This window comes from Taudactylus pleione, unplaced genomic scaffold (genome assembly GCF_031769625.1).
Source record: "Taudactylus pleione unplaced genomic scaffold, aTauple2 ptg000211l, whole genome shotgun sequence".
Classification (NCBI taxonomy): domain Eukaryota; kingdom Metazoa; phylum Chordata; class Amphibia; order Anura; family Myobatrachidae; genus Taudactylus; species Taudactylus pleione.
The window spans coordinates 695,403-839,581 of record NW_028284613.1 but is presented as its reverse complement, the minus strand read 5'-3'; the positions used below and the strand labels follow the sequence as shown (position 1 = coordinate 839,581).

General features: G+C 44.1%; 1 protein-coding gene across 7 annotated transcripts; it reads left to right on the top strand.

Annotated features, from left to right (window-relative positions):
• Positions 1-64,039: 64,039 nt before the first annotated feature.
• On the top strand, positions 64,040-134,056 carry XIAP (X-linked inhibitor of apoptosis). Of its 7 annotated transcripts, XM_088478196.1 has the most exons (8): positions 85,697-85,720; positions 103,146-104,032; positions 106,629-106,728; positions 110,716-110,794; positions 117,493-117,547; positions 129,808-129,996; positions 131,100-131,160; positions 131,934-132,020. In XM_088478196.1, coding segments are annotated over exons 2-8 (1,350 nt in total). In that variant the 5' UTR covers positions 85,697-85,720; positions 103,146-103,167; the 3' UTR covers positions 131,935-132,020. The 7 variants fall into 7 exon arrangements, with proteins under 7 accessions (XP_088334318.1, XP_088334319.1, XP_088334317.1 ...); XM_088478192.1 differs by lacking the exons at positions 85,697-85,720; positions 131,100-131,160 and adding an exon at positions 64,040-64,167 and having other exon boundaries at positions 131,934-134,056; XM_088478193.1 differs by lacking the exons at positions 85,697-85,720; positions 131,100-131,160 and adding an exon at positions 85,416-85,520 and having other exon boundaries at positions 131,934-134,056.
• The last annotated feature ends 10,123 nt before the right edge of the window (positions 134,057-144,179 follow it).

Genomic DNA, 144,179 nt, shown 5'->3' with positions numbered 1-144,179 from the left:
GTTCATTTTAATATTATAGCCAATAAGCCATCCATTTAAAGTGCAAACAGTGCATAACAGGTGCAAATACTTGCCGGCAGCGGGTCCCACCAGGAAACCTCTCACAGACTGAACCAATCTGTCACTTCGCACAAACTCGGGAATGTAGACAGGTTCCACGGTACTGAAAGTGACGTCATCGGGCGGCGCCACTCACAATGTAAAAACATAATCAATAAATAATTAAACCCAAACAAACACCTAAAATACAATGGCCCTCATTCAGAGCCACTCGCTAGCGGCAGTACGCTCGTTCCGAGCGATGTTCGCACATCTGCGCATGCGTACGGTTTTTAGTACGCATGCGCGAACCAGTCAGTGCGGCCGAAAAACATTTGTACGCAATATAGCGAGTGCCTGCTATTTTGAGTGACAGAATGAGGCATATGTGGGTGGTAACAGGGGAAGGTGCTTGAAAACGGGGAGTGGAGATCAGAACGCAGGCGTGCTTAAAGGTCGAAACGGGCGTTTTATGGGTGTGCATAATTAATATAGCAGCGTCAATGACCACGTCACTTGGTTTTTTTTAACTCAGAACTGCTCGCAAAATAGCGGTTGAAAAAACCAACCACAAGAATAGCGAGCAGTTCATATCCTGTTCGATGTACTCGATTAATCTAATAAATAGCGGACATGACGTATGGTGCGAGCGGCCAGGGGGCGTTTTTAAGAAATAAAAGAGCGTATGTTTTGCGCACTCGTTCAGACTTAGAGGTGTGAACAGACTGCAATGTGCGAACGGATCATTTGCATAGCCACCCCTTGTTTTTGAACGAACGAACGCATATAGCGAACGGCTCTGAATGAGGCCCAAAATTGGAAGCTGAAAACAATTCCCCATACTGAGAAGAGTATAATCAGAACATAGACCAGTGTGTTGATCATCATGTATGTGACAACCAGTCTGAAGCAAGAGCCATGCTAAGCAACCACCCACACACAATAATAGCCTTTTCCCATAGCTATAATGGGACTCACATATCTTATACAATTATTGAATTAAATCATTATTTGCCATCATATTTAGAACTAGCACATGTCCAAAGGTGGCTGGTCACTAATATAATACTGGGTTGGTCACATGCCGACCACTTAAAATGTGGGAGCACACCAGTGTGCAATAGTGTATTGTAACCCATGTTTAGATCATCTATAAATCAAGGTCGCCTAGCAACACTATGGGCCAAATGTAATAGGGTGAGAGTTTAGAAAAGTGAGAGTTTCTGACACTTTTTAAACTTTGCCAATGTAACAGAGTCCAAAAACAAAGTAGTGGTGCATACACACGGTCAGATTTATCAGACTTGTCAGATTTGTCAGATGAACGATTGAACGATTTGAACGATTTGAACGATTTTACCAAAGTTTTGAACGATTGAACGATTTTTGACTGCATTAAAATGAATGGAATCGTCCAAGTCTGACTGCAAACACATCAGATGTCAGAAATCGTTATCTGACCATCGGGAACGCGCATTGTAAATCGTCCATCGTTCAGGCATGTCAGATATGTCAGATTTTCCTTCAGATATGAACGACTGAACGATTTTTAAATCGTTATTGTTCATATCTGAAGGAAAAATCTGACCGTGTGTATGCACCATTACAGAGCGAACTTGCATGTTTTTTTAGACTTAAAGAACTCTCATGATTTAAAATCTCATTCAGATGTTTTCCCATTTTGAAGATAAAACTCAACCAATGTGAGAGTTTACTGCTAAACTCTCACATTTTCTAAACTCTCACCCTATTACATTTGGCCCAATAAGTCAGAATACTAGTAATTAAAATGAGCTGCTAGTTAGCATCGGTTATGAATAAATATTATTTTTATTAGACAAGTATCATAAGCGCACTATTAGATCCATCACACCATGGCCACACAGTGACCAGAGCTTGTCACCACGCGACCAACACATAAGGCCTATAAATAATCCATAGATATTTTTTTGTTAATTCACATTATGCTATCTAGTCATCCTTATTAGCCCATATGTAAAGCTAATAAATCTCATCCATAATTTTATATGTTCTGTCACAGAGTACATAATGTCAACACAACCTATCTCAACCATTATAGTTCAATATTTTGTCACATAAAGATCAGCATCCAAACAACCCAAAAATAACACCAAGATAGAGCAGAATCTACCAGTCAAATCCGTAGTAGGAAATGGACCCGGACTGGGTACAGGTAAATCCTTGTGAGCAGTTTCCTGAAATTGGAACGAGGCTGGATGAAGGGTGCTCTTTTTCATGAAAGTCTCTACCTTTGCTGGAAGATGCGGAGGACGGAGATAACAGGGAAAAGGAAACTAAACCCCACCGGGAATGCAGACCGCGGCTCCGGAGATGCTGAGGTATGGGAACTTGGTACCGGTGCTGACTGGGAATGCTGGTGGAGGAGGCTCTGTAATGTAGCACAGGAAGCGGTAGATTACCGGAACCAAGAAGAGCAGGGCACTGGCAATGGCACTATGTACTGGAGCTGGCAGCAAACAAATTCACCAACTGAACACTGCAACTGGGACACTGAAGGTAAAAAAGACAAGGAGCACAGAGAACTAGCACACAGACAAGCTGTGGAAGACGTTGCACTGGCACCCTGAGAACTCCCAGGAAGCCTTAAGTACCCAAGCCTGGAGCTGGATTGGCTGTCGGAGCCCATGTGAATCATTCATACTGGATTGGCACCCGGCAGTGTTTGCAGAGACTCCCAGCCACAGCAGTTAAAACATGCCAGAGACCCAGTGCTGTTTCTCAGGGACCTGCCTGCACACCGCACTAAAAGCCAGCAGCCTGCAACCCCACCAGATGGACCCCACCAGAACACCCGGACATGTAAGTCCCAGACCCACCGTGTTCCTCCAGAGTGGCCCGTGACATTACCCCCTCCTTTTGGAGTGGCCTCTGGACACTTTTTGGGTTTTCTTGGGATCTCAGAGTGAAACCTGTGGTCCAATAAGGGAGCATGGACATCAAAAGAATTCACCCAGGAACGTTCCTCTGGGCCGTAACCCTTCCAGTCTACCAAATACTGGAGGTGACCAAAACGAAGACGGGAATCAAGGATATTTTTAATTTCAAATTCAATTCCTCTTTCGGTGAATACTTTAGGAGAACAAGGCAGAGTTTTGAGAAACCGATTCAGAATCAGGGGCTTTAGTAATGAGATGTGAAAATAATTGGGAATTTTGATGTAAGAAGGCAGTTTGAGCTTATAAGTAACCGGGTTGATAACTCCTTCCACTGGAAACGGGCCAATAAAACGAGGGGCGAATTTCATCGACGGCACTCATAGACGTAGGTTTCGAGTAGAAAGCCATACTTGGTCCCCTACTTTCAAACTTGGAACTGATCTCTTTCTTTTCTCCGCCCAATGTTTGTAATGATAAGAAGTTTTTTGCAGTGTACTGTAGATTAAACTTTTTTACAAATCTTGGAGAAGTACTGTAAGGAGGATGTAACTGCTGGTAGATCGAAAGTTGGTAAACTTTGAAACTCAAGCACCCATAGATGTGTGCCATAAACAGTGAAGAATGGAGAGGAGTGGATATTGTGTGCGAATTCTGCCCAAGGCAGAAGATCCAACCAGTTATCTTGCGAGGAGGATAGATGAATACGAAGAAACATTTCCAGATACTGGTTAACACATTCTGTAACTCTGTTGGTCTGAGGATGATAAGCCATTGAGAACTTCAACTTTGTAATGCTGAGCACAGAGCTCTCCAAAATTTTGCTACAAATTGAACTCCACGATCGGAGACTATTTCAGAGGGTAGTCCATGTAAACGAAAGATTTCAGGAATAAAATGCTGAACCAATTCAGGGATGGAGGGAACTTTCTTAAGATGGACAAAATGTACTATTTTGGAAAATCGATCTATAACCATCCAAATTGTGGTATATTCTCTGGAAGCCGGAAGGTCTGTTACGAAGTCCATCGCTAAATGTGTTCATGGACAGGTAGGAATTGATAAAGATACAAGGTTCCCAGCTGGAGTTTGCCTGGAGGTTCTATGCTGTGCACATTTTGTGCAAGATGATCAGACTTCCTAGATGGCCACCAGTAAGAACGTTGTAAGAATTGTGTGGTTTTATGGATACCAGTGTGTCCGGCAAAGCCGGATGTATGTGCCCATACCAATAATTGCTTATGTAGTTCCCAAAAGGCAGAGTAATTTTTGTGGCAGCAAAAACTCTGGGTTCTAGGACAGGAAGCTCTCTTTGGGTTCCAGTAGGATTTCTGGGATGATCGAGTGAGGCAGAGCATCAGCCCTCTGATTCTGGGATCCTGGATGAAAGATCAAGGTGAAATTAAATTGTGCAAAAAACATAGCCCATTGAGCCAATCTGGTATTTAGACATTGGATATTCTTCAAAAATAATAGATTCCGGTAGTCTGTGTAGATAGTGACTGGTAAATTTGCTCCTTCAAGGAGATAATGCCACTCCTCCAATGCTAGTTTAACTGCAAGCAACTCTTGCGGCCCTATGGCATAATTATTTTCTGCGGGTAAAAACTTTGAGAAGTGTCCGCACGGATGGAATTTATTATCCTCAAATTTTTGTGACAGAACTGCCCCTACTGCTACAGTAGAGGCGTTGACTTCAAAGAAAAAAGGTCTATTTACATCAGGCTGGCGTAATACTGGTGCAGTGATAAATGTTTGTTTAAAGCAGCTATAAGGCGGTCTTGGCTTCAGGGGACCACTGTGTGGGGTTTGTTCCTTTGCGTGTCAAGGCCATAATTGGTGCTACTAGAGATGAGAAGCCTTTAATGAACTTGTGATAGTAATTTGAAAAGCCAAAAATCTTTGTATTGCCTTCAAAGACATTGGCCGTGACCAATTCAGGATGGCTTGCACCTTCTCCGGATCCATCTCTAATCCCAAACCAGAGACTATATATCCCAGGAAGGGTGTAGAGGTAACTTCAGCTTGCTTTCGCAATCAGTAAATAATTCTCTTACATGATGCTGATGATCCTCTAGATTGGAAGAGAAAATTAGGATATTGTTGAGATAGATGACTACAGAGATGTAGTGTAGATTTCATTAACAAAACTCTAAAAACCTGCGGGAGCTGTCACGGCTGCCAACACTTGAGACTCCTGGAGCGAGGCAGGCCTACTAGGCACAATAGATTGGGGTGCTCTTAGGAATGACCCTTTCATGAAACTCAGTAGCACAGGATAAAAGTAAAATAGAATTTATTCACAAAATAAATATAAGTAAGGTCTCATATGAAGTCTCAAACAGCACAGAGGTTCACATATGCAATAATAAATATAGGAGAAAATCCCCAAATATATATAAGCAGTCTTAAACATATAAGAACTAACATGGTAGGGAACCCCGAGTCCAGTATGAGGCTAACACCTCAGCATGGCATTGAGGACCTTTGCCAGGGTAGAACCCTGTAGTAATGGAAATCCAGAGCAGAGCGAGCCCTGCAGAATAATATAGTTCCGGGACAGGGCCGAGCCCTGAGGTGCAGTGAGAGATGAAGCAAACTTGAGCCTTGTGGTGTAGTGAAGTCGGAACAGGGTTAAGCCCTGTAAGGCGATGAGATTCCAGAACAGGGTTGAGCCCTGCGGCATGGCTAGGGTTCAGAGCGGGGTTGAGCCCCGTGATGCAGAGAAGATTGAAGCAGGGTCGAGCCCTGTGATGTGATGAGATTCCGGAACAGGGTTGAGCCCTGCAGCGTGGCTAGAGTTTGGAGCAGGGTTGAGCCCCGTGATGCAGAGATGATACTGTAACAGTGCAGTTGACAACTGTAACAAGGATGAGTTCAATATCCACAGGAACGGAAAGACAACAGGCAAAGTAAATAGTGCAGCAAAATGATGAAACCACAGTGATAGAGCAGTAAGCAATACTTAGGCAATAGGAATGCTGTTCTCTGTAGTGCAGCGGGTAACTGGCATCAGAAGTTCATCTGGAATATGACAAAGTCCACAGCAATCCACAAGCACAGCGGGGATCTGGCAGGAGTCCAAGAAAATACCTGAAAGCAACGTTGCACAGACACTGAGACACAGTTAGTAACATGCTTTATACTAGAGGTCTGTGATCCATAGGAAGTTACAGAACATGTGACCCAAATGGAATCAGATTTGAAATAATGAGCAATCTAGGCATCCACAACCTGACGACACCTGGGAAACAGATGATCACTTTAACACTCTATCCCCTGAATGAGAAGCATGCCAGCAAGCAGGATAGCTCCTCCAATGACCACAATGGAACTTTGGCGAAAGCAATCTATCTTATGTACTGAAATAGTCGCAGTCCTGACAGGAGCATTGCTAAGACCAATGCGGTCTTCCACTTGTCTCCTGTGTGAATTCAGATGAGGTTATAGGCCCTTGCAAGGACAATTCAGTGAATACTGTAGCTCCTTTTACCCGGTCATATAGCTCGGTGATAAGGGGTAAGGGATACCGGTTTATGATTGTAATGTCATTTAACACACAGTAATCTATGCAGGGTCGAAGTCCCCCATCTTTCTTCGTTACAATGAAGAACCCGGCACCTGCAGGTGAGGTAGATGGATTGATAAACCCCTTGGCTAAATTTTCCTGGATATATTCCGACATCGCTTTAGTTTCTGGAACTGAGAGTGGGTAGGTTCGTCCATGTGGAGGAGTTTTTTCAGGCATTTGCTCTACAGGTAGGGGCGGGCTGGGCCGGGGGGCAGGGTGCCATATGCCCCCCGGGCCGGTAGACTTTTGCCTCAGTGAGGGATGACTGATGCCCAGGTGACAGGCAGAAAGTGCTCTCAGTCGCTATGACTATAGCAGCATCAGAGCGGCTGGACAGCATTCTCTGCCTGTTACCAAGCTGTCTGTCACTCACATCTATGTAGCTTGTGGCTGCACACTGAGCAGCACTCCTTCTGAGGCCACTCCGCTGCAGGGGCTGTGTGTGCACCTACCTCTCTGTGTCCTCTGTCCCTTCCCTCGTGCTCCTTCCCCTCCCTGGCTAAGGCCCCGCCCCCTCACTGGACGGCCCCACCCCCTCTCCTACCCTGTCTGGCTATATTAATCTATCGCCTCCTGTCTCTGCTAAAGACCCCGCCCCCTCACCCCTAGTCTCCACCCTTTCTCTAGTCTAACCTGTATTTGTCTTCTCTTCCTGTACCCTGGAGCTCCGCAGGGACCAGAGACAGAACAGCCTTCCAGGCAGATAAGTGCCAGTGGAGGTGTACATGTTTAAATGATATTTGAGGGGGGGTGTAGTTATTTTTATCTTGGGGGCAGCCATTACAACGCTCCCTGATCAGGTGGTCATTGCGAACCTCTCTGCATTATATGGCAGTCACTGCTATGCTCCCTAATCTGGCTGTCACTGCAAACCTCTCTACATTATATAGCATTCACTGCGATGCTCCATAATCTAGCTGTCACTGCGAACCTCTCTGCATTATATGGCAGTCACTGTGACTCTACCTGATCTGATGGCCACTGCGAACCTCCCTGCATTATCTAGCAGTCTCTGTGACGCTCCCTGATCTGATGGTCACTGTGAACCTCTCTGCATTATATGGCACATCACTGCAACACTCCCTAATCTGACGCTCACTGTGACCTCTCTGCATTAGAATTTATATGGCACATCACTGCGACGCTCCCTGATCTGACGGTCATTGCGAACCCTTTCTGCATTATATGGCACATCTTTACGATGCTCCCTGATCTGATGCTCACTGCGACCTCCCTGCATTATAATTTATATGGCACATCAATGCGACGCTCCCTGATCTGATGGTCACTGCGAACCTCTCTTCATTATATGGCAGTCACTGCAACACTCCCTGATCTGATGGTCCATGCGAACCTCTGCATTATATGGCAGTCACTGCTATGCTCCCTAGTCTGGCTGTCACTGCGAACCTCTCTACATTATATAGCAGTCACTGCGATGCTCCATAATCTAGCTGTCACTGCGAACCTCTCTGCATTATATGGCAGTCACTGTGACTCTCCCTGATCTGATGCTCACTGCGACCTCCCTGCATTATAATTTATATGGCACATCAATGCGACGCTCCCTGATCTGATGGTCACTGCGAACCTCTCTTCATTATATGGCAGTCACTGCAACACTCCCTGATCTGATGGTCCATGCGAACCTCTGCATTATATGGCAGTCACTGCTATGCTCCCTAGTCTGGCTGTCACTGCGAACCTCTCTACATTATATAGCAGCCACTGCGATGCTCCATAATCTAGCTGTCACTGCGAACCTCTCTGCATTATGTGGCAGTCACTGTGACTCTCCCTGATCTGATGGTCACTGCGAACCTCTCTGCATTATCTAGCAGTCTCTGCGACGCTCCCTGATCTGGTAATCACTGCGAACCTCTCTGCATTATATGGCACATCACTGCAACGCTCCCTAATCTGATGGTCACTGCGAACCTCTCTGCATTATATGGCAGTCACTGCAATGCTCCCTGATCTGGTGATCACTGCAAACCTCTCTGCATGATATGGCACATCTCTGCGACGCTCCCTGTTCTGATGGTCACTGCAAATCTCTCTACATTATATAGCAGTCACTGCGATGCTCCCTGATCTGGCTGTTACTGCAAACCTCTCTGCATTATCTAGCAGTCTCTGCGACACTCCCTGATCTAGAGATCACTGCGTACCTTTTTCCATTATATGGCAGTCACTTTGACTGTCCCTGATCTGGCGATCACTGCGAACCTCTCTGCTTTATATGGCACATCTCTGCGACGCTTCCTGATCTGAGGGTCACTGCGAACCTCTCTGTATTATATGGCAGTCTATGCAATGCTCTCTGGTCTAGCGATCACTGCGGACCTCTCTGCATTATTTGGCAGCCTCTGCAATGCTCCCTGACCTGGTGGTCACTGCAAACCTCTCTCCATTATACGGCAGTCACCACAACGCTCCCTGATCTGGCTGTCACTGCACACCTCTTTGCATTATTCAGCGGTCACTGCATTGTTTCTAGCATTATCCAGCGGTCACTGCAATGTTGTCTTCATTTATGGTGGTCACTGCAAACCTCCCTGCATTAAACAGCAGTCACCACAACGCTCCCTGATCTGACTGTCACTGCACACCTCTTTGCATTATTCAGCGGTCACTGCAATGTTTCTAGCATTATATAGTGGTCACTGCGGTGTTCACTGTATTATGGTGGTCACTGCAGTGCTCTCTGTATTATATGGTGCCCAATGTGATGCTCTCTGTATTATATTGCAGTCATTGTATTATATAGCAGTGACTGCAATGCTCTCCGTATTATATGACGATCACTGCGATGCTCTCTGCATTATATGTTGGTGTGTATTATCACTCTGATGCTCTCTGCATTTTCAGACTGTTGCTGTTATGTTGTCTGCATTATACGCTGGCAGGGCTGCCATCAGAAATTGTGGGGCCCGGGACTTATAGGCAGGGCCCCCCCTTCCCATATATAGCTCAGAAACCGTGAGCGAGAGAGAGAGCGCGAGAGAGAGCGAGAGAGAGATAGAAATATCGGACGGCACTCCAGGTCTCAATAATGAAAATCACGACAAACTAAAGTAGTGAAGTCGTGATTTTCATTATTGAGACCTGGGGTGCCGTCTGTTATTTTTTGCTATATACGAGTTCCACTTGGAGGTGCACCCGGGCACGCTGTAGTGCTGCTGTATTGAGTGCTGGTCTACATATGTATATATATATATATATATATTTTTTTTTATTTTTTTTTACACACATCCCCCGGCAGACGCTGCTCCTCAATCAACACGGCTCTTCCGACCTCTCACCTCAGCGGCGCAGCGTGATGTCATAACGTCACGAACGCTGACTACAGGGCACTCCACGATTTACTTAAAGAGGACCATGTCTGCGGCGGCCAGTATCAGCGGCTGGCTGTGCCCGAGTAGTAGGAGCCGGCGGGCCCCCCCCTCCGTTCAGCCAGCATCCGGGCCCGGGACTCAAGTCCCGGCCGTCCCCCCCTGATGGCGGCCCTGTACGCTGGTCACTATGAAGTTCTCTGCATTATATTGTGGTCACTGCAATGCTCTCTGCATTATGATCTTTGAATTATATTGTGGTAACCGTAATATTCTCTGCATTATATGGCTGTCACTGTGATGTTACTTGCTTTATATGGCGGCCACCATAATATTCTCTGCATTACAATAGTGGTCATTGTAACAATGCTCACTGTATATTATATAACAGCTACTAGCCACTGTTCGAATCATCTAAAGTCTCTCCGGTCTTATGCTACAAAAATAAATATGGAAGGTGAAATTAACAGGGTCCTCAGAGTGCAAAAATGTCTCGGTACGGCTATGTGTGTTACAGTGCGACTAGTCAAAGGACATAGCTCTGTGAAAGAGCCAGACGCAATTCCAGGATGTTGGGCAGGTTGCTTATATTTACAATTTTTTGCTAAACTATTTCAAGTCAGTGAATGAGTAAAAACATACATTTCACACTTTTGTTGCTGCAGCCATTGTTAGATGTGCTGAACTCTTGCTTGACTGTGGCCTATAAGTTCTCATATGATGGTTTTAATAAATTGAGATTTTCCGTTCCGTCGCCTTTGAACTAATCAATGAAAACAGTACTTGTGCTGCAGCTTCATAGCCTATGAGCATAATGCAGATATTCTACCTGGGATGTTTGCTTATTGTTCACTAACAAGTAGTAGAATACATTATTATTAATCCACATTTGTAATGTTTTTATTTATTTTTTACTTATAGAATGGGAATTTATTAACCATACTTTTTATAAATTATCATAATCACAAGAATGGTCCCTGTATTGTATACCAGTCACTGCAATAGTCCCATATATTATATATCTGTTACTAAAATTGTGCCTGTATTATATATTGGTCACTAGAATGGTCCATGCATGATATATCGGTCACTAAAATGGTCTCTGCATTCTATACCAATCACTAGACTGTCCCCTATATTGCGTATCAGAGACTAGAATGGTCCCTTTATTATATATCTGTTACAAGAATTGTCCCTGTATTGTATATTGGTCACGAGTATAATCCTTGTATTGTATAATGGTCACAGGAATGGTCCCTGTATTGTATAATGGTAAGTAGAATAGTTCCTGCATTGTATATCCATCACTAGAGTGCTGTGAGCATTTTGTAGTGGTCACTAGAATAGTTTCTGGTTTGGGATGGGACTGATTGTTGCATTTGTTTATAGCTTTTTGACATAACAATTTATCATATATTTCATTGACTATTTAAAGAACACCCACATTAGGCACACCTTACTTACAGAGGCTATTATCATGTGTCTTTTCTCCATTGCAATGCACTGGTGGAGAAACTGGGCCACTTACTTGTGTCTGCCACCCAGGCCAAAAGTTGCCAGCCCCTGTCTATAGGACAGTCCCAACTTTTATGGGGAGCTAAGATATCAGTTCCAGATTTACAAAAATCATCTTTAAAAGAGGCATACTGAGAGGGAAGTTGAGAAAGTTCAGATAATTGAATTTTCTTTACAGGTTTCACACGTTGAAGACAGGAAGAATGACAAAAATTCCCCCAAGACAAAATTTGCATTGACATCCAATCAATTTGTGGACTATGCTTACTTAACCAAGGATAACCTAAAATAATTCCATGGGAGGTCTTCGGTATAACTAAAAGTTAGAATAGCTCCACATGATGATCACTGACACGAAGTTGTAGCGGATGAGTCTGGTGAGTGACGATTCTGTTAAGGATGTGAATGCCATCAACCGCAGAGAGAGAGAGAGAGAGCATGAGACAATGGCTGTACAGGAATTTGATGCTTTTGGACTAATTCCGCTGAAACAAAGTTCCCGGCTGCTCTGGAATCTAGAAGAGAAAGGACATTCTTAGATCCTTTAGTCAGCTTAATGGCAACAAGGATAGTAGATTCAGATTTAGTTGGAGACAGTGATATTACTCCCAACCTAGTGTCTCCATGATTGGTTAGGAGCTGTAGTTTACCGGGGGACGGGTACATGAGGCTACCAGATGACCGGCCTCTCCACAATACATGCAGACTTTCTCCCAGCGATGTTTCTGTCATTCTTCTGGGGTAAGTCATATCTGATTGATCTGCATAGGTTCTTCAGTGGTGGTCTCAGTATGGGCAGCAGGAGGAGGTGGTGGAGTAGGCCGAAACCTAAAGCGATCTGTTTTACTCTTCTCTGCCTGTCGCTCACAGTAGCATAGATCCACTTTATTGCATAATGAGATAAGGTCATCCAACTTGGGTGGTAAATCATGTGTCGCTAAATCATCCTTGAGGCAATCAGAAAGTCCACTCCAGAAAGCTGAAGTCAGAACTTCCTCGTTCCACTGCAGCTCCGAAGCCAATGTTTGGAACTGGATAACATATTGGCCTACTGTCCTGTTCCCCTGACGGAGGCGCATGATTTCAGTGGATGCTAAAGTCACCCTCCCAGGTTCATCGAAGATCCTTCGAAATGTCGACAGACATTTTACTTAATCTGCCAACACGGGATCGGAGCATTTCCACAATGGTGAGACCCATTCCACTGGACCAGAGAGGATTGATATAAGCGACCTTAGTTTTGGGAGAGGGAAAGTTAGTGGGCTGGAGCGAAAAATGGACGTCACACTGAATTAAGAATCCACGGCAAATTTTTGGATTTCTATCAAACTTGCTTGGGGCGACAGGTGGAGATGTGATGGACAGGTAGTTATGGTAGGACTGATAGGAGAACCAGGTTGAGGACTGGTTGTAGCAGGCATGCTGACCATGACAATGGAGGCTTGCAGAGTGTCCTGTCGATGAAACATCTCTTGCATAAATTTCAAGACCCTCTAAACGACTGGCAATACTCTGCAACAGGTCTGCTCTGGAATCCTCACCACTAGCAGAATCCATGAGGCCAGTGCAAGCTGTCAATTTTGAAGTGGGAAATGGACTCAGACTGGGTGCAGGTAAGTCCTTGTGAGCAGTTTTCTGAAATTGGAATGAAGCTGGATGCAGGGGGTACTTGTTCATGAATGTCTCTGCCTTTACTGGATTATGCAGAGGGTAGAGATCACAGGGAAAAGGAAACTAAACCCCATCGGGTATTCAGAGCGCGGCTCCGGAGATGCTGAGGTATGGGAACCTGGTACCAGTGCTGCTTGGGAATGCTGGTGGAGGAGGCTCTGTAAAATAGTGCAGGTAGCGGTAGATTACCGGAAATGAGAAGAGCAGGGCACTGGCAGTGGCACTATGAACTGGAGCTGGCAGCAAACAAATTCACCAACTGAACACTGCAACTGGGACACTAGAGGTAAATGAGACAAGGAGCACAGAGAACGAGCACACAGACAACTGTGTAAGACGTTGCACTAAAAACCTGAGAACTCACCCTAAGTACCCAAGACTGGAGCTGGATTGGCTGTCAGAGCTCATGTAAATTATTCAGTCTGGATTTACTCCTTCCTGACATGTGGCCATATGCAAGATGGCAACACTTGGCAGTGTTTGCACATACTCCAAGCCACAGCAGCTACAACATGCCAGAGACTCAGTGCTGCTTCTCAGGGACCTGCCCGCACACCACTCTAACCACCAGCAGCCTGCAGATGGACCCCACCAGAGTGCCCGGACAGGTAAGTCCCAAACCACCCGTGGTCCTCCAGAGCGCCCTGTGACACTACCACATATAGTAAGAAATCCCCACACTATAAATGTCAGTAAGAATGCATGGATCCATATTTTGTGAAGATAAATAAAGTATATGGTGGTGGATGGGATGCCGGGCGTCGAAATCCCAATGTCGGAAGCCTCATCCGGGACTAAAGTTAGGCATTGAAATCCCGATGCCAGTCTATATCCTGACACTGGAATCTTGACAGTCGCCATCCTGAACAAAGGTACACTGGGGCATCTTAGCTGTAAGCCCAGGGGGGGGGAGGGTTAGGTTAGGCAACATGGGTGGTTAGGGCTAGGCTTTAGGGGGGAGGTTAGGGTTAGGCACCACTGGGGGGTGGTTAGGGTTATGCACTAAGGGGAGCAGCTAGGTTTAGGCACCAAGGGGGGAGTGTTAGGGTGCGGGGTGGGGAGGGTTAAGGTAAGGATGCAAGAAGGGGGGAGGGTTAGTTAGTATACTTACATGACCACTTATGGGGATACAAGCATCGGGATGCCGTTGTTGGCATTTTGACAGCAGGCATCGTGACTGCCGGTATTTCATACCCAATATATATATATATAGGAACAAACAGCGGCACTCAAAGGACTTGAAGAAAAAAGACTCACGACTCCAGGGGGTCTGCGTTCAACGTTTCAGTCAAAGCGACTTTTATCAAGAACAACAACAAAGTGATACAGTACATACCTATATACCAAGTGACATCCCATAGTGTCAGCGTGCAACCTACCCAGCGCCGCCCGCCAAGTGAATGACATCACAAGTGCTGGACCGGCGCACATGTCATGACGCGGCTGTCGAGAGTGTCGTTGTCACGTGACTCATAATATGCATACACTCCATGAGCTATGTTAGGCCGAGTTAGGCTGACATTTTAGCTCATAATGTAGTAGCTAAGAGTATTTTGGCTTTGGCTCCTATTTCGTAATAGCTAAATTTAGTTTATTAGCCGATTGGTGTGACATAAAATTATTTAGCTCGCTGATTTGTTGGTGTATGTTAGGGTCTGGATTAGATTTGTGCTGCAATACAAATTTCTGCAGTGAATCTAACAGCTTCAGGGCCTGACAGTAAACATCGCTATTGCGATTGCAGCTCTGTTATTGCACGCAGATCTGCTGCAAAAATATGTTAATAAATGTAATGGCAATGCATCGCACTGCTAGCATAGAGACGCTCACTGCCTCCCACTACTATTTCACATCCATAATACTTTGCAAACCTTCACAAACATCAGTAACATCGAGTACCATCGGTCCCTCGCGCAGAATTACAGCAGCCCTGACCTTACTTAGAAATTGCTTACTTCATTACACGCAGTAAGTACTCAAGCAGCGGATGCAATCGCAATTGATAATTTATGCACGCCCATGCAATGGCATTCAAACGGACAGGCACGCCTAAGCTTCTCTGACCACCCCCCCCTCGTCCCCACCCCCAAACGCTCACTGCCTGTCAATCACTCTGCGATGGCTCTGTGTGGTCTCCGTGATCGTAGTGGTGGATTCGCGCGCGCACTGTGATGCATGTGCAGTACTCAACAATCGCCCGTCTGTGTACGCTTTAGCAATAGTGATCCTTGCTGGATCAGGCCCTCAGTGTTTTGGGAAGTCTATCTCTTTTCCATTTGAAAGCTAAGATGATGAAGTGTCCTCTCTTGTGCGCCCCAGAAAGTTTTTGGAGAGATATTAACAATGTATTTCTGTTCAAAATACTCACAGAGGAAAGACATTAATGACCTGATTCTGAGGTGAGAGTTAAGCAAAAAAGAGTGAGTAACGTTGCACCTGGACAAACCATGCTGCACTGCAAGTGGTGCAAATACATGTATTTATTTTTGCATACAGGGTATATACTGGCTGCTGTGGCATATAGCACACATATGCTGGACAGCTTTAGTTGTACACTGCAATTTAGATTTCAGTTCAGACACACCCCTCTCACATCAACATCTGGGACATGAAGGGCCCATAGGGGGAATGTAATTTAGGGGCCCATTAAAGAGTGGCGGAGCATTCTGCGGTACCATCTTTCTAGTGATGTTGACAGAAAAATAGTGCCTCACACGAGCTAGCATAAGACTAGCCAGTGTCTGTGCTTTCTTCTGTGCATGTGTTTGCAATGTCAACAAGGATTACCCCACGTGACATTGTGAATATTCACTCAGGAAAGATGGAAGAATAAAATTATAATGTGATCATCTGCATTCATTTCATGATTGTCCAGCCATGTTTTTATTTATTTATTGGCTACTTGCAGACTGGTTAAGTTCACCTGCTCTGTACTCACTCATCTAAAAATCTCCAACTCATGGGATCTATTTTGCCTCTGCCTCTGGGCACTCTGCTTTCTCCAAGCCTGGCTGTGGTGTCCAATACTATATTAGGTGCGACAAATTCTGAAACCACTTTCCTATATCTTTTTAAAATTATAATTTTTTAAATCACCTTTGGTCTGGGATGAACTAATAGGAGAAAACTTGATAATAAATAATTATCCATTTTGTTGTAAAAAAAAATATATTCATATTTTAATCCCTTTTAGGTTTTATAGGATTAATAGGGGAATTCAATATGGAGCGAAAACTCAGTTTTTGCGTTAATATCGCACCTATGACATCGTTATCGCAGGTTTTAGTTTTACACTGTATTCAATTTCAAAGACTTTTCACAGGTTCAAAAAGTCTTTGAAAAAAAATGGGGATAACTTTTCACCACTGAATAGGTGGCGAAAAAAAGTGCAGAATTGGGGTTTAGGGGTGCAGGCTTAAAAAAAATAGCCTGCACCCCTGGGAATGACATTTTAAAAAGAACTGTGTCAAAAAAAAAAATAGGGACACCCCAAAAAATGAATTTAAAAATTGGGGTGAAAAAAAAAATGGGAAAAAAGTGTTTAAAAATAGGGAAATAGGTTCAGGGCTATTCTGCAAGTATGCGGCAGGTGTATTCTAGAATAGGCTATTAGCGGCAGGTGCATAGTTGCAGAATTTTTAAAAACTTATTTTAGGGACATAAAAATATGCTAGTACCCATTTTCAAGTACCCCAAATTTCATGGGACCACTTAAAAAAACGAAAAAAATAACCTAAGTGCTCTTCTGCAACACTTCTTCAATGTTGGGAAAAAACACCTGCTGCGGCTATTTAAATCCCCGACTTTCCTTTGCAGGCTAGAACGGGGGTACCCATAGTGATCCCCCATGTTTTTACAACTTTAGGGGGGTCCTACAATTTTTTCAAGGAAAATTTCGTAGTTTATCGCAAATCCCACTTCGCCAGGTCCCGTTTTCGTAGATTTTATATTGAAAACGGGGATAAAGCAGGCGCGTGCCTGATACTTTATCCCTGAAAAATCTCCGATGTGGAGCGAAAAGTACAACACGGACTTTTCGCTCCCATATTGAATACCCCTCTTAACCTCCTTATGATGTCTCCAGATACTATAAGGGACAGAACCTACCACTCTGCTCCATATTTAAGGAAGATACATACTTAAAACAACTGGGGCTTTAACAGAGCTGAAAACCCTGGAAGCAGCCAATGGGCAAAATTTACTAAGCGGCGGTTTGACGGTGGTTTCTATTCTATTCTAAGCCCCGGGGGTTTGGTTTTGCAGCAGTTTCCAAATGACAGCCCTGTTCTATTCTATTCTAAAATGTGTTTTGATGGCAGTTTTGCAGCGGTTTTGGCCTTAGTAAATCTGCAGATAGCAAAACCGCCACAAAACCACAGTCAAAACACATTTTAGAATAGAATAGAACAGGGCTGTCATTTAGAAACCACTGCAAAACTGCCACCAAACCCCCCGGGGTTTAGAGCAGAATAGAACCCGCCACCAAACCGCCGGGGTTTAGAATAGGATAGAAACCACCGTCAAACCGCCGCTTAGTAAATTTTGCCCGACATGTTTACAAGATGCAATGGGTGAAAAACATCCCACATATAGAGGCTTGTATAATAGGCTGCAGGCGTTGTGGGGGATTCATGCAAGTCTCCCCGTATTTTTAAAGGCAAAACTAGCTTGGTTTTGCCTTTAAAATGATTGCTGCTTTAAAATGACGGGAAGACGTGCATGGATCCCTGAATTAATCCCAGCAGCAGCTGCAACTTGCGACCTATTACACATACTTGCCGACAATCTGGCTGCTCCTTCCGGGAGGGAGCAGCCAGATCGGCAACACAGGGGGCGTGGCCGGCAAAAGGGGGCGGTCCAAACGAGGTGAGGTCAGTTTGCGGGCGTGACAGGGGGCGGGGCCACGCGATCGCGTCATTTTAGCCCCGCCCCCGCTACACAATGCAGGAAAAATAGGCATTGCAAAGCAGGGGGCGGGGCCAAAATGACGCGAATCGCGTCAGCGGCCCACCCGCTGCGGGGGTTTATCAGGTAATTCGGAGGGGGGGTCGGGGGATTGGCGGCAGGTGGGAGGCTTGCCTGCCTTTCCGGGGGGGCGGGAGCTGCACCCGTTTATCGGGAGGCTCCCGCCCGAATCGGGAGTGTAGGCAACCCTGCTATTACATAAGCCCCATGGCATTATAGAGAGCACATGTCACATGTTTACCCATGCACGGTACGCATGGGTAAACGGATTAGGGTTAAAATACTTGTAAAAATCTGTCTTCTTTTTCTTATGATGCTGCTGTAGGGATTCTTACCGTCGACATACTGACTGACGGGATCCTGTACCCAACCCTCTCAGGCTATAGGTGTGCACCAAAATATTGTATTACTTTCAATGTGGAACCGATAGCACACACGGACGCATACAGATGCATGCATACATACAGAAATACACATACATACAGACTAACACAGCAAAATATTGTATTACATCTAGTGTAGACCTGGCAACATACAAACACATGCACTGGTTTTTAATTATATTTTCAATACTTGGCAGCTGCAGGATACAGTCCTGGTGTGATGCACATAAACAGCCACTGATCCTGATGTGCCATGTATGCTGCAAACAGGGATAGGGTCTACATTTTGGGTGTTGTGGACAGACATGGTATATAAAATGCAGAGATGTGGACATGCACATGCTTATACACAAAGGTCAGGTACTCAGTAATGGGGGAGGGGGCACCAGGGAAAGTTTAATGTCTGAAGCAGAGCCAAATAAAAGGAATAATTGCAGACCTGGGAAGGGCACGTGTGCTGGGTCCATCTTCCTCCTGTGTGGTGCTGCTGCTGGCAGACTCACCCCTACTCTAGACTCTAGAGAGCATGCACTGCACTGCTCCACTCACCTCACTGATGTGATCTGCACATCATCAGTTCACCTCCACAAACCAGCCTGTCAGTATATTAAATAAGGCAGTTTACAGTTTACAGAAGAGCGTGACTGGCACACAAGGCTACGTCCCCCCTGTATTAGTGGATTTCTCCCAGTGAGCAGATGAGAATGTCCCCGCCCCCTCCCAGTAGTGGTAGGAGGCTGGAGCTATAATCCCAGTGGGGAGTTAGATGGGCCACTCCTACACTGGCTAGGCCCTGTGACTCTTGTGATAGAGGGCATGGCTATGACACAGCAGGGCCCACCGTGGATTTCCCCGACTCCCCGATGCCCCAGTTCGAGCCTGTCAGCCCCACCTGCAGTTGTGAAAGGTAGGCATATGGACTGGTCCTGAAAAAGGAGGAGGTCCCTGGGCCTTCATCCAATTCCACAGGCAGGGTGGCACGTATGTATGTATATATATATATGTATGTATGTATTAGGGGTGAGCGGGTTCGGATTTCTGAAATCCGAACCCCCCGAGCCCCCGCGATCCGAGGCCGATCCGAGTCAGGCTCGACCTTTCCCGCCTGACTCGGATCTGAAATCGAGGCAAAACGTCATCATCCCACCTTCCGGGTCTCGCAGGTTTTGGAGCCTATATAAGGTACCCGCGTCGGCGCTATTTTCTCACTCGGCTGTGGACAGTGAAGAGGGAGGGTTGGAGTTAGGGCTGGCTGGGCTGTGTAGTGTAGTGTAGTGCAGTGTAGTATTGTGCTGTGCTGCGCTGTGCTGCTGTTGTCCATAGGGGCTGTGTCCACTCCTTCAAAGTCCATAGGGGCTGGCTGGACTGTGTTGTGCAGTCAGTTGTCCATAGGGGCTGTGTCCACTCCAAAGTCCTGTGCAGTGTCCCAGTCCTAAAGGGGTGCTGTAGTGTTGTCCAGGGGGTGCTCTGTCCATCAGGGGTGCTCCCCCCAAGGGCAAAAAAATATATATTTTTTCTGTGTTTGTGAATTGTGTGCACTGTGGCTGCACGTGCATCAACAAAGGAACAGCGCCAAGCGTGCACCTGTGTCCCATAAGTAAAGGGCCGGCTGGCTTGTCCGTTAAAGGGTGCTGTAACCCCCAAAGTACACTCCAAACAAAATAAAAAAATATTTTCTGTGTTTGTGAATTGTGTGCACTGTGGCTGCACGTGCATCAACAAAGGAGCAGCGAGAAGCGTGCGCCTGTGTCCCATAAGTAAAGGGCCGGCTGGCTTGTCCGTTAAAGGGTGTTGTAACCCCCCAAAGTACACTCCAAACAAAATAAAAAAATATTTTCTGTGTTTGTGAATTGTGTGCGCAGTAGCCGCACGTGCATCAACAAAGTAGTGCCAAGCGTGCGCCTGTGTCATAAGTAAAGGGCCGGCTGGCTTAACTGTTAAAGGGTGCTGTAACCCCCAAAATACACTCCAAACAAAATAAAAAAATATTTTCTGTGTTTGTGAATTGTGTGCGCAGTAGCCGCACGTGCATCAACAAACTAGTGCCAAGCGTGCGCCTGTGTCATAAGTAAAGGGCCAACTGGCTTGACCATTAAAGGGTGCTGTAACCCCCAAAGTACACTCCAAACAAAATAAAAAAATATTTTCTGTGTTTGTGAATTGTGTGCGCAGTAGCCGCACGTGCATCAACAAAGTAGTGCCAAGCGTGCGCCTGTGTCATAAGTAAAGGGCCGGCTGGCTTGACCGTTAAAGGGTGCTGTAACCCCCACAGTACACTCCAAACAAAATAAAAAAATATTTTCTGTGTTTGTGAATTGTGTGTGCAGTAGCCGCACGTGCATCAACAAAGTAGTGCCAAGCGTGCGCCTGTGTCATAAGTAAAGGGCCGGCTGGCTTGACCATTAAAGGGTGCTGTAACCCCCAAAGTACACTCCAAACAAAATAAAAAAATATTTTCTGTGTTTGTGAATTGTGTGCACTGTGGCTGCACGTGCATCAACAAAGGAGCAGCGCCAAGCGTGCGCCTGTGTCCCATAAGTAATGGGCTGGCTGGCTTGACCGTTAAAGGGTGCTGTAACCCCCAAAGGGCACTCCAAACAAAATAAAAAAATATTTTCTGTGTTTGTGAATTGTGTGCACTGTGGCCGCATGTGCATCAACAAAGGAGCAGCGCCAAGCGTGCGCCTGTGTCCCATAAGTAAAGGGCCGGCTGGCTCATTTCTTAAAGCGTGGTGTAACCCACAAAGTGCACTAGTCTCCAACAAAAATAAAAAAATATTTTCTGTGTTTGTGTGCACCTTAGCCGCACGTATATATCAAATCAATATAACATAAATGGAGGACCAAACTTTCTCGGATAAAAATAAAATAGGGAAAGATCAAGAACCACTTCCTCCTAGTGTTGAAGCTGCTGCCACTAGTCATGATATAGACGATAACATGCCATCAACGTCATCTGCCAAGGCCGATGCCCAATGTCATAGTAGAGGGCACATACAATCCCAAATGACAAAGTTCAGGAAAATGACCTTAAAAAAAACATTTAAATCATCTGAAGAGAAACGTAGACTTGCCAATATGCCATTTATGACACGGAGTGGCAAGGAACGGCTAAGGTCTTTCCCTATGTTCATGACTAGTGGTTCAGCTACACATGACGATGGAAGCCCTCCTCCCGCTAAAAAAATCAAACGAGTTAAGCTGGCAAAAGCACAGCGAAGAACTGTGCATTCTAAGAAGATATCACAAATCCCCAAAGAGAGTCCAAGTGTGGTGGCGGTTGCGATGCCTGACCTTCCCAGCACTGGATGGGAAGAGGTGGCTCTTTCCACCATTTGCACGCCCCCTGCAAGTGCTGAAAGGAGCACCCGCAGTCCACTTGCTGATATGCAAATTGAAGATGTCACTGTTGAAGTACAACAGGATGAGGATACTGGTGTAGCTGGCGCTGAGGAGGAAGTTGGCGAGGAGGATTCTGATGGTGATGTGGTTTGTTTAAATCAGGCTCCAGAGGAGACAGTTGTTGTCCGTGGGATGAAAAAGCCCATCACGGTCATGCCTGGGCAGAAGACCAAACATTCCACCTCTTTGGTCTGGCAATATTTCTATCCAAATCCAGACAACAACTGTCTTGCCATATATACCATATGTAAAGGTGAAATAAGTAGGGGTAGGGACGTTAACCACCTAGGAACATCCACCCTTATACGGCACCTGCAGCACGTTCATAAAAAGTTACTGTCAAGTTCAGAAACTTTGGTTAAGACCGTAAGCAGTCCAGGGACACCTAAATCCCGTTGTCCTGTTGTATCCAAGCACCTGCAAACCACACCGTCAACTCCCTCCTCGTCAATTTCCTCCTTAGTCAGGATCAGAAGTAGTGCTGCAGGCCATGTCTCTGGCATGACTGACTCTCCTATCCGGGATTCCTCCGGAGGATCCTGCATTGCTACGCCTACTGCTGCCGCTGCTGCTGTTGCTGCTGCTGGGAGTCGTTCATCATCCCAGAGAGGAAGTAGGAACACCACTACTTTTACTAAACAATTGACCCTCCAACAGTCCTTAGCGAGGAGGATGAAGTACGACAGCAGTCATAATGAAGCAAAATGTATAACTGAGGCCTTGACTGCTTTGTTGGTGTTAGACATGCATCCGGTATCCGCCATTAGTGCAGTGGGATTTAGACAATTGATGGAGGTAGTGTGTCCCCGGTTCCAAATCCCGTCTAGATTCCACTTCACTAGGCAGGCGATACCGAAACTGTACAGAAACGTCAGAAAAAGTGTCCTCAGTGTCCTGAAAAATGCAGTTGTACCCAATGTCCACTTAACCACGGACATGTGGACAAGTGGAACAGGGCAGACTAAGGACTATATGACTGTGACAGCCCACTGGGTAGATGTATCACCTTACGCAGCAACAACAGCAGCGTCACCAGTAGCAGCATCTCAGAAACGCCATCTCGTTCCAAGGCAGGCTACGCTGTGTATCACCGGTTTCAGTAAGAGGCACACCGCCGACAACCTCTTAGAGAAACTGAGGGAAATCATCGCCCAGTGGCTTACCCCACTTAGACTCTCCTGGGGATTTGTGATATCTGACAATGCCACCAATATTGTGCGGGCATTACATCTGGGCAAATTCCAGCACGTCCCATGTTTTGCTCACACAATAAACTTGGTGGTGCAGAATTTTCTGAAAAGCGACAGGGACATGCAGGAGACGCTTTGGGTGGCCCGAAAAATTTCTGGCCACTTTCGCCATTCAGCGACTGCGTGCCGAAGACTGGAGGGCCAGCAAACACTCTTGAACCTGCCCCACCATCACCTGAAGCATGCTTCAGAGGATGGAGGAGCAGCAAAAGGCCACTCAAGCCTATACATCCACCTATGACATAGGCAAAGCAGCGGGTATGCACCTGACTCAAGCGCAGTGGAGAATGATTTCCGTGTTGTGCAAGGTTCTCCAACTTCGAACTTGCCACACGTGAAGTCAGTTCAGACACTGCCAGCTTGAGTCAGGTCATTCCCCTCATCAGGCTTTTGCAGAAGCAGCTGGAGAAAGTGAAGGAGGAGCTAAGACGGAGCGATTCCGCTCGGCATGTGGGACTTGGGGATGAAGCCCTTCATTCGCTTTGCCAGGATTCCAGGGTGGTCAATCTGTTGAAATCAGACCACTACATTTTGGCCACCGTGCTCGATCCTAGGTTTAAAGCCTATATGGTGTCTCTCTTTCCAGCCGACACAAGTCTGCAGAGGTGCAAAGACCTGCTGGTGAAAACACTGTCAGCTGAAGCGGAAAGTGACACGTCAACAGCTCCTTCTTCATTTTCTCCCACAACTGGGGCTGCCAAGAAAAAACTTAGGTATCCTAAGCAACCTGCTGGCGGTGATGCAGGGCAGGCAGGACCAAGTTTGGACATCTGGTCCGGACTGAAGGACCTGGCAACAATTTCTGACATGTCTACGGTCACTGCATATGATACTGTCACCATTGACAGAATGGTGGAGGATTACATCGGTGACAGCATCCAAGTAGGCATGTCAGACAGTCCGTACCTGTACTGGCAGGAAAAAGAGGCAATTTGGAGGCCCCTGTACAAACTGGCTCTATTTTACCTGAGTTGCCCCCCCTCCAGTGTTTACTCCGAAAGAGTGTTTAGTGCAGCCGGGAACCTTGTCAGCGAAAGGCGTAGGAGGCTGCTTCCACAAAATGTGGACAAGATGATGTTCATAAAAATGAATTACCAACTCTTTCAGGGAGACCAGCCTCCAGAATTTACAGAGGGACCTCTGGTGGTGGATTCCAGCGGGGACGAGTTAATAGTCTGTGAGGATGAGGATGTACACAACACTGAAGAGGGTGAGGAATCGGTGGATGAGGAGGATGAGGACGACATCTTGTCTCCGTAGAGCCAGTTTGTGCAGGGACAGATTAATTGCCAGCTTGTTTTGTGGGGGCCTAAACAAACCAATCATTTCAGCCACAGTCGTGTGGCAGACCCTGGCTCTGAAATGATTGGTTTGTTAAAGTGTGCATGTCCTGTTTATACAACATAAGGGTGGGTGGGAGGGCCCAAGGACAATTCCATCTTGCACCTCTTTTTTTTCTTTGCATTATGTACTGTTTGGGGCCTAGTTTTTCAAACTGCCATCCTGTCTGCCACTGCAGTGCCACTCCTAGATGGGCCACGTGTTTGTGTCGCCCACTCGTGTCGCTTAGCATAGCCTTTTGGACATAAAAACACTATTGTGAGGTGTTCAGAATAGACTGGAAATGAGTGGAAATTAAGGTTATTGAGGTTAATAATAGCATAGGAGCAGAAAAACCAACACATTCTGTGATTTTAGCTGTTTTTATTCTTTTTAAAAAAAAAAATACAGATCCAAAACCCAGAACTCAAAACACAGAAGGGTGGTTTTGGCAAAACCAATCCAGATCCAAAACACGAAGACAGATCCAGATCCAAAACCAAAATACAAAACACGAAAAGTGGCCGGTGCACACCCCTAGTATGTATGTATGTATGCTGAACTGAAGGTGGCCACACACACATGGCGATCTGCACACGATCAGCCTATGTGTACGATTTGTGTACGATTTCCCTTGAAACTCTCCCCGGCAGCTCTGCACACGATCTCCACACGATCTACACACAATTTGATATCCAAACTTCAAACGATCTCTCCTGCATCCAGACTTTCACAGTGCATCGTGTCCTAGATTGTCAGATCTGCCCTACTGCATGGCAGATCTGAAGATGCGATGTGCGACCAGCGGGGACGTGCATCACATCGTGATCGTGAGTGGGAACTCATGATTTACTCTCATGTTGCCCATATTTTACGTGTCCTGCACATGCGCAAACACCCCACCATTGAATATTGTGATATGATCGGGGGTTGGGGGTCCCTCTCCTGGGGTAGATGGACACCTCCTTACACACAGCAGCCAGTAAACAACACTCCAGTCTTGGGTTTTCGTGCAAGCTGGTCGGCACCAGTTTTTATTGTGCAACACCAACAATCAAATAAACAAAACATAAAGTAAACCGTAGCCCGTCTGGGCTCTAACTAGACAGTAAATTCCCTCACTAGCCGAACACTAAATAAGCTCATGTTCACAGTACCTTCTGGTTTATAGTGAACAGTGTCTCAGAGCAAGCTAACCTGCGGGCCTCCTCTCCCAGGTATGAGACACTGCATCAAAACTCTTACACAGCTATATTGAGCCACTTCCAGGTGTAATCCCTAATTAGCCTGCTCACAGGGTGAAAGGCCTAACACCTGAAACGGCCCTGTGGATGGAGCCCTCCCTTCACACATCCTCTCTCACATCCACACCCCCAGGACCCATTCTCCAACTTTTACCAAAAGCCGATACTCAGATCTGTTTGTAAAACAGACTCTTCCTGGGGGTTAAAACACATATTACAGGAATCTGGGACACAAATACACGCCATCCCTAACTTCTCCAGTGCTTCTATCACAATATGTATGTAAGCCATCGCCTTTAACAACTCTCTCTCTCTCTTGGCTTGCCATATCATCCCTTTAATTCAGGAAACAACAGATTCTGTGGTTGGCTGACTTCAAGTTTCCATTTCACCTGGTTTTAATCAGCCACAGAACATGTGTAAATCACGTGTCCCAAAGGGATGATATGGCAAGTATAAGTATTTTCGGAGGGATCCCAGCACCATCTGCCAATGCGAAGGCTGTGGGCATGGTGGTGGGCCTGTATTTTGGAGGATCCAGTCCCCGTCAGCCATTACTGTAGAGTTCAGCAGCGGCCATAGGTTCAGCGGATGTGGACTTCCACCACTGCCCTACATACACAATGGCATTATGGTCCATTTAAAAAAATGGCACAGCAAGCCGTGAATGGATCGCTTTCTGATTTTTTTTTTAAATAAAGATGACCGCTACGAGCCAATGGTGGCTCACACCATCATTGCCCCTACCCCTTGGGTTGGCTGATATTAGCCAGAGTGAGGCAGTGAATGGCAGTCCAACAGTAAAGTAGGAGGCAAGAGCTCCTGAGGAGAGAAGATGCCGGAAGTCCTGGGTGTGGCGGCCATGCAAAAGAGCTTAAAGGCCGTGGCCCACCAGGTGAAGGCGCTTGTCACTAAATTACTACAACAATCAGTGTTCTGTATTTATTTTAATATTTTCTTTACAGGCAGACTACAGGTGCCAGTGAGCCTTATTGCTTGGGAATGTTGCCATTTATTATTCCACAAGTGCCAGTTTTAACACCATGAACCCTGCACCCACCACCACTAGGGTCGGTTGTTGCTCTGGAAGGGGGACTCCATTTTATTTTTGGGGGTAATTGCAAAATATGGGGAACCCCAAGCAGTTTTTCCCCCTATTTTCCAATATCAGAGGTCCAGGGCTGCTTACTGATTTGGGGGGAACCCCACACATTTTATTTATTTAAAATTAACCTTTTCTTTAGCCTGCATAGATCATGCTGTGCAGTGTAGCTTTGCCCCATATTATGTAAATTTGTGTGAGAGTGGCAGCTGGTCTGCCAAACATTGGAGAGTGTGTATGGTGATACAAGCTTTTTTAGCAGATGCAGATTGGAGATCTGCTGCAAAATTGGACAAGTTTGTATGCATAGATTGGATTGTATAAACAGACTGATCTGGAGTCTGGTTGCCTGAGATTTGGATAGGTGTGTTACTAGCTTAAGAAGTGAGATGATCGCAAATCTATAATTTCCGTTCTCCTTCAGGAGCTGGAGTTGTACTGCATGTGCGTGGTCTGCTGACTACACATGTGCGAAGGCACATGGCGGGGAGGGCTCTAGAGGAACCCTCTCCCAGTAATTTGTACGATGTGTAGCCCTTAGGCTACAGGGCTAATGCCATCTTTAGATTAGCTGCCATTGCCAAACTTTGGAATGCTATGCACTGCAGAGCATGGTATATATAACAGCTTTGAAGCCTCCATAGAAACTACTGGGGCTGCAGCTGCTGCTGGAAATTGAGGGACTGCGGGAGACATGGAGTTATCTGCTGAAGTCCCTCCTTCATACATTGGGGGAATTCCTAATATTTGCCCCTGAAAACACCAGATACAGTTTACAGAAAATTGTATCATATAAATATGCTCTTAACTCTGAATGAGGTGTATTATTTAAAAATCTAAGCATATTAATGTCACATTTTTAAAAATGAGTATTCGTAAACATCAGAATTTTTTTATGTAAAATGTTTATTTAATTTGCTTCCATCCTACATAGTTCAAGTGATGGAATACTCACTAAGGAGCCTATTCATCATACCTAAACTTTTTCTGGAGGTAATTAGGTTTAGAACTCGCATGGAGTTCTACCTAATTACCAGAGGAATTCATCATTCCTCCTCCCCATAACTATCTATTTCGAAAAGCTGTCATTTTTGTGATGACAGCTTTTCAGGAAATAGGTAGTTATCTCTATCTACACTAACTTACCGCAGCTGGAATCCGTGCTGCGCATGCGCTGTTACATTCGTTAACCCAGCGCATGCGCAGCACAACCTACAGCTGCGGTAATTTTGTGTGTCCCCTCCCCCCTCCGCTCACCTTCCCCCACTCCCCCCTCCGCTCACCTCCCCCCGTCCCCAACTTACGTGCTCGCGCAGCAGCCTCTGGCTCCGTCTGCTATGCTGTCATGTGCTCTCCCCAGCAGAACACAGTAGTTTAGAAAAAAAAAAACGTTTTTTGTTTTTGTTTCTAAACTTTATTGTGTTCTGCTGGGGAGAACACATGACAGCATAGCAGACGGAGCCAGAGGAGAGTCCAGAGCGATGGAGGAAGACGCCGGGGGACATGCCCAGCTGAAAGCAGGTAAGTGTTAGCTACTATACGCCACCTCACAGTAACACCATCAAATTCTGAAAATAAATAATTTTTGGAATTTGATGAATAGCCTAATTTCCATATTCCCATACTAATGTATGGGTAGTGTGGAAATTAGCGCAGGGGGACTTAGCATGGAGTTATCAGTGATATCTCCTGTGTTAAGTATCTACATGAATACTAAAATAACATTAATTAAGGAAAATGTCCTTAAAAACGTTATTTTAGTGTTGATGAATAGGCCCCTGAATATCGACACACTACTCACATTTTTAATTTGTTCAGGTATTTTAATGAATAATACCGTACATATCAGATACAGAGATATAACCAGAAATTATGGAGTCTCATAGCAAAACTTAAAGGGAGTCTCCACCTTTCCAAGTCACTGCTCATCTCTGTTACATCACTCAAATCATCACCCCTAGATAAGATGAAAAATTCACTCTGCCAAGGGCACCATTCTCCAGAGCTATGGTGGCTGTAACGTGCAGTGATTTTACCAGGGGATTTGTGGAATGGGATGTAGTTGACATCTCGGTTATCAGGATGCCGGCCTTGGAATCCCGTCAGTTTTCAGAATCCCAGCACCAGGATCCAGACCGCCAGCATCCTGATGGTAAGTATTAGGGTTAGGGGGAGGGTTAGGTTTAAGGTTAGGGTTAGGCACTAGGAGGAGGGTTAGAGTTAGGCTGCGGGGGTGAGGGTTAGATTAGGCTGCAGGGCATGGGGAGGGTTAGGAATAGGCTGTGGGGGGGAAGGTTTAGGGTTAGGCTGCAGGAAAGGAAGGTTAGGGGGAGGGTTAGAGGTTAGGCAACCTACCTTTGGGTGTTGGGATTCCTCTGTCCATATTCTGACCGCCGGCATCCCGACTGCCGGGATCCCGTACCCAACCTGCGTGGAATATATCACAGACGTACACCCGACTTAATTGCTGGGTACACACTGCACAGTGCACTGCACAGGCGCTATATCTGTGGTTCATAGGCAGGTGTGTACAGATGATATGTCTGTGAACTACGTTGTTCACAGACATATCGCATTTGCCCTGCAGCACAGCCGATGCCAATATACAGTATCTTGCAGATATATTGGCTTGTCTAGCTGTGTGTACAGTGGTGACTGGCATCTAAACTGGGCGGGCAATTTAAATGCCTGTCCAGTTGTGATGTCAGCGCAGACACATCGACTGAACGATTGGTAAGAGTATATGTACTTACCAATCATAGGTAGGTGTGTTACCCAGCCTTTGTTTCTCCTCTCTGGGGGGGGTCTATTAATCATCACTAAAAAATACGATGGAGGTAATTAGGTTTAGAACTCGCATGGAGTTCTACCTAATTACCATAGGAATTAATCATTCGTCCTCTCCATAACTATCTATTCCAAAAAGCTGTCATTTTTGTGATGACAGCTTTTCAGGAAATAGATACTTTTCCCTGCCCCAACTTACCGCAGCTGTAATCAGTGCTGCGCATGCACCGTTGTCCCAGCACTTCAAAATATATAAATATGGCGGTAATATGAAATTAAAAGGCAGCTATTTTTTCATGCTGCTTTCACTTTTCTTTACTCTACTGTTCCTTTACATTTCCATAGAGTATTGACATTTTCATTTGTTCATTTTGATTTTTCTGAACTACAGTATATCTTACACATTGTGAATGCACAATGAGGGGTGATTTTCAGGGAGTCATGTGGCATGGACAACCCAACATAAAGGGGGTCTATGTAGTAATTATCGTGGCATTGCCGCTATTATTATCAGTCTATATTGCGCTGGGTGGTTTTTTTTTTTTTTTCAATAATACATTTATATTGAGCAATTATGTAAAACAGTATAGGGGTACAGAAACAAGGGGGTGGTAGGCACACAAAAGGTGGGAAAATATGAGGTAGTACTCACCAATACAGAAAAATATGCAGTATACTGTGTACAATATACATAAAACATACCTACAACACACCTAAATTAAAACGAATACACCAGACAGGTGACAGAAGAAGTAAATAACAATCAACGGCAATACTTTAAATAGTCAAAGACTTGTCCTCTGGAATCTCATTTAGATTAAAGGGCTGAGAGGGGCATAAGAGATTCAAGGTTTTGTCTGGGGAACCCTTACCCTCTGTGACATATGTGTGCCAAGAGAGCCACTTCAAAGGGAAGCAGAAGGGGGTCATTGAGTATGGAATATCTCTGGTTTCCATTTCAAAATGAAAATTGTTTTTTTAGATGACTTTAGCAAATGGGTGAGGAGCGGAGGACTTCCAATTTTTGCCGATAATGGTTCTTGCTGAAATTAGAATGTGCCCCACATAACGGTCAGGCTTAGGCACTGCAAAGGGGTACCAGTGAAGCAGGGCTAAAGCAGGGTCAGGGACTAGGGCTATATACCGCACTTCATTAATAAGGTAAAACACCTCCATCCAAAAGGGTGTATAACTGGGCAATCACAGAAAATATGTAGAATCCATATGATATTGTGCCTTCCATATGACATAAACACCAGCAAAAGTTTGAGCAGGAGGGCCAAAATCTATGAAAATCTATAAAGTCTAGTACACAGGGACATAGAGAAGGAGGACAGGTGAATTGTTTCCCATTGTTTAGGAGTAAATGTATGATGAAGATCCCTTTCCCACTGTGAATGATTCAGGGATTGATCTAGGGGCCCTTTGGGGGATTAACAAACATACCAGAAGGATATGGCCCCACACGAGGATGGGGTGGAGAGCTTAGACAGGATTTGGGGATGGGTGCTGGAGAGAATAGTCAGGGGCATTGTTATCATTTGAACCCAGTGGCACAATTGAAGATAATAGAACTATGCTGAGGGTCCCAGTGCAAACTTTATACATAGGTCTGAGAAGGGGAGAATAGAAGATGGGGAGAGCAAGTCAGCCAAGGTGGTAGTGCCCCACAAGACCAGAAGGAGATATGAAGATGGGACAACATCAAATCAAGAGCTTGCAGGGAGATGTTTCTAGTAGTTAAAGAGGGAAGGGAGTCTGGCATCCCACACGTTTAAGATATCAGTAACAGCCCATGGAAGAGTGCGATAAGTTGGTTGGAGCTGGCTGGGAGACCAGAGAAAGTCCAAAAGAGGAAAACCTGAGGAAAGGGCATGCTCCAGGTCAATCCAGGGCTTCGAGCAAGGGGGAAAGGAGGGCCGCCTCATGGTAGCGTTGGAGTACAGGAAGGCTCAGACCCCCTAGATTCTTAGAGCATGTAAATCTACTGAAGGCTGAATGGGGAGTCCTGCCCTTCCAGACATAAGAGAGCATTAATCTCTTCATAGAGTCTATTATGGTGCGGGGGATTGTATAGGGGATTGCTTGAAAGAGGTACATCAGTTTAGGCAGCAATGTCATTTTAAATGCTGCCAGACGGCCCAACCATGAGACCTCATAGTTCATCTAAGCTGCAGCTAAGGTTGACAATTGGGCTAGTAAGGGAGTATAGTTTACATCAAAAACCTTCAATATACAGGGGGTGGATGTGGATACCCAAATATGTCATGGAGGAGTTTTTCCAAGTAAAAGGGAAACGTCTCTTCAAAGACTGAAGGACAGAAGAGGGAACATTAACTGGCAAGGCTTCCATTTTAGAGGTGTTGAGTTTATAATATGAGGCTGCACTATATCCCTCTAAAATGGATTGAAGAGCTAACAACGAAGACTCGGGGCTGGACACAAACAAAAGAACATCATCTGCAAAGAGACCAAGCTTATGAGTGGTGTCGTGTATCAGAATACCGGGGAAGTCCGGGGAAAGGCAAATTGTCTGAGCTAAAGGTTTGATGGCTAATACAAAAATTAAAGGGGACAACGGGCAACCCTGTCTGGTAATTGAAAATGGAGAGGAAAGAAAACCATTGCTAAAAACTCATGCTGATGGACCATTATAAAGAGCAGAAATAGCATTTAAAATATCGCCCAGAAAGCTGAACCTAGACAGCACCTGCTGCAGGGCTGCCACCAGAAATTGTGGGGCCAGGTACTAATAAAATATTCAGGGCCCCCCTTAGGGAGAGCATAGGGCAGGGAAGGCTGAACCTTGTTGGGGGGGCAGGTTAGGAGAGGCTGGAGAAGGGGGAGGCACATGGGAGGGAGGGCTGTTAGGAGTAGGGGAGAGGCACAGGGCAGGGGAGGTTGTCTGGACTTGGGGGGGCGGACACGCAGTGAAAGGCTGGCTGCATTAGGAGGACCTATGTACTTACTTCAGCTGGTCCGGAGAGAGCGGGGGCCCAAGTTGCAGGGCCACAGCAGTGCAGTTATGCACCAGTAGCCAGCAAGAAAGCGTCAGTGGCATTTCAAATAAGGCACTGGCCGCGAGCCAATCACAGCTCGCGGACCGGCAGCCAATCATGAGCCGCCACTGCTGATTGGCTGCTCGCGGACCGACAGCCAATCAGGAGCAGCCAATCAGGAACGGATGCTCCTGATTGGCTGCCGTTCCGCGAGCTCTAATTGGCTCGCTGCTGGCAACTTATTTGGAATGCTGCCAGTGCCTGCGCCGCCTCTTCTCCATTAATGTTGACCACCTGGGCCTGGGACTACAGGCCCGGCAATCCCCCCCTGATGGCGGCCCTGCCTGCTGCATATACTAATTCAACAAGAGAAAAGTAATAATTCTGTCTGTGAGTTTGATGCCCATTCCACTATATCCAGAACCCTACGTGTGTTATCCAGGGCCTGGAGTCAAAACAAAACCTACCTGGTACGGATGAATTAAATGAGGAAGTAAGGGGTTAAGACAATTAGCAATTAGCATACATTTTTATGTCAGAATTAAGAAGCGTGATGGGCCTATAGTTTCCACAATCGGTGGGGTCCTTACCCTGCTTAGGGATAGTAATAATTTGGGCCTCCACCATTTCCTTCGGGAAGGAGCAGGTTGAAGAAGCTTCATTATATAATTGCAAAAGAATCAGGCATAAAACCTCATTGAATGTAAAATAAAAGGAGTATGTAAAACCGTCAGGGCCAGGAGCTTTTTGTTTTGGTAATCGTGCAATCACTGACCAGGGAGCGTTCAGGGACACGAGGGAATTATCATCTAATGTAGAGAGGAGGAGTGTCTCAAGGAAAGAAGTAATAGAGCCCAAAGAGGGTTGGGGGGTGGAGGGGTCATCCGTCAAATTATATAAATTGGAATAGTAAGCAGAAAACCTGTTGGATATATCTAACGGGTTAAGGCATTTCGATCCAGATGGGGTGAGAAGGCATTAAATCCTATGTCAAGCTTCGAGGTCGAGAGGCTTGACATAAGATTTAATGCCTTCTCACCCCATGGGTGAGAAAATGGGAGGCTTTATTTTTTTGTGCAGTATAAAATGTTTGGTGGAGATGCGCCAGAGCTGATTGCTTACATTGTACAAAAAGCTTCTGTAGCTGTGTACGCACCTCCTGGAGCTGTTTCCATAATAACCTAGTGGGACGGGAATGATTTTGAACTTATAAGTACCTAAGAGAAGCTTCAAGATCAGATCAGATTGGGTTTGAGCTGTACGAGCCTTCAATTGGGCTCCTTTCTGTAGAGAGGTGCATCTAAGGACCGACTTCATAGAGCACCAGTAGGTGAAAATGGAGGTGTCAGTAGGAGAATTAGTTTGTGCATAATGGGAGAGAGAGTCAGTAAGAGCCCGCAACGTCTCGGGGTTAGTCAGTTGATATTCAGGAAGATAGACAAGATACGTTGTAGCCACCAGCGCCCCTGAACTGCTGCTCAGTCCACACTGAGGTGAGTTTTCAAAGGGAAGAACACCTCCATAAATTGAATATTCTAGAAGGATATGTGAACATAATAGATTATTTCATCCTCTTTTTCCTCTTTCTGAGACGGTGAGGAATTCCAGACAAGAGGATTATCAGGACCGGAAGTGTTAGAGGAACTTTGCACTTGTGGACCACTCATTTTATGTATATGATATTCAGGAAGCCATCATGGATGGGCAAGAGGAAAGTATCCCAGGTTCGCAAAACAGGGGCATGGTCTGACCATGTAATGGGAAGAATATTGACCTGCCTGGTGTGTTAATCCTGGAATTACTACTATGGACCTGTGAGAAAAAGGTATACTCTCTTTCATCAGGTAAATAGGTTCACCTGGCATCGTACTCTGCCAGAAGTTTTTGGAAGACAAGGAAAGGGCCAACATCTCGGGGTGACGGTGTGAAACCTTTGGGGGAGGACTTATCCACTTTAGGGTTGAGGACTAAATTGAAATTCCCCAACAGCATAAGTTTACCCTGCCGAACCTTTTGAATCTCCTCAAAAAGCTCTCTCAGGAAAGTGACTTACCTAGAATTGGGGGCATAGATAGAGACAATGATAACCAGTGTGTCATCAATAGTGCACGTTAATATGAGGGATCTTCCATTCACGTCCTCTGATTTCCTTTTCAGAAAAAAGGGGGTGCCTACATGGAAAAGAATGGATACTCCATTGTTTTTGAAAGGCCCATTGGCCAGATAGCAGGTAGGGTACCTGTGATCCCTAAGGGTGGGGGATGGGGGGGTGCTGAGGAGGAGGAGAAGTGTGTCTCCTGGAGGGCCACGATATTTGCCTTATATTGGTGGAAGGTGGAGAGAGCAAGGCATCTTTTTTGTGGGGGGAATTGAGCCCATTTACATTAAGAGAGAGAGCATGTGACATGCCAGGACTGGAGAAGCTAAGTCACATGACCAGAGGCAAGATGGCGGCACCCATACCATAGTGGAATGGAAACACTGCCAGGCTTGCCCCAGCCAGAATGACACAGTGCCGTGGAACACATCGCACAGCCAATGCCTGCTGCCAGACACCAGCCCCTCCACCAGAAGGACCATGCCACAGTGCCCTCACAGGTAATACCCATCGTCCCCTATCGTTCCCCGGTCATGACAGTACCCTCCTCCTTACGGGTGGCCTCAGGACACCTTCTAGGCTTTTCAGGGTGAGCCAAGTGGACTTTGTTGACAGGTCTGGAAGTGTGTACATCCTCAGCTTTGGTCCAACAGGAACTGGAACCTGAAACCCCCTCCTGGTGTACAAGACTTGAAACCGCCTCTCGAGGTATGGAACCTGAAACTCCTTCCTGGGGTACGAGACTTGAAACCTCCTATTGAGGTATGGAACTGAAAACCCAATCCTGGGGCTGGACACTCGGAAATCCCCTATGGGGCTGAGGCTCTGGAAACCCCCTTTGAGGTTGAAACCTTAGAGACATCCTCTGAGGTTCAGGCTTTGGAGACCCCTTCTGGGGCTGAGGATCTGGAGACCCCCTTTGAGGTTGAGATCTGAGAGACATCCTCTGGGGTTGAAGCTTTGAAGTCACCCCTCCTGGGGCTACAAAGGACTTCCCAACAGATGGTTGCAGTTGTATCATTGTCAAAACTTTTGACCCAAGCACGGGTGTATTCCGCAGTGTTTCTGGACCACTATCAGGGGATAGTGACCGTGACAAGGCGTCGGTCTTCAGAAGGCAAGACTCTTGACATTTCACACTCCATGACTGAACCTGCATAGTGTTCCAATCAATTCTGGGGTTGTGCTTACGCAGCCACAGGTATCCAAGTATGACTTCATGGGAAGCCTTTGGTATGATAAAAAAAACTGATATGTGCAACATTGAGGGCTCCAACACGAACTAAAACAGGTTAAGTTTTCTTGGACACAGTTCAATTACAAAGAGATTTACCATCAATAGAGGTCAAGGAGACAGTATGATCCAAGGTGCTGCAGGGAATTTGTAATTTATCTGCCAAACGAGATGACATGAAATTTCCTGCTGCCCCTGAATCCAAAACTGCAGACACAAACACAGGGTTAGAATAAATTCTAAGGCTATGGACAAGACAGAGTCAATAAGTTTAGAGGACGGATGAATTGATCCTGAGTGCTCCCAGAACTAGCTAGAACTAGCAGGTACAGGAAGCCACCAGGTGACCCGAGTCTCCACAGTATAGACAAAGGTTCTCTTTAAAACGTCTCTGTCATTCTTCGTTAGAAAGACGGGTATGATTTACCTGCACGGGTTCTTCCTCAGAAAGTGAGGGAGTGGGACGGGTAGGGGAAGAGAAGTGCTTAGCTCTGTGCTTTTCATCTTGGCGCTCTCTAAAGTGTATATCAATTTTATTACAAAGGGAAATTAGATCACTAAGGCTAGAGGGTAATTCACGAGTCACTAGATCATCCTTTAAAAGATCTGATAGACCTTGAAAAAAAGGCCAATGGTAAGGCTTCTTCGTTCCATTTGAGCTCAGATGCCAACGTCTGAAACTGAATGACGTACTGGCTGACGGGACGGGTTCCTTGTTTTAACTTCATAATACTGGAGGAAGCAGAAGAAGTTCTTCCAGGCTCATCAAAAATCCTCCTGAATGTTGCTAGAAACTCTGGGTAATTATCCAGAAGCAGATCTGAACGCTCCCAGAGTGGAGAAACCCATTCTAGGGCAGAGCCGGATAACAAGGATACAATGTAAGCCACTTTGGTTTTAGGAGAAGAGAAATTAGAGGGTTGCAAAGTAAAGTGCAAATCGCACTGGTTGAGAAATCCACAACACAGTTTTGGACTGCCATCAAATTTATCAGGTGTGGGAAGATACAAATGGTGAGTAGTTCCAGAGGCAGAAATCACAGGAGTGGGGATAGGAGTAGCTGCAAGCATACTAGGAGCAGTTGATGTAGCTTGTACAGTATCCAGACGGAGTGCAATGTCTTGCACAAGCTGTGCCATCTGTCGCTGCATAGTCTCCACACTCTCCAGGCGGGTTGCTATGCTCACAATCAAATCCATTCTGGACTCCTGTCCCGTGGCCGAGTCCATTGGGCCAGTGCAAACTGTTATGATCTGTGTTTGTTGTGGACCCGGGGTGGTAACAGGAGCAGACACCGGAACAGATTTAAACTGAAAAGTGGGTTTTTTAAAGGGTGAACTTGAAGAAATGTACACTGATAATATAAAGTCCAGAATATAAATGGGGAGGTGATGACTTGAAACTGAAGTGAAGCAAGAGTGGGTAATGTCCAGGTAGTGACAGAAATAATAAAAGTATTTGCAATCCAAATGGTTACTGCGAGGCTGCAGACAGATATCAGGTTACAAATTGATACTGGTGTGATGAAATCCAGAGAGGTTATGGAGTAGTTGAATAACTGATGAGTAGCACTGAGATGGCTCAGTGTAGAAACAGGATAGCTGCAGAGAGACAGTAAAAATCTGGATCTATATTCAGTATCGAATGAATAAAACTGATGCATCAGTAGTGTAATTGACAACTCTGACCAGCCAAACAAAGGCCCTCATTCAGAGCCATACGCTCTGAGCAGAACGCACGCTCTGAATGAGGGCCGCCCTCCATAAAAATGGAGCGTCCTCCTGGATGCTCGTATAGCTGTGGGTCACCATCGCGACCATCGAAACTGCGAGCCGGAGCCTGCGGTTGAGGTTTTCAACCGCAAGGCCCGGAGTGATTTTGGCTCTATCAGAGCCAAAATCACTCCCACTGACATCACTAGTGATGTCAGTGGGCCGGCTTCTGACGGTAGGCGTTCCCTTGGGAACGCCCCCGTCTGGGAGGCACGCCCCCGGCACGCCCACCAAAGGGGGCGTGCTGTCAATCAACATCGACAGCACGCCCCCTTTGATCAGACACAATGAGCGAAGGAAAGTCCTTCGCTCGTCGCGTCTGGCGCATGCGCACGACGGAGCTCCCTCCGTCGTGCGCATGCTCAGTGCAGACCATTGACCCACTTGCGAGCGGACAGCCGCTCGCGAGCGGGTCTGAATCAGACCCAAAGAGCGCTAAATTGTAATAAAGATCAATTTAATACATAATTAGATTAAAATAACATAAAAATAACACATCGATAACACACACATAAACATACACAAAGCTGGTGATTAATAATGAGAATAGTCTAACTAAGCAAATTGGGTACACCTCTGCAGTAGGTGTATCTCAAAATTTGCCCTAAGAAAAAACAGTTCCACCATATAGTTTTGATTATCCGGGTAGGTAATGTTTTTCAGACAACAGAGTCACTATAATTTAAATCTCACCCTTGAAGATATAAATACGTTTGTTTTGAAGTTGGTACTTAATAACAAAGCACCAATTGTCAGTTATCTGTAGCAAGTGATTCTGAGGTTCTTCAGCATATCTTCATTGGTATGAACCTTAGTCATAGTAACATAAAGTACTCTCCATACACGTGTGTTAGGGACTGGTTCCCATAAATCATTTGTAATAATGTGTCTTACCGCCGGCCGGCTGTTGCACAAAAAGTCCTGCTCTGTCAGTAGAAAACAGACGGGACTCTCCAGTCGTCACTCGCAAAGCCGCATTGTCCTCAGTTGGGCTGATGTTACAGGTCTCACACGTGTATCCCCGGAGATGCTGGAACATACGTTGTTGGCAAAGTGTGGCAGAAACCAGCTGGTAGGTATGTAAGGGCTGCAGAGAGCTAGGAAACTGGAGGCAGTGTAGGAACAGGGTTAACTGCACACTCAGGCCCTGATTCAGAGCCGGACGCTCTGACAGAGTGCTCGCTTTGAATCAGGGCGTCTTTTTTTTTAATGGAGCGGCCTCCTGGCGCACAGCGAATAGCTGTGGGTTACCACCCACAGCTATAGCGAGCAGCCATGATGATGGTTGCGATGGTCAAGACCATCGCAACCATCGGACTTGCGACGAGACCCTTGTGGTAGGGTCTCGTGGCTGCAAGCCCCAGAGAGCTTTCGGCTCAAACAGAGCTGAAAGCTCTCCCACTGACATCACTTGTGATGTCAGTGGGGCCGCCCCCAAATGGTAGGCGTTCTCATGGGATCGCCTCCGTCTGGGCAGCCACCCCCTCGGCCCACCCACCAAAGGGGGCGTGCTGTCACTGAACATTGGCAGCACGCCCCCTTTGGTGCGAGACCCGGAGCTACGGATTGCCCGTTGCTAGCCGGGTCTCGCGCATGTGCACGACAGAGCCAGCTCTGTCGTGTGCATGCGCTCTGGGCCACCGTCGACCCGGTTGCGAGTGCTCAGTGCTTGCGACTGGGTCAGAATCAGGCCCACAGGTCTTTAGGCAGGGAGAGGGTTAATGGAAGATGCAGGGTGGTTCCAGCAGGAGACTGGGAGCAGGCAGAGCAATGCAGGCTGCTTGGAAGCTGGGATCCAGCAGGAACACAGGTAAACAGACAGGTTTACTAGAGCACAGGTAAACAGACAGGTTTACTGGAGCACAGGTACTCTCTCACAGCATATGCTGTGAAACACGTTGCACTGGCAACTATGGGAATCTCTGGACTCCCTTAAGTACCCAGTGCAGAATCGTGATAGGTCAGAGAGAGCATGTGACATGCCAGGACTGGAGCAGCTAAGTCACATGACAAGAGGCAAGATGGCAGCGCCCATACCAGAGTGGAATGGAAACACCACCAGGCCTACCCCGGGCAGAATGACACAGTGCCCGCGGAACACCTCGCACAGCCAATGCCCGCCGCCAGACACCAGCCCCTCCACCGGAAGGACCACACCACAGCATCCTCATAGGTAACACCCGTTGCCCCCTATGCCGGGAAACCCTGGTCATGACAATGTGTGGGGGATGGGAAGCGACAAACCACACCCATAAGACCAAAATAGATAATGAAAAAAAGAGGCGCTCAAAAGTTATGAAAACAGTAGCAAAAATGCAAAGTAATGCACATGTAACAATGGGCACCTACAAAATATAATACAATATAAACAGAATATGTAACCCGCAAATAAATAGACAATGGTAAGTACTATAACTTGCCATGAGGCTAAACAGATAATGGATATAAAGAGCCTAACAAAATATAAAGAGCAAATATTACAAAATATTACAAGAAAAACAGACATGCTTTTGAAAACAGAATAAACTTTTCTGAAATATAAGCGATACATCTAAAAAAAAAATACTTGCGTCAACCTCCTGGAATGGTACCAGAGAGCACTTTCCCGGACTATTAATGAGTCATTGACTAGAGAAGAGGACTAGGGGACTTAGGGTCTGATTCAGCAAGGAACGCACGGATGCAGACGCATGCACCCATCCGGTCCGAGAATATGATAATCAATGCATATGCATGGAGACCGCAGCACAAGTTGCAGACGCCAGCCCCATACTAAGCCGCATACTAAGCCCATACTTTACTCACAGCCTGATCAGCACATAAGATAGTGTAAACATCGGTAACATCGAGAACCATCGAGAATCTTGACGTTATTTCTTCTGGACCTGTCTTCTAGATCGACCAGCTTGTATTTAATTGCTGAAAGTTCCGATAGGATGGTGTTATGCAAAGTAAGAAGGGTATTGTGGGAAGAAACCAGCTCCTGCACTGTGTTTCCCAGATGGTCAGCATGTTCGCCCAAGCCAGTCACCTCACTGCTAAGCTAACGAACCGTGGATTGGAAGTCCACTGTAAGGTCTACATGGAAGGCCTGAAGCATTTGACGTAGCATGCGAATTGTGAGAGGACCATCTGCGTCAGGATCAACTCCTGAGGAGTGGGAGATATGGACATACGAACTAGTGCCGGAGATTTAACCAATGCTTTACTAGCTGCTGGATCCGGAGTTTTATGGGTGGTAAACCGAATTGGAGGAGCGAGATCGGAGAACTTGGATCTTTTAGGCGGAATGGTAAAGGGCGCGGAAGTAGGAACCAAACAGCAAGTAGACAATCTGGAGGCAGAGCTATAGTGGTGTTTCAGGTAAATAAATGGAGGTCACCAGAGTCTCATTGGTGTTAACGGCTGCGGTCACATAGGCATCACATAGGATCAGAACGTGGAAAAGAAGAAAAAAAAATCACACACTGCCAGGAAAGCCAAATAGAGGTTGGAGCAGGTACACCATCACATACATGGAAGAAGCAGGGCATAGGCAGAGCTCCAACTGGGGGGTGATAGGAACAAGAGACAGGTAGAGGATCTCATCAGGGCACAGTACCTTTAGGGAGTTGCAGCTGTAGAAACAAGGAAGCAGGTTCTTCCCCAGCACATCGGTTCCAAAATGGCCACCTCTGACGATACGCGGGTCTGAGCCCACGGCTCCCAGGTAAGTGTAGGCCGCTGGATTCACCCCGCAGCTAGTAAGAGCGTGGAGGGGAGAGAGGGGGCACACTGTAAGCAGGATACCCCCGAATGGGACAAATAAAGGTGAAAGACTCTTTAGAGGGAATCTGAAATTGCACATGCACACAGTGACAGATTCAGGAGCTGGCCACAGAGGAATCGGAAAATCCTTCTCCTTCAAATATGCCCCATAGGATTAAAGCTGTTGCCGTAGTCCCCATTGATAATAATAGGGACTGAGGTCTGCAGCGCTAATCAGCCTTCTGCAGGAGATTTCTGTGAAATTCATAGCAACAATTCATAAAATTATACAGAAACTGTAGATTCTACATAATTTTAGGAAAAAGAAAAGTTTGATAAACAGGCCCCTAAAACCTTTTAGTCAGGAGATAATATGGTCTTTCATTATGAAATAATTCTCAAAGTTGATCATTTCAGTTTAAATTTCCCCTATATATATTTATATATATATATCTATATATCTATATCTATATATATATATATATATATTTATTTATTCACCCAGAGGTCTACCCAGCTAAGGTCTACCCAGATTCACCGGGTAGACCTTAGCTATTTACTGTTTCCATTTCCATCTTACCTCTCCAGTAACAAATTATTCTTCACCTCTATAGTAATGCTTCACTGCTATAGTAAGACATTACTCTCCCTCACCTCTGCAGTAGAACATTATCCTCACTCACCTCTGTAGTAACACATTTCCCTCCCTCGCCCGTTTTGTAACACATTTGACATTCCCCTCCCTTACACCTCTAGTAACACATTACCCTCACTCACCTCTGGAGTAACATATTCCCCTCCCTCACCCATGTTGTAATACATTCTCTTCCATCACCCCGTAGTAGTACATTTGACATTCCCCTCCCTTACCTATGTAGTAACACATTTTCCTCTCTCACCTCTGTAGTAGCACAGTGTCCCTAACACTATACTCCATACTGTACACTTACCCCCTAACCCTAAACCCTCTACTATATGCCTAACCCCTTAACCCTAGACCCAAAACTGTCTTTACCCCCCTAGTCCTGCACCCAATACTGGCCCTGATTCAGACCCGGACGCAAGTGGCCGTTCGTACGTTCGGCGTACGTGCCGAAATATGTTAATTTAAGCGCTCGCTCGTAATTTCGTACGCAGCTAAACTTCCTCCCCAAAGTCTCCCAACCCCTCCTCTAGCTAACGAGCGAGCCAAATAGCGAGCGTACATCCCCAATGTGGCTTGCAGGGAACGCTTGCACAAGTACAAACCGGAAGTGGGCCTGTCAGATTTCGATTACCTGCCTACCTACTTCAATCATATCATGCCAATCAATATATCAATTAGGTTAATTGCTCTTCACATGTGTTCAAAACCCTTTTTTTTTCATTTTCAAAAAACTTTACTCTTGTCTGTGTTTTCGTTTACCCGCAGAATACGTACGGTTTAAACAATGGTTTTCTTTATCCAAAATACATGTTTGATCCAATTATCAAATTGTTTTCCGTGTTTTTACCCACGCATATTTTACTGGTTTCATTTCTTTATTTAAATTAGCTTACGCATGTCACTGCATCAAGCCTATCATAACTCACAATAGATTTTTTGGCCTGTAGAACACATGACTCATACACTAACCAATAGAATGGTTCCTGTTAATTTCCCAACTACATTATCCAATCAAAATTATTTTCTGGTCCTTATTAAAACTGTTTTATTAAAAATACACCATTGCCATCATGAGAGCCTCTGCATTCACCAAGCGGGAGCTTATTGTCCTGACAGAGGTGATGGACCGGTGTATCACCAGCCAGCATCCCCCCATCAGCAATCGGGAGAAGCGTGCCGCCTATGCGGAGGTTCGCCGCCGCCTGCGTTCCTTCGGCTCACACCGACAGATCGGCCAGCTGGAGCGCAGGTGGTCCGACCTTCAACGGCGGACGCCCCGCTTGCTGGCATGTTTTCACCAGCGTATAGCGGAAAGTAAGTTATGTTTTGTTTGGTTTTCATGTTTTTATTTGTGGCCCTATCTGCGTGTGCATGTTTTCTTGCTTGGCCTGTTTCTTGTTTTCACACCTATCTGCGTGTGCATGTTTTCTTGCTTGGCCTGTTTCTTGTTTCCACACCTATCTGCGTGTGCATGTTTTCTTGCTTGGCCTGTTTCTTTTTTTCACACCTATCTGCGTGTGCATGTTTTCTTGCTTGGCCTGTTTCTTTTTTTCACACATATCTGCGTGTGCATGTTTTCCTTTTTGTTTGTTAACCAATTAGCGTTTAGAAAGGTGAATTTAAAAACTAACCTCAATTTGTTATCCATCATTTACGGGCCGAGCGAAGACTACGGCGTCATCGCCTGCGAAGACGTCGCCCTCGTCCCCTCTCCCCAACTCCTAGCCAAACCTCCTCTCCCCAAAATTCCCAAAATTCCCCCTCCACCCCAGCCTGCCCAGACCCTGACGCCCCTCCCTCTTGGAGAATTCCCATCCCTCCAAATTCCCCCTCCCCTCAATCCACCCCTCTCTTGACCACCCCATCACCACTGTCAGTAATCACCCCACCGACCTCCTTAGGCAATTGTCCCACCTCCGAGGAGGACGATGGTGTGGTTCCTGGTCCAGGCGTCATTCTGAACGGTATGTTTCCCTTTTAACCATTTTTTATTTTTTTTTTATGTGTTGATGTAATCCTTTGTCTATGCCTTTTCCATTTTTTAGGATTTTAAAAGGTTGGTTATATATATCTTTGTTTAAAAATTTTGCAGATGTTTTGCCCATACACATATCACACATGTCCAAACACTCATACTTGTATCTCTTGTTTACGGTAGCAAGAATGTTTTTTTTTTTTTTTTTTTTTGGGGGGGGGGAGTTTTAGTTTTTTATTTGAAAATTGATTTGCTGTTTTTTTTAAAACAATTGTCACTTTTGGCTAAGTCGATTTTGCTTTTGTAGTTTTTTAGAATCATAAATTAAGGATTCATTTTAGTAAGCACCACAATTTTATAACCCACAGAGGACCAGAGGCGGTTGGCGGACCTAGCCGGGTTTGTCCAGATGTTAAGGGGGCATGTTATCGGCCTGCTGGTGGTCCTGGATAGAATGACGGGGATCCTGCGCCACTAATTTTTTTTTTTGCAAAATATTTTAAAACAATAAACATTAAAATTTTGAATACAGTCTCATTCCTTGTCTGTAAATCTTAGATTGTTTAAACTTACATAAGTAGACTATTGCAGCAAGTATTTGAAAGTAATGTAACTAAGATTGTGTAAAGCTGATTTTTTTAAGCAGGCACATGAAACACCTAACACTAACAATAGGTTTGGAGAGTTACCAGCATTTGTGTTTTTAATTTTTTTTTGGGTTCGGTAAATATTTTTAAAAACTTGCTTAGGCCGAGATTCTAAAACATACTGATTCTACATAATACCTTTTGGTGTTGGTTTTAACCCACAAAGCATAGTAAAATACAGAGCAATGTGACACATTACAGGATTAGCCATTAAGCAACTTTTCCTTGGGTGAACCAGCTTACACTTGCTTGTAATGTCGAAAAGAAATGATGTGTTTAAAATTAGTGAAGATTTATTAAACATAAATAATAAACAAAAAGTGTTGAGTCACAATCAATACACACAGTGAAAACAATCTAAAAAATCCAGCCTACACCATAATAAAAAAGGCAAAAAACAATCAAGAACTGGTTGACGAATTAGCATGCCAACATGATTCCACAAATGTGGCGTTGCAAAATTGGGTCCAGAAGATATATCCAATGTGGCCACATGAAGTCATTTTTGGGGAGCAGGAAGTAGTCATCATTTCATTCCAAAATATTATGAAAGAAAACACAAGATGGGAAATAAAAAAACGATTAATTTGATTTAAAAATAATTACCTTTCTACATTGTGTCAAATAACTTATTTTGTGTCAATAATTACCTAAAGAATCTGGCCACCACATCATCGCGTATGGCCCCCCCACATACTGACCTCCGACCAACCTCAGGGGGGCCATCCTCAGGCAAGGCATCCTCTGGCTGCATTGGGACACCACTCCTTATGGCGATGTTGTGAAATATCCCACACAGGACCACAATTTTCGAAACCATATCCGGCAAATACATGAGCTCGCCACCAGAGCGGTGGAGGCATCTGAATCGGCCTTTTAAAAGGACGATACAGAGCTCCACCACTTGCCTGGTGGCTGTAAGTGCGGAATTAAAATCACTTTGTGGGCCTGGTGTGGGAGCCAAATAAGGAGTGAGCAGCCAGGGCGTGCAAGGGTAGCCACTGTCTCCTGTGAAAAAGAAGTGACAACATCAGGATCACTGTGTATCAAGCTTTGCATTGGTATCTACTAAAGATCTCCACTTACCCAGAAGCCACGCATCACCAGCTTGTAGGTTGTTTAATTTTTGCCAAATCCCTGATTGCCGGATGACGAATGAGTCATGTGCACTCCCGGGTAATTTTGCATTCAGGGACAGGATCTGGAGGGAGGCATCACATACCACCATTACATTCAGTGAGTGATAGTGTTTTCGGTTCCTAAAAATGGCCTCCAGCCGTGCTGGAGGCTGAAGTGATATGTGAGTACCATCCACAACCCCTATGATGTGTGGGAAGCCAGCTATTTGGTAAAAATTGGCCTTGGCCACACTAAGGGAACCCATATCCAAAGGCATTTTAATAAAATGATGGAGGTGCTTGAAAAGGGCCTCCATCACTGCCCTCAGGATCCTTGAAAAGGAGGATTGGGATATTCCCGCAACTATTCCCACCGTGGTTTGAAAGGATCCTGAGGCACAGAAATGTAACACAGCCATAAATTGTGTAAGTGGTGGTATTGCTGTAGGACTGTCAATTTGCCGCTCCAGATCACTCTCTATTAATGAGAGAGTGTCTATGATGATTTGGGGCGGAAGACGGTAGCGCCTTAACACCTCATCATTGGGCATTCCAAAAAGGGTGACATATGTTCTATATATCTGGGGCCTTGCACGCCTACGATGCCTATGCCTGGGACGAGATTGAGGTTGGTCGGCTTCCGGTAGCATGGCCACAATAATACGACCAACATCAACCTGAAATGGTAAGAATTGTAGTTAAGGTATGTTGCCCCAAAAAAAGACTGAAAAATACTTATCTTTATGATACAATCCAAAGATGCTTACATGCCGGGGTATTGTCATGATTTCCAAAACCTACATTTCAACAGACCATAAAAAGTAAAGATTTTGGGGTGTCCATTTTGTAAGCTTGATTTTTGAAAAGGCACAAAAATAAAGGGGGTAAACACACATTTCTACAAAGAGCAAACCGACATTGCGATGACTTCCACAATTTGGCCCCCAAAAAACAACCCAGATTGTGAACGCTAAATAGTTCGCAGTTTAACAAGAGAAATCAAGCCTACAAAAGTGCGCTAAATAGTTCGCATTTTAACAAGAGAAATCAAACCTACAAAAGTGCGCTAAATAGTTCGCAGTTTAACAAGAGAAATCAAGCCTACAAAAGTGCGCTAAATAGTTCGCAGTTTAACAAGAGAAATCAAGCCTACAAAAGTGCGCTAAATAGTTTGCATTTTAACAAGAGAAATCAAGCCTACAAAAGTGCGCTAAATAGTTCGCAGTTTAATAAGAGAAATCAAGCCTACAAAAGTGCGCTAAATAGTACGCAGTTTAACAAGGGGAATCAAGCCTACAAAAGTGCGCTAAATAGTTCGCAGTTTTCACATCCCCAAAAACCCGGACGAAATCCGTAATGTCCCCAAAAGATGCGAAAAACAAATCATGAACATTTAACAAACAAGTTAAAATCCAAACTTACCAATACACGATAAAGAAGTCACAGAACAAAAAGGTCGTTGGGGCAGAGAAAAAATAAACCTACAAAAGAAAAAAAAAAGAAAAATTATTTTTGGGCCAAAACCAAACAAAAAGGAGAGCTATATTTTACAAAAGGATGACGGGAAAAAACTTACACAAAAAATACACCACAACTAAAAGAACTACACCAAAAAATGCAAACGGAAAGTTTAAAAAAAAAAATCGCCTCTAACAAATTCCAAAATACCTCCAAACACCACTCCCGCCAACAATCCACTCCGACCAACGTAATCTCCAACAAACAACACCCGCCACCTTGACTCGAGACGCCAAAAGCCATAAATAGTGTTTCTTTTCCCGCTCAAATTAAGGACGGATCATAGGAACGCACAATCAATGACGTGGCCGAATAATAAGGACGCATGTATAAATACATCACGGCAAAAAACTAACGGTCTGGTGTAGTTCTTGTTTTTGATGGAAAAATGGCTACAGACCAGCCAAACAATGGCCAAGAGGCGGCTGGTAAGTATTTCTCACATTTCTAATCAAGGCTTATTTAGAAGCAGAATATAGTGAAAGATTGACATCTAACTTAACAATAATTTAATGTAAATAGGTGTTGGGGATGACATGGAAGAGGCTGCTGGGCCCAGTATTCCGGCCAAAGCTGGCAAAAAGAAAAGGCAGCCACAATTCACAAGAAAGGAGATGGAGGTTTTGGTTCAGAAGTGTGTGGACATCCTGCCACAGGCAGACAGGAATATGGGTGTAAGCCAGAAGTGGAGAATGTGGGAGGAGATAGCCAGTGCTGTCAATAGGGTGGGTGATTATGTCCGTCTAGCCCGGGATGTCAAACGCCGGTAAGTAAAAACTTGACCCACAAAAATAAAAAGGGTCAAATAATGCAGGAATAATGCCTACTTTTTCACCCACAGATGGCAAGACTTCAAATATCGCCTGAAGCAAAAAATGGCTGACAGGGCTAGGCATGCAAGGGGGACAGGTGGGGGTCCCACCCCTGTGTCATTGGAGTTTAATGATTTGGAAGAGCTGGCACAGGGGTGTGTGCAGGATGTGGAGGTGTTTGGCGTGTCCAACATGGATACGGACATGCCAGACTTTGCGGCTCCTCATGTTGTCCCAGGTAAATGTTGTGATGTAACCAACTCTGAAATGTTAGTGTGACAATATGTAGATTGTAATGTTCCTCTTTTCTCTTTTTTCTCACAGAGACACAGGCGGATGAGTCTGCTCCAGAGGGGAGCCTTGGCCGCAGAATTTCTGCTGGCTCAGCAGGGGAGGAACCAGTACATCCGGCTGAGGACCCTGCAGAAGCCAGTCCTGGGCAATCCCCCTCGCAGGCAGTGGCACTCCTCACAGAACTCAATTTTAAATCGGATTACCATACGGAGATTCTGCAGAGGATGGACGCCAGTCTGCTACGGGTGGCTGAGGCCCTGGAGCAAAATGCTGCGGCCAACGTGACCATTGGTCAGGCCCTGGCTGAAAATACCAGGGCCAACATCCGAATCGCCAATGCCCTGGAGCAGCTCGTTCGCCAGCACATGGTGGAGCCGACCTCCCTTCCTGCCGGAACATCTGGATCCTCCACCTCTGGCACAACAACAGCCATTCCTCCAAATGTGCCTAGCCCTGTGCCTAGTCCAGAGGCCACAACATCTGCCTCTGGACAGGCCAGCCAGAGGACATCCCGGACCCGGTCTGGCGCCCACCCTACCCCAGCCAAATGGGGAAAGAAACGATGATAGCACTGGCTACTTTTCCCACACTCCTGTGCTTGCCCCATATTCCTTAAGGGCCAAAACTTCCCTCTCCTTTCTGTGAATTGTTTTTAATTTGTTGTTTTTTTTGGGCCAAAATTGGCTTTTTTTTAAAGACAAATGTAAAAAATATTAGTGGGTAACAATGACCCCAAACTTTTAAGGCAAAATGCACATGATTTGTTCAAAAATGTGTTGAGAAGATAAAAAATAAAAAAATGTAAAAAACTGTATTGTGACATTATTTGAAAAATGGTTTAGAGTTAATCCTGTACCACAAGGCAAAAACGAAATCTTAGCTTTAAAAAAAACCCCTAAAAAACAAGGGTTAAAAAAAAATGTTTCTTTAAGGAACACTTTGTTACAAAAAAAAACAAAATCTCCAGGCCAATGCAAAAGGTTACAATATATACAAACATGATGACAATATTGTTACAATATCACAAAACACTAACAAAATTGTAAAAAACATTCCTTCAAAAATACGCTAATTGATTGTGTAATCCAGAAATTAGCAGCTGAGATTTTCAGCTGCGTATGGTTTTGTGCTAACCCAAAGAAAAAAAAAAAAAACACATTACAAGCTGGTTTTCAATCCAAAGTTGATTGTTTTTCTGAGAAGCCGTGATAAATTGATGACACATCGAGGAGGCCCGGACCAGAGGACAAGGCCATCGCCATTGTGGTCGAGTAATCCAGACCCCAAGCTGTGCGAGCAGTTTGAACGGAAAGAGGATCAGCCAGTGACTTATGACTTGGTACGAACACATTTGACGTTTGCATGAGCTAATTTATGTACGCCCAAAAAACGCCTCACCACGCCTGCGTTTTCCCATCTCCACCCCCGTCAACGCCCAAAAACGGCCTGTTCTGTCAATCACATTTGACATGTCACTTCCTGTTTGCAATTTGCTGAACGAGTGAAAAAAAGCTCGCAAACTGCCGTACGCACATGCGCAGTGTTACACCGACGCATGCGCCGTTTCTCAACATCGGAACGCAACGAGCATACTGCTGCTAACGAGCGGCTCTGAATGAGGGCCACTGTGTCTTTATCTCCCTAACCCTGCACCCAATACTGTGTCCTTATCCCCTAACCCTGCTACCAGTACTGCACCTTTATCCACAACCATTCCCTCACTATTCAAATAGAGGAGCCACACCAACTGCCAGTGATGTTTGGCAGCACTTGGGATGACAGTTGGTGTTTGAATATGAACTGTGCTACAGCCACGATGAGACAGTCAGGCAGAACATTGCACAGGGGAGGAAACATTTTAGCCCTTTTCACCCCTAAAGGTGCATACACATGTAACGATTTTGTAACCAACAAGTTTCTGTCAGATTTTCTCTCAGATTTTCTCTCAGAGTTTCCTTGAAAAAGTGAATGACTTTTTTAAGTGTAATGAATGATTTTTTAAACGATGAACGAATAATGGCCCTGATTCAGAGCCGGATGCTCTGACAGAGCGCTCGCTCTGAATCAGGGCCGTCCCTCCTCCTTTTTGGAGCGGCCTCCTGGCCGCTTGCATAGCTGTGGGTGACTACCCACAGCTATAGCGAGCAGCCAAAATGATGGTCGCGATGGTCAAGACCATCGTGACCATCGTGCTTGCGACGAGACCCTTGCGGTAGGGTCTCGCTGCCGCAAGCCCTGGTGTGCTTTTGGCTCTATCAGAGCCAAAAGCACTCCCACTGACATCACTAGTGATGTCAGTGGGGCCGGCCCCAGACGGTAGGCGCTCCCATGGGAACGCCTCCGTCTGGGCAGCCACGCCTCCGGCACGCCCACCAAAGGTGGCGTGCTGTCAATCACCATCGACAGCACGCCCCCTTTGGTGCGAGACCCATAACGATGGCTTGGCCATCGTTATTCAGGTCTCACGCATGAGCACTCACGAGCGGGTCTGAATCAGGCCCAATGTTCCTTCCCTTAATGAAAACCATCTGAAATGAACAATAAACGATAACTTCAAACTACAAACGGAAGTGTGCATTTGTGATTATTGTTCATCGTTATAACTCATAAACTGAACGATTTTTTTGAACGATTTAACGATAATGACGTCGTTTTCGACAAATCGTTCAAAAATCGTACGTGTGTATGCACCTTTAGGAGTCGAATTTTGAAAAATCCCTTCTAAGGCCCGTATTTAATTAGCCACAAAACGTCTGAATCCACTAAAAAGTATCGCCGATTGCGACTTTCCGCCAGGCAGAACCTTATCTCCGTATTCATATGCAAACACTTTACGTGTACTCGAAAACGCAACGCAATGTAACAGGCGAAAAAGATTTGCCTCTGAATAGGTTGAGAATAAAAGTGCAAAATCGCTATTTTGGGGTGCAAAGGTGGGGAAACCACTCAGCACCCTTTGGACAGCCCCCCAAAGGATAACTGCATAAAAAAAGCACTTTGAAAATGGGGGCAAAAAAGAGCAAAGTGGGGGTACAGACTTTAAAACTAGCAAATTAGAATTTTGGGGGTCTGCAAGTATGGGTGAGGTGTTTTTTTGATTGCAGGTGCGTTGTTTATGTTTTTTTAAACTTTACTTTAGCAAGTTTAAACCATGTGTCAGGTTGAGGCCTAGGATTGGCCGTTACTCACTACGGTGCCGGCTTCCCCTGATCCCTCGGGTGGTCAGACACCAGGTGCCATGTGGACAGCCGTGTGCCACGCCGTGCCTTGGTTACTGCGGTTGCCGTCATGGACACGGCCATGACAGTTCACATCACCTGACTGCCCAATGGTAGCATGGTGGTGGTCAGCTGACGCTGTCCACCTATGATCTGCTACCTTAGGGTACAAAGCCTGTCTCCGGACAGAAGGAAGATGCCTGTGCAATGTTGTCACTATCCAATGTTTACTGCTGCTACCTCATTCCAGGTTTCCTCTTCGTGATATCCTTTTGTCTACAAATACCAACTCCTTGTGCAACAGAACGTTCTAACATCTTGCCTATGTGCTGACAAGTGCCAACTCTTTGTGCAACAGTGCATTCTATAACATCTTGCCTGTGTGCCGAACTACTGCTAACTCTTTGTGCAAAAGTGCATCCTATAACATCTTGCCTGTGTGCCAAGCTACTGCTACTCCTTGTGCAAAAGTGCATCCTATAACATCTCGCCTGTGTGCCGAACTACTGCTACTCCTTATGCAACAGTGCATCCTATAACACCTCGCCTGTGTGCTCTGCAAGTGTCTAGCCATTGTGCAACAGAGTGTATTTCCATCATCACCTGTGTACCTATCAAGTGCCCTCTTGGGGCGCAATTGTGCGTCTGGACACCACACCGGAGTGTATTACCGGCAGGACCCCTTGGTGCAACTCAGCGTCAAACTACCTTCCTGTGTATTATTACAAGTGCTACCTCTCGGCGCAATTTTGCGTCAAAAGACTCCTCCAGTGTGCAAATTACAAACTCCTCATTGGTGCAGTCTACTTCTACAGAAGTAGTTCTCCAGGGCCACAGTAGTAAGTTCTCTATATTCCCGTGGGCATCAGACACCTGACCAAAGGCCCGCGACCTGCCAGCTGGGTGCAACTAAACCCATATCCTGTCACGACCAGGGTTTCTCGGCATGCCGGCCAGCAGGTAATACCTGTGGGGATGCTATGGCGAGGAACGTTTGGCGGTGGCGCTGGTATCTGGCGGGGTGCATTGGCTGTGCGTAGTCCTGTGCGGGCATACTGTCACTCTGGTCTGGTTAGGCCTGGTGGTGTTTCTGTTCCGTTCTGGCATGGGCGCCGCCATCTTGCCTCCGGACATGTGACCTAGTTGCCCTATCCTGGTGTATCACATGCTCTCTCTAGCCTGTCACAGTGCGGCACTGGGTATTTAAGGGATTGCAGAGCTTTCTTTCATTGCCAGTGCAACGTGTTTCTCAGCGAAAGCTGAGAGAGAGTTCCTGTGCTTGTTCACCTGTCTGTTGGGATCATTACCTAGCCTGCTTCACCCTGCCTGTTCGAGCCTGCTGGATTCTCCTGCCCCCTCCATTACCTCTCCCTTGCCTGAGTACCTGTGTCAGCTGTTACCATGCACCTTGCCTCCACTTGCATTCCTCTGGACATTATTTTCTTCAGCCGGCATTTTCATTTCAGTCTCACAAAACCTGGAATACTGGACTGCCTTCTGTTATCACTACTTGGACATTTTCCCATTGCCTCACTACAGTTCCCAAAAATCGGGAAATGCCCGCTCCTAAATGACTCTGGGGACATCAAGTAGGAGTTATGAGCTCGTCCCCAAGTTCTAAAGATTTCGTATTGATCTTAGCCATAGATCTCAAGTCAAAACCTGTCTTCATTACTGCTCTACTAGATTCTGGAGTAGCCGGAAATTTTATGACCTCCAGCTTAGTTAACAAGTTACAGATTCCTTGTTCATCCCTTGATCACGCGATTTCCCTGACCGCTGTAGATGGACATCCACTGGCTAAAGAAGTTGTCACCAAGGAAACTCAACCAGTACTGGTCCATATTGGGGCACTCCATTCTGAGTCTCTAAAATTCGTAGTAATACCTTAGACCTCCCAAGAAATCATTTTAGGGCTACCCTGGTTACGCCAGCACAATCCCAGGATCGACTGGTGCTCGATGCAAATCCTTTCATGGGGAGTTGACTGTCAGAAATCCTGTCTTCCTAAGATACGACCTGTGAGGAAAACAGTCTCATTAGTATCTCCAGCAATTCCCAAGGAGTATCAAATGTTTACTGACGTCTTTTCTGAACAACAAGCGACTATCTTACTCACAGGGAATGAGATTGTCCAATCGATTTATTGCCTGACAAGATGCCTCCTCGTGGCCGCACCTATCCTCTAGCCTTGCCAGAGACCAAAGCGATGTCTGAATACATCAAAGAGAATTTGGAGAAAGGTTTAATTCGTCCTTCTACCTCTCCTGCAGGAGCTGGGTTATTTTTCGTTGGCAAGAAGGATGGTGGATTAAGAACATGTATAGACTACCGGGGTCTCAACGATATAATGGTCAAAAATCGATACCCGCTTCCCTTAATCACCGAGTTATTCGACAGAGTCAAAGAATCCGTCATATTTTCTAAACTAGATCTATGAGGGGCCTATAATCTTATTCGTATCCGCTCAGGTGATGAATGGAAGACCGCTTTTAATACCAGAGATGGGCACTTTGAATACCTTGTGATGCCCTTTGGATTGTGCAATGCCCCTGCTGTCTTTCAAGGCTTTGTTAACAAAATTTTCCGTGACTTTTTATATGTTTCAGTAGTTGTCTATTTGGACGATATATTGATTTTTTCGTCTTCTCTAGAAGAGCATCATAAACATGTGAAGGAAGTGCTATCACGTCTAAGGAAGATCACCTCTACTGCAAACTGGAGAAATGTGTTTTTAGTGTACCCAGCGTGCCATTCCTTGGTTATGTCATTTCTGGCTCCAGTCTAGAAATGGACCCCAAAAAGGTTCATGCGATCCTGGTTTGGTCTCGACCTCAAACACTGAAAGCCATTCAGAGACTGCTCGAATTTGCCAATTACTATAGATGCTTTATCAAGGGATTTTCATCTTTGATGGCTCCCATCACGGCCCTGACCCATAAAGGCACTAATCCTGCCCTATGGTCACCTGAGGCAGAGAGCCTTCCAGCTTTTGAAACAAGCTTTTATTACAGCTCCAGTTCTCAGACAACCAGACCTAGATAGACCTTTCTTATTGGAGGTTGATGCACCATCATAGGCAGTGGGAGCTGTTCTGTCCCAGCATTATGAAGATAACCGAGTTCACCCTTGTGGTTTCATTTCCCAGAAATTTTCTCCTGCTGAAAGGAACTATGCTATAGTAGAACAAGAACTCTTAGCGGTGAAATTGGCACTAAAGGAATGGAGATACCTGTTGGAAGGGGCTAAGTTTCCTTTCACTGTCTTCACCGATCATAGGAACCTCCACTTCCTCAAGAACATCCAGTGTGTGAGTCCTCGTCTGGCCCGATGGGCAATATTCTTCGCATGTTTCCAGTTCACTCTGACTTTCCATTCTAGAGCACTTAACCAGAAAGCAGATGCTCTGTCTAGATCCCTCTCCTGTGATAACAATTCCGAAATTCTACGCAGTACCCCCGTATTGGAGTCAAGGGTGTTTGCCACCATACAGTTACAACCTCCTACCTGGAAAACCTTTGTGGCCCCGGAGTTAAGGAAGCAGCTTCTCACATGGGCTCACTCCTCACGTTTCGCAGGTCATTCTGGTACTCGGAAGACTCTGGAATTTTTAAAGAGAGCCTACTGGTGGCCATCGATGAAAACTGATGTGTTGGAATTTATTTCTTCATGTACTTCATGCGCTCAACACAAATCTTCACGTCAAGCCCCAGCTGGTGAGTTGTTGCCCCTGCCTATTCCATCACATCTGTGGACGCATCTCTCCATGGACTTTGTAACTGATTTGCAGAGTTCTCAGGGTTACACTACCATCTGGGTCATGGTTGACCGATTTTCGAAAATGGTCCATTATGTACCTCTAAAGAAACTGCCTACTGCTTCGGATTTAGCTCATCTGTTCATCCAGCACATATTCCATCTTCACGGACTTCCTGCCGAAATAGTCTCTGACCGGTGTGCTCAATTTGTGGCAAGATTTTGGAGAGCTCTATGTTCTGTTCTGCAAGTAAAGCTAAACTTCTCCACAGCCTATCGTCCACAAAGCAATGGATCCACAGAGAGAGTCAATCAAGACCTTGAGACTTTCTTACGAATTTTATGTATTCATCTCAGAACAATTGGTCCGATTTGCTGCCCTGGGCTGAATTTGTGCATAATGCCTCCTATCACTCTTCCACAAACCAAACTCTGTTCCAGGTTGTTTACGGTCTCCATCCTCGAGTACCTGAGTTCCAAAGTCTGCCTCATTTTGATGTGCCAGCAGTGGAAGATACTGTACAGAGATTTGCATCAATATGGGCTCAAGTGCGTACTGATTTGGAGAAAGCGTCCTCTTGCTACAAACTTCAAGCAGATAAGAAGTGAAGGAAGGTACCTTGCATGCAAGTTGGAGACCAGGTTTGGTTATACACCCAGAACCTATAGCTCAGAGTCCTTCCATGAAGTTTTCCCCACGTTTCATCGGACCCTTCTCCATCACTGAAGTAATCAACCCTGTGGCTTATCACCTTCAGCTACCAACTCCTTCTATATTTCCTTACTGAAACCCTTAATCCTAAACAAATTCCTTAAAGTTCTCCCTGTTCCCCCTCGCATCCAGACTGAAAGAGGTCTGGAGTCTGAAGCATCCCAGGTTCTGGATTCTTGTGTCCGTAGGACCTTCTGGACTGGAAGGGTTATGGCCCAGAAGAACGCTGTTGGACCGATGCCCGGAATATACATGCTCTGGCACTCGTCAGGAAATTCCATGCTGTCCAGGCTGAAAAGCCTGGTGAGTGTCCTGAGGCCACCCATAAGGGGGGGTACTGTCATGACCAGGGTTTCTCGGCATGCCGGCCGGCAGGTAATACCTGTGAGGACGCTATGGCGAGGAGCGTCTGGCGGTGGTGCTGGTATCTGGTGGGGTGCATTGGCTGTGCGTAGTCCTGTGCAAGCATACTGTCACTCTGGTCTGGTTAGCCCTGGTGGTATTTCTGTTCCATTCTGGCATGGGCGCCTCCATCTTGCCTCCCGACATGTGACCCAGTTGCCCTATCCTGGTGTGTCACATGCTCTCTCTAGCCTGTGACAGTGCGGCACTGGGTATTTAAGGGAGTGCAGAGCTTCTTTTCATTGCCAGTGCAATGTGTTTCTCAGCGAGAGCTGAGAGAGAGTTCCTGTGCTTGTTCACCTGTCTGTTGGGATCATAACCTAGCCTGCTTCACCCTGCCTGTTCCAGCCCGCTGGATTCTCTTGCCTCCTCCATTACCTCTCCCTTGCCTGAGTACCTCTGTCAGCCGTTACCCTGCACCTTGCCTCCACTTGCATTCCTCTGGACATTATTTTCTACAGTTCCCAAGTGCACTTTAGCGCTATACCTGGACTTTTGTTTTGCCACATTCATGTCTGTTAAGCCACTAATTAAAAACTCCACGTTTATTTTTAAACCTGCTTCAGTGTCTGCTCCTATTACCACCCCAGGCCCACAACAAAACCAGAACCTCACATATCCAACTTGGAGGGTTTACTGGTGAACACCTCCTGGCTGGTTAGACTCCGCACCATTGGTCAGATCTCGCCAATGTCTGGTATTCATGGATGAGGAGATCTTACATCCAGGTCCCACGCCTCCAATCCCTTTCTCAGCCCGGGACCTCAGCTTTCATCCCCTCAGCAGGGGATAGCATACAGCTGGTCATGACAGTTTGCACAGGCCCAATGGAAGCTACCGTTTCCCAGGCAGTGGGGGTATTGCAAGACCTTGCCTCATGTATGGATTCTCAAGAGGCGGCTCAGCGGCAGGCGGGGCAATACCTGTAAGAGGTCTCTGGTCAACTAGTGGCTATACAGGTAACCCTAGCTACGCTTCGCTCTCCCCCTGCTGAGGCAGCACCGACCAATTCTCCAATTCAACCTCCGAGATTCATCAGAATCCCCGCCGATGCTAAGGGTACATCAACCAGTGCGAAATCCAGTTCGAATGCCTGCCACAGAATTTCCCGACTCCTAGGTCAAAAGTGGAGTACGTCATTTCTCTTCTGACTGGAACTGCTTTGGATTGGGTTTCTCCCCTATGGGAACGTGCTTATCCTTTTCTACTTTCAAAATAATTTTCGATGAACCTGGCTGTACTGCCTCAGCATCCACTGATCTCCTTCGAGTCCATCAAGGAACCCATACCGTAGGACAGTACATGGTCCAGTTCCAAACAATGTCCTCCGAATTGAAATGGAATGAGGAAGCCCTTAAAGCAGCATTTCTTCACAAGCTCTCTGAGAAGATGAAAGATGATTTAGCTTCTTGAGATCTTCCTTGAATCCTTTTCAGAGTTAATGTCTCTATGTATTAAAATTGACTTATGGCACAGGGAACGATTGGCTAGCAGAGGGCGAGGGGATCGTGTCCAAGATTGTTTCTCTCTGGAGGCCTGTCCTTCTTCACCTGCCACCAGTAAAGAAGAATCTATTGGTCTTGTCTGTCTACAGCTGAACGAACTCGTAGGTTCTAAAATAAACTATGCCTATACTGTGCCACTCTGGGTCATGTTCTGAAAGATTCTCTGCTTCTTACAGGAAATGCCAGACCTTAACTGGTTCAGGGGGTCTACAGTTAGGGGTTTTGATCAAGCTATCCTGTGTAATGGATAGTTTGTTATCAGTATCTATTTCCTATAAGGACCGGACAAAGGACTTGGAAGCTTTAATTGACTCCAGAGCTGCAGGAAATTTTATTTCTGAAACCCTGATCCATTCTTTAGGTATTCCGGTGAATCCACTGCCCAGCAGGCTAACCCTTTCTGGAGTCGATGGCAATATTATTTTGGGAAGCTCCGTTACTTATATTTCTCATACAGTGTCTCTTCGGGTTGGCTGCCTTCATCAGGAAAAAAGATTGAATTCTTAGTGCTTCCTAAAATGTCTTATGATTTAGTCCTTGGTCTTCCCTGGCTGAAAAGGCATAATCCTACATTAAACTGGTCAACTATGCAAGTCCTCGCTTGGGGTGAGAGTTGCTTCCATCAGTGTCTCTCCCATGTACTACCTGTACGGACCCAGCAATTTCCTCCAATGCCCAATCATATGAACTCTCTATTTCTCGTTTATCGGAAGCATATCAAGAGTTTGCTGATGTATTTAATGAACAAGCAGCGGACCAATTGCCTCCCCATCGCTCTTCTGACTGCGGCATTGATCTTGTTCCCGGAAAAATGCCACCTCGAGGTTGTATTTACCCTCTTTCTGTGCCGGAGATGGCAGCCATGTCTGATTACATTAAAGAACAGCTTGCTAAAGGGTTCATCAGACCTTCTTCTTCACCGACAGGAGCAGGTTTTTTTCTTTGTCGAAAAAATAGATGGAGGACTCAGACCTTGTGTCGACTACAGGGGACTCAACAAAATTACTATTAAAAACCGGTATCCTCTACCGCTCATCTCTGAATTATTTGATAAAGTTCGGGGAGCCTGCATCTTCACCAAGTTGGATCTCCGTGGTGCTTTAAACTTGATCCGCATCAAGTCCGGAGATGAGTGGAAAACAGCGTTTAATACGCGAGACAGTCACTTTGAATATTTGGTGATGCCGTTTGGTCTTTGCAATGCCCCTGCAGTCTTCCAGGGTTACGTCAATTAAATTTTTAGGGATATCTTGTACAAATTTGTGGTTGTCTATCTGAACGACATATTAATCTTCTCCAAGGACCTACAGAGCCATCGATGCCAAGTCAAGGAAGTTTTGTCTCATATTAGTGCCCATAGTCTTTATGGAAAGATTTCTAAGTGCGTATTTGAACAGTCCTCCATTCCATTCCTGGGGCACATCATTTCCGGAAGTTCTCTGCAGATGGATCTGGAGAAATTAAAGGCTATTCAAGATTGGCCTCTTTCAACATCATTGAAGGCCATCAAGCGCTTTTTGTGTTTCTCCAATTATTACAGAAGATTCATTAAGGGTTTTTCTACAGTAGTTGCACCAATCATGGCCCTCACTAAGAAAGGTTTGAACCTATCTCAATGGCCATCTACAGCCATAGCCACTTTTCTAGCTCTTAAGTCAGCTTTTTCTACAGCTCCGATTTTTTGTGTCAGCCATGATTGGATAAGCCTTTTATTCTGGAAGTGGACGCCTCTTCGGTAGGAGTTGGAGCAATCTTGTCACAGGTTGTTGAAGATGGGAGGAGCCACACTTATTATTATTTTTATGCAAATTTTCCCCAGCAGAAAGGAATAATCCCATTAGAGATCAGGAGCTGTTGGCCATGCGCTTAGCATTGGAGGAATGGAGACACCTATTGGAAGGGGTGAAGTTTCTATCTACCGTTATTACGGATCACAAAAATCTGTTGTACCTCTAAACTGCCCATCACTTGAACGCCAGACAAAATCGCTGGTCTCACTTTTCTTCCGATTTGACTTCAAGGTCCAGTTCGCCTAGGAATTTTAAACAAAAAGGCTGATGCGCTTTCAAGATCCTTTTGTCACCTCTTGAAGAGGAAGATCAATCTGTAGTTCAAACTAGATCCTCTGGTGTTTGTTCCCACTCAAGTGATTTCCTCTCTTCCAGGGAAAATCTTTGTGGTTCCTCATCTTCGAGAGAAATTGTTGACTTGGGCCCATGCCTCACTTTTTGCTGGTCACTCGGGTATCCTGAAGACGTTTAAATTCTAACAACGATCATACTGGTGGCCGACCATGAGAGAAGATGTTCGGAGCTTCATCGTAGCTTGCGCCAAATGTGCCCAACATAAGTCAAGTCAGAATAAAGTCATTGGTCCTCTACGACCTCTACCTGTGCCAGAAGCCCTTGGACCCATATTTCTATGGATTTCATTCCTGAATTACCACTTTCAAAGGGACACAACATGATTTGGGTGGTAGTGGATTGATTTTCGAAAATGGCCCACTTCATTCCATTAACTGGCTCCCGTATGCCCCTCAATTGGCTAAAGTGTTTATATAAGAAATCTTTCGGATCCATGTCTTGCCAAAGGAGATTGTTTCCAATCGTGGAGTACAATTTGTGTTAAAGTTTTGGAGGGCTCTATGTGCATTTTATGGGATTAAATTAAAATTTTCATCTGATTATTATCCTCAGACCAATGGCCAGACTGAGAGGGTAAACCAGGAGTTGGAAAAGTTCATCAGACTCTTTGTGTCCTCTTCACAGGATGATAGGATAAATTTTTTGCCCTGGGCAGAATTTGTACACAATTTTAGGTATCATTCTTCTTTGGATTCCACTCTATTTCTTACGGTATACGGTAAACATCCTCGGGTGCCGGATTTCCAAGAGTTGCCATCATTAGAAGTTCCTGCAGTTACGAATGTGGTCAATTCATTCTCGACCTTATGGAAGGACGTTCATTGTTCTTTGAAGAAGACTTCTTCTAATTACAAAAAATGTGCTGATCGAAGACGTCTCGCTGTTCCTTTTTTCAAAGTTGGTGATAGAGTATGGCTCTCCTCTAAGAATATTTGGCTGAAAGTTCCTAGCATGAAGTTTGTCCCTCACTTTATTGGACCATATCGCATCTTAAGGGTCGTCAACCCTGTGGTCTATAAACTGGAGCTCCCTCCTCAGCTAAAAATTTCTAATATTTCTTTACTTTGACCACTGATTCTTAATCGGTTAGTACAGTTTCCACCAAAGACTCCTCAAGTACAAACTCTCCGGGGGGGTGGAATTTGAGGTTCAAAAGAGTCTTGATTCTCTGCATTGCTTTAATTGCCTCCAATATCTAATTGACTGGAAGGGGTACGGACCTGAAGAGCGGACTTGGGTCAAAGCATCTGACGTTTATGCTCCTTTATTGATTCGAGCATTTCACAGAAAATTTCCCTTGGAAGCCTCATGGGTGTCCGGACTCCACCCTAAAAGGCGGGGGTACTGTCAGGTTATGGCCTAGGATCGTCCGTTACTCACTGTGGTGCCGGCTTCCCCTGATCCCTCGGGTGGTCAGATACCAGGTGCAGCGGAGGGTGACGTGCCATATTTACAGCCGTGTGCCACGCCGTGCCTTGGTTACTGCGGTTGCCGTCATGGATGTGGCCATGACAGTTCACATCACCTGACTGACCTTTACCCAATGGTAGCATGGTGGTGGTCAGCTGACGCTGTCCACCTATGATCTGCTACCTTAGGGTATAAAGCCTGTCTCCGGACGGAAGTTGCCTGTGCAATGTTGTCGCTATCCAGTGTTTACTGCTGCTACCTCGTTCCAGGTTCCCTCTTTGTGATAGCCTCGTGTCTACAAATACCAACTCCTTGTGCAACAGAGTGTCCTAACATCTTGCCTGTGTGCTGACATTTGCCAACTCTTTGTGCAACAGTGCGTTCTATAACATCTCGCCTGTGTGCCGAACTACTGCTAACTCTTTGTGCAAAAGTGCATCCTATAACATCTCGCCTGTGTGCCGAACTACTGCTACTCCTTGTCCAACAGTGCGTCCTATAACACCTCGCCTGTGTGCTCTGCAAATGTCTAGCCATTGTGCAACAGAGTGTATTTCCATCATCACCTGTATACCTATCAAGTGCCCTCTTGGGGCGCAATTGTGCATCTGGACACCACACCGGAGTGTATTACCAACAGCACCTCTTGGTGCAACTCAGCGTCAAACTACCTTCCTGTGTATTATTACAAGTGCCACCTCTCGGCGCAATTGTGCATCAAAAGACTCCTCCAGTGTACAGATTACAAACTCCTCATTGGTGCAGCCTACTTCTACAGAAGTAGTTCTCCAGGGCCACAGTAGTAAGTTCTCTATTCCCATGGGCACCAGACTCCTGACCAAAGGACTGCGACCTGCCAGCTGGAGGGGTCACTGAACACGTCCCGGCTGGTTAGACTCCAGACCATTGGTCAAGTCTCTCCAACATCTGGTATTCGTGGATGAGGAGATTTTACATCCAGGCCCCATGCCTCCGATTCTTTCCTCAGCCCGGGACCTCAGCTTTCATCCCCTCAGCAGGGGATTCCACACAGCCGGTCATGACACCATGCTTGCACCCATTTTCAAGTACCCCAAATTTGACAGGACTACTTATTTTCACCATAAAAACTGCTTAATGCTATTCTTCACCACTTGTGCACAGACGCTAATTAGAAGAAATTGACACACCTTAAGTACCCCAAATAGCTTTCTTAGGGCTATTTGGGGGCAGGCTGATTTCCCCAATTCTGACAGAACTTTTTGCCTGGTTTGCATTCGCCGGGTTGCGTTTTCGCGTCTTTTGGAATTGAATACAGTGAATAGCGGGGGCGCGCACGAATAGTTTTCGTGGCAAAAACACCCGATGTTGGCGAAAAGTACGGCATACAAAAAAGTATTGCGGGTGCGAAACTAATTGAATACGACCCTTAGTGGGAACTACATCATGGAAGGAATATTCCTATGGAGCAGCCACCAAAAGAAACGGTGAGAGAGGATGGGGCCAAGGGAGTAGTCTCCAGAGGAAATAGTGGGAGGAGACTGGGCCAATGGGAGCAGTCACCAAAAGAAGCAGTGGGAAGAGTTGGGGCCAACGGGAGCAGTCTCCAGAGGAACTTTGGGAAGAGACGGGGCCAAAGGGAGCAGTCACCAGAGGAATCAGCGGGAGAAGTCAGGGCCAAAGGGAGCAGTCAACAGCAATCTGATGCAGTATAATATATAAGTATCTATCTATATAAAGACTATTGCAGATACTTGTTTATTTAATACAGTTTTTATTACAAGACCCTGGGAAGAACTTACAGACAGTGGGGTAGAAGTCAGGGACGAGGAGAGCAGACACCAACGGCAGGAGTGGTGAGTGTGGCAGCGAAGTGGAAGGTAGGTGGTGCTCAAGTCGCAGCACTACAGGGCACAGTGGTGAGAGATCTGAATAGATTCCGCTGCTACACAAGCTGCCGGCAGCTTGTGAAGACATTCGGGGAACAATCAAATTCCGAAAATAAAGCATTTTTGGAACTTGATGAATCACACATTTGCTACATCCCCATACTTAAGTATGGGGACTGTGGAAATTATCAGGGCATATTTGTAACAAAGAGATATGAGTGATATCTCATTCATTACAGCATTAATGAATAGCTTTGCCACATGAAACTGAGAAAATTACATGAACAAATGGTAAAACTGTCACTTTAAGTGATGATTAATATGGACCTTAATGGTAATTAATTCTGTAACCACCTAGCATATTGAATAACAGAAATTCACCTCTGGCACAGCAGCCCAGCAGCTAATAGCTTTCATTTTTCAAATGAACACTCAATGTACTGTGCTTAATTTAAAAAAACTACAGCTAACATACAAATATTATTACTAATGTATAATCTACATTTATAGCTATAGAAAAGGTTATTATGTCTCCATTATTTCCCTATGAGTTCTCACGTATAGCAATGTCTCTGTGTGTTGTGCACCTGTTTTTTTTTGTACCAAAGACATGTTATCCTTCTGTACAGACACTAGGTGGCAGTGTTATTCCCAGCTTACAACTCTATAGCAGGAAATTCATGTACGAAAGACCGTTTTTACTTCCAGGTAGAAGAACACATTAGTGAATAGTTCCCGTTTCTCTAAGTCCTATATAGGGGAGAAGTTCTTCTGGTTTGATTGCGTGTCCAATGTAAGTTATATGTTACTGTAACCAAAATACTGTGCTTATGTGCGCTTGTACTGAGTTGGCTGATATGCCAAGCAGGTTGCATAACCAGCATCATCAGTGCACTTAATTAGATTTACCTTTATTTACCAAGTGGTTATTGTATGTTGTTGTATTTTTCCTTTCTTTTAATCTTGCATGGTACTAGTAATATTTGACTATAATATTCAGTAAATGCATAACAATAATTTTACCGAAAGTACAGTAAATTGAATTTCAGGCACTATGAATGCAATTTTATCCTATATGCAAATTGAAGTGTCTCTGTTTAGTAAATACGATTCTCTGAACGCCCTATGTGGACAGGAACACCCACATAATGTATTCTCTTATCTAGTAGGTGTGTAAGAAGATTGTGATCAGGCCCTGTGTGTTGTGTAAACTACACTGTGACTGTGTTCTAAATAGATTTCAATAAAGACAGTCACTGACACTCTTTCAATGATGATGATCACATGCAAGGACAACTAAAGCTGGACACACAGTTACCAGTTTTTGACAATAACCGTATAACTTGGAAAAAAAAAGTTTTATATATAATGTGTGTTTTTAAATAAAGCCCACACTAACAGCAGTAATCACATCCATTTGGGGTGCAGCCTCAATGTGACCGTCAGAAATGTTGAGGTCCATATATATATATATATATATATATATATATGTGTCAGTGTGTGTATACTGACTGTGTGTGTATGTATATATATATTACACACACTGTATGTACATATACCTACATACACACACACACATACATATATATGTGTGTGTGTGTATGTAGGTATGTGTATATACAATGTGTGTAATATATTCCATAGACAAAAATTCACATGTGCCATTAAGGCTACTTAGACATGATCTGAGATTTCACAAAACCTATTGATTTTCTGCCACTCAAACTTAAAAAATCAATGAAATTACGATCGTAATTTCATTGCTTTTTGAAGTTTGAGTGGCAGAAAATCAATAGGTTTTGTGAAATTTCAGTTCATGTCTAAGTAGCCTTAATGGCACATGTGAAACCGTAAGGATTTTTGTCTATGGAATTTCATAGTTTTTTTTAAAATGTATTAACTATCAGGGTTTGGATGAGCAAACCGGGCCACCTGCAGGGGAGAAGGGCAACAAAATGGTAGCCTAATGCAGGTAGAAGAGGGGACAGCATACAGGAGGTTGGTTTGGGAGGTGCAGAGTGCGAGATGGCTGAAGGCATGTGGGGTAGCGGCAGCATTGGTGCTGCAGAGCAGTGGCAGCGGTGCAGTGCAAAGGGGGTGACAGAGGGCTCAGGAAATCAAATCAATAAGTCACAGATGCACAAATGCAGCAGTGAGATCTACACATCTGTTAAAAATTGAATGTGTAAAAAAAAAAAAAAAAAAAAAGGCGTAGCCCCGCCCTCTAGAGGACAACCAGCATCGGGCTTTGGAGCCCCAGTACTGTTTGTGCTAAATACAGGGGACAAATGACGTGGGGGTCCCCCGTATTAAGCACAACCAGCACCAGGCTTTTCAGAACCAGTCCTGGTTGCCAAAATACAGGGGACAAATGATGTAGAGGTCCTCCATATTTAGTACAACCAGCACAGGGCTCTGAGCTGGTTCTGGAAATACACGGGTAAAATGCGTAGGGTCCCCCTGTATTTACCAGAGCCAGCACCGGACGTCTCCTAGCCGGGGGGTGATTCCACAGCCAGGGGAGCCCTTTCACCAGGCCCCCCAGCCGCAGCATCACCCCTGACCGCTAGTCAGCCCAGGCTGGAGATCCCTGGGGAGTTGGGGTTCCCCTCCTCAGGGCACTCCAGGCCCAGGCTGATAGCTCGGGGCTGTCCCCAGCACCCCTGGACGGTGGGTGCCGGGTTGATTATGTCGAGTGTGGTGCATATGAAAATATAAATATTGTCTTTTGCAGTAGTACTACAGGTCCCAGCAGGCATCCCCGCCTACTGGTACTTGGAGAACACAAGTACAAGCAGGCAGGGCATTAAAATAAAACAGACACAGTTTTTCAAAGTATTTTATAATGCTGCACCTTCACCTGTGGGTGGTAGCCTTTAAGCTCTTTTACATGGCTGCCACTCCCCCAGGACTTCTACCACGTCTTCACCTGGAGCGTGGCGGCCATTAAGCTCTTTTGCGCGGCTGCCGCCCAACCAGGGCTTCCGCTGCATTTTCTTTCTTCAGCTGGTCTCTCCAGCTCCCCAGCCGTCGACTATAGTTAAGCCAGCCGAGGGGGCAAGGGCGATGACGTCATGAGCCGTGATTGGCTCGCGGTGGCCATCTTTGAATTTCAAAAATGGCGCTGAGGCTCCATTTTTGAAAAAGGCACGCTCGTTTCTTACAATTGAAGTCAATGCTGAGAACAGCTCATTGGCTGAGAGGCAGAAGGCTCGCCTCTCTCAGCCAATGAGCGCTCCGCACCGGGATTTCTGTGCTGAACTCCCGGGCAGAGCTGTCATTCAGGTACTAATGTGCGAGGGTCCTGGGTATCTCATTTTGTGTGAAGAGGACCTGATCTACACATAGGAGGAGGTGAGTATGGAATTTTTATTACAGGTACTCCCCATTGGATTATCTATTGGAGAAGAGGACAGAATGGCTTCAGGGATACTAGGTGAGTATGTGAGATAGTGTGTATGTATGTGAGTACATGTGTGTGTGTGTGTATGTATGTTTTAATAATATTGTACTTTTCTACGGTGTGTTGTTTTTATTCTAATATTGCTTTTGCTGTGGAACTAAAAGTACCAGCAAGCCCGTAATGCCCCACATGCTGATACTTGTGGTTCTACAAGTACCAGCATGCGGGGGAGGCTTGCTGGGAACTGTAGTTCTACAGCAAAAGACAATATTTATATTTTCATATGCACCACACTTTACATAATCAACCCGGCACCCACCGCCCAGGGGTGCTGGGGGTAGCCGCGGACTATCAGCCTGGCCCTGGGGTGCCCTGAGGAGGGGGACCCCTTTATTGGGGGGGTCCCCAACTCCCCAGGGATCCCCGGCCTGGGCTTACTAGCGGTCAGGGGTGATGCTGCGGCTGGGGGGCCCGGTGAAAGTGGTGTGATATGTATTACTGGCGGGTGCATGGCCGGCGGTTCAATTCCCGACAGCGGATACCCGACAGTGCTGGAAATCCTGATCGTCCTAAAGGTAAGTATCAACTAACCTAACCCCCCTAACCCTCCTTAGGTGTGCCTAACCCTAACCTCCCCCCCCCGTGCCTAACCCTAACCCCCCCTCTAAGTGCCTAAACCTAACCCCCCCTTCCCCACTGCCTAACCCTAAGTCCCCCGGGGGGGTGCCTAACCCTAACCTCCCCCAGGGGTGCCTAACCCTAACCCTCCCTCCCCCTAGGCTAATCCTAACCTCCCCCCAGGGGTGCCTAACCCTAAGTCCCCCCCGGGAGCCCTAAACCTAACCCTCCCCCCCCCCCCCCCCCCGTGGCTGTCCGCTGCGGCACCCAGCATCCGCTCAATTGGGATGCCAGGCGCCGCTCTCCAGAAGTCGGGCAAATTGCAGGCGTCAACATTTAGACGCCTGTCATTTGTCCCTAGTCGGGATAATGCAGTCTGGAAGCCGGCGATCGGCATTTAGACCGTCGGGTTCCAGACTACATCCCGGTGAAAGGGCTCCCCTGGCTGTGGCATAACCCCCCGCGCTAGAAGGAGTCCGGTGCTGGTTCTGATAAATACAGGGGGGCCCTATGCATTTTTTCCCCCTGTATTTCCAGAACCAGGACCGGCTCAGAGCCCTCTGCTGGTTGCACTAAATACGGTGCTGGGACCTATAGTTCACCTGCAAAAGAAAATATTTAAAATGCACCACATCACGTAATCAACCTGGCACCCACCGCCCAGGGGTGTTGGGGATAGCCCCGGGCTATCAGCCTAGGCCTGGGTTGCCATGAGGAGGGGGACCCCTTTATTGGGGGGGGGGGTCCCAGCTCCTCAGGGATCCCCGGCCTGGACTAACTAGCGGTCAGGATTGATGCTGCGGCTGGGGGGCCCGGTGAAAGGGCTCCCCTGGCTGTGGCATCAGCCCCCCATTAGAAATAGTCCGGTGGTGGTCCTGGAGAATTCCGGGGAGACCAATTAACTGTCTCGTAGGCCACAGCAGTGCTGACAAGTGATCTGATGATCAGCTGTGCGTTCCACGGAGGTGGAACGCACGCGATGTGGTTGTTTCATTTCAGGATCATGGTATGTATTTACTGTTAACTTTATCAGACTTGGGTGTATTACCTTGGATATCCAACAGCTTTAGGAGCATTATGGCTTTCTTTTGTAGTGACAGGGTTAACTATTTTCTTGAGCTAATTGGAGAGGTGTGGTTTATGGGATGCTTGTGGTACTTAAGATTCAGTTTGGATGGTCATTACTGGCTGCCACTTGTGGGATTCAGGTGTCTGGGTCTTGACAAAGGGTAACCCGAAACGTCGATATGCTTTCAATTGCTAATATGTGAGTGAATAAACCTCAAGCTTTTTTCATGAAGAAGACTGTTGAGTGCTCTCTCTCTATATACATGCCTATATACAGTACTTGTCAAAGTCTGAGCACACCCCCTGAAATCGAAAAGAAGCTTGTTTATCGTACATTCTGCTACTTGTGTATGAGTGGAGTATAATAAAAATACACGTGCTGAAATCATTGTTTTGAGGGAAGAAGGTTATTCTTTGCGGCAAATTCACAAACGGTTGAAGGTATCCGTTGGGGCTGTGCGTCGGGTTATTGAATGAAAGTCAAAAACCGGTCAAAATGTTACAAGAAAAGGAACTGGTCGTCCAAAAACAACTGTTCGTGAGGACAACTTCATTGTGACTACTAGCAAGCGTAACAGACATTTGACGCTTCGGAAATAGGAAGGGAGTTGCGGAAAAGTTGTTCCCAGCCTGTGTCCGATAGGACGGTGGCCAGGAGCTTGCAGGAATATGATCTTAGTGGTAAGGTTGCTGTAAGAAAACCACTTCTATGTGCTACAAACGTAGCAAAAAAGTACGCATGGGCTAAGAAGCATAAGGATTGGACTGAGGAACAGTGGAAGAGGGTGCTTTGGACCGACAAATCAAAATTTTTACTTTTTGTCTTGCATCGCCAGGCTTTGTGTGTCGTCGTCCAGGTGAGCGCTTTCTCCCAGACTGTGTAGCGCCAACAGTTAAGCATGGAGGACTCAATTTGATGGTTTGGTTGATGTTTCGCGGGCAACCAAGTTGGTGGATCAAAAAATGTACCACAACATAATAGTGCGTCATGTGATTCCCTCCGGAAAGCGACTTGTGGGTCAGAACTTTGTTTTCCAACAAGATAATGATCCAAAACATATGTCCAAATTGTGTACTAATTATTTGCAAAAGAAAGAAGACTCTCAAGTTGTAACAAAAATGGAATGACCACCTCAATCACCAGATGTTTCACCCATCAAGTTTTTGTGGGAAGAACTTGACAGGGAAGTCCGAAAACAGATGCCTAAAAACACTGAGGGCCTCTGGGAGGCTCTTCAAAGCTGCTGGAGTTGAATGGATCGCCAGAAGCTGGAAAACTTATTAAATAGGATGCCAAGGATATGCAAAGCGCTTATCAAAGCTAAGGGTCGTCACTTCAATGAAATCACACTACCTAAATAAACTTGCCTAAAAGTCAAAGCAAGTATTTTTTTTTTTTTTTCCTTATTGTTCAAACAGTTGTTTATTTTGTAAACAAAGGCCATAAAACAGGTTTTATTTTATTACTGTGCAGTTAAATTGAAAATTCCTTAAAATATACTGGGGTGCTCAGACTTTTGAAAAGTACTGTGTGTGTCTGTATGTGTGTGTGTATATAAATATATATATATCTGTCTATGTAGTGTTCACTGTAGGTCCAGCAGCAGGCAGGGCGCTGGACCTATAGCTAGGTCAGTTCTGCGCGCGTGTGATTAGGGGGCGTGGTAAAAGAAAAGGGGACATGTCTTTATGATGTGTTCCCTTTTCGTCACTCCTGGGGGCGTGCCCGGCACTTACGGACATGCCGGGCAGCCCCCAAGGGCTGCGGTCACAGTGAATGGATGCCAGGCGCATGCGCCCGGCATTCATTCACCGGCGGTGACTGCTGCGTCGCCGTTTTGACCACTCGCGGGACACTGTGACCCGTGGGTGGAGACAGAACCCCGGGGCGCCACGCTGGAGGGCAGGGTGCTTTCTACCCTTCAGAAATAAGGCAGGACGCGGCGCCCTGCTAAATTAGCCTAGCGGGAACGCTATCTCTGTTTATCATCTATCTATCTTGTAGCCTACACCAATACATACACTATATAGGCTTATATACACCATATACATCTAATATATATACTTTGCACCTAATAAAAAACGTGATGCGTGCTAAAAGGCAGCCATGTTTGTTCACCCAAGTGAAGCCACTGTACACCCCCTGCAGGAGGCCATATACTGAACATGCGCAGCAAGTTGAACTTCCATATCTTTAAAAAAGGGCATATTTTGGCCAATTGTTAAAAAACTGTAACTTTCTCAATGACCTGAACCACAAAAGGCCATACACTGGAACAAGAGCTACCTAACAAACCAAACCTCAGTTCTACCCATCCATGCCAAATTTCAGCTCAGCACGTCCAATAGCTTTTGAGATGTAGTCCCTCAAACACCATGCCCCCCCCCTCAGGAATTCCCTATGGGAGAATGCAATTTATTCGATTCAGCCTTAATATTCGGGCACGACAATGCCCTTATAATAAAGCACTTCAGAATTTTCTGCTGACTTTCCTCCTCTGAATAAATTAGTGACGTCATGATCACATGCTGTATCAGACTCCTCTGGCACCGCTCGAACCAGAGAATTAAACTCAATGTGAGCGGTGCAAGGGTTTATTACTGTGATATTGTGCCTACACCAACCACAAAACACCCCCTCCAGTTCACCTAATTAAAACAGACTGCAGGCTAAAAGGCTGCCATGTTTGTGCACCCAAGTGAAGCCACTATACACCCCCTGCAGGAGGCCACCAACTGACATTGCTCAGCAAGTTGACAGTCCCTATATCTATAATGGGGCATTTGTGGGCTAGTAGTTGAAATAGTATAAATTTCTTAATTACCTGGGCCGCAAAAGGCTCTACTTTGGAACAAGAGCTACCTAATATAACAAACCATTCGTCCCCTACCCTGACTTATGCCTTCCCAAAAATCCCCCATAGATTGCAGCAGAAAAGTGGTCCTAATTGAAAGTGACAGGAAAAAACTGACAGTTGGAAATTTAGATTACTTCCATATCCTCATTTTTATTTATTTTTTTGCCCTGAAATTCGGCATGCAGCACCGAGCGACAGTTCTTCCAGTCCATGCCAAATTTCAGCTTGGTACGTACAAAAGCTTTTGAGGTGTAGCCCCTCAGGAATTCTCTCTGGGAGAATGCAATTTTTTTTTCAATTCAGCCTTAATATAAGGGCACGACTGTGCCCTTATAATAAAGTTGTTTAAAAAAAAAAAAAAAATACTTCTTGCAGGACTTCTCAGTCCTGCAAGAAGAGAAACTAGCAGCAGGGAGTGGGTGATTCTGAGAATCGCCTATCACTGCTGCGGTGTTGCTTACGTGAGGGGGAAGACACTGGCGGGGAGGCGCAACTGCAAGGAGCTCACACACAGCGGCAGCCTCAGACTGTAAACAATCCTAACAGGAACTCCAATCACAGTATGGGTGGAGAGTGGTGCGGGCTGCCCTGAGGCCTGTGAGGTCAGGCTGCAGGAAGACTTTTCATGCAGCCGTGGCTCCTTCATTATCACTATGGTGGAAGAAGGTTGCTAGGAGGGATCTGTAACGGAGCAGAGGAGCAGGCATTGCCCCCTGAGCTTGTGACTGCTGGTAGATTAGCCAAGCAAGGGGCTAACGCGGTTGGCCTGCAAGTTTTTTCTTATTAAATTAGCCGAGCAAATTTAGCTGCTGTCATTTTCAAGAGGATTTAATGCTGCTATTTTTTTTCGCAACCCCTGAGCAGGTGAAAAATTTCTGAAAATCACTGGAACATCCCCCATAATGGTTAATTAGGCACTTATTAGTTTTTAATCAGCTTAGCTTTATTTGGTCAATAATTACATGTAATTTTTTGGTTGATATTCTGCAAAGTGCAAAATAATGGGTTAAAAGATGTTTATTTGATTGAAAAATAGTTTTTTCACTTTTATAAAAATAAAAAAATGCAAAAATCAGCTACAGATATATTTTCCTTTCCCCGCTGATGCTTTATTATCCAATATATTTTTGCACTTTTTGGGGGGATTTCCCCATTTCCTCCACAAATAACGCCGCTATAAACAGTCACAATTACTGCACGAGTACTTCTTCCAATTGAATTGGTCGGGAATCGGGAGTGCACATAAACGCTGTAAACTCATTCCATCCATGCTCAATATAATATTTCCATAAGTATGCTCATTACACTCATTTTGGTTACATCTAAAGTGTGTAGTGAGGTAATAAGTGAGCAAAAACATCAAAGCAAGGTCAATAGGGACCTAGGTAATTAGTAACCCAAATGTCCTAATATGGTCATCATATAGGAATATCACAAGCTGAGTATTGTAGACACAGCGCTGTATATTATATATTTTACAGACCGTATTCAAGTCAAGCCGGGCGTCAGTGGACTCCTCTGTGTAGAGGGCTCGGGCTTAGACTGACTACACAATCTAAATGGCAATCATGCACTTTTAGTATAGGATTACCTAACATTTTGCATGCGATACATCTGGCCACTCATCGTATGCATGCCGACGTTAATAATGCTGGTATGCATGAAGAAAATGGCAAAGGACTGCTCTCCTGATAAGTGCTGTCCTTTGCCAGAGAGGGACTTCTGGTTTATGACCCAGAAGTCCCTCATGTGCAGAACAATGCGTGCATCACCTGGGGTGCTGGGAGGGATCCGATTGGGTCCCTCTCAAAGCACTTTATGAAAAGAATCCCATAGGCTTCTATTGGGTAACGATACCTACAAATGCCGTTACCCATCGGGTCCAAGCTGTGGAAAGCTTTGACCGCATTTCTGATATGCACCAAGCTTCGGAATGCAAACCACATTATTGATAATGCATTCTGCCACTAATGTTTTTGCATCAATTTATATACAGCTGGTATCAAGTGGTGTGTTTATGTTATAGTAGAGTGTGGGAACGGCACAATGTAATAAGCTGTTAATAAGACATAAATAATATTATATACAGCAGATGTAACAATTAGCCAGAATACAAGGTGTGACTATTAAATAACGAGAACGTACTTGTAAAACATAAACCATACTGTGTGAGTTAAAAGGAAGTGAGGGAACATTGACCTTGGACTATCCCAATTTGGTTTTGCAAGTGTCGCCAACGTGTAAAGTTACATTTTTTTTATAAATTGAACAAAACTCCTACCAAATCTTTCCGTATGCTAACCGAGGCTTACAGGACAGACTGTATGTCACCTGCACGTGTGTTTGAGTGCCACAAAAGATTTAGGGGTCTTTTCATGATGTTAATTATCTGGGTCCGAATGGACCACGATAATTAACATTCTAACTTCCCATGGACGCCGAGAAGCACTTAATCATTGCTCCGGTGCGGAGACAGCTGATCCGAAAATCAGCTGTCCTCGCGAGCGGCTTCACTGCTCCTTTCGGAGCAGTGAATATTTTCACTGCTCCCTTCGGAGCAGTGTAACAAGTGCAGATGCGTGACCTACAGGTCACGCATGTGCACAAGAGCCCCGATGTCCAGCGGAGGGATCCGAAAGGATCCCTCTTCGCAACCCGGGACTCCTTCCCATAGGGAAGGAGCGGGGAGCGGGAGCACTCGCCATCTGAAGATGGCGAATGCTCCCACAATCAAGCTCTGAAAATATTGTATTTTCGGAGCTTGATGAATTCTGTCCCCATACTAGTGTATGGGGACAGCGGGCCATTCCGCAAGAGGAAGGTAAGCAGGAGATATCTGTAATATCTCCTGCTTTAATTACTTAATGAATGGCCCGATAACTTAATTTCTACAATTGTAGGTGAAAATGTTACTTTTCACCGGCTTTTGTAGAAATTAAGTCATGATGAATAGGCCCCTTTGTGACAGTCTTAAGGATGTCGAAAATGATTAATGTCCCAGAAGGTCTTGCACATCAAAAACAAATTAAAATGTGGGAAAATTGAGATGATAGCTCTAATTGACCGTCGACTCAGCAACCGAATGATAGCAGAAATGGAAAACATTGACAAAGAACATGTTAGGCAAGTTTTGTATCAAGATATAAACATAACAAAAAGTTTTGCTAAGATGGTTCCAAGGCTTCTAACTGCCAAGCATAAAGAAAATCAAAAGCGAATTTGGAGCAAATTCAAGCGGATCCACATTTTTTAGATTGTTATTACCTGTGATGAAGCATGGATCTTCCAGTATGGTCCTGAGACAAAACACCAGTCCATGCATTGGAAAACACCATCATCACCAAGAACGAAGAAAGCACGTCAAAGCAAATCCAAATTCAAAGCAATGTTAATTGTTTTCTATGCTATCAAGGTTGTTATTTTGGATGACTGGATACCAGAACAACAGTGAACATTACTACAAAAATCTTTTAACAACTTTGCGGGGAAAGGAACAGAAGAAAGAGGCAGTTGCAGAAAAATGGTTTCATCCTCCATCAGGACAGTTTTTGGCTGAGAAACAGACAGCAGTGCCAGAACGGGATCGGTATGAATGACCGTCGGACCTATGCCCGGTGGTTCAAATCCCGACAGTGGAAGACCGGCAATGAAGATCCCGATGGGGTAAGTAAATTCACTAATCCTAACCCTTTCCCTACCCTAACCTTCTACCCCAGTGCCTAACCCTATCCCCCCTGTAAGCGTCTAAACCTAACCCCCCCTTCCCTACAGCCTAAACCTAACCCCCCGGGGGGGGCCTAACCCTAACCTCCCCCCGTGGGTGCCTAACCCCCTCTTTCCCTAACTCTCCCAGGGGGGTGCCTAACCCTAAGTGCCCTTAACCTAACCCTCCCTCCAACACCCCCTGTGCCTGCTGCCCGGCTTACCTTCATTTGGTATGCCGGGTGTAGGGCTCCGGGAATAGGAATAATGATAGGCGTCTGTATTTTGACGCCTGTCATTAGTCCCCTGTTGGGATTACACAGTCGGGAAGCCGGCGGTTGGCATTTCGACCTTCGGCTTCCTGACTGCATCCCGCTAGAACACCCTCCATACTCACCAGACCTAGCACCATGTGACTTCTTTGTTTTCCCTAAATTCAAATTTGTACTCAAGGGAACCCTTTTTGCATCAGTTACTGAGGTAAAGAAGAGCACGACGGAGCTGTTGAGACAGCTGACAGATGATGAGCTACAGCACTGCTTTGACCAATGGAAAATAAGAATGCAGCCGTGTGTGGATGCAGAAGGGGAGTACATTGAAGGGGAAAGGAGTTAAATGTACTTGATATCATTAAACATAAATTATGGCATCAATCTTGTTATTTAATAGCCACACCTTGTATAGGTATTAGCAGCTATTTAATGCATCTCATCCAACTAAAATGGATAGAATAAATAAACACGTAAAGATGAAAAATATAAATATAGTCATAAAAACAAATCACAAAAAGGTAATTCTGTCACCGGTATTAAGGATACAAATGTAAATATGTAACTCATATGAAAAAATATATATAATAGATAAAAAAAGGAGAAGAATTGTTTAATCCAAGTGGTAAGGAGTGAGGGGACATCTTGAGGGTATAAAAACTCCAAATTGGAGTGATTCTTTCCTGAGGTGGTGATCAGAAATTATGAAAATGTCCGCTGTTTTGGCGCCCTAACCAGGACTTAGGACAGGTCTTTTTGGGTGCGACATGCACAAAAAACAAACAATTGAATATTGCCCCATCAGTTTAGATGTTAATAAGGGGCAAACGGTCATGCAAAAACAATTGAAATCCCCCTCTAGTGCGAACAGATGACCTACAAGACGGCAAAATGTCAACATGTCAGATCAGCAATTGTATTTAACTTGAACAAAGTACTCTCCTAATTGCGAAAATCAGTTATAATAGTAGCATCCAGATTATACAAACATACTCTACCTGAATTATTATTAACAATTCCAGAGTAATGTAGCACAATATAACACACAGTAAGACAAGAATATGCTTGCATTATCTATAGTTATTTGATTTTGTTTAGCATTCCTACCAACACAATACATCAAATGTTTCACATGATAATACCAAAGCCTGAAAATCAGCCACAAGGGTGGACAAATATTGTACATAGCACTGTTTATTTCTGTTAATAATTATTGTGAATAACAGAAGTATACTGTTCCTTGTCATATTTTATTTGATTATTAATTATTTTTTGTTGCATTATTTAACTATTACTTTTCACTACTACTTCTTTCTGATATGGAACTTTTTCTGTTTCTAAAATTTAACCACAAACATAGTAATTGTGTTGGCTGATTTTACCTGGTTTAGAAAACTTAATCAGAAATTAACAAGATCATTGGCCTGCATTGATCATCATTGATGGCTGAACAAATGTAAATATATATTTTTATTGTTATTTACTGAGAAGTCCCTATTATGGCCGCAGTTGTTATGTTATCAGGCCAAACTCATGGATTTGAACAATATGACCGCCTTCATTTTTTGGTGACAGTTACAGATATTTCATTATTAGTTTAGCTCTGGTAATAAAGATGGTGGCTGGGTGTAAATAGGGTACCAAGGTAGTGGCTCGGGAGCAGCTATACTGTGAAGGTCACCAACCCACACAATAAGCAAGTCAAAATTATTTATGGATAGCGCTCGTCTCTCGAGTATACTCGATTAAACTAGGATGTGGGGTGTAGTCTGTCTACTGGATCACACACATGGTACATAAGGTTTATAACATATAATTTCACATGTTTAAATGGTAACATTTGTGGGTCTGGTAAAATTGACAATTGAGCCTCGAAAAAAGTCGCAAAACGCGTTGGGCCCACCTCTCCCTGACATAGGAATAATCTCACCTGCACCCCCTGGACATATATTTTTTGCTTTAATATATTTTATTTAGTTTTTAAAAATGGTTTTAACTTAATTAAATAAAAAACAACAATTTTTTGGTAACATTTGTTAAAAAATAATCAGCAGACAAGTGGTTAAGTATGTAGGAGTAATTCTTATGCTTTGCTGTAGACTGGTTCAGCATATGGAGTTGGTCCCTCTTTTGCAGCTATAACAGCTTCCACTCTTCTTGGAACACTTTCCACAAGATTTTGGAGAGTTTTTGTGCCCATTCATTCTGTAGAGCATTTATGAGGTCAGGCACTAATGTTGGACGAGAAGGCCTGGCTCGCAATCTCCATTACAGTTCATCCCAAAGGTGCTTGTTGGGGTTGAGGTCAGGGCTCTGTGCAGGCCAGTCAAGTTCTTCCACAAAACAAAATCATGTCTTTATAGTCCTTGCATTGTGCACTGGGGCAGTCATGTTGGAATAGAAGAGGCACTTCCCCAAACTGTTGCCACAAAGTTGATAGCATAGCATTGTCCAAAATGTCTTGGTATGCTAAGATAAGGGGCCTAGCCCAAACCCTGAGAAACAGCTCCATACCATTATCCCTCCTCCTCCAAACTTCGTGGCTAAGTTGCTGTTGTTCCTAAACGCTTCCACTTTCTAATAATATCTCTTACAGTTGACCGTGGAATATCCAGCAGGGATGAAATTTCATGAACAGTCTTATTACAAAGGTGGCATTTTATCACAGTGCCACGCATGGAAGTCACACAGTTCTTCAGAATGACCCATTTTGTATTGCAAATGGAGAATGCATGACTAGGTGCTTGGTTTTATACACCTGTGGCAACGGATCTGATTGAAACACCTCAATTCAATAATTAACAGATGTGGCCAAATACTTTTGTCCATATAGTGTGTGTGTATATATATATATATATATATATATGTGTGTGTGTGTTCATTCTAGCACCCTGCACCTGTTCAAACCAGTTCCACTTTCCTGCCTTGGGTGTTTGTTGCAGCAGCTGAGTGTGCTAGAAGCACCAGAGCAGAGTATATAATTTTTCATTTTTTTTTTTACCATTTTAATCTGAGACTCCCATCACTTTAGACTACAGATTGTGCGAAAAAAAACAATTGATTCCCCTCCCCATGTGTCCGATATATGGGCTGAATACTCCCCATTTATTTTAATTTTATTTTTATTTCCCTAAATTGAAATCTGTGCATGCGTATGAGTCGCACAGCATATGCTTCCCGATTGTCAGCGCTCAGCGACGCAGTACAGAATCGGACGTGGTCTGTGAATTTTAGTGGACGTTTTTGAGAGGTAATAGGGGGTGTCTAGGCCACTGAACCGCTCACACAGGAGTCCATACTCGGATGGAAAAACTTCACCTGCCATAGGGCTTGTGCAGGTTTTGATGGTGCGACGGATGGTGCAGCCAAAGATGCGCAGAGATGGATTTGCACTTTCTCAAGACACTGCAAGTTGGCATCTTAGTTTTGTAAAATTTGGCTGCGGCTTAAGCATAAGACGCTGCCACATCTACATCCTACTCAGAAACAGGCCCTTTGTGTTATTGTAAGTTCTTAGAGCACTGTGTATGAGCTCAACAATAAGGTTTACAATCATGTGTATCTACCCATAGCAATATGTACATCAAAAGCGAAAAAAGAGAAGGAAAATGAACTGTCATGGGTGGTGCACTATTAATTAAAACATAACTTTTAATAAATAATGGTTAATACCTATTATATAGGAAGGACAACAGCGAAAATTGGTAAAATATAAAGTAGTGTAACAAAGACAGAAAATGTGATTAAAAATAAGTGGCAGCGCATGTACCTGCCTCCATTATGTCATAATATTAATTGGCTGGTAATACGTAAGATATCTTTATTAACTCTCTAATATATTTGGGATACACCTTTCCCTATGTTATCGTGATAATATATAGATATAGATGAAATATAAGGTACTACATAAATATAGAGTTCATACCACTGATATTTAGACTTCAGCCAATCAAAAAGTGTGTTTGTGTTTGACATCTTTAAATAGCAAATCAACAGACACAAGGCCTATTTATTTTTTATTTTCATGGGAAATTAACAAACCAAGAAGATTAAGGATCACGTTGGAGTGATGATCACTAGAAAAAAATCCTTCTCTGATATATCAGAATTAAATCTGTTTTTAAAACGGCATATCATTATATAGTCTCAGGGAGTAACTGTTATAATGTACTCAGATAGTTATGGCAAATATGATTACACTTGTAAAATAACTCTCAGCAGTCCCTGTTGTTCTTTAAGACATCAAAAATGTATCTAATGTCCAAGTTTCCCCATTATAGAAACATATATTCACTTTTATAGCAATTTGTGCTTATTACAGCAGGTGTATCTGGGAAATCTGCAGATAGAATGCTTTCACCATGTGACCAGGTATTCTATGATGATCATTGCATCACAGACATAAGATTTGCACTGGCAATGTCAGATATTTTTCCGAGTTTGGACAAACACAAACAACACAACAATACTACATATAATGAGACATGAGGTCAGGTCACACGCGCCGCTTACCCGCGGCGTTTCGCTACACTGGCTTTGTCAAGGCAAGCCGAATCTAACATTGGGGTATCCTCATATACCCGGATGTCTAACCCTTGTCCAATCAGAAGAAATCATAAGTCCGAGTAACCAATCGCGCTAAGTCGCGTCATGCTGGTCACGCCCACCTGATCAGCTAAGACTATACTGCTATACAATGGGATTCAATGGTGTCTATTCAGGATGGAGTAATCGAGCTTAGAGTTCACTGATCCCAGTGAGACTCTAGTAGAGGCTAACCTATTAGCATATTCTCTCATAGATAGAAACATATATCGTGAATCGTGATTATTTTACCATTAATCAAACAGTTTAAAGGAATAGAAAGATCAAATAAGTAAATATACCATAACGGCTGATTATACTAATAGAATAATCTATATTTAATATCCAATGTAAAGACCCAATGAGACCAAAGTAATGGATAGAAAAATCATGGATCAGATTCCAATAAAAATAAATTGTCTGTGTAGAAAGCCACTCCATATACCACTCCATTATTAATGGATTTATATGGATTTCACTGCACAGCTATATAGATAAGTGTTTTCAGATATTGCAATCAATGGTGCTAATCTAAAATTACTAAATCCACATATCAACAAATATATTAATAAATGAATATCCAATATTCCTAATATAACTAAAATAAAATAAAAAATTACTGATAAAACTACAATAATGTAGTGTTAGCATAATACTATGTGATATAAGTGAAAAGTGTGAAAACAAAAAAAATGAACAAATAAATGTTAAAAAATACATAATGTAAATCATTAATTCCAAAACCTGTAATGACCCATTAAATATAAGTGACAGACAGTGACATAACTCTAATGAAAGTGATAATGCAAGTGTGTGTAAAAAATTGATGTCAATATGAATTATTTAACCATAAAGAAAAAGGGAAAAAGAAAAAAGAAGAAAAAGAAAGAAGGAAAAATCATGTGAACATAACAAACCCACTAAAGAGTGTGAAAAAAAATATAATGTAAAAAATTCTTTTAAATCACAGCAAAAATTGAAAAATGAGATAATATATATATATTTATCAAAAAATTACGATAATGAGTGAAGGTGACTAATGTAATATCAGTGGTATGAACTCTATATTTATGTAGTACCTTATATTTCATCTATATCTACCGTATATACTCGAGTATAAGCCGACCCGAATATAAGCCGAGGTACCTACTTTTACCCCAAAAAACTGGGAAAACTTATTGACTCGAGTATAAGCCTAGTGTGGGAAATGGCAGCAGCTGGTAGTGCCCCCAGTAGTAATTCCCCCTGGTTGTGCCCCCAGTAGTAATCCCTCCTGGTAGTGCCTCCAGTGGTAATCCCCCCCTTCAGTGCCTCCAGTGGTAATCCCCCCTTTCAGTGCCTCCAGTGGTAATCTGGTAATCCCCCCTTTCAGTGCCCCCTGTAGTAATCGCCCCCTGGTAGTGCCCCCTGTAGTAATCGCCCCCTGGCCCCCTGTAGTAATCGCCCCCTGGTAGTGCCCACTGTAGTCGTCCCCCCCCCCCCAGTAGAGAGAGATGTGATAAGAAAAAAAAAATCACTTACCTGAAACTCCCGCTCCTGGTCCCGCCGCTATCCGCTTTGGGAGAGATGTCGTCATGATGACGTGTCTCCCATTACCCACTGTGGGAGTCTGACAGACTCTAAGCTCGATTACTCCATCCTGAATAGACACCATTGAATCCCATAGTATAGCAGTATAGTCTTAGCTGATCAGGTGGGCGGGACCAGCATGACACGACTTAGCGCGATTGGTTACTCGGACTTATGAGTTCTTCTGATTGGACAAGGGTTAGACATCCGGGTATATGAGGATACCCCGATGTTAGATTCGGCTTGCCTTGACAAAGCCAGTGTAGCGAAACGCCGCGGGTTAGCGGCGCGTGTGACCTGACCTCATGTCTCATTATATGTAGTAGTGTTGTGTTGTTTGTGTTTGTCCAAACTCGGAAAAATATCTGACATTGCCAGTGCAAATCTTATATCTGTGATGCAATGATCATCATAGAATACCTGGTCACATGGTGAAAGCATTATATCTGCATATTTCCCAGATACACCTGCTGTAATAAGCGCAAATTGCTATAAACGCTATAAAAGTGAATATATGCTTCTATAATGGGGAAACTTGGACATTAGATACATTTTTGATGTCTTAAAGAACAACAGGGACTGCTGAGACAGTTATTTTACAAGTGTAATCATATTTGCCATAACTATCTGAGTACATTATGACAGTTACTCCCTGAGACTATATAATGATATGCCGTTTTAAAAACAGATTTAATTCTGATATATCAGAGAAGGATTTTTTCTAGTGATCACCACTCCAACGTGATCCTTAATCCTCTTGGTTTGTTAATTTCCCATGAAAATAAAAAATAAATAGGCCTTGTGTCTGTTGATTTGCTATTTAAAGACGCCAAACACAAACACACTTTTTGATTGGCTGAAGTCTAAATATCAGTGGTATGAACTCTATATTTATGTAGTACCTTATATTTCATCTATATCTATATATTATCACGATAACATAGGGAAAGGTGTATCCCAAATAAATTAGAGAGTTAATATAGATATCTTACGTATTACCAGCCAATTAATATTATGACATAATGGAGGCAGGTACATGCGCTGCCACTTATTTTTAATCACATTTTCTGTCTTTATTACACTACTTTATATTTTACCAATTTTCGCTGTTGTCCTTCCTATATAATAGGTATTAACCATTATTTATTAAAAGTTATGTTTTAATTAATAGTGCACCACCCATGACAGTTCATTTTCCTTCTCTTTTTTTGTTCATATACATACTATAGCTGTCAGTGGTAGCACCCCTCAAGAATACTTTTTGATAGTATATTAGGAGGGTCCCTGCTAGTTTCTAAGTCGTGAGTTATTATTATTCTTGTGCGACTGTTATTGCTTCTATGAGTACATCAAAAGCGGACTGTACATATGGGATAGTGTTCCTGTATTCCTGTGGACTTGGTGCTATATTTGTGTGGTGCGTTTTGTGTTGCTGTGTTGCATTACTTTAGATGGGGTTAGCTTCTATACCCCGTGCTTTTCGGTGTGTGCACGTGGCATGGGCTTTCAAACGGAGCAACAATGGAATAGCTTTGTTGAGCGCCCAAAAAACAGTTGAAGCATCCACTGTGGGCCTGATTCTGAGCCGCACACAATAACAATTCTATAAAATGGAAGTGTGTTGGTGCCCTTTCCACCTGCAGCCTATTATGTTTGTGCAACAGTACCCCTACTGTAAGAGAGATCAACAAATACAAGCAAAACAGCCAAACAAATACATGCACTATGGATACCTCAAAAAATTCACAATCAAAAATATAAGAATCCTATCCTTTTCACGATTATTCTTATAATATAGAAGGTAGTCTCTTCTTTATTCAGGTAGTTACTTCCTCTGTATAACAAAGGGATCTTCCTATTGGTGGAGATTTTCTATTGTCTGGCGAGTAGTCAGTGTATATGTCTCGGGTTGTTGCTTGGTTCATCTGCTGCTCCCTCAGACTCCGGACGTGCTCCAATGATCTGGAATGGTGCCCACATATCTGTTTTCACACCCACACTTCAATTTCTGACTGTACAGTCAGGAATTGAAGTGTGGTTTGTAATTGTACCATCAAGAAGTATATGCCCTATATTGTATGTGCGTCAGTGCAACCAATTTTTTCTTTTTTTTTTTTTTTATTGGTTTTATTTTAAGTTTTGAAGAAAAAAAAATAGTCATCCTTTACATAGAAGAGCAATCAACATTTGACTGATAATGTTCCATTATTTATATTCTACTACTCCATGAGCTGACCCATAACTATAGAATCTGAAGCACACTATCTGTACAAATGGCTCAATCTTTATCCACATTTAGCTCCAGCACATCATTCCCACAGCACATTCTGCTACAAGTGTCACACCATTTACTACATTAGGGGAAAATGAAATTTACTGCTATCCTTTGTTTAGATGCAGACTTCTTTCTTGCCACAGGCTGGCAATTAGTGACCAATGACTGACCATCACTGTTGCCAACTCTGAAATGAGAAACAAGCTACTCTTGAGTAAAAAACAAGCCTAAAACAAGCCCAACCCAATCCGATAAAGGCCAAAACATAAGCCCAACGTAATATGGTGGTACTGGTGTGGGGGTAATTTAATGAAAACCACAAACGTTATTGTTTATTGTTCATTTTATTAAAATACATATAAATATTTGCAAAGCACGGCTTTTCCCTGCTCTACGAATAAACTCCACTGTGCGAAGTAAAGCCTAGGGCACTCGGGGCCTGATTCGGCATAGGACGGAATTGCAAAGCCGCACACTAGCAGCTTTGTAATTCCGTCCTTGCTGAAATGCAAATGCAGCAGAAGGTGTCTGAAATCTCCTTGCTGCATCTGCGATCCCAGGCTGAGACCGAGGTGGCAGTCTGGGATCACCATTGCAATCAGACTGCGATGGTTGCACCTTTGGTCAGGCTGCGGTAGCTGAAGTTGGCCGTGTTCAGTCATCCTGCAAGGCCAGGAAGTCTGCATCCATGGATGCAGATCCTAGCTTTGCCACTCCCAGAAAGCGGAGGCTACATGTCCAAGTTTCCGGGAATGTAGAAAACAGGGGCAACATACCCCGGTTTCCAGGAACGTAGGCAGTCTCCGCCCCGCAAACTCCTCTGCCTGTTAATCAGGCAAATGCCTACAGGTGCCTGTGTGATATAGCAGGACCCGTTCTGTACATGTGCAGAATGGGTCCTGCGCAGATTTCCAAGCAACTAGTGTGCACTGTTGAATCAGGCCCTCTGTGCGTGGTAAAGTACAGGACAACAGTCATTTAAACAAACACGTCAAAACAAAATTACTGACATATGGGAAAATGTAACTTCTATTGATCGTTTAAACGAGTCATTCTAGTTAACCAAATCTATATATCTACATATACATACCCTCCAACATCTCTGAGTTGAAAGCCGGTACAGGGGAGTGGCCACAGATAAAGGGGGCGTGGTAATCTATAAGGGGGGGGGTGTCCACGGGTACTGAAGACTGGAGGCCGCTGGCGCTTGTGGGTCGTTATGTCAGCGTCAGTGCAGATTGCCAAGAACCACGGAGGACGGAGCCACCTGTCATTCAGCAGCGCTGCGGGAGTCTGTGTCCCCGCAGCGCTGCTATAGTATTCAGGAGATTGCACTCATCCGGTACATCGGTACAGCCCGTTTTGCCGGTACAGACCATCAAAAAACGGTACTGTACCGGCCAAATCGGTATAGTTGGAGGGTCTGCATATACAGAGAGATATACATACAGACAGCTAAACATAAATGGATTGGTTAAGGAGCTATATAACATTTGCTCACCTTAGTAGTGGGACCTGGCTATCAAGCCCAAAAACAAGCACACGGAAAAAAAACAAGCCCAATTCCGCTTGTTATAAGCGGATTTGGCAACTATGCTGACCATACTCCTGCATTTACTAAGAGCGTTACCCGCCCACGCCATTTTTGGCCACTCCCTAATGTCAATAAACATGTTACAACGTCTTTGACGACCCACGTGGGGTTGGGCGGGTGAATGAAGAATTTGTCATGATGATAATCATTGCACAGTGTCACGGGCCCTCCCTCCTTTCTGTGCTGCTGTCTCAATGTGACTGAAGGTGAGTAGCGAAAATGGCAGCTCCCGTTTATACGCACACTAGTGAGGCCGTGTCCTCTCAGCAGCAGCCCTGTGTAGAAGTGAATGCAGTGTACATAGGTGGGGTTTGGATTGGGGAGAGACCCACGTACGTAACGCCATGCTGTCAGTCAGGAAGTGCTACACTATGTTATGGGAAGTCGGTGTCTCCAGATGCTGCAGGTGCCTGACGGGTGTGTGTCTGTCTTCCGTCTATCCCTGGGTCTGCTGTATGTGCCCGCACATGACTTGTCATCTGGCATAGGAACTGCTGATGGGCACCGCTGTAATTAGGGTTCCATTACTATGCATTGTGTGTCTTTATCTCTAATAACTAAACAGTGCTGTGTTTTTATTTTCTGATCACCAGTTATGCAAAATCAAAGCTTCAAGTAGAAGCAACATTAATTACATAAGGTCTCGGGGATTGTAATTTGTTTGCACTGCATCCGATTTTCTTCCCTTCCCTTTTGTGTTTTGTCTGTACTTCTACCGATATCTACTTTTATGTTGTGCTAACAGGTAACATCACTTTCCTCGCAGTAAGGTTGAATTATACTGTATACTGCTCAGAGCTGAGAATTGCAGCTGTATGAGCTGGGCAATGTGCTCTGTGCCTGTTATACTGTCAGAATGCATGTGTGTTATTGTAGTGTCTGGTGGGGGGGGGGGGGGGGGGAGTTGAGAATTGCAGCTGTATGCACTGGGCAATGTGCCTGTTATACTGTCAGAATGAATGTGTGTTATTGTAGTGTCTGGGGGGGAGCTGAGAATTGCAGCTGTATGCACTGGGCAATGGGGAAGCAATCGGGAAGCCGACTGCCTAAATACCGGCAGCCGGCTTCCCGACTGTAATTTCCCGGCAAGGGTGAAATGCCGGGCGTCTAGATGTAGACGCCCGCATTTCCCCGACGCCGGGAGACCGGCACCCGGCATCCCGATCGTAGTGATGCCGGGCGCCGCGAGCGGACAGCATGTGCTCTGTGCCTGTTACACTGTCAGAATGTATGTGTGTTATTGTAGTGTCTGGGGGGGGAGCTGAGAATTGCAGCTGTATGCACTGGGCAATGTGCTCTGTGCCTGTTACACTGTCAGAATGTATGTGTGTTATTGTAGTGTCTGGGGGGGGAGCTGAGAATTGCAGCTGTATGTGCTGGGCAATGTGCTCTGTGCCTGTTACACTGTCAGAATGTATGTGTGTTATTGTAGTGTCTGGGGGGAGCTGAGAATTGCAGCTGTATGCACTGGGCAATGTGCTCTGTGCCTGTTACACTGTCAGAATGTATGTGTGTTATTGTAGTGTCTGGGGGGAGCTGAGAATTGCAGCTGTATGTGCTGGGCAATGTGCTCTGTGCCTGTTACATTCTGACAGTGTAACAGGCACAGAGCACATTGCCCAGCACATACAGCTGCAATTCTCAGCTCCCCCCAGACACTACAATAACACACATACATTCTGACAGTGTATGTGTGTTATTGTAGTGTCTGGGGGGAGCTGAGAATTGCAGCTGTATGTGCTGGGCAATGTGCTCTGTGCCGGTTACACGGTCAGAATGTATGTGTGTTATTGTAGTGTATGGGGGGGAGCTGAGAATTGCAGCTGTATGTGCTGGGCAATGTGCTCTGTGCCTGTTACACTGTCAGAATGTATGTGTGTTATTGTGTCTGGGGGAAGCTGGTGTTCACTTTCTCTGATCCTTCAATGATAGTACATTTATTAAATAACAGTTTTGTCAGTTAGAACATTTACAGCTATCAACCCTCTCATGTAGAAAGACATAATTGGAATATTGACATTTAGCTATTCATTTGTATGTATTTGATCACATAGGGCACTCCTGTACTGTTATAATGGAGATGTAAGTTATTTTTATTTCACTATTGTATGATAAGTTGCCGCTAAAAATTTTTAATTGGATGTCAGGCGCCTCCAGAAATCTTGGATGGTTACTGCGAGCTGTAATTATAGTTTGCGATCTGATAAACTCACCGGAGTCAATTAAGTGACCAGCCTTGACTTATCAAACAAACCTAAAACTAGAGTTATCAATCACATACCAATTGCTTTTGCATTTGACATCCAGTTTTACTGGTGTTTTTGTATTTGCGGGATTCTGACACTAGTGGCATCTAACCCAACCTTCCTCCATAGTGGAGCCCTGCTCATGCCAATATGTTTCTGCCATTTTCAGTGGCAGTCTATCCTGCAGAAACAGAAGTCCTAGGAAATACTATTTTGGTCTGAAGATGCAGAGGAAGGTACAGTGCAGATGAACTCTAAGGGCTTTTCAGAAGTGCTACGTTAGGTGACTTGTGGGCCTGACTTTGTCAGGAATATAGTTATTTGCAATATGTAAATACCCAGTGATTTCGTAAGGGGGCTATCTGATACCCTTTTCAGACAGAAAAACAAATTACCAGGTTAAACGCTTCAACCCGGTAATGGTAAAATGGGTACTACTTCTGTCTGAAAGGGTCATGCCGGGTCTACATTCCCGGGACTTCGCCCCAGGAATTTTCCTGGGTCGGAGACGGGAATTTAGACCCAGGTTGACCCTTTCAGACAGAAGAAATACCTGTGTAAATCAGCAAATTACCGGGTTGAAATGTTTAACCCGGTCATTTGTTTTTCTGTCTGAAGGGGGGTCAGGCAAAATGGCAAAACAACCCGGTACGCAAATGCCGGATAAAATCTGTGTTTTTTGCCATTTTCTGTCTGAAAGTGGTATAAGATATGTACTGTACAAGAAAGTTTTGGAAACTAAAGATAGATGAGAAGTTGCCTATATTGGTGGTGACATTCTTCTTCTCCACAGCAGACAACTTAGGGATGATGTAGAGTTGGTCTTGTTTTTGGCTAAAAATGTATGTGTAAAATGTTGAATAAATGACACATTTTGTGCATGTTGCAGAGCTGGACAAATGTCAAAATGTGTTCAGGTCTGAGCGGGTAGTAAATGCACTAATTTTACACCAGGTAGGAGCAGCAATACATGTGCCTTACACCAAGAGAAGTGGCTTGACAGTAGTAGTTATTCATTTGTAAACAGCCATGTGTGAGGATTGCAGCAATGTATCATGTTATTTCTACAATGTGCGACCCAAGTATAGTGCATGAAAGAGTGGAAAAATTACTGTGAAAAAGCGGCAAATAAGGGGCCTATGTATCAAGCCATATTTTACATAAAATTATACAGAAACTGCAGTTTCTGCATAATTTTATGTATCGCTCCTATGTACTAATTGCACAATGTAGGAGATTTCACAGAATTCTCTTGCAAAATGCTAATTGGCCCCTCTGATCTCAGTCCCCATTATTATCAATGGGGACTACTATCTGAGCCCTATGTACTAAAAAGCAATGCTTTTCCTTGTTTAGCACCGGTAGTTTTACACCATCTTTAGATGGTGTAAAGTAAACTACTGTTTGCCTATGTGGGCTCCTGGTGCAGGAGATAGATCTTTCGATCTCTCCCCCTGCAGCCCCCGGCCAGTCCCGGAAGCAGACTCTGGGCGCATGCGCATTGTGTCAGCTTCCCCCGGGGAAGTCTTTCACTTCTCTAAAAGACTTCTCCGAAATGCAGGGGATATGACTCATGGGGACAGCAGTTACCGCAACCACTGTCCCTGCGAGTTCCCATTAGTGCATAGCCTGGATATTTTCATTAAAATTTTTAAATATTCACTGTGAGTTGGATTATTAATACATAGACCCCTAAGATAGTAAAATAAAAGGCAAATAAGATAGTAGAACAGTATTAGGGGGTATTTATCAAAGCTGGGAGAAAGATAAAATTGTAAAAAAAAATTACCAACCAATCGGTCCTAACTATCATTTTATAAACACAGCCTGCAAGATGTAATTTGGAACTTGATTGGTTAGTACTTTATCTCACAATTTTCTCTCTCTCCCAGCTTTGATAAGTACCCCCCTTAGGCTATTAGTGGCTATAAGCAAAGTATTATATGTTAAAAGGGGTCAAATGGTGAATTTTTAAATTCAAAACATAGGTAGTCAAATCATAGCCAGCAAATGTTATTCAGTAAATTAGTCTCTCTCAGTATTTTTGAGGTGTATTAAAATGTTTTATGTGATTTTTCAGAGTTTTTGTACAAGTTTATAAAATGTTGGAAAAACACTTGCTCCCATCTGCAAGGTCAATGAGCAATTTCCCATTAATACAATCCCTCACCATGCATGTCCCATATCATTTAACCTGTATTTGAACTTTTTTGAGAAAATCACCTGAAAAATGACTTTAGTTGCCAAATTATACTATTTAACCCCCTCCAAATGCATTGTTATTCAATGGCAGGTGTGTACCAGTGTTTATGCATAGTGTCCCAACATTTTACCGTCAAATAAGGATTTCCCCAATGTTTGCCCCCTGGGGGTGTGAGCAGAAATCTGCGTTATGTGCTGCCTCTGGGCTGACCACGGGCCACTAATTGAATAATTCCAGGCACTTTCCCTGAGAGCTTGAGCTGTGTGGTAAAGCCCGCAGCTAATGCAATTCCCTCCTTAAGTATAAAGTGTCACAAGTGTAAAATTTGTTTTACATAAGAATGGATGAGTGAGAATTTTTTTTATTGTTTGAGTAGTGAAGAAGAAAAAAAATAGATAAGCGGGACGCCGCGATCTGTTCAAACTTCAGTGTTCTGATCACCTTGGAGTTTTTTCCCTTATACGACTTATTGACATACAATATGTAATACTCCAAACAGTTGCAATAGTGCGATTTAAGTGGACAATATACAGATCCACAATTGACTCCTAAGCCAAGAACATTTATATCATATGTGTATTATTTCTGTCTTTAATAGTTTAGCATTCTTGTGTACTTTTCAGCATGTTTACATTTGCGTGATACACAATTGTTCATTCCTTCATTAAGTAAAGTTGTTTTATTACATTTGTGTGTACATCATTAGATCACCACCAGTATAGCAATAATAACACCACCTCCTTTCTAATATTCTAGTAGCACTCCTATAGGATGCAACACATAATACTAAGATACTACAGCAAGGATAGGCTGAGCGCTACAAGCACTTGTTTTTAAGAATAAATATGCTTATACCCAACTCTAGATCTACCCACTTTTCAGTAACAGTGTCCTGATAGTTTCTATATAATATCTATTATTATCATTTATTTATATGGCGCCACAAGTGTTCCGCAGCGCCTTACAAAATATATAAGCAAATACGTGACCAAAGACTTGCAGTACAATACAATAGAATGTAGGACAAGGATAATATACATTGCTACATTAGCGACCATAACACCCACATAAGCAGCAGAGCTTAAGCAACCGTGTTAGGTGCCCTAGTGGGGAGTAAGAAGTAGATGAAAGTAAAGTAGGGAGAAGCACAAGAGGGTAGACGGCCCTGCTCATAAGAGCTTACATTCTAAAGGGGAAGGGCAAACAAACAGGTGAGTCACAGATGGGGTAGACGGGGAGGAAGGCGCATATAGCAGCAAGTTAGGATGAGAGCTGGAAGGCTTTAATGAAGTAGTGAGTCTGGAGAGCCCGTTTGAATGATTGTAGAGAGGTGGAGAGTCTGATGGGGAGAAGAGAGTTGCAAAGGTGCAGAGCAGCACAGGCAAAATCTTTGAAGTGAGAGCAAGTAATCAGTTGGCATGAAAGGCAGCATGCATTAGTTGAACGAAGAGGGCGGACAGGAGAGTGAAGGGAGATTAGATCAGAGATATAAATGGGAGAAGATTGGGAGAGGGCTTTCTAAGAGAGGCTGAGAACCTTGAGTTGGGTTCTGAAAGGGAAGGGGAGCCAGTGGAGGCCTTGTAGGAGAGGGGAGGCAGATGTAGAGCGTTTGGAGAGGAAGATGAGCCGAGCAGCAGCATTGAGGACAGACTAGAGAGGAGAGAGATGGGATTTGGGGAAGCCAGATAAGAGAAGGTTACAGTAGTGCAATCTTGAGATGACCAGTGAGTGTATGAGGGTTTTAGTAGCATCCTGGGTGAGAGAGGGTCTGATCTTGGAAATATTTATGAAATTAAAATGACAGGACTGTGAGAGGTTCTGGATATGTGGTTTGAATGACCGGGGTGAGTCCAGGATAACTCCAAGACAGCGCACTTTGGGGTTAGATGAGATAGGTGTGCCATCAATAGATAAAGAAATAGTGGGAAGTGAGGTTATGGTGGAGGGTGGGAAGATGATTAGCTCAGTCTTAGACATATTAAGTTTAGTAAATCGCTGGGACATCCAGGAAGAGCTAGCAGAGAGACTGTTAGAGATACGAGTCAGAAGAGAGAGGGATACAGGGAGAATAGGAGAGGTCCAAGGACAGAACTTTGGGGGATACCTACTGAAAAAGGCTGTTGGGGGGGGGGAGGAGTCATGAGAGAAAACAGAGAAGGATCGGTCAGAGAGGTAGGAGGACAGCCAGGAGAGGGCAGTGTCACGTAGACCAAAGGAGTGAAGGATTTGCAGCAAAAGTGGGTGGTCCACAGTGTCAAAAGCAGCAGAGATGTCAAGGAGAATGAGCAGAGAGTAATGGCCCTTGGATTTGGCAGCAAGGAGGTCGTTGCTGACTTTTGTGAGGGCAGTTTCAGTGGAGTGGAGGGAATGGAAGCCAGACTGAAAACGGTCAAGAAGGGAGTGTGAGGAAAGAAAGGTGGTTGTAAACAATGCGCTCAAGGAGTTTAGAGGAAAAAGGGAGGAGAGAGATGGGTCGGTAGTTAGAATATTATGATCAAGGTTTTTTAAGAATGGGGGAGACAAGGGCATGCTGGAATGCAGAAGGGACAGTGCCTGATGAGAGGGTGAGATTAAGGAGGTGGGCAAGATGGGAGCAGGCAGAGGGAGGAGGCGAGAGGGAATAGGTTCAAGGGGGGAGGTGGAAGGGGGGAGGACCGGATGAGGGCCATGACTTCTTCTCCAGATACAGGGGAGAAGGATGTCAGTCGGTAAAATGGATGGTGGAGGGGTGATTCGGGAAAGGAGAAAGTTGACAGCTGGTGGACTGGTTGGATATGATGTTGTGACGTATGGCATAAATTTTAGATGTGAAATAGGTAGCGAAGTCAAGGACAGAGAGCGAGGAGGGGAGACATACTAAACAGTTAAAGCTTACTGTGAAGTCCAATGATGATACAGTTACAAACTTTGGCAGTCCTGTTAGTTCAAATCAGACAGCAGGCCATTCAGCTGGATTACATGGGACACAGTAGGTATGATGAGAACATAATTGCACACAGTCAGATACATTTGGAAGTGAATGCTATTTTCCACACACCCCAAATACATTTCCCATGATGTATTTTTTTTCTGGGTCTATCTACTAATAATCGCAGTACTTATGTATCCATCTCGCAGGGGATATTTTCATTGTTACTGAAAATATACCCCCTATGTACTACCGGGAACTTGCAGGGACAGTGGTTGCAGTAACCACTGTCCACGCGAGTTATATCCCCGACAAACTGTGGAAGTCTTTCACAGAAGTGAGAGACTTCTCCAGGGTAAGCTGACACTGCGCATTCGCAGAGTGTCCGATTCCGGAACCGGGTGGGGGATGCGCGAGAGAGATGGAAAGAACTCTCTCCTGCTCCTAGAGCCTCCATAGGCTTACAGTAGTTTACACCATCTGAATATATAATATAAACTGCCTGAGTTAAACGCTGAAAAGCTTTGCTTTTTGGAGTTTAGTACATAGGGGTCAGATCGTAGACCCCATTGATGATGATGGGGGCTGTAATCTGAAGTGCTATTTAGCACTTTGCCGGAGATTTCTGTGATGTCTCCTGCATTGTGTTATTAGTACATAGCAACAATACATAAGATTATGCAGAAACTCTAGTTTCTGCATAATTTTATATAAAAATCACTTTGATACATATGCCTCTAAGGGCAGTATTCAATGTGGCTGCGAAAAGTCGGAATCGCCGATAAATTATCGCCGATGACGTCATTTTCGCATGTTTCAATTATCCCCGTATTCAATTACAAAGACTTTTAGCCGGTGCGAAAAGTCTTTGTAAAAAAAACGGGAATAACTTTTCACTATGTTTTACCTGGCGGAAAAAAGTGCAGAATTGGGGTTTAGAGGTTAAGGCTTAAAAAAAAAAAATAGCCTGCACCCCTGGGAATGTTCCCTAAAAAAAAGTCTGTGTCAAAAAAAGTTTGAAAATAAAAAAAAAAAAAAATCGGGACAACCCCAAAAATTAAGTTTAATTTTGGGGTGAAAAAAAAAATGGGGGACAAACTTCTAAAGTTCCTAAATTAATTCCAGAGGGGTTCCTAAGTATGCGGCAGGTGTTATACAGAATGCGGGTAGTAGCGACAGGTGCATTTTTGAATTTTGAAAAATAAATTTAGGGACTTGAAAATGGGTGTAAGCATATTTTTATGTACCCCAAATTTGATGAAAATGGTTTAAAAAAACAAACAAAAAAAACTAAGTGCTATTCTTCACCCCTTCTTCAATGTCGCATTTATGCACCTGCCGCGGCTATTACAAACCCCGACTTCGTAAAGCGGGCAAAAATGGGGGTACCCATAGTGATCCCCCATGTCTAGACATCTTTAGGGGGTCCCAGGAACAATTCCCGAAAATTCCAGTTTTTTGGCGATACTTACCTTTCCTCCGGCTCCCGTTTTTTCTGATTCCTAATTGAATACGGGGATGAAGCGGGCACGCGCCCAATACTTTATCCCCGGAAAACCTCTGATGTGGAGCGAAAAGTCCAGCATGGACTTTTCGCTCCAAATTGAATACCCCCCTAAGTGTATTTTAGCTTGTGTACTTTTAACAGAAGGGTAAAGCAAAATGATAAATGTCGCTGTCCCTAGTAATACAGTCAGGTGCATAAATATTGGGACATTGACAGAATTTTCATATGTTGGCTTCTATTCACCACCACAATGGTTTTGAAGTTAAACAAACAAGATGTGCTTTAACTGCAGACTTTCAGATTTAATTTGAGGGTAATTACATCCAAATCGGGTGAACAGTGTAGGAATTACAACGGTTTCTATATGTGCCTCCCACTTTTTAAGGGGCCAAAAGTAATGGGACAAACTAAACAATCCTAAATCTAACTGTCACTTTTTAATACTTTGTTGTAAATCCTTTGCAGACAATTACAGCCTGAAGTCTGGAATGCATAGACATCACCAGACGCTGGGTTTCATCATCCCTGGTGATGCTCTGCCAGGCCTCTACTGCAAATGTCTTCAGTTCCTGCTTGTTCTTGGGGCATTTTCCCTTCAGTTTTGTCTTCATCAAGTGAAATGCATGCTCAATCGGATTCAGGTCAGGGGATTGACTTGGCCATTGCATAACATTCCACTTTTTAGCCTTAAAAAACTCTTCGGTTGCTTTTGCAGTATGCTTCGGGTCATTGTCCATCTGCACTGTGAAGCGCTGTCCAATGAGTTCTGAAGCATTTGACTGAATATGAGCATATAATATTGCCTGAAACACTTCAGAATTCATTCTGCTGCTTTTGTCAGCAGTCACATAATCAGTAAATACAAGGGAACCAGTTCCATTGGCAGCCATACATCACCACGCCATGACACTACCCCCACCATGCTTCACTGATGAGGTGGTATGTTTTGGATCATGAGCAGTTCCTTTCCTTCTCCATACTCTTCTCATCACTCTGGTACAAGTTGATCTTTGTCTCATCTGTCCTTAGGATGTTGTTCCAGAACTGTAATGGCTTTTTTAGATGTTGTTTGGAAAACTCTAATCTGGTCTTCTTGTTTTTGTGGCTCACCAATGGTTGACATCTTGTGGTGAACACTCTATATTCACTCTTGTGAAGTCTTCTCTTGATTGTTGACTTTGACACATATACACCTACCTCCTGGAGAGTGTTCTTGATTTGGCCAACTGTTGTGAAGGGGTTTTTCTTCACCAGGGAAATAATTCTTCTGTCATCCACCACAGTTGTTTTCCGTGGTCTTCCGGGTGTTTTGGTGTTGCTGAGCTCTCCGGTGCGTTCTTTCTTTTTAAGAATGTTCCAAACAGTTGATTTGGCCACACCTAATGTTTTTGCTATCTCTCTGATGGGTTTGTTTTGATTTTTCAGCCTAATGATGGCTTGCTTCACTGATAGTGACAGCTCTTTGGATCTCATATTCAGAGAGTCGACAGCAGCTGATTCCAAATGCAAATGTCACACCTAGAATCAACTCCAGACCTTTTACCTGCTTAATTGATAATGAAATAACGAGGGAATAGCCAACACCTGTCCATGAAATAGTTTTTGGCCCCTTAAAAAGTGGGAGGCACATATAGAAACCGTTGTAATTCCTACACCGTTCCCCTGATTTGGATGTAATTACCCTCAAATTAAATCTGAAAGTCTGCAGTTAAAGCACATCTTGTTTGTTTCATTTCAAAGCCATTGTGGTGGTGAATAGAGGCCAAAATATGAAAATTCTGTCAATGTCCCAATATTTATGCACCTGACTGTATATGTATCCTCAGTATGCTATGTTAGGCAAGAGTCACCTTCATTATCAAGAAGGTCAGGTAGAGGAGTGGTCAACATTGGAGGTATTTGCAAAATGTAAATGATGAGGTGCAGCAAATATTGGTTGCAGTAATTATATAACACATGCCAGACATTATCAGCACCAGGTACTTGTTCTCTATGCAGGTTTACAATTACTGGGATTGTATATCACAGTCACCAATTCCCTTGTACAATTTATGTATCTTTAGTAATTCAGCAAGTAGCACCTTGCACTGTTACCCCCAGCGCTACTGGATGACAGGGATGGGTATGGGATTGCGGCATTCAAATGTGCTTAACCCTAACCCTCCCCCCAACCCCGCTACTTACCTTCGGGATTCCGGCGCCAGTATTCTAAGTGTTGGCATCCCCTGCACTGGAATACTGAACGTTTCTACTTAAGGGTCCATAGGGGGTCCACAGGATCTGGATCCACGGGCACCACGCAGTTAAAGCTTTCACTGCTCCCAGTATGCACTTGGGTCCATCCTCCTCTATACCCCGCCCCGAGCCACAGGCACCTCAGTTTTAGTTGGTGCCCGGCCGGAGTCGGGTCACCCTGTTGCAGTGGGGCTGCAGGAGCAGCCCCAAAGCTTTATTTTAAAGGTTTTTCTCTTTTTTTCTTTCTTTTTTACACTATTAGAGCGGCAGCATCAGACTGTCCTTTAGGACGTCCACGCTGCCGCTTCTATTCCCCGCTGGTGCCGCGACGCCAGTACAGATCTGGGGATCACACCGGGACCCCAGAATCTGTACTAGCCGGGCTCTGGGGACTTCCGTGGCTGCTGCTGGATCGCCGGGGAACAGGTAATGCTGGTAACGCCGGGGATACTTTACATGCAGTCAGAAGCCTCCGGTCTCTGGGGACAGACCGGAGGCGCTAGCGGCGGCGGGCTCCCCCTCTCTGAGGAATACCCCGCGCGACCGCTAGACCACCAGGGTAGTAGGCTGGAAGCGGGACCAGCAACCCGGGGGTTAATTGCTAGCCAGGGGAGGCAGTCTTCCCTGTCTAGCGGCTCCTCAGCTCAGCACGCCTTTCAGCACGCAGTCTGGCGTCTCTGAGCTGCTCTTATCTCTCGGCCACTCCTCCTCTGAGGTCTACGGCGGCCATCTTTACTGGCAGGCATCGCAGAACTCCCAGGCGGTATCAAGTGGACCGGTCCCCCTGTGTACCTCTCCCCTGCTGAAGGACAGTGTACACAGCGCTATAGCCCTCCCGGACACTGAATCTCGGCGGTTGATTGTAGCGAATGGTGCAGTGAGTACTAACTTTTCTGCATTGTATGTGACTATTGCTAGTGCTGCCTGTCTGTGACTTATTCTCCTTACTGTCAGCTTATACCTTTCCTTCTCCTTAGGCCCGGCAGGTGTGTGGGGGAAGGACGTTTTTCTGGTAACCTCATTTATATAAATCACATATTTGTGAGGTCAGTCACATACTGTTGTGTGCTACAAAGTACCATATCTGGGCTGTTTGTGTTGCATACTGGTGAGTGCGCGGGTGTTAACACCGTAATTCCTCTGGTGATACGTATTCACTGTATCATGTCTGATGAGGAGACTGAGCGCTCCGGGGCTCATGTGTTGTTTTCCTGCAGACGCTGTTCTGCAAGAGTGGATAGGGAAGATTTATCTCCGGGTGGTTTGTGCGGACGGTGCCAGCTGGTACCTGGTCCCTCTAAACCCCCTATCGCAGGACCCTCCTTGGGCGATGTTTTCCCATGTTCTGGCGTCTATTGCGGACCGTTGATCGGTCCCAACAACGCTCCCTTCTCAGGCGTTGCCCCAGCCGAACATCCCCCATTGCCCAGGTATTCCGCAGTTTTTGCAGTCTCCCCCCGGATCCCGGACTGTGGGTCCCTATACGGGGCTGCCTGTGTATGTCCAGTCTCCCCCTGTGACGCAGCAGTCTGTGGTGCCTGTTCAGAGTTTGCCTCAGTCGGCTCCTCCGCCCTGGGTAGATGTTCTCTCCAGCTCGGTACTGAGTCTGGCGGCCTCATCTTCAGCGTTTCAGTCGATGTTGCAAAGTCATGTGCCACCAAGGACATCTAAGCGTCCTGTTGTGGGTACACTGACTGCGCATTTGTCGGAGTCGGACGTGTCGTCAGATGATGGAGAGATTCATGAGGACTACCAGGAGGTAGAGACTAAGTCCTCCATTAATGTGCCGGCATTGGTTAGGGCGGTGCGGGCTATCCTCCATATAGAAGATGATGCGCCGGCTCCTAGGTCGAAGTTTCCTAATTTTAAAAAGGCTAAGGTAACTTCGAATGTTTTTCTCCTGTCTGACCAATTGACGGATCATATGGCAGTGGCCTGGCAGTTGCCCAGTAAGAGATTCCAGAAAAGGTTGGCGTCTAATTATCCTTTTCCTGAAGCACATTGCAGGAAATGGGAAACCCCACCGGCGGTGCATTCCATGTCACCCGCTTAATTTAGAGCGCTACGTTGCCATTGCCGTCTATCTCTTCTCTGAAGGATCCCATGGACAGGAAAGTGGAGACTTGTTTAAAGTCTATCTATTCCCTCTCTGGAGCTGTGGCCCCTCTGTCCATGGCCATCTCTTGGGTGGCTAAGGCCATTGAGAACTGGGCCAACGCGTTGGAAGATACCTTTCCGGACGATGCTCCGGATATCCAGAGGGCGTTGGTGGGACAAATGAGAGACGCGGCTGCATATATTGGGGAAGCGTTGTTAGATGCTAGTCTGCTGACCTCTAGGGTGTCGGCTGCAGCTGTGTCGGCTCGTTGATCCTTGTGGCTGCGGTCCTGTAGGGCGGACGCGGATTCTAAAAAGGGCCTGGGGAGTTGCTATTCGGTCCGGACTTGGACAAAATAGTGGATACTCTGGCTAAATCCAAGTCTGCCTTCCTCCCTTCGGCTTCAGCACCTACTAAGGTGAGGAGCTCTGCTTTTCGGTCCTTTTCGACAGGTCAGTCCTTTCTGAGGCAGTCGGCAACCAAGTCCGCCTCTAAACCCAAGAAGCAGGCCTGGAGTGCCAGGCGCCCTGCTTCCAAACAAGAAGATAAACCTTCTGCCTGATGGGACGGGCCTCCCTCTGGGGGACCCCAGAGTGGGAGGCTGACTTCTTCAATTTGCCCAGTGCTGGCACAATACCACCACGGATGCCTGGGTTCGAGAAGTGATCTCCCAGGGGTACGCCCTGTCTTTTCGGCACAGGCCGCCCCGCCAGTTTTTCTGCACGAGTCCTTCTCAGGACAAAACCAAGGCTTTACAGATTCAGGAGGCTATAGAGTCCTTGCTGTAAGCAGGGGTCATTGTTCCCCTTCCTCAATCACAATGAGGGACTGGGTACTACTCGACTCTGTTTCTGGTGCAGAAACCCAATGGTTCTCATCGCCCTATCCTCAATTTGAAGTCTCTGAACAAATTCCTCAGAGTTTATAAATTCAGGATGGAAACGTTACGTTCCATCATTCTGGTGATGGAACCTGGGGATTACATGGTGTCCCTGGATATCCAGGATGCCTATCTCCATGTTCCGATAGCAGCTTCGCACCAGCGGTATCTGAGATTCGCTATCCTTCATCATCACTATCAGTTCCAGGCGCTACAGCTGCAGATACACAGTTGCCTGAGCAGTTGCTGCTTGTCGGTCCATTCGGCAATGAGAGTTCTGGGGTCCATGGTGTCGGCATTCGACATGGTGGAATTTGCCCAGTTCCATTCACGGCCCCTGCAGGGGCTGATTCTATCAGAATGGAACAGGTTACCTCACCGGATCCGCTCTCAGATGCTGGTGTTGCCCCCGGAGGTTCGTCAGTCTTTGGCCTGGTGGCTTCAGACAGCTCATCTGGTTGAGGGGCACCCCTTTTGGATCCCGGACTAGGTAATGCTCACAACAGATGCTAGTCTCCGGGTTTGGGGGGCAGTGACAGGCTCGTTGTCACTTCAGGGACGTTGGACTGCGGAGGAAGCACTTCTCCCCATCAACATCCTGGAACTGCGGGCAGTGTACAGGGCCCTGCAGTCATCCGGCACCGCTCTTCAAGGAAGGGCGGTTCAAGTTCAGTCCGACAACGCCACCACAGTGGCGTACATCAACCACCAGGGAGGAACTCGCAGTCGGGCTGCGATGTCGGAGGTGTCTCGAATCTTGCTTGGGCAGAGTGCCACATTCCAGCGATCTCGGCGGTCTTCATCCCCGGAGTCCACAATTGGGAGGCAGACTTCCTCAACCGTCACGACGTGCATCCCGGGGAATGGTCGCTTCACCCAGAGGGGTTTCATCTACTCGTGGACAGATGGGGGCTGCCGGAGCTGGACTTGATGGCCTCCCGTCACAATCACAAGTTGCCCGTTTACGGGTCAAGGACAAGAGAAGCAGGCGCATGTCTGATAGACGCGCTGTCGGTGAAATGGAAGTTTCACCTGGCGTATCTGTTTCCTCCGATATCCCTGCTACCTTGGGTCCTGCGGAAATTCAAACAGGACGGCGGCACGCTCGTGCTGGTTGCTCCAGCGTGGCCCAGACGTCCTTGGTACTCCGATCTGAGGAGCCTCTCCATCGACGCTCCGTACCTTCTTCCTCAGCGTCAGGACCTACTGTCTCAAGGGCCCTGCCTTTACCCAGATCTGGGTCGGCTGTCTTTGACGGCGTGGCTCTTGAGACAGCCTTCTTAAGGTTTCGGGGCTTCTCGGGTTCGGTTATTAGTACCATGCTCAGGGCCCGCAAGCCTGCTTCCGCACGGATTTACCACAGGGTGTGGTGCACTTACTTTCAGTGGTGTGAGTCCAGAAACTATGATCCTCAGGTGTTCCGAGTTTCTATGATCTTGGAATGTCTTCAATCAGGTTTGGACCTAGCCTTGCGCCTTGCCTCCCTGAAGGTGCATGTGTCCACGCTGTCCGTGTGGTTCCAGCGAAGGATCGCTACACTGCCAGATGTTCACACTTTTTTCCAGGGTGTTCTCTGAATGCAGCCTCCCTTCGTGCCTCCTGTGGCTCCTTGGGACTTGGCGGTGGTTCTTCAGGTCCTGCAGGGTCCTCCTTTTGAGTCTATTGAGTCGGTGGAACTCAAGTGGTTAACGTTTAAGACCGTTTTCCTCCTGGCAATTGCTTCTGCCAGGAGGGTGTCAGTTTTGGGGGCGCTTTCCGGTCGTCCCCCTTTTCTGATGTTTCACCAGGACGGAGCAGTGCTTTGCACTCGTCCTGAGTTTTTGCCTAAGGTAGTCTCTAAGTTCCACATCAATAAGGAACTTGTGGTGCCAGCTTTTCAGTCTCCTGATCTTACAGCTAGTGAGGCTTCGTTGGACATTGTCCGTGCTCTCAGACTATATGTTGACAGGACTGCTTCTGTTAGAAGGTCCGATTCTTTGTTTGTCCTCTTTGGTTTTCATAAGAGGGGTTGGCCTGCCAACAAACAAACTGTTGTCCGTTGGCTTTGTTCTGATATTTGTGAGGCTCATATACAGGAAGGTTTACCTGTTCCAGCCTCTGTTAAGACTCATTCCACTCGGTCTGTGGGTCCTTCTTGGGCTGCTAGACGTGGTGCCTCCGCTGTTCAGCTGTGCAAGGCAGCCACTTGGTCTTCAATTCAGACGTTTTTGAGGTTTTATGCGTTTGACACCTTTGCCTCTCAGGGTGCAGGATTCTCCTTTCTGCACAGGAGCATCCCCGCCCTTAGTTGTACTGCTTTGGGACATCCCCAAGGTCAACCCTGTGGACCCCCTATGGACCCTGAAGTAGAAAACAAGAGATATGGTAAGAACTTACCTTTGTTATCTCTGTTTCTACAAAGTCCATAGGGTCCACAGGGCGCCCGCCCTGACGCACCTGGCTTCAAATGGTCTGTGTGGCTGGTCACCGGTTTTTCTGTCTCCCATTTCTGTGAGTATGGTTTCTTGTGTGTTCCAGTCTTCCTTCTCTCTGTTTAGTCTCCTCCTCCGGCCTTGGCTGCTTACCAACTGAGGTACCTGTGGCTCGGGGGCGGGGTATAGAGGAGGTCGGACCCAAGTGCATCGTGGGAGCAGTGAAAGCTTTAACTGCGTGGTGCCCGTGGATCCAGATCCAGCTATACCCCAAGGTCAACCCTGTGGACCCTATGGACTTCGTAGAAACAAAGATAACAAAGGTAAGTTCTTACCATATCTCTTGTTATCCCTGGATGACAATACTCTCCTTACAAGTTACCTTTAGGTTACAAATTTATTATTTTGCATATAATGTATTAATATTAATGTATATCTGATAAATATAAAATTTGTGTCCAACATTTGACATTTCCCCTGCCAGTCCGCAGGTATTAACATTGCTTCTGGCTAACACGTCAGATGCTGTTCCATCAAGGATGCTCTCTAACTACTTAGGATGGCAATAGGTTGATCTGGGATGTAATTTCAATCCCGGCTGTCGGGATGCCGGCGCTGGCATACTGGCTTCTGGCATTCCGACGGTAAGTAGTGGGGTTAGGCACTGGGGGGAAGTTAGATTTAGGCACCAGGGGGGAGGGTTAGGTTTAGGCTGTGGGGAGAGAGGCTTAGTTAGGGTACTTACCGGCAGGTGTCTGTATTATACCCATATTTTTCATGGTACCAGCTGCGTGGCAATATTAATGCCATATGTCTATATAAAACGGGTTAAAATCCACATTAAGTAGGGCTTTGGGGCTGGTCACAAGTGCCAGATGCGCCTTAACTGCATCGCACCCAGCACTTAGCATGGAAGAAGCTACTTAACGCGGCTATTCCCTTGCATTCTCGCTCAGAATAATGTACGTCGTGTGCTAAATTCCTGCATAACAATTGACCACCCGTACACAGAGCACGCTGCACGAATCTGCAGATATATTGGGCATCGACTGTGCTGCACAGCAGACACGATATGTCTGTGAACGACATTTTTCAGATGTATCTCTGGTACACACCAGCCGACACGTCCAATGTACTATAAGCCATTCAGTTGAACAGCCGATATGTTCGCCAGTGTGTACCCCAGCATCAGTGTCTCAAACATGCATGGGCTTCATTGAAAGCACTGTTTTTGATATGCAGCATGTTGAAGTTTTTAATTTTATTACTGATTTTCAATTCAGGTTATTTCTGTGACGTTGCTATTTAAATATTTTTCTATTTTTTGTTGTTGTTCTATGTAGATACTTACCTTTTGAAGAGGACATGACATGTAATTGTCCGAAAGCACCAGATGCAGCTTATGACACAGGGGTAGAGATGGACTACTCTGAGGAGTCAAATCGAATTGCATCATTCATCAATTTCCCAAGTGGTTCTCCAGTCTCCGCTCCAGCCCTGGCTCGTGCTGGCTTCTATTATACCGGAATCAAAGACCTTGTGGAGTGCTTTAGCTGTAAAGCTATGGTTGAAGGCTGGCAACATGGAGACACCGCAATTGGCAAGCATCGAAAAATATCCCCAAACTGCAGATTCATTAATGCATTTAATTTGAGAAGTGATTGTGTACAAACTCAAGCACCTACAAGTCAGAATTCAGATCCACTCCTAGTAAATAATTGTGCAGCAAATGATTTTAACCAGAAACCCAGTTCTGAAATTCAAGCTGATTTCTTGTTAAGGACAGGAAGAGTTGTTGATGAATCGGAACCCAAGTACCCTAGATATATTAATATGTGCAGTGAAGAAGAACGACTTAGGACCTTTGCCAATTGGCCATTTTATGTTCGCTTAACTCCAAAGCAGTTGGCAAGTGCGGGTCTTTTTTACACTGGCATCAGTGACCAAGTCAAGTGTTTCTGTTGTGGAGGAAAACTGATGAATTGGGAACCCAGCGATGAGGCGTGGACAGAACACCGCAAACATTTTCCTGACTGTTTCTTTGTTTTGGGCCGAGACGTTGGGAATGTGACTTATGAGTCCAATAATTTGTATAGCAGTACACGAAGACGTTCTGAAGTTCCTGAACATTCAGCTATGAGTCAGTACAAAGCTCGACTTGAGAGCTTTACTGACTGTTCCTATGCACTCAACAAGGAGGAGCTTGCTAGGGCTGGATTCTACAGTACTGGTGAGAACATAACTGTTTTATGCTTGCAGCAATAATACATAACTTAATGTAGTGTAAATGTCTTCCCAGTTGTATAAAGGCTATGCATGAAGATTTATCATTGGAATGTGACTTTGGTCAAGTGCTGCCAAGCAACCAACTTAATCACAATACATTTTCTACGCTACACACACACATGTTCTTTGAGGGCGATTCAATTCAGCGGGAGTTGAATAGCGCCGAGAGGGAGCTCCCAGATCTATTCAATTAACCACGATGTTTACTCCAATGGGAAGCAGTTAAGTCTGAGAATGCCGGTTCTTGCGCCTTAACCTGGGTGTTTAGTCGGGAGAACTGGCATTCTCCGATGAAAGTGTTGAGCACGAGGCTGTTAGCGCCGCGCTAAGCTGGATAACAGCCTCGCGGCCGGTACCTCAGGAGAATGGAAGAAGAAATCATTAGTCAGACTAAATAGTGCATTCAAATCCCTCCCAGCGTTTTTCAATTCCTGCTGAATTGAATTGCCCCCTTTGAGATTGATCAGTGTTCTACAATCTTAGGGGGTGATTCATTTCAGCGGAAATTGAATAGCGCAGGGAGCTCCCTCTTGGTTCTATTCAACTCCCGCTGAATTGAATCTCCCCCTTTGTATTGTAACTAATGAGACACCAGCCATACTGCTAGTCTAGGGAAGAGTGTTTACGTTAATCAGATTAGCTGATCAAAGGGCTCAATTCAATTCAACGCGAATTAAGTAGTGCCAGGAAGGAGCTCCTGGAACTATTCAATTCAGCACACTGTTTTGTCGGAGAATGCCAGTTCTCGCGCCTTTAAACATGGGGTTTAATCGCGAGAACCGGCAGTCTCCGACTAAACTTCCCGAGGCGATGGTGTTTCTGCAGCGCTAAGGGCAGAAAACAGCATCGCGCCTGTAGTTTTGTCAGATTTCTGCTCGCACCCCAGGAGGGATGCGAGAAGAAATCCTTGGTCGGGGTTAACAGCCCGCTGAATTGAATAGCTCCGGGTGCTCTGTCCTGGCGCTATTCAATTTGTGTTGAATTGAATTGAGCTCAAAGACTTTCTTCAGTTGGACTTTGGAGAGAAGACTGGATAAATACTGACTGGTGTTTTTGTGTGAAAGTGGAATTCCCCCTAGTTTTCTATAACTGAAGGCCATTAAGCAGAAAGTATATCATTGATGCATGGTTTTGCAGCCGTTTAAGACCACCACTAAGTTTTGAGAATACTTATTAACAAACTCCATCAAATACTGTAAGTGAGGTTTTGTGTTTAGTTTAGGTTGTTTACATTTAATCAAATGGTTGTTACATGTGATGTGCTGCTTTCCCTCTCCACCAGGTCCGAAACTCTATAAAAGTTCTCATGACGGTGTATACTAGTAAAACAAGTACATGCACAGTGAAATGATATACACAAATGTGAAGGACTTGTGTTTCTGTTTGTGGGTGAACAATCCATATATTTAAAGCAATTAAAACAGTGATGCCTCAGTGGCAAAGAGCTTTGTACACAATGTACTAGTGTGGTGCATACAATTCTGACAGGCACAGCTGTTGTTGATGGGCCGTCCCCTAGTTCAAGAGTAATTCACATTCCCTGGGTGCTGGGTTATCAACAACAGCTCTGCTATTCTCCCTTAATGCACTCCTGGTTTTATAGCAGCTAAATAGCAAATGTGCATTCATTAGTATTCATCGTAAACAGTGCTGCCTAGCATTTTTTGAGTTGGCTATATATATATATATATATATATATATATATATATATATATATATATCTATATATCACACACACACTCTAGGACAGCGTTTCCCAACCATGGTCCTCAAGGCACACTAACAGTCCAGGTTTTAAGGATAGCCATACTTGAGCACAAGTGTGTTAATTAGTACTGCAATTATTTTGATTTAACCACCTGTGCTCAGGCATGGATATCACTAAAACCTGGACCGTTAGTGTGCCTTGAGGACAGAGGTTGGGAAACACTGCTCTAGGAGAAACATGTCACTAGACACACACTTTTTTGATGTTAGACTTTATATGACTGTAAGCTCCACATTCCAGCCAATATAAGTTGTTCATGTAAAACGAAGTTTGGATTAACAAGTAAATAATTATTTCAGTGAATATACTGTAGGTCCACCTATAAATAAGAATGCAAATATGGAAAACAACACATTTATGTACATATGTTGAACACCCATAGCGCTTGATATACTTGACAACAGATATACATGTAGGGTTCCACCTCCACAGGCGTAAGGAGAGACCGCTATAAGTAAGTTTCTGTTCGGCCATGTATGCACATTTTTTACTATTTATGCATAGTACAGGCATGCATATTTTACAGAGAAAATAAAATATACCTATATCCAGTGAGCACCTGCGTTATTCTACATTAGTCTCAAGATTGTAGACACATTTTGTAGTACACACTAGAATTTCTGGCAGACTTGTGCAGAAACAATCAATATAAAGGTTCTAACATATGTGCAGTTATTCACATTAGTAACATATTCTGTACAGCGCTGCGGAATATGTGTGCGCTATATAAATAACTGTTAATAAATAAATACATATTCTCTCTGTACTATAGGTGACCAGGATACAACAAGATGCTTTTATTGTGGTGGGGAATTAAAAGATTGGAAAGTAAAAGATGATCCATGGGAATTACATGCCAGGTGGTATCCAGGGTAAGACACGTAATTGATGTGTATAATTATTTGATAGACCACCTTGGCTTATTCAGAAATCCCTTTGAGGCTTTCATCGTGCCATGGTCTTAATGGGAAAATGGAAAGGTGTTAACACTTGAGTATTATTGAATGTGGATATACACTATTTGGACAAAAATATTTGGCCACATCTGTTAATTAATGAATTGAGGTGTTTCAATCAGACCCATTGCCACCAGTGTATACAACCAACCACCTAGCCATGCAGTTTTTATTTGCAAAAATTTGTGATACAAAATGGGTCGTTCTGAAGAGCTCAGTGACTTCAAGCGTGGTACTGTGATAAGATGCCACCTTTGCAATAAAGACTATTTGTGAAGTTTCACCCCTTCTGGATATTCCACAGTCAACTGTAAGTGGTGTTGTTATTAGAAAGTGGAAGCGTTTAGGAACGACAGCAACTCGGCCACGAAGCGGAAGACCATGTAAAATCACAGAGCGGGGTCAACAACTGCTAAGGCACATGGGGCGTAAAAGTCGCCAACGCTCTGCTGATTCCATAGCTGAAGAGTTCCACCACTGGCATTAAAGGTAAGCACAAAAACTGTGCGGCAGGAGCTTATTGTAATGGCTTTCCATGGCCGCTGCATGCGAGCCTCACATTACCAAGTCCAATGCCAAGCGTCGGATGGAGTGGTGTAAAGCACACAGACATTGGACTGTGGAACAGTGGAAACGTGTTCTGTGGAGTGACAAATCACGCTTCTCTGTTTGGCAGTCAGATGGGCGAGTCTGGGTTTGGCGGATGCCGGGATAATGTTACCTGCCTTACTGCATTGTGCCAACTGTGAAGTTTGGTGGAGGAGGGTTAATGGTTTGGGCTAGGCCCCTTATCTCCAGTGAAGGACAATCTTAATGCTTCAGCATGCCAAGACATTTTGGACAATGCTATGATTCCCACCTTGTGGCAGTAGTTTGGGGAAGGCCCTTTTCTATTCCAACATGACTGCCCCAGTGCACAAAGCAATAATTATGATGACATGGTTTGATGAGTTTGGTGTGGAAGAACTTGACTGGCCCGCACATAGCCCTGACCTCAACCCCATTGAGCACCTATGGGATGAACTGGAATGGAGAATGCGAGCCAGGCCTTCTCGTCCAACATCAGTGCCTGACCTCATAAATGCTCTATAGAATGAATGGGCACGAATTCCCTCAGAAATGCTCCAAAATCTTGTGGAAAGCCTTCCTAGAAGAGTATATGTATATGAATACAATGTCATTTCAGTCCCTGTTGGTGTAATGGTCAGGCATCTGAATACTTTTGTCCATTATAGTGTATGTCAAAAGAATAAAGAACTTGCACAGAAAGATCCTATCAGCAGCTTTTGACCACCTAGGGATTTTACCACTTCCCAATATGTGCAGAAAATAAAATAGAACGGTGTCCATGTAGCGCTAATTGGTTTTACATGGAATACTAGTAATCGGACAAATAATACATTTCACATCAAGTTACAAAAAAAGAGAAAACAATGTCTTACTTAGGTTAGATAAATGCCAGATGTAAGAACTTGGTCATAACAGTAATACAACCCGTCCTTTTTCAAAGTATAGTTCCAAGCATGCTTGATGGTTTTTATTTTTTAACTCCATAGACTTCACACTATCCTCATATACTTGTAACCTCAAAAGAGAGAGAAAAGGCAGTAGTGCAACACCGTTGAAAAAAGGTTAACAATTTATTAACACATTATACTCACATTTCATTAAAAAAACAAAATTATATAAACCTCATTCAGTGGTATCTCCTTGAATAACAGTCTGCCTTACTGCATAAACTGCATACCCATCCAGATGGTATTGGACGGAAGAATCACAATGGTCCCGGAAACCAGCAATCCTATATGGGTAAGTGGCAGCAAGGGTTTAGTATCTGTCCATCCAGAGGGCTCTCCTCACCTGCTTGACGTGTTTCTGACGCCGGGGTCCTTCCTCAGAAACCTAAGACATTGTTTTCTCTCTTTTTGTAGCTAGATGTGAATTTAACTTTTTGTGGTATTAGTAGTATCCTATGTAAAACTAATTAGAGCTACATTGATACCTTTCTATTTTATTTTTGGTTCTGGGCCTGATTCAGAGTTGTATGATTATCGGTTGTCTGTGCATGCGCAGCAGCCGCAATGCGCACGTGCGGCGATTAAATTGTGAAAGCAAACGTTTTATGGGAGGTAACGGGGAGTGTCGGCTAAAACGGAGATGTGTTCCTGTCCTTTTCGGGGGGTGTTTGCTGCAGTGGCTGCGATTCTGTACACAGAGCATGGCTTCAGTGTCTCAGGTACAGTGGCAATGCTGTGTGACCATAGACTCACTCAAGGAGGTGATGTACATGATGGGTTTTAGTTTGACCTTCATTATACATGTCAGGGGTCACGGTGATACCACTTGAATATGTGTTAAGAAAGTGCTATTTACAAGTATATATACCCCTGTATGCTGCCAAAGGAAAAAGAATTAAGTTTTCTAATAACCAAACCTGTACGTTAACATTTAAACATATATATTTTGTATAAACTCTAGATCGATTCAATGTTTTTATTCTGATTATTCAAATACCAATAGTATTTGACAGTATTGTACCTATATAGCAGACTTGCAGAGTAAAGGCCCCCATACATCAGCAATTGATTGCAGCAATTTGCAATCAATTGTGTATAAAAATCTTTCCCTTTTTCAATAGATTGTGGCAATCTGCAATCGATTGAAAAAGGGAAAGATTTTTATACACAATTGATTGCAAATTGCTACAATCAATTGCTGATGTATGGGGGCCTTAAGCCTGATCCAGGTATCCCACCACACAATTCTTGGCTCCAACGGTTTCTTGGGCAATGTCACCAGATTTCCTGTAACTGCACACTCTGTCATATTGACTAAACCCAACATTCATAATCTGGTGGTTGTGTTGCATGTAAATGTGCAGACTATATTATTTATATACAGATATATCCACATACACCTATCCTCAAACAGCCTCGTTTGGTGCGTTGCGGACTTTACAACTTAGTGGCGCCATGCAACTTTTTTTTTTTAAATATGTCTTAATCTGCTACTTTATACCAATTTCTTTGCAACAAAAATGCTAATCTTAAGTGTTTAGTGGACTATTAGCAAATTTAGAAGCAAAATTCAGAAAAAAGTATGCAAACAAGGTAAAAAGGCAAAAGACAAGCGACTTGCACCATGCGACACCCCACGCATGGTTATGCTTAATCTACTACTTTATAATTTACTTTGCAACAAAAATACCAATCCATAGGGCCTGGTTCAGAGGAGTTGGCTATGTCGATGTTTTTATCTGCCATCTGTGCATGCGCCTGAGTCGAGGTACATTACCATAGTTGCTCGCAGGTAGTGTTTAAGGGAGGCAACTGTGAGTATCTGCTAGAACCACAGGTATGACCCGACTGTATCAGGTCCGTGTGACGTCCTGCATCTGCAGATTTGCAGTAAACATGACTCCTGGAATCTCATTCTCCCTGGCTATTCTGCGTGACCATAGAGTTACCCATGAATGCTAACATTAAATTATCTGCGACCGATGTGGCATCTTTGTACGCAGATGCTTGGATTTGCAAAGATATCTGTAGGTATCTGAATACATATATCGGTGGCTGCGACATCTGCATATTTTCACACAGCAGCTGCGGAGGCTGTAGTGTACAACTCTGACTCGGGACCACAGTGACCATAGTGTACAACTTCGAATCTGGACCATTAGTGAAAAAGTAAGCACGGGAATCGCTACCCATGGCAGCGCATCTAAGTCGCATCTGGTGTCTCACGCCATATGGCACAAAAAGGATGGGTATACGAGGGCACATCTGTACTATACTACTTAAAATGTTTATCTCTTTTAGAGGAGAGGATTTTGCTTATGTGCTCCATTATTTTTTTTGTGACAGTAATTATCTTCCATCAGTTTGTTTCTTTTTGTTATCGCAGATGCAAATTCCTAGTTGATGAAAAAGGGCAACACTTTATAAATAATATACAGTTATCCAGACCTCTGCCAAACAAACCGGTAAGTTTTTTTTTTTTTTTTTTTTTTTTAATTATTATTTTTTTTACTTGTTAATTAAAATTCCTACCCAACAAGTCAGTCTGTTCTTAGCACCCACCATGTACTTGTGGGAGGAATTAAATGCCACACCCCAAGACACAATGTAGCCATACCATTTATACAAACATTCCATTGTTGAACAGTCAACTACAAACATTTAGCTGAGAAATCCAGAGGTCTCACTGTTTCCCGTAATATAAATTGTGTGCCTATCAAGCTGGGATAAATTACAACTTTATTTGCAAAGCAATAAAAGTAATTAAACTATTTGGGAATAATAATATCACCGTTGTTAATACAGTACCATTACCTGAATTTACATTAGTTCTTTTTGCCTAAGGTTTACTTAATATTTGCAATCAAACATTTTCAGATGTCATAATAGCATATCTTCTAGAGCAGGGCCGACCAAAAAGTCGATCGCGATCTACGAGTAGCTCGCGGAGCTCCCTCCGGTAGATCACGTCCAGCCTGCTGCAGTTTCTGGGAATGCTGGTCTCTGAAGCGATCAGAGACTAAAGAAGCCTCTGATCGCTTCAGAGGCCAGTGTTCCCAGTGATGCAGTGTGTGGATGACATCACTCGCGTCTCCCCTGTTGTGAAGAGCCTGCGCGCCTGCTGGATGTTATTAGATCCAGTCAGTGGACGTCTACACGAGAGTGCTGACCAAGTAAGTACTGCACAGGTGACGGGGCACAGCATAAGGGGCACTACTGGGGGCTCTGCATAAAGGGCACTACTGGGGGAGCTGCATAAAGGGCACTACTGGGGGCATTGCATAAGGGGCTCTAATACAGAGGGCATTTCATAATGGGCACATTTAGAGGGGCATTGCATAAGAGGCTTTAATACCGAGGGCATTGCATAAGCAGCTTTAATACAGAGGGCATTGCATAATAGGCTCAAAAACAGGGGAACTGCATAAGGGGCATTTCATAAGGGGCACTACTACTGGGGGCATTGCATAAGGGGCACTACTACTTGGGGGCATTGCATAAGGGGCACTACTACAGTGGGCATTGCATTAGGGGCACTACTACAGTGGGCATTGTGTACAAGGGGCATTACTACAGTGGGCATTGTGTATAAGGGGCACTATTGTAGGCATTGTGTGTAAGGAGCACTACTGTGTGTCGTAACGTGAATAAGGGACACTGCTATGTGGTGTCATTTGAATTGGGGATACTATGCGTGATTTCGCCAGGACAAGACCACTCATCCCTTGCTGTGAGGCCACGCAATTTTTTGCATGCCACGCCCCCTTTTCGTCTCAGTAGATCACAAAAGGTTTTCAGTTTTAAAAGTAGATCACCGAGTCCAAAAGTCTGGCCACCCCTGTTCTAGACCATAGGTTCTCAAACTCGATCCTCAGGACTCCAAACAGTGCATGTTTTCCAGGTCGCCTCACAGAATAACAAATTAAATAAATAGTCCACCTGGGTATCTTTTACAATTTTTGAATGCATGGTGTTGAACCATCTGAAGGCGACGGCAGGCCCTCGCTTAGATCCCTTGCAGTTTGCCTATCGGGCAAATAGGTCAGTGGATGATACAGTCAATATGGGGCTGCATTATGTTTTGCAACATCTTGACCTGCCTGATACCTATGCGAGGGTTCTGTTCGTCGACTTTAGCTCGGCATTCAACATGATTGTTCCAGGGATATTGTACTCTAAATTGATGTCTTTGGGAGTTCCAGTATCAACTTGTGTGAGGATTGTTGATTTCTTGACAGACAGAAAGCAGTATGTGAAAGCTGGGGAGGTCACTTCATGTGCACGTAGGATTAGCACAGGGGCTCCCCAAGGGTGTGTCCTTTCCCCTATGCTTTTTTCTCTGTATACCAATGACTGTTGTGCTGATAAGCAATCTGTGAAGTTTTTGAATTTGCAGACAACACCATGGTTATTGGTTTGATCAAGGACTGGGATGAGTCTGCATATAGGAAAGAGGTGGCACAGTTGGCCTTGTGGTGTTGCAGGAACAACCTAGAGTTGAATCCGCTCAAAACAGTAGAGATGGTTGTGGACTTTAGGAAGAGTTCTGCCCCTTTGTCTCCACTTGTGATAGATGGAAATGCTGTGGCTACTGTGGACTCTTAAGTTTCTGGGGTCCACAATCTCATGAGCCCTTAAGTGGGGGCCTAACATTGATGTTATTGTTTCGAAAGCTCAGCAAAGATTGTATTTTCTGTGGCAGCTTAAAAAGTTTAATCTACCCCGCGAGTTGCTGATTCTCTTTTACACTGCCATAATCGAGTCAATGCTATGTTCCTCGGTTCTTGTCTGGTTTGGTTCAGCGTCTGGGAAAGATAAGTGTAGGCTACAAAGGGTTGTGAGAACAGTGGAAAGGATTGTTGGGTTAGGTCTCACCTCAGTTGAGGAGCTATTCCTGTCTAGGGCAAGGAAGCGGGCTACCAATAGTGTAATGGATCCGTCGCATCCTGGTTGTCCCTTGTTTCAACTACTTCCATCAGGCAGGTGTTGTAGAATATTGCCTGCAAAAACTTCCATACATCATAATAGTGTTTATCTGTAGGCTGTTTGTTTGCTAAATAACAAACTGGAGGATTTGCTTAGTTTTTTGTGGTAATAATTTGTTTGGTTTTATGTTTTTTATGATTGGCTGTGAATTGTTATATATGTGTGCAGTAACCTGAGTTAAATTCCGGGTATACGTTTGTATACTTGGCCAATAAAGATTCTATTATATTTTATCTCTTTAAAATGTGTCAGTGAGTAATGACTACACCTGTGCACCTGCTGGGTGACCTGGAAAACGTGACCTGTGTGGGGTCCTGAGGACCGAGTTTGAGAACCACTGTTCTAGAGCACAGGTTCTCAAACTCTGTCCTCAGGTCCCTCAACAGTGCATGTTTTCCAGGTCTCCTCACAGAATCACAAGTGAAATGATTATACCACCTTGTGGATCTTTTAAAATGTGTCGGTGAGTAATGAATTTGTCTGTGCACCAATTAAGTGACCTGTGTTGATTCCTGAGGACTGAGTTTGAGAACCACTGTTCTAGAGCTACTGTGACTAGAGGCTAGATGAAATTTGTGCATGGTTAGCTATTAAAGCATTAATCTCGAATGATGAGCCTTACCCACACCTAAAGAACATCGCAGCTCCTCCAGTGAGACCGATTATTGGCATTCAATATTCTAATGTTATTCAATATTGTGAGTTTATCACCAGATATATTTTTTGTAAGCAGTCTTTTTAATTAAAGTTGAAGTAGAAGCATGGCTGCACTGTCATTCCATCCTCCCTGGTGAGGGGGGATAGAAGAACTAATTTCTCAAACGAGGAGAGAACTCTAAAAACTTAAGTTGGAGGGAGCAAGTGAATATTAATATTCTAAGGTGTCAAACCAATTAGGTGTGAGTTTGCAAAAGCGAGTTTGTTTTATGAAACTCAAACATCGCACGATTGCACACACCAGTTCGCAGTACTCTCCAAGAGGGTGTGCAATTTTCTGTTACATGCGACTTAGGAAAAAGGCATGATAAAGTGGGGAAATCATCCTGGATCCCAAAAAAAAGTGACAAATTTGTTATCAGAATCATATGGCTGTTAGTGGGCATAAGAAAAGTACTGGAGGTTTTTAAACTGTCAAATGGCTGATTTGTGCATTTTAAAAAAATGGTAAAAAGCACACTTTCAAAAAATTTAAAAAAGAAAAAAAATTGATGGGGGGATAAATTTAGCTGCGGTAAATATTGCGCGCTAATTGTTTCCCCGGGGCTATCCAATTAGCCCCGAAGGGCGGGCGCATCTGGGATTTTTTTTTCGTTACCACGGCTAGCCCCGAAACAAAATCACTGATAATTAGCCTGTTTTTGGGAAGCCGCCAGTAAAAAAACACGTCCGTTAAGCTATCACAGAACCTATGTGTTTTCACCCAAAAACATAATTTTGGGGGGAGGGAAGGGGGGTCTAATTAAATTGCCCCCCCAAAAGAAATTATGAGGGCTAATTGAATACCTCCCTTTGTGTTAATTTGAGGCCACTTTAAGAAAATTAAAAAAAAAAAAAATTATAAACAGGAATTATTTTTCATTTTATGTAATACTTTTACATTTGAGGTGCTTAAACAAAGGAAAAAGTTGATTTTGGGTTTATTTGACCCCTTTGTTTTTTTTCAACACCCAAACATGACATAATTATTGGGCCAATTACACTAATTAAAAACTTCCAAATGCCTAATTAGTCATTAGGGGGTGTGTCCAAGGGGTTCTGCACTGTCCTCACATTTTTACCTTTAAAATAAAGATTTTCCCTATCTTTTCACACTGTCGGGGGTATGCACAAAAACCGCGATTTTCATTTTGAATAAAAAAAAGTGAGTTTGGAATTCAATTGACACTGAACTTTGCAGTGTGAGTTCCCGTGAGAACTCCTCGCACAAGCCAACTTGCACCTAATTGGATTATTGCCCCCTAATAGTCTTGGGAGCGAATGTAGTAGAGTATGAATCTGTAAAAGTACAAAATGTTTTGGATAATGTTTTAAAAGGCAAAATCAACCTGGTTTTGCCTTTTAAAATTATCACTACTTTAAATTCAGGGGCAAAATCAGCAAAAAATCATCCCTTTTACAATCTCGTACCCTATTGCATTTCTCGCTTAAGGTGGGTACATACCTGAAATATATATCTGCAGATCGAGTAATCTGCAGATATATCTTTAGATGATGGTTGTTCATACATACTGAATGGTTGTCATATATCCAGCAGCTGCGGGTCCCGCTGACAGGAAGGCAGGGCCAGAAGCCCCCCTCCCTGCGGCTGCCGCTTTGTGTCTACGGGCGGTTTGCAGACCGTCTGTAACCACTTGCTGATGGACAGATATGTCTGCAGACATATCTGTCCATCGGCTGTGCAGCACAGCCAATGCGATATGTCTGTGAACGACGCGATTCACAGACATATCGTCTGTACACACTGGCTAATGGCCAGCAGATATATTGGCCGATCTATTGATCGGCCAGTGTGTATGCAGCATTAGATTCACAGCAGAATGATGTTGTCATGGTGAGATTTGGGTGTGGTATAAGAGAGTAATTAGGTAGACATGGGATAGCCAACCCTGGTCCTCGAGAGCTACCAACAGTGCATGTTTTCTAGGTCTCACAGAATTATAAGTGAAATAATTAGTACCACATGTTGATCTTTTCAAATGTGAGTAATGAATGCAGCTGTGCACCAGCTAGGTGGTCTGGAAAACGTGAATGGTTAGTAGCTCTCGAGGACCGAGGTTGGCTACCCCTGCGATAGACAATGTCTAGGTAGACTCCAGATGGTCGACGGGATCAAAAGGTCAACACACTAAGCGTCGACATGCACAAATGGTCAACTGGGTCAAAGGACGACATGAAAATGGTCAACACATGATTTTTTTTTCTTTTTTAGCCCTAATCTGCACCCTAACCTATCATCCTGGTGCCTAACCCTAACCGTCGGGGTAGGTGCCTGACTCTAACAGTCCCTTCTAGTGTCTAACCCTCCGGTATGTCCCTAACCCTCTCTCCTGGTGCCTAACCCTAAACCTCCAGTAAGTACCTAACCCTAAAAAAAAAAAAAAAAATCATGTGTCAAACATTTTTTGTGTTCACCTTTTGACCATGTCGACCATTTGTACATGTCGACTTTTAGTCTGTCGACCTGTGCCGCAAGCTTGTGTCAAGTGTGCCATGGCGGTCAGATCAGCGCACTTGTACTTTAGTGTGTTTTATTCCTGTGGAGCCCAATGTAGTGTGTTTTTATTCCTGTGGAAGCCAATGTAGCGTGTTTTTATTCCTGTGGAGCCCAATGTAGTGTGTTTTTATTCCTGTGGAAGCCAATGTAGCGTGTTTTTATTCCTGTGGAGCCCAATGTAGTGTGTTTTTATTCCTGTGGAGCCCAATGTAGTGTGTTTTTATTCCTGTGGAGGCCAATGTAGTGTGTTTTTATTCATGTGGAGGCCAATGTACTGTGTTTTTATTCCTGTGGAGGCCAATTTAGTGTGTTTTTATTCCTGTGGAGGCCAATTTAGTGTGTTTTTATTCCTGTGGAGGCCAATGTAGTGTGTTTTTATCCCTGTGGAGGCCAATGTGTGTGTTTTTATCCCTGTGGAGGCCAGTGTAGTGTGTTTTTATCCCTGTGGAGGCCAATGTAGCACGTTTTATTCCTGTGGAGGCCAATGTGTGTGTTTATTCATTGGTCACACACGTTGCATCCCCATAGAGTGTATATTGGCAATTTTAAAATCTTGTGTAGGTGTGCCTCGAGTTGAAAAAGGTTGAAAATCACTGGTCTAATCGATGATAGTGTAGAACCCAGTTTAGAGAATATTATTTCCTCTGTGCAGATATAGTTATTCACTAGTGTGTAGAAAAGATAGCTCCAAGTGGATATTTTGGAATACTTAGATTCATGGAGGAAAATTTGGTCACCCTTGAATGAAACCCTGTTTTAAATTATTTAAAAAAAAATATATGACTTGGTAAGTAAGGTGGCTTGTATACTAGAACATGAACGGGTCCAGCAAACTTAATAAGTACGTCTGGTCAATCTCTCATTAAAACAATTTAAAAAAATTAAAATACAGAAAAACACAAAATGTTGTCTGTTTATTGTGCTTGAAGATTATTTATTGTACTGTTACCTTTTTTTTCTTAGGCAAGTGCTGCTGAACAGATTCCACCTGTCCGGACACCAGCTGTTTTACCTGCAGGTAAGTGTAACTTTATTAAGCTGAATTTTATTTGTGTTTGCTAAGATTTACCCTTACTTGTTGTTTAACAAGCATGAATGGTGCTAATACCTGGTGAAATAGCAATTATTATAGCAGTTTGTTCTGTAGCTATTAAACCGTATCATAGTATCAATCTTTTCTTGGCAGAGATTTAGAAGTACACCACATTGTATGTAGCTTTCTATTTCAAGGAAATGTGCCCGGAGTACAGTCCTGGTCATATTAGCAGACTATGTAAACAGGGTTGCACGATTTAAATCAAACGATGTAGTTGTAGCTCTGGATCGTGCACAAAGACGCAAATGCACAATCTGAGGTCGTACAAGTGTGCAAGAAGCTGTTTTGATGATCTTGAAGAGATTGGACACCACAGCAATGTAGTAAAGATGGCAAAGGCAAGAGCTAAAATTGCACTCACAGATGCCCACATGCTGGCTAAATCTACTTGATACTCGGTACAGGGGAAAAAAAGCTTAGTCCTGCTGAAATTGAGACTGCTATGGAGTTTGCTCATGCCAATAATCGTCAAATTATGCCGGTCATCATCAACTTGCGTGCATCCATGAAACCATTTACATCATACATGTTTGAAGTGGACACTTTACGCCAAGTATCTCCTCTAGCCTAGTGGATGTCCAACGCATCTCCTCTTCCGTTAGACACTTCTGTAGTAAATCTTCTGAAGCAGATGTTCACTGCAGTTTCATCAAGTGCAGGAATTGAAAGGATTTTTTCAACGTACTATTTTGTACAATCCAAATCGAGCAACAGATTGGGAAATGAAAAAGCAGCTAAGCTGATTGCATGCTACAGAGCCTTTTCTGTTGAGGACAAACTTGAGAACGTGGGCAAGACATGTATATGTTTGACTCAGACGCAAACCACTGATTGAGCGAAATTCAGAGCCTAATTGTACTTCTTGATGAAACTGTTTAGTGTGTATATATTCTATTACTGTGTTCATTTTGTTACTATTCTCACTTTAAAAATTGTTCATTTATTACTCAATGTTTAAACATCTAAAATTAAACAGTTTACTTTTAATTAAAAAAATTATAAAATAATCCTATCAGAAAATCTGATTTAAATCAAATAAATCCAATTTTTTTTTTTTTTTTTTTAATAAAAAAATCCGATTTTTATGCAACCCTGTAATGTAAACTGGTGTGACAAATGGTCTCAAAGATCAGGCCGTAACAGGTAAAAGAATGAGTTGGAGTAGACACTAGATTATCGCCATTAACTAAACTTTTCTGATTTATTTCTCATTATAAGCCAGCTATACAGGTTATTGGCAAGATGCATCAGTTTTGACTGCAATAGCTTTGTTTCTCATCTTTTGTGGGACATTGGAACATCATAAAGTAGCTCAAGTTCCTCTACTCTCTACACCCCATTAGCTACCTGGAAACTTCAGCTTTTTGATCTGTATTCTGAGCTGTGAGCTCAATTTCAGGGCTGCTTTTTATTACAGGTTTGTTCTGTTTATTTTTTTTTAAAGGTACTTTTTAATTAGAAGGATGGCAATGTATAACAGAGGCCATAATCCTCAAAATCTCACCTACACAGATGATTATCAAAAATAAAAGGTCTGTTCTGTATAGAAAAAGCAAGGAGATTGTGTTTATTTTAAAAGTTTAACACAGCCAAAAAAGAATTTAGCGTACACAACGGTGAAGTAGTTGAAAGAGAAGAAGATAGAGAGGGAGAGGAAGAGTCCCTGTGGTGGGTCCCTAAGCTGGAAATAAATATAAAAGTATATATAAATGACTGTTACAGGGAAAAAAGGGAGGGGGCAGATTGGGAGGCTAATCATGGGCTCCATATGTTATCAAAAGATTTAAGAGTTGTTAATAAGCTAGTCATATATGCCATATACAATGATGCAAGATAGAATAGACTGCATAGAAAGAGAATATATTTTTTTTTTACAATCCGATGCTAACTGACATTTCATTGCATTAACAATATGGTGCATCAATTTTTGATGCCTGGTCAGTGTAGGAAAGTCTAAAGGAAGAAGAATATACTTATGATCATAAGGAAAAGGTATAGGGAGTAAATGAGTTATAAGGCCAATGTCTCCTTCCAAAGATTTACTCTTAGGACATATCCAGATGTGGTGGTCTCAGCGGCACAATCTCTCTAACACCTATCTGATGTGCCAGGATACATTTTGCTCAATCGAGAGGGTACATAGTACCAGCTATATAGTAGCCTGTATGCGTTCTCTTTGAACTTAACACAAATTGTGCTAGAGGCAGCATTGCAATGGAGCAGCTTCTAAGGCTTTATGCCTGTAAGAAGTGCAAGTCTAAGTTCACTCAGGCTCACTCTGAGGGGGCTCTGCTGTGTGATTATTGTGACTCGGGGGAATCTGCTCCTGTGGGGGCTACCCCAGCCCAGGACCCCTCTCCTCCTTGGGTCCCCACTCTGCATCCGCCTCCTGGGGAAGATGGTAGCTTCTTTTGAGGCCTTGGAGTTCGGTCGCTTCCACTCATGGACCTTCCAACTGGATCTCTTGTCCCAGTGGTCGAGGTCCTCCACATGCATGCCTAGTGCGACTCTCCCCCAGAACGCGCATCTCTCTTCATTGGTGGATACAATCCAGCCACCTACTAGGAGGTCGCCGATTCGGCATTTGGGATTGGGTCATTCTGACGACTGACGCTAGTCTCAGGGGCTGGCGGGGGCCGTTGTTCTGGGTCATCACTACCAGGGACGCTGGTCGCGACATCAGGCCCTTCTTCCGATAAATGTTCTGGAACTCTGAAGTTTACAGTGCATTGCTGGAGTCATTTCCCCTTCTTTGGGGGCTGGCCATTCGTGTCCAGTCACACAATGCCACCTCCCTGCTCCAGCAGGGAGGAACTCTAGTCGCAGGGCCATGCGAGAAGTCACTCGCATACTCCGCTGGGCAGAAATGCACACCACAATGCTGTCGACGTTCATTTTAGGTGTAGACAACTGGGAAGCAGATACCAGGATCTACATCTGGGGGAATGGGCTCTTCATCCACCGGTATTCCAATAGCTGGTTCATCATTGGGGCATGCCCCAAATAAACCTCATGGTATCCAGACACAACCATCAACTTCCTCGTTATTGCTACCGCTCTCGGGATCCGGCAGCGATGGCAGCAGACACGCTGACAACTCTGTGGTGGTTCCAGTTAGTTTATCTGTTTCCGCCTTTCCCCCTTCTCCCTCGGGTGCTCAAACGCATCAAGAGGGAGAAGGGTCACTGTCATTCTGTTGGCTCCAGACTGGCCTCGCAGGGCCTGGTACTCCGCCTGTGGATGCTCCTCGCAGACGATCCTTGGCCTCTTTCACTGTGGCCGGATCTCCTCCAACAGGGTCCATTCCGCTTCCCTGTCTTACAGAGACTGCTTTTGACTGCATGGCTGTACAAGCCACGCTCTTGAGGCGAAAAGGCATACCACAGGCAGTTATCCCTACCATGCTTCGGGCTAGGAAACCAGTTCCCTCAGCCCACTATCATCGGATTTGGAAATCCTATGTTATTGTGCGAAAGTCAGGGTTTCCCTTCAACGTCGTCTTGTTTGGCCGCCACTTGCTGTTTCTACAGTCGGACTTGGATGCGGGTCTTCGCTTAGGCTATTTGAAGTTCAAGGTCTCAGCCATGTCTGTCTCTTTTTCAATGCAAATTGGCCTTGATTCCACATGTAGAGACTTTTTTTGCAGGGGTTCTCTGTCTTCAGCCTCCCTTTGTACCCCATACAGCACCTTGGGACCTCAACATGGTGCTGTCTTTTCTCCAATAATTTGTCTTTGAGCCATTAGAGTCAGTAGATTTGAAGTTCTTATTCTGGAAAACTGTGCTTCTGTTGGCCTTCGCCTCGGTCAGGAGAGTTTCGGAGCTTGGTGCATTACCTTGTCTCTCAGCTTACCTCAGTGATTCCGAACCTCGGTCCTCAAGGCACACTAACAGTCCTTGTTTTAGGGATATACAGGCTTGAGCACAGATGGTTAAATCAAAATAACTGAGGTACTAATTAAGTCACCTGTGCTCCAGTATGGCTATCCTTAAAACCTGGACTGTTAGTGTGCCTTGAGGACCGTGGTTGGGAACCCCTGCCTTACCTGGTCTTCAATGAGGTTCGCACAGAGCTTCGTGCTCGCTCTGCCTTCTTTTTGAAGGTTGTATACTCTTTTCACATCAACCAGCCCAGTGTAGTTCCGTTTTGCCGGGGGACTATCCATCCTCCCGTTCCTTGGATGTGGTTTGCGCCTTGCGAATCTATGTGGATCGGACTGCTCAGCTGCGCAGGTCGGATTAGTTGTTTAAAATGTGGTCAAGCGCGGGTGGTCCGCTACACAGCAGACCCTGGCACACTGTATTTGTCTGACAATTCGTCAGGCCTAATTGGCTGCATCCCGGCCTCGGTCGGATTCCATTTTAGCTCATTCTATGCGCTCTGTCAGCCCATCCTGGGCAGCTGCTAGGGGAGTTTCGGTTTCACATCTGTGCCTTGTGGCCACTTGGTCTGGGACCCACACCTTTTGTTTGCTTTTAAAGGTTTGACATCTTTGTGGCCTCTGATTCTCATTTTGGCCGCTTGGTTGTACAAGTGTTGCAGCACTCTCCCTCCCGCTGGGGAGCTTTGGGACATCCCCACAGTCGGCTCCAGCGTCCCCTGCTGGATGAAGGCAAAAACAAGATTATGGTACTCGCCATTAAATCACTAAAAACACTAGACGCACACCCTGCGCTGCTCTCTTTCGCATGATGGTTTTGGTGTGACTGCATGTTGCTGTAGATTGTTCTTGTAATTTATTAGTGGTGGTTCTGTTCTTCCTCCTTCTATACCGGTTCTTTCCTGTCCGTCTCCTCTCGGGCTCAGTTTCTATAACAGGGGATGAGAGGGGCATAGAGGGGTCACATTTGTAAAACAAAAAGTGCTGGCTCCACTCAACACCCGTCTATATTCCACAGTCTCGGCTCCAGTGTCTCCTGCGGAATCGGAGAAACGGATTTAACGGTCAGTATTAAAATCCTGTTTTTTTTATTTATTTTATTTTTGACACTTCATCAACATCCCTCAGCAACAGCTGTCTAATGCCTGAGACGGGAAGCTTGGCCGCTTCTGCCACAGGTAGTGCACAGAACCATCACACCTATAGCCATGGGACCCACAGTAGCTATGGCAGGGGAATCCCTGTATCGCACAAAGTATATATGGCAGGGACACCCTTGTATAGCTATCACACATATATGGCAGCGGCACCCCTGTTTTGTCCACACGTAGAACATATGGCAGGAGCACCCCTGTATCGCTCTCACTCAGTATATAGGCAGGGACACCGCTGTTTACAGGATATAAGGCAGGGACACCCCTGTATACAGTCTATATCACAGCAGCAAAGAAGATAGTTACCAGCATGATGACCCCCACATGCTGAGGACGATCCCGCACGCCACAATCTTGGGCCCGCAGAACAGCAACGACACCATGACCGACACAGAGGACTCACTGAGCAGCTCTGTCTGTGCCTACAGCTTCATTTGAATCTTGTGCCATTCCTGCGCCAATCTGGGCTCGCAGACCGGCAGCCGCTGCCGGTCACTGAGCTCCGATTGGCTCGCAACCGGCGCCTATTTGAATGACAGCGCTGTTTCTCTCAAGGGCTGCTGTGAGTGCAGCTGTCAGGAATTGGCCACACCGCCACAGCACAACGCCTCCTCCAGGACCTGGCCGTTTTTTAAGTGCGTCCCCGATCCTCAATACTGGGGAAATTGCACGCTAGACGTCATACAAAAATAGGTGCGCTTTTATACAAAAGCTATCCTGTGTAAATACTTGCAGCTGACAACTGAGGGCTTCTGTCTATTCCCTCAACTGAAACAAATAGAAAAAGAAACAATGTGTCTGCGCCATTATAAACACTCAGGATTCCAGAAGCTGATAGTAATTGTCACGTTATTACATATAAAACTGAACTGCAGTTCAAAAATAAAATAAATTCAATACCAAACACACATTTATGCATATATACTACAACAATTGCTTCAATACATTGCAACATATTAATTTTATCAATGGTATGTGAATAGTTCTTAAAAGTTAATTTAAAGCTCCCAAACATCACTTTGATAATGTATATCTCTATTAAATGATGAAAGATGTTATATCCACCAATCCAGACACCGATGTCAAAACTGTGTGAAACGTCTCTGCAAGAATAAGTACGTGTGATCTCTAGTTAGTGGCACAGCTGCACAACTTGGTGCCACCTGACGGGTTAGGAGATCTCCTTGTTTTAACCTCGCTATAGAAACAGTTCCCGGCTAGTCCTGATATTGAGATATTGAGGAGTATTAAAAAGTGAGTATAGCAGCACTCTGAACAACATGCGTTTGGTCCGGCTCTCGCCTCCCGCTAAGTGCGGTCCATTCAGTCCGGTTCTCACCTCCCACCAAGCAAGGTGTACTCAGTCCGGTTCTCACTCTCCGCTGGGCACCGCAATATGGGCAGGTGTGTAATGACGTGCTCTGTGTTTCCAAGACCTGCTCCCTACTGGCCTCTCTGCAGGCAGCACAATTGTCACAAACAAAGGTGTCTGACTGTATATTTCTCTGGATGAAGGCAAGCAAATCTCCAAAGTAATCCAAGGCTGACAGTGAGAGTCATATCCAGTTATAGAGGCAAGGCTTAGAATGAAATTCTGCAGTCCATAATATGCTTAAAAACACCCTTGATTAATTTCTCCCCTCTCACAGGGGTTTATTCATTGCCTTTTGAAAAAACCCTGTGAGAGGGGAGAAATGGATCAAAGATGGCGGAAAATTTAATGCGCAATTTGTGAAAGCAATTTTAGATGACATTACCAAGTAACTTTACAGTCTGTCATTTTATGATTGTGATTGCGTCCACTTGGATAGTTAGCTATAGAAATTTCATACTAAAATAATGTTTTCCTTTGGAAATATGGGCAGCTGAATTCCAACAAATATTTTGGCCTACTTTGGCCTCATACTATCAAAAATGTACTTTTTTGTAAGCCTTGAGGCAGTGAGTTTTAAAATTTGCAAAGTCAAAAATCAAAAGTTGTGTAAGCAATGTGCACTTTCACAACTTGTGATCTCCTAGATCTGTCACAGCAATTACCTGAACATTGCTGATTGTACACGGCAGAGTCGGTGACCGTTTCACCTACCTCCAATACCAGGGTCACAACTCCAGTACTATTGCATACTGTGAACTGAAACTTTACCAAAGTTAGTTCTACTGTACATATATACCAACCTTCATGCAAACTTTCAACAAAATCGGAGAAGGTTAAGTAGAGGGCCCTGGTCCACTTGACATGGAATGACCCACCTTCGAGGTGATTCAATTTGCACAGATTTATTGGGAGTTCCAGATAGAACCTATGTTGAAATGGAACAATTCTTGACAGCACATGACCAGTAAAGCTCATCATACTCTGCCCAGTGTTGCATCTATCTTTCTGTGTTGTCTCAACTATGTTTGCTCATTCTCCATTTGGGACTTCTAAATAGTGATGGTGAAGCTGGGGCCCATCACTCTTCAGTACCAGTTACCATAGTCTTTGGTCTCCAGAGGAGCCCAAGCTCTCCTGATAAACATGCTGAAGCTGTTCTCTCTGGTTGAGATGCTTTTGAATGTCCACAAAAACGTGAAAAGGGAGAGCATTTAGGTTATTCTTGTATCTACAGACTATACAGCCGTAGATGTAGCAGAGAGCTCATTGTGGTTTCTGCCTCGAAGACTCAATCTCCGGTCAGGGCCTCTTTAATCATCTGAGCTTACCTCAGCTGGTTTTGCTCTAATTGTTTGGCCATTGAGGCCATGATCTTTTTAAAATAAGGATTTTTTTGACTCTGTGGTTCAGACCATGCTCAAGACTTGAAAACCTGTTTTGGCCAAGAAGTACAACAAGTTTTAACACTGCCTGGTATGACTTGAAGTATACATCTTTTTGCTTGGAGCAGTTGCTGCCGTTTCTGACTGGACAAGTTGGAAGTGGTTTAAATCTCCCGCTCTTTGAAGGTTTAGGTCTTAGCCGTTCCGGGCTTTCTGGTAGTTACATATGCAGTTACCATGCACCACCCCACATTAGCTCCTTTGGATCTCAGCCTGGTGTTGACAGATTTGTAGCACCCTCCTTTGGAAACGTTGGATATGGTGTAATGTTGTCTTCATTCTCAGGATATTGTCAATGAGAATTTATGTCCATAGGACCCAGGGCTTGCGCATGACCGATGTACTGTTTATTTCCAATCCTCACAAGAGAAGCTGATTAGCTTCCAAATAGACCATTAAGTGGATTACTTCAGTAATTCAGCAGGCCTTTTTTGTGGCAAGATTGCCTTTTCCTGAAAATGGGAGGGCGCATTCCACCAAATTGGTGTGAGCCTCTTGCTTGGCGCAGCATAGGGCCTCTACTGAGTAGTTTAGATGTACAGCTTACTGGTTTTCGTACACACCTCAAAGTTTTACAGATTCAATACTTTTGCCTTTAAAAATGCCAGGTTTTGATGAAAGGTGATGTGCACTGCAATGTCTGAGCGTACCCTCCCTTAGGGACATATTTGGGACATCCTCCTAGTCTTCCAGTGTCCCTCAATGGATTAGAAGAGAAACCAGCTTTTTATGCATGCATTTCTTTTCCTGTACATCAACCTGATAGTGGTAGACAGGACAGATTTTGCACAGGTGCGAACTACACTGCTTTGAGACTATCCTCTGCTGATGGCCTAGTGATGTCACTGATAAGCACTGCATTCGCTTTTGGCTTTTTGATCATGGTTTGTCTCCATTGTGGTGTCAGAAACTGTGAAACCATTAATTTCACCTAACGTGTCTGCAGTTACTCTTCTGTCCTTTACCCATTTTTCTAGCACATATACAGCCATGGCCAAAAGTTTTGAGAATGACCAAGTATTGGTTTTCACAAAGTTTGCTGCTTCAGTGTTTTTAGACCTTTTTGTCAGATGTTACTATAGTCTACTGAAGTAAAATTACAAGCATTTCATAAGTGTCAAAGGCTTTTATTGACAATTACATGAAGTTTATGCAAAGAGTCAATATTTGCAGTGTTGACTTTTCTTTTTAAAGACCTCTGTAATTTGCCCTGGCATGCTGTCAACCAACTTCTGGGCCACATACTGACTGATTGCCGCCCATTCTTGCCTAATCAATGCTTGGAGTTTGATAGACAAGGGGAGGTGTGAGTGCTCGGAGTTTAGAAATGTGGGTGAGATAGTTGTGGACGATGACACAAATCTGGCTCATGGGTATATAAGGAATATATGTAGGAAAAGGGGGGTGGGGGGGATGGGGAATGTAGTATATAAGTCCTGGTGTAAACCACCGTACGAACTGTGAGTAGGATGGTCACTTGAAGACAGTTCAGTCACTATGTAATCTTACGAAACTGGGTCGGCAATAACTTGTGGCAGTATGTTCTTATAGGGTCGTCAGCTGGTTCTTTTAATAACAGTTAATGGTGCAAAAAAAGGAGGATCTCCCTTTGTCCACTGGTATATTATTCGGTATCCCGGCTCTCATCCTCAAACGTGTCCCATATGTAAAAAGAGGAGACCCGAGCATCAGGTTCAGGTAGGCAAGAATAGTGTAAAGTAAGTGGTGAGTACTTACCCAGATTCTTCCGCAAGCCCGCTGGTTCACCTGCAGTCTTTGCTCGACAGTCCAATGAGTATGGGTGTGGGAGTGGTTGTCCGGTTAACCATATAAACACTAGTACATGGACTCAAGGGGAGATTAAAAATGTGATTTATTGCCTGTCCACATGCAAACAAGGCTCCTGGTGGTACAGGTAACAAATGGTTAATGAAAAAAACAACAAAGGAAACTTTCAATCTAAATATAAAAGTTCAAGGTTTAAAGGGTAAGTCGCTGTGGTGTCCCCAATGCTTGGAGTTTGTCAGAATTTGTGGGTTTTTGTTTGTTCATCCGCCTCTTGAGGATTGACCACAAGTTTTCAATGAGATTAAGGTCTGGGGAGTTCCCTGGCCATGGACCCAAAATGTCAATGTTTTGTTACCTGAGCCACTTAGTTTTTACTTTTACATTATGTCAAGGTGCCCCAAACAATCTGAAAGGGGATTCATCAGAGAAAATAACTTTACCCCAGTCCTCAGCAGTCCAATCCCTGTACAGTTTGCAGAATATCAGTCTGTCCCTGATGTTTTTCCTGCCGAGAAATGGCTTCTTTGCTGCCCTTCTTGACACCAGGCCATCTTCCAAAAGTCTTCGTCCTGTGTCATGCCAACATTAAAGCATCCTGAGACCATTCATGCTACTCATTCATGAACAATGCCTTTTCCAGCATGATGGAGCACCTTTCAGATTGTTTGGGGCACCTTGACATAATGTAAAAGTAAAAACTAAGTGGCTCAGGTAACAAAACATTGACATTTTGGGTCCATGGCCAGGGAACTCCCCAGACCTTAATCTCATTGAAAACTTGTGGTCAATCCTCAAGAGGCGGATGGACAAACAAAAACCCACAAATTCTGACAAACTCCAAGCATTGGGGACACCACAGCGACTTACCCTTTTAACCTTGAACTTTTATATTTAGATTGAAAGTTTCCTTTGTTGTTTTTTTCATTAACCATTTGTTACCTGTACCACCAGGAGCCTTGTTTGCATGTGGACAGGCAATAAATCACATTTTTAATCTCCCCTTGAGTCCATGTACTAGTGTTTATATGGTTAACCGGACAACCACTCCCACACCCATACTCATTGGACTGTCGAGCAAAGACTGCAGGTGAACCAGCGGGCTTGCGGAAGAATCTGGGTAAGTACTCACCACTTACTTTACACTATTCTTGCCTACCTGAACCTGATGCTCGGGTCTCCTCTTTTTACATATGGGACACGTTTGAGGATGAGAGCCGGGATACCGAATAATATACCAGTGGACAAAGGGAGATCCTCCTTTTTTTGCACCATTAAGTGTTATTAAAAGAACCAGCTGACGACCCTATAAGAACATACTGCCACAAGTTATTGCCGACCCAGTTTCGTAAGATTACATAGTGACTGAACTGTCTTCAAGTGACCATCCTACTCACAGTTCGTACGGTGGTTTACACCAGGACTTATATACTACATTCCCCATCCCCCCCACCCCCCTTTTCCTACATATATTCCTTATATACCCATGAGCCAGATTTGTGTCATCGTCCACAACTATCTCACCCACATTTCTAAACTCCGAGCACTCACACCTCCCCTTGTCTATCAAACTCCAAGCATTGATTAGGCAAGAATGGGCGGCAATCAGTCAGTATGTGGCCCAGAAGTTGGTTGACAGTATGCCAGGGCAAATTACAGAGGTCTTTAAAAAGAAAAGTCAACACTGCAAATATTGACTCTTTGCATAAACTTCATGTAATTGTCAATAAAAGCCTTTGACACTTATGAAATGCTTGTAATTTTACTTCAGTATACCATAGTAACATCTGACAAAAAGGTCTAAAAACACTTAAGTAGCAAACTTTGTGAAAACCAATACTTGTCATTCTCAAAACTTTTGGCCATGGCTGTATGTAATTGATCCTCTTAGGGTACATACTTGCTGGTACATTTTTACACAAGTGTATTGGTTATGCATTTTCCACGTTTCTGATAGTTTTAGATTTATTTTCTAATGATCTTAAATGTGCCAATCATGTAGAAGTGGAACAAATGGTGTTTGTAAAAGCACAATTGGATATGGACTTGCTGTGAACAATGATTTTTAGTGTTCCACTCATTAACATGGATTATTCAGATGTCAGTGGGTATGTACCCTTATGGTAACCAGCATCTCCATGTCATTCTAGCAAAAAATGGGCATTGCCTAAATCTTTAAGTTTTTAGCTTCAGAGGGTTATCTGTTTTTCTGTTTGTTGCTTTGTTTATTTCTTTGTTGAATGATTACTGAGCGAGCAATACACACTGCAACATTAATATATATTTAAAGGAACGCCATCCAATGAAATTATTCAGGTGTTAAAAGATAGATTTGAGATAGAATAAGAGCAACCAAATGAATCAAGTACGCACCATGATCATTGTCTGCACCATCTCATGAGGCTGTCAGTCCAGCAGTGACTCTATTCTTAAATCAGACAGTGGGAATGTGTTTTGAGCCTAAATAAATTCACATAAAATTTTTCTTTAAATCTACTTTTCTTATCTATTACTTTGTCAGTTAACAGAAATGCATCTCTTTATAGACAGTGAATTAATGAAGAACCCTTTGGTGATTAATGCACAGCAAATGGGATTTCATCTGGAAGAAATTAAGACACTCATGTTGAAAAGAATAAAAACCACAGGAGAAAATTACACATCAATGGAGGTTTTGGTCTCTGATTTATTAAACTCTCAGACTGAAAATGGGGATGCAAAGCAAAGAGACATCGGTAAGGACACTATGGGAATTAGAAATTCAATGCTGTAAATATACAGTAGGATTTCAGCTTGGTATGGGAAACTGCTGCTTTAAAATAAAAAAATTAAAAAAAAGGAATTAAATAAAATACTAAGCTGAAGTGCACTTTGCATGCAATGTGGTTTGACTAGAAGTACATGCATGCGCTAAATATAGAGTAGATGTAGTTGACCTCAAAAGTCAGTATATTTCCCTGTTCACATACTGGCCAGCAGTAATATGCAGCGTCCCAAGTACCCATGTATGTCTGGAACCCCTAAGAGGCATAAGGTTGTCCTTGGGAAATATTTGGCTGCTTGCTACACTATATACGTACTAGAGCCTGGTTTACTGAACAAATAATTAAAGATTTAAAACTAAACCTTGTTCTATTTAAACACAACTTCCTTCTGCCCTTATGCATTTCTTATGGATGTTTTTTCTCTGTTCATTATAAAGGAAAAAAGGTTTTTGAAAAATTTTACATTCTGCAATGTTCTATCTGCTTTTGCTTATATATTTGTGAATATTATATCTTTATATTCAGACCCTTGCAGTGCCACAGATGTGAGTGTTTTGAAAATGGGGGAAATAGAAGTAATTCTCCTATCATAAAAATGTTTAACATGTTCACTTACAAATCCAGTATTGATGTGAGAAATACTAGTCCAGCAGCTCTGCGGTCATTTTAGGTAGTGATGAGAATAAAATCTATGATACGGTGGTGTGTGCGAGGCATGCGCTGTGATTCATGAGGATTATAAATGATGGCGAAAGGCTGCAGTTACTCATAGATGATTGACAGGATGCTGGGGCACATTCCACCTTCCAGTTGTTACACCTATAAAGTCTCTGTCATATAACTGGAATTTAGGGATTATTAGATGTAGGCATTTTGTACATTCTGTTGCTCACGTATCTGTATATGTCACTCACTTGCTCCTAGGAAATAGTTGTGGAGTCAATGTAATTAGGTAGCATTGTAAGTGAGATGAAGTAATACGGTATGAGACAGCTGTTATTATTTTGCATTACTCAGAGTTTTAACTTCCATACGTGAAATGATGCAACTGCTGTGCACCTGTTTTATTCCAGGGAGCCCCGTATCATACAATTGTCTGTCGACCCATGGATCTGCCATCAAAGCGGCCAATTGGTAAGGCAATACACACTTCCCAGTCTGCAACTCGATGTGTCTGGGCAGACATCGCAACTGGGCCGGCATTTCAACTTGCCTGCCCAGTTGTGATGTCAGTGTTGGCGGTCCATGCAGCAATTGTATGGGCTGGCGGCGGGTCACCCGTACATACAGCCAGATGCACTGATATATCTGCAACATATATCGGCATCAGCTGTCATTTTTCAAGTACATTCTTTAAAATGATGGGTACATACTGGTTGGTTGCTATGGGTAACTTCTCTAACTGTCCTATTCTCCAATCTTAGTTGGTCTGATAAATGTCTCCCTAAAAATTGTATTTCTCCCTCATATTTTCTACAATTATATACTTTGATGTGAATTCCATATCCCCCTTTTGAGTTTTTGTTTTTTAATAATGCATGTGGGTCGGGATTATCAAACCACTTTAGGAGGACAAGTGGAAAAGTTACCCATAGCAACCAGTCAGATTCTACCTATACTTTTATAGACTGTACTAGATAAATGATAGGATATGATTATTTGTTATGTTGTTGCGATGTCTGCACTATGCTTTATCATGGTTAAGAAGCCAACCTTGGAACAAACCGTATTGCAGACTAAAAGCTCCAGATTTATGGCAACCCCAACCATAGTCACTTTGCAGCAAAGTAAAAATAAATAAATATTACGAGTATTGTGTGTGTGTGTGTGTGTGTGTGTGTGTGTGTGTGTGTGTGTGTGTGTGTATATATAATAAATGGAACTATTGTTGTGTTTTGCTTTTACAGAGAACACCATAGAAGAAAAATTGAGAAAACTGGAAGAGGAGAAAATCTGCAAAGTTTGCATGGACAAAGCTGTGTCTATTGTGTTTATTCCCTGTGGCCACTTAGTGGCATGCTCCGAATGTGCTGAGCTGCTTGATAAGTGTCCTATATGTTGTACTATTATACACAGACGACAAAAAATTTTCATGTCTTAAAGTACAGCTATCATGAACTCAGAAATAAAACATAAGATTAATTGACAAATTCCACCTTTACGTTAGTTGCAGGTTACCTCTATTATCCTATCTCCCTGGCATGTGCTGGGTAACACCTATTGTTATTGGGGGACAAGTGAAATTACAATACACCAGCAGATCAGCTGCCTGTTCCCTCAAGTTTGGTCAGGCACACACGATGAGACAGACCAGTTGGGTGATCTTACATTTTCTTTTTAGTATTTTTTTTTTTTTTTTTGTGATATTTGTATTTTAATCCAGTCTCTCTTCTGACTTTACTGCAGTTATTTGTTACAATAATTTTATTCAAAATAACTAATACTAAAATGTAGGATTTTTCTCAGAAATAAGTCTGTATTAAATACTAAATGTAATGCATTTATTACAACTGATATAAAACTTACTTCATTTCCCTTGTCATGCTTATCAAACTTAAGAAAACGGTTTCTCAGACATTTTCAAAATCCGTTTTCCCTAAGTCCATACATACTTCCTCCCACCCTTTGAGCAGAAATGGTTGATGTCCACAGCATTGGAAAGTTGTTGTTGTGTTTTTTTTGTCCATACGCTCCACATTTTGGAGCATTTCAATTAGTATTGATAGCTGGGTGTTGTTGAAAGGCTGCGAATTTTGCCAACTTGGCACATTTTTCCTTACAAACATGGAGGCGCGCAGGAAATCTGTATTTATTGGAGATGTACACAACTGAACATCCCAGATAATTGAAATGCCCCTTTTGTTATAGATTGGCCTGCCAGTAAGATGGTTGTGCATTGGTAAGTTCTGATTAACTTGATAAACATATTTTTTTTTTTTTTTTTTTTTATAACTTGGACAGCAAAAATTAACATTTTAAGATTTTGATAGCACATTTGAGTGACTTCTGCTTAAACTCATTACACATGGATTAAATACTAGTCATGTTAAATGTACTATAAATGCTTTCATTGAAGCACTTTGTTTTATGTGGCATTCAAAGAAATATAATATTATAGAGAACAAATCATGTCCCCTGCATAAATAATATACATACTCATGGCTATTATATTTAAGTGTGTGGCATCTTTTGTATAGAATACATTTGTATTTCCTATAAATGCTAATTGGCATTTACCTTTTTTCGTATTTACACTGAGGAACATATAAACAAAAGTGAAAAAAAATTGAGCTCAAATATATTTTCCCAATAATGAAAGTCAATAAAGTCTTGTATTTTTTTTAATGTTTTCTTTTGTGCTGATGCAGTAAAAAAAAAAGGCTTGTGAGAACCAGTCTTTCAATGATAATACCTCCAAAAAATTATTTTAACCAATCGTCCATAAAAGAATTCCTATTTCTCCTAAAAAAAAAAAAAAAAAAGAGAAATTCCTACACCTATTTTTCTGTATGGCAGCATATAGTGTTCTCCAACATATCGTGGAATGAGAATGTGACTTTCACCACGCCCAGTGGTAAACCAGCACTTACACAATGGGTTTGATCCTATTAGCCGTGATGATCTCGCCGGCTCGAGTCATCGCGGCAATGGCCTCACTTTACAGCAGCCTGGATTCTGCGAATTCGGGCTCAGTGGGGTGCGAGGTGCCGATACGTTGCTGGCGTTTTAACGTCGTTGCAACGGCAACTCGCGGCTAATTGGATTGACCTTAATGAGTAAACTTCTGGGTTATTTTCAGGTAAGGAAGATCAAATATGTTTAATGCCTGTATGTTTTATATTTTTGTTTTCAGGATTTTTTGTAATATGTAAATAATATGGTCATGTGATCAAAAATGAAGAATGTACATGGGATCAAAGGAAACCTGTTTAATTAGATGGCAATTGGTATTTAGTGGCCATACTGTAAGTGTACTCCAATTTATGAGAAGGCCAATGACAAAATGTGTTAATAAATCAGCACAGAAGAACAGTTTCGATTAACTTATTATTGTGAAATTAAACTTTGAGCACCTTTTTTTTTTTTTCACTTCTATGTATATGTCTATTGTTGAGAGGTTTGAAAGTCACTCATTGTAAAAAAAAAAAAAAAAAGGCTGTGCTGTATCACAAACACATTCTGTACTGTTTATTTTACACCAAGGAACATGACTGTTCAGTAAGTAGTAGTAAATATGTAATTGTTGCCTGCCCTATATTTTCATGTACATTTTAGAATATATTTTTAAGATATTTTCTTTTTAAAAGTCATGTATATATTTTATCAGAATGATGTAATCTTTATAAATTGGTTTAATCTAGACATGATCCCTTTGATTTTCAATGTAAGTTTGTGTCTGTACAGCTGGTAATTATACTTTGTTTTTGTATGTCTGCTTTGATGCCCCTGTAGTACTATTGCGATCACCAGTATTATGTAGGCTATGGCAGCCCATCTGATTTTATAGTCCATTTCCTGACCAGTGCCACGTAAGGAATGTTCACATCATATTTCCCATTTCTTGTCCCATATGTTGCCAGTGAGTTATACAGGGAATTCCCCGTAGTTACTCCACTGTACGAACCAAGAGTTTCAGAATTACTCACAAATAAGAGCCAGAAATATAAAAAAACATATATAAGGTATTCTTTTTTAGTATATTGTAACTGCTCACTTATATTTTGCTTTGTATATGCTAGTCATAAGAGGGGCTTGTCTTCACTCCTCTGAAACTGTATTCGTACGGTCTTCCAATACCATAGTGAAGAATGGAAGCAAAAAAAAACTATTCCATATAATAATGCTGTAGGATAAGTGTGTCTAATGGTGCATACACACGATCAGATTTTTTCTTCAGATATGGACGATAACGATTTAAAAATCGTTCAGTCGTTCATATCTGAAGGAAAATCGTTCATATCTGACATGCCTGAACGATGGACGATCAACGATGCGCGTTCCCGTTTGTCAGATAACGATATCTGACATCTGATGGGTTTGCAGTCAGACTTGGACGATTCCATTCATTTTAATGCAGTCAAAAATCGTTCAATCGTTCAAATCGTTCAAAACTTTGGTCAAATCGTTCAGATCGTTTAATCGTTCAATCGTTCATCTGACAAATCTGACAAGTCTGACAAATCTGACCGTGTGTACGCTCCATTAGTTATCAAAATCTTGTAATTGGGCATTCCATGGTCTCCACAAAAAATTAATCTAATGAAATGGAAGTACTAAAATATTGTGTCTAGGCCATGTGTAAACTCTATCACTACATTGTCAGCTTTTTATCAGCAGAAAGAATGCGCTCGAAACTTGTGGTGTTCTGGCAAATTACTGTCCTTTTACAGTCAAGAGATGACAGATCTGTGGAGATCTTTTCACTTCACATCTTTTCACTTCTCTATTTGTTTGTATATTATTTATGTCATTTTATTTCTTTTACATTTCATTAACACTTATTGATTTATCTTTACAAAGCTATCCTTTTACACTTCACTATCACCTTTTTTCCCCTTTTCGTGTGATGCCCTGGGGATGGTCCTTGGCTGGAATTTTTTGGGGTGCCTTGCTTCTCGGACGTGAACCCCTTAATGTTAGGGACGCTGGTATAGAGGAGCCTTGACGTTGGCCCAGCGCTTATTCATATATTTGCAAATGTATGTAAACCAATACCTCTGAATTTCTATTATGTAGGATTCAAGTATTTTTGATTTATCTGCAGTGCGCTGGAGGGGAATTTTCTTTTTTCTGAGATCTGTGGCGATGTTATTTCCCCCCCCCCCCCCAATGCTTCCCTCTCCCCCCCAAACCTGAGACTCTGGAAGACACACTACAGTCATGAAAGGGGTTGATGCTTGATATTAAACAGTTGAAATTAACTTTATTTGTGCAGAGAATGATACCATGCTCAGAGCATCTAGAGTGAAGAAATCATTATTCTTCTAATAATATTAGTTGCAATAATTGGAAATTTCTTTAAGTCTATACTTTATTTATTTGTTAATGTTAAAAGTATGATTTTTTTTTTTTTGTACTTGTAAATGTTAATATAAATGTTTGCTTGTTTGGTGTACAGATATGTACCAAAATAAGGGTTGCAATTTATATTTTTAAAGTAATTGATCACTTATATGGCCTTAGCCTTATGCTTGACTATTCTTGGAACCCTAGCTAGCGTTTAATGATCTGGCTAGCTATTTCACGAATTGTGTAATTGCAACATGAGGCTTTTATTCCAAACAACTGCATAACAGAATAAAAAAGTTGGGATGAGTCAGCCAGAGATGGCTGATAAGTTTGAAGTGCCTATATTTCAGTACATTTGGTCCTACCGCCGCACCATCTCTCCTCTTCTGCACAACGTGCTCTGTATGTCCTCCGACCCTCATGTTTTAAGTAGGGAGCCTCAATAGTTCTAGAAGCCAAATAGTTCTAGAAGCCAAACAATAAAGCTTATCTGAAGTTAGCTACAACCGTTCACAGCACAGAAGGGCTATATGCACCCAGCACAATTCAATGAAGAAGAATAAAACATTTAATACACAAAGATCATAACAATCTGGTAATTTTCCTGATGTATGTTATTGAGAGATGTTATAGATGAAAACCTCTCTGTTGGCTACATGAGTGAGCAGGACATAAAGAGGAGATGTACTAAGCATTGGAGAGAGATAAAGTACCAACCAATCAGCACCTGTCATTTTTTAAATACAGCCTGTAAAGTGACAGGAGCTGATTGGTTGGTAGTTTCTCTCTCTCCACTATATCTCTATCCAAGGCTTAGTACATCTACCCCAAAGAGAGAGAAGTTGTCCAACAGAGGACAACCCTTTTTTCCGTGAAAATTTACTAGCCACGCAACAAAACTGATAAAGTTGCTTGTTAAACTTATACATAAGCTTTGCTTTTTTTTGTTTTGTAAATTTAAATTATATTTGCTTATAAAGAAGGCATCACTGCTTTAATTTGGATATTAGTACTATTTTTAAACAGCAGTTACTCAGCCTAGACATTGTATACTTGAGCTGGAATGTGTGGTGACCACATGTAAATTATTTAGTCTCACTTTAAAAATTAGGCAAAATATTTTTAATCGAGCTCCTACTTGATTAGTTTTCAGTGTTGGAGCACCCACAAATCTTTTAAGATAACAACCACTTTAAACAGACTGTGGTGGGGGGAGGCGTGTGAGAGGACCAATGAGAAGATTCAATCTTGATGATCACACTTCCACAGCTTTTGGTTGGAGCTGTGAGACAAACCACAAAGTCCCAGGTAACTTACTGACCCAGGTAGCTGCATGGATCAACCCCATAGAATACCACTTTTAAACCAAAGCTATGTCTTCGATCCTGATTTTTCCTGGTTTATTGGACACAGGGCCCGATTCAGACCCATTCGCCAAGCACGCTATGGGCGATTGTTGCCCGTCTGTGTATGCGGCAAAATACACATGCGCGAATTGTGTGCTTGTAGTACACAGACTGGACGCTACTTTGAGTGACTGACAGAATGAGCCGTTTATGGGTGGTAACGGGAAGGTCCTTGTGAACGGGGGAGTGGTACTGCGAACGAAGGCGTGTCTGGGCATCAAAACTGAGTTTAATGGGTGTGCATAATTGGCACAGATGCGTCATTGTAGAGGTCACTTCATTGTATTTCAGCCTGCAGTGCTTGCGGTGGGTTAGGGTCTACCTTGAGCGCTTCTCCGATGGCTCTCGATGGTTCCGATTATTCATACAGCTCCTGGAGATGACGTGTATTAAGAAAGAAAAGTGGGCGTCTTTGGACTGGCGTACGTTCGCTCTGCCGTCGCTCTCTAAGACAGAGGGCGTCCTTACACCATACAGTGTGATCGCGGATTTTGCATACCCGGCCCCTTTTGGCTACGAGAGAGCGCAGCTTAGCGTCCGGGTCTGAATCGACCCCACAGATTGGACCTGGTGACAGCTCCTATACCCCTTTCACACTGCACCTTGGTCCTCAGTTAATCCCAGGTCGATCCCTTTTTCACAGAACCCGTGTGAGCCCCTCAAAACCGTGTGTGTCATAAGAAATTGACTTTTTGGGTGCACACAAGTAATGAAAAGTGGTTGGTGAGTTCCTCAACTGCCAATCTAATTTTAAGCCAGACCCTGGTTGCACCTTTGACATCGCAGGCTATCCGGGTCGGTCCTAGGAATAACCCTGGTAGCGACCAGGGTTGAGGCCCCAGCAGTTTGTACCCAGACAGACCCTTTAACACAGAGAAAGGACCTGGCAATATCCCGGGTCCAAATCTCTGTGTGAAAGGGGGTATACTTGATACTTGCAGATAGATTTTTGCTTTTATTGGGCCACTTTACATTTTGCTTCCACAAGCAACTGCCTACACCTACTAGTTAAGGTCAAGTTAAAATAGAGGTGTGGGAGTTTAAGCATGTATTACATTGTACAGCAATTCTATAACTTTAATAAATTCTTTTACATTGATTTTTCAGGCCACATTTTTTAAATCTTTGCTACATTTAATAAGGCTAATAAATGATTAAAGTGTTTATTTTCTTGTACACAATCACCATAAAACCATGCACAAGGTATAGTTTTCAAAATTCTTTAAAATTATGGAACGTGAAAAACTGCAATGTGTCAAATGTCTCTATTTTAAATAAATAGAAACTACTGATCATGAAAATATGGTGGGGTTTTCTTTTTTTCCTGTACATTTGTGTGTAGCAAGGGAGATTGCCATATCAATCAATGCTCTCATTAGGAGATTATTTATTTTTAGATGTGTGTGCTTCCACAAATTATACACATATTACCTGTTACAGCATTAGGAAAGCACAAGGAAAAAGAGTTTACATCCGCACACATCAATCTGTTATAGGTATGGACCCCATAATTTATATCCACACAATTATATTCAGATCGGGGGTGCTGCCAACAGACAAAAGGTAAAATTTACCTATACTTACAAATGAAAATAGTTTGTCTTGGATGTGGCGCACAATATAACATTTTTGTTTAAATAAAATGTTTACATTTTATTTAAACAAAAATGTAATATTGTGCGCCACATCCAAGACAAAATCTTTTCTCTTGTATATTTTTAAGTAGTTACAGCATTATCAGGATTTTATTTCCATATCCAGTGCATTCTGTCTCAAATTTGTTGCAGCTGTTACAGAATAAACCCGGTGTTCCCATCCCACGTAAACTGTCCGCATAAAGCACCATAAGGGGGAAAATGTACTAAATCTGGGGGTTGAAATTCCATAGTGAGTACTAAAGGGAACGAGGGTGTGTTGGGGTGATTTTAGATAATTTTTTCACCTACTATAGTGTCACCAGTCCTAGCTGATAAAGCCATGTTCTGTGCCCCCCAATTTTCCCACTACCAGACTAAGCTTTAAGGCCTAGTGCTGGTTCGCAATTTAGAGAAGGACCCCATGCCGTCCTTTTTAGTTTTTTATCAAAGTACTATAGAAACGCTTGCGTGGCAGGATTGATTTTTAGAAACCAACAGGTTCAGGTTATTAAAGCAAATTAATTTAACGAAGAACCCACTGTCTATCAGCCGCTCGTTCGATTGGTTTCTACACCTCTGCAAATCCACCGCTTAAATAGTAAATTTCCACCTAGGACTGCCATTTTAGTCATTCAATTAAATTTAATTAACTCAGATCAAAATATATTGGATGATTATATTTCTTTCGAGTAAAATTTTAAAGAAAATGTGTGTACATCCTTATTTCTACTTTTTTGTAAGCCACAACCTTTATGACACATGTAAAGAAATGCCAGTTTAAAGTAACCTTATTTCTCCTTCATCCACCAGGGGGCACCCTGGAGATCAAGACACTGGGGTATAGATGGGTGGATGAGTGGAGCTGGCACTTTAAATCTTTTAAGTGTGAGTGACTCCTCCCCCTCTATCCCCCCAGAATCCCCAGTTTTAGAATTGTGCCCGAGGGAGCTGTTCACTTGGGGCTGAGCTCAGCCCACAGTTAGTATTTTACTTTTATTTGTTTTCTTTAATTTAATTTTTAGTCCCACTGAGAACATGCTGACAGCTGCATCTGTCAGTCTGCTACATCAGGGGACCCACTGCCACTATTACAGAGTGAGCGTCTGGAATGAGGCACGCTGATACTAGCTCAGGGTCAGGGAGGGACATGCAGCCTAATACAGAGGTTGTGTCCATGTCACCTTGCCCACCGCAGGACCTGATACTGGCGGCAAGATAGGTATGCCTCTTCTTAGGGGGAATACCACAAATTATCCATCTATCTCCTTACAGCTGCTATACTGAACTTAGAAAGCGCAGTGAAAAAAGCCTGTGTCAGAGGCATGCTTCCTGCACTTAGTGAAGAGGGAAGGAAGCACTATAGAAGTGGCAGAGTTTGTACAGAGGAGGGCTGGCTTGCGGCACCTCAGTGCTGCACTCAGCGGGGAAAGCCAATATGGCTGTAGCTGGAAGGGGGACGCCGACCCGGCACCTGCGGGAGAACAAGGGGACGGAGCCTCAGCACGCCTCGACTGTGTGTCTGATGCCGAGGCAGCGCATTCTTTGGTATTCTAGTGAGGAGGGGAGCCAGGACAGCCTCAGCTCTCTGACGCCATTTTACATAGGCGCTTAGTGCAGGGACAGCATACTACTGTCACTCCATGATTCTCCACTGCAGGCAGCATCCTAACTAAAGTACTCCAGCACTCATGTTAGTAGGTCGTGAGTACACTGGGGTGTCCTCTGGGCTGCTGATTGAGGGGAAATCTTCATTAGGGAGCGATAGTGATTCCTCTACCGAGTGGTTCCTCTCTATCTGTATTTGAGGTACCTCTGTGTGTGTATCTGTGTACAGCATCATGACAGGTAAAGGAGCAGCTGCTAAGACATTGCAGAAGGTGTTTGCTTGCTCTAAGTGTAATTCCAAGCTATCATGGGCATGCTTGGATGGAGCGACCCTATGTGATTCTTGCATTTTAGGGGGACCCGTTGTAGTGGGACCCTCTTCAGATGCAATCCCTACGCCACCTTGGATTTCAACCTTGGCGGGCATTATGGCTGATCTATCCTCGGAACTGGCTGCTGCATGCAGAGACTGAATCGGCTGGGGACCTGGTACCTGTTTGAGGTTCCGCAAAGAGCCAGGTTGGGTGAGAGATCTAGCCCTTTCTGTGAAGATTCGTTAGAATTCATGGGTTCTTCTACTTCTAGGGTCAGTGCGTCCGCTTGACCATCTAAAAAGAGGCTTCTAGCGTACGACTAATGCAGAGCCTTTTTCACAAAAAGAGAAAGCTGAGTCTGAGACCCTTTCAGATAGTGACGACCTTCACCAACAGGCCTCTGATTTGGGCATCCAGGGAGTGGAGGCCCTTATTCTGGCAACCCCAGATGATGGTCTCCTGATGAATCCTTATTTGGAACAAAGTAGAGGTCTACAATTTTCCTTTTTCACAGGAATTAAATGCAAAATTGCCTACAGCTTGGCAGCATCCTGACAAGAAATTTCAGATGCCCAAGCAGTTTTTGTCCATTTATCCGTTTCCGAAATAGGTTACTGAAAAATGGGAGGCTCTCCAAGAAGACTACGTTGCCTGTTCGTGCAGCTACAGCCCTTAAGGACAGTTCCGACCGTAAGCTGGAAACTTCATTAAAATCCATATACTCAGCAGCAGGGGTGTTGCTTAGACCGTCTTTGGTTGGCTCTTGTGTCAACAAAGCTGTGGAAAGATGGGCAGAGGAGTTGGTCAGCGGACTTGAATCGGGAGTGCCGATCTTATCGTCCTAGCTGAATACATTCGTGAGTCTGCTGTATACCTAGGAGAGGCTTCTAAGGATATTGGTCATGTCAGATCCAGGATCTCAGTGTCAGCTATAGCAGCTCGCAGAACTCTGGCTGAGGTCCTGGCAAGCGGATGCGGAATCCAAAAGAGCTATGGAAGGCCTTTTTCTGGGGATATCCTTTTTGGACCTGAATTGGACAAATTGATCTCCCAGGCTACAGATGGTAAATCTACCTTTTTGCCCTCCACGGCTCCCGCTCCGTGTCACTCTCAGGCTGGTCCTTCCTTTTGGGCCCCTCAATTCCTTCGGGATGTTCACCCAGACATTTTCTGACAGCTAGTACGGAAATGGGGTATGCCAGAAGTAGGTTTCATGGCGTCCAGACACAACCCCTGCCCCCCCCTTTTCCTCTTCCATGTGCTCTCAAGTGGATCAAGAGGGAAGTGACAACTGTCATTCTAGTGGCTCTGCACTGGCCTCAGTGAGCAATGTTGTCGGATCTTCAGCAGCTCTTTATAGGGGATCTCTGGCCATTGTCTCTTCGACCAGACCTTTTGCTTCAGGGACCTTATCTTTACCCAGACTACAGCAGCTGCGTTTAACGGCATGGCTGTTGAGTCCGCTATCTTAAGACGTAGTGGAGTTCCAGACATGGTAGTCCATACCATGCTCCAGGCGCGTAAACCGATCACATCGGCTCAGTATTACCATATCTGGCGCACTTATGTATCCTGGTGTGAAGACTGGGGGTTTCACACTACTGCTTTCCGTTTATCCCGTCTTTTTCTTTTCCTCCAGTTAGGTTTGGATGCGGGTTTGCACCTTGGTTCCTTGAAGGTTCAGGTATCGGCATTGTCGGTCTTTTTTCAGCCTTACTCCCTCATGTTCAGACCTTTTTACAGGGGTCTTTCGGATTCAGCCTCCGTTTATCCCACCTACTGCTCCATGGGATCTTAACTTAGTGCTAACCTTTCTCCATTCTTCAACGTTTGAACCCTTGGAAGATGTGGATCTGAAGCTTCTCACTTGAAAGACAGTCCTCCTTTTGGCCCTAGCTTCGGCTAGGTGAGTTTCTGAATTAGGAGCTCTCTCCTGTCGACCTTATCTCATTTTTCATGATGATCGTGCGGAACTAAAGCGTCCTTCTTACCGAAGGTGGTTTTGGCTTTTTACATCAATCAGCCGATTGTGGTTCCGGTGCTATCAGATTCTTCAGTCTTCACTCACCCTGGATGGCGTACGGGCTCTCCAAATTTATGTAGCCTGTACAGTGGCCTCATGGAAGTCGGATGTGCTGTTTGTTCTTTATGATGTTTCCAAACGAGGTTGACCTGCTTCTAAGCAGACGTTGGACAGATGGATCCGTCTGGTCACTCAACAGGCATACATTTCTGGTGGCCGGTCTCTTTCTGATTATTCCACTTGCTCCGTGGGTGCCTCATGAGCTGCTCATCGGGGTGGTTCTGCTTCCCAGTTGTGTCGTGCCACCACTTGGTCCACTGTCCATACTTTTGTTAGTTTCTATTGGTTTGATACCTTTGCGGCCTCAGTCTAGTTTTGATAGCAGGGTTTTGCAGGTTTCTCAGAGCTCTCCCACTTGGGGGGTAATCTTTGGGACATCCCCAGTGTCTTGATCTCCAGTGTCCCCTGGTGTATAAAAGAGAAAATAGGATTTTGATACTCTTTCTCAGATTCCACAGGGGACACTGGATGCCTACCCAGCACTGCTTTACCTGCCATTGTGTTCTGGGGTTTCTTTTGGCCACATGTCAATGTTTCTGTTGTTATGTATGTTTCTATTCGGCTTTTGTCGTTTTACCCCTTCTCCTCAGTTGTCTTCTGATTCTGTTTCCGTCTCCTCGGGCCCCAATTCTCAATTTTTTTCCTGTATCAACTAATAATGGCCACAATATGGCAGTTACCAAATATTTCCATTCATTATATATTTGTATCAATATATCATTTTGCATAGTATGTCAGTGTTTTTATGTACAATATGTGTACCTCACTACTACAGACCTTACAATAAACATTTCAGAAACACTGCTATTCCACAGGGGACACTGGAGATCAAGACACTAGGGTATAAACGGGTGGATGAGTGGAGCTGGCACTTTAAATCTTTAAGTGTGAGTGACTCCTCCCCCCGAGGGAGCCGGTCACTTGGGGCTGAGTTCAGCCCATACTTTGTCTTTTTTAATTTTATTTTTAGCTCTCACATTGAGGACAGGCTGACAGATAGCTGCATCTGTCAGCCTGATACATGGAAGCATCAGGGGACCCGCCGCCACTATTATAGAGTGAGTGTCCAGGTCCCAGACACCCTGACACTAGCTCAGGG

Coding starts and splice junctions, on each gene's coding strand:
- XIAP (XM_088478191.1), top strand. CDS start 85,691: ATGGGAAGTCGGTGTCTCCAGATGCTGCAGGTGCCTGACGG. Junction 106,729..110,715: donor CATGCCAGGTGGTATCCAGG/GTAAGACACGTA, acceptor TTGTTATCGCAG/ATGCAAATTCCTAGTTGATG. Junction 117,548..129,807: donor ACCAGCTGTTTTACCTGCAG/GTAAGTGTAACT, acceptor ATCTCTTTATAG/ACAGTGAATTAATGAAGAAC.